Here is a 114,955-nt window from a genome sequence, read left to right on the forward strand (position 1 = left end):
CTTCCCTGGAGAGCTTGTTCCAGTGCTTGACCATGCCCTCAGTGAAGAACTTTCTCCAGATATCCAATCTGAACTTACCCTGTTACAGCTTTAAGCCATTCCCTTACGTCCTATCACCAAACACCAGAGAGAGGAGATCAGCACCTCCCTCTCTGCTCCCACTCATGAGGAAGTTGTAGAAAGCAATGAGGTCACCCCTCAGTCTCCTCTAAGCTGAACAAACCTAGTATCCTCAGCCGCTCCTATTAAGTCATGCCCTCTAGTCCCTTTACCATCTTTGTTGCCCTCGTTTGGACACATTCTAATATACTGTTATCCTTACGTTGTGGAGCCCAAAACTGCACACACTACTCAGGGTGAGGCCACATCAATGCTGAGTATAGTGGGACAATCACTTATTTTGACTAGTTAGCTATACTGTGCCTAATGCACCCTAGGATACAGCTGGCCCTTTTCACTGCCAGGGCACATTATTGACTCATATTGAGCTTACCACCAACCCAAACCCCCAGACCCCTTTGTACAGAGCTGTGCTTGCACTCCGGACTCTTGTTCCCTAGTATATACATACATCCAGGATTACACCATCCCAAGGAAAATTATTTAGAACATGGAACGGTGTTTCTTAAAAAAAGCATGAACTGAATTCCCTAACACGGGGATAAAAAAAATGTTGAAGGGTATGCATGAATGTCATTCACTTCATATGCTGAATGAGACAGACGTGATTTGAAAAAGGAGTATTAGTGTAATTTGGGAATATGACATAATGCATACACTCAAATGTGCATTGCCAGTTAATAACTAGTTCAAGGGGTGGAGAGCATAGGAGCAGGTCTGGAGGTGGGATCACAGGATGGGGATTTTTGAGTCTGACTCTGCATAAGCTGACAAAGTGGGAGGAGGAGCTGCCTGTTGAGCTGAACATAAGCTGAACTTATTATTGTTTCAATTACTTTTTTGTGTATAACATATTTATTTATAATGGAGAGCACAAGAATGGTTTAGAAAAAAAATAAATAAATGCTTATGAAAGAAGATTATAGTTTTAGAGTAAGACCAAGAGATTGAACGGAAGGTACCTTAAGAGACACTATAAAGTTAAAAGGGAGTGATAGACCTTTGGAGGACCACAGAATAGAGAATACCACAACAGATTCAGAACTGGGGTTGGGGGTATACCCATGAAGGGACTGCACTTGAGGATCAAGCACTAGTTAATGCAGCAAAGAAGGAAGAAAATTTTTGGGTATGTGGAAAAGAGGCTGCAATATGATGACAGATGTTTAAAGAACAATAATTTTAGATTTCTGGACACAAGTGAAAGTCTCATTTTGCAGTCATTTTAAAGGAAGAAATGGTAAGGTCAGTAAGGAGTCTTATGAGAGCCTTATCACACAATCTTATCTTTGTGGAAAGTAGGGTTGGATCCTTCCCATTTGCAAGGCACTGTCTGGCACATATTTTGAGTCTCATGGCAAGGGAGGGACTGTGCTGTTTACCATACTCTCCCACCCACCTCATAGTTCAATGAAGGCCTAGTGGAAAGATCCTGTAGTAAATTTCCTGTGTCCTGCCCTAACTAATTTTTCCAAATGTCCTTTTAGCATATAAAACAGCAATGCATTAATCCAGTCTGAAGGTACTGATGACCATGGCACAGTCCTCATCTGACAGAAAAGGACAAGTTGCCTAAAAAAGCAACTGTGTTCAGTGCTAGGACAGGCTCAAACACTTTGAATGAAACAGAAGAAAAATGGCTTTGCTTTGAAAATGAAAATGTTTGCAAAAAAATTAGATTTTCCAAGTTTTGTCTAGAAAGTATGTGTCAAAGTATTGTCAAAACTAACATCACAGTGATTTGCAGTAAAAGAATCTTATGATTTTGAATAGTTTGATTTTTGAGTTAAATTTCTTACAAGAAATTTCTTAAAGAATGTTTTAAAAACTGACCAATTTTAAGCTTTATGAAATAGAATGCACTTCACAATTTCATATTTTGCAGTTTTTTTCCTCTCAGCCATCTCTAAACAATGTTAATAACTAATTAAAAACTACATTGTGAATCTTACTGAGATAAAGCAGAAGCCAGATCACCAGTCAGAACCTACTCATTCCTTGTCATGTATGTAGCATCACTTTGATTCTTTGATTTATGCAGATGAGCAGTGCAGTTTCACTAATGGGATATACATTGTTCCCCTGTGCTTCCCACTGTGCTCCCTGATCTGGCACTATCACTTGTCTGATTGCACCTGCAGAGATCAACACGTTGGTCTAACTGGAAATTGGCCAATTGTTAACCACATGAACACTCATGTCGTCATAGAAAGTTGACAGAAATTTGTAGCCAGTCATTGAGGAGAGGACAGGACTGCTACTTTTGGTAGCAGCTTTATCATGCAGCAACTTGCCTGTGGAGAAACCACACATGAAGCCTCACGGAGCCTGATCTTATACAAGCTCCTCAGTATGAGAAACACTGGGAAGATAAAGGAATAGTACATTCTAAAATTAATGGAAAGAAAGAGTTCAAGGTTCCTGTATACTGAAGCCCTTTCTTTCAACACTCTTCTTACAGACCCCACAGGAGGAGATCTTCAACCCGTAAGTAGAAAGATCTTGTTCAAGAGGAGACTAGGAAAGGTTTGATTTACCAAATCCAGTATTTGATTAACATTTGTGATCAAATAATTTTTGAGATCCACTAATGAAAACCTAAAAAGCAATTGGATTTAGAAAGAATAAGGGATTTCCTTCACATATATTAATACATACACAGACGTTGCTCCAAAGATAGGTTATGCTAAGATGAGAAGCTAGGTTCATGCAACAAAACCCTCCTGCTCCAATGGAGATATTCTGTCCTCCTTCAGGCTGCATGCTCTGCTCTGCTGTCTTTGGAGGCACTTTGGTACCTGTCTGACACATAAGTTGCTTAAACTCACTAAGGAGGCAAAAAGCTATTAGCTTTTTTTTTACTTAATTGGAGGACAAATGTTAATAATGGTGGCAGGATCCCAAATATAGCTGAATGTCGTAGCTGACAGGTTTTCTCAGCAAAATGTCACTAAACCAACATGAAATGATGGTATTTTAGACTTGGACTTACAGTTTGAGGACAGTATAGAAAAGCTAGTTGTCGAAAATTATCCTAAAGTTGATTTAGTGTATATTGCATGGAAAGAAAACAAAAGCAGGTCTGTATCTAAGCCTCTTGATTTCATAAGGCAGATTTGGTAAGCTAAGGGACCTAGTTAATCAAGTCAACTGAACTGAGGAGATCAGGAGTTTGAAATGGAAATTATTTGCTGTTTCTTCAAGGGGCAGGTGCGAACACAGTGCATAAAAAGGATAATTGAGAATAAGTAGACAGCTTTTAGGGAAAGAGGGACTGACTAGCAAAAAAGCTTTGCTACACATCAAGAAGCACAGAGATTATATTTTCCAGAGCAGAATGAGAGAAATGGCAGCAGGCAGTACCGAACAGGAGAATGTCAAATTGGAGAGTATCTGCTAGTAGATTTCTTTGGGAGTTATTCTTGGAATTGATCTTATTGTTTGGTAAAGAAGAGAAAATAAGCTTATTGCATTGTCTGGTTTCACAAAATTAGGCAGCATCATCAACACAGCTGCAGTGGGATGTCATATGGAAAAACAATGAATGACCTTGATGATTTAACTAATGGAAATAAAACAAACTGCTGTAATACAAAATGCAAGGTCACACACTTGGAGGCTAACAAATATTTTGCTGTTAGCAGAGAACCTTCCCAGCAAATAAGTGGTGTAGAAAAGAACATAAGTACTACTAGAATAGATGGTGGCTATATAATGTAGTTGTGCAAAAAGGCAACTGCACATGCAAGACTGCGATATTTCATGGAGATATGGAGCTATGGAAACATTAATGTACTGTACAATGTAACAATTCAGTTAAAAATGGAATATTATGGGAATTTCAACCCACATTAAAGACAGATAGGTTCACACTGAGACAGATGGCAATATAGGCTAGTAGAATGACCAGTGGAATGAAGATCTGTTGAGCAAGAAGAGACTAAAAGATCTTTGTTTAGTCTAGCAAAAGAAGGCTGAGAGGGAATATGATTACTGTCTATAAATATATCAGGGGTAAACACTAGGGAGGGAGAAGAGCTGTTTAAGCCAAGGGACGAACACTGGCACAAAAACAAATGGATAATGGATTCTTGAATAAATTTAGTCTGGAAATTAGAAGGTCTCTAAACACCAAAACAATGTAGTTCTGGCACAGATTTGCAACAGGAGTAGGGGGTAAACATATCAAACTACCATTAAGATGGAGCTTGAAAAGTTTCTGGAAGGGATTATATGACACAGTTTCCTGTAATAGCAAGAAACTGGACTCACCGACCTAGGGAGTCTCTTCCAGTCCTATATTCTGTTTTACATTGTCATTCCTTCTCCATAAAGACAAGAGATTTAACCAACTAAAACCCTCAAATGTTTAAAAACTGATAAAAATTATTTTGCAAGCAAAAATTAAGTTGATTGTTGGAAACTCACTGCAAGTGATTTCAGAATAACACTATATTGGGTATTACATTCTTAGCCTTTACTGTATGGCAATGTCTTCTGTGGGGAGGTTGCCCAGTGCAGAACATAAGTTATTCTTTACTTTTTCAAAACTGAAATATGAGATGTGGCAGAAAGGTAATTTGAAGACATATCATGCAATGAATAGTAATCTTTTTGGATAGTGTATATTGTGTCATTATTTGACCTTTTGAAAGATCACTTTTGGTTAAATAAGCTGCCAATTAAACAGCTGAATGCAATTTATTTATAGATGCATATTGATTTGTTTATAGTTATTATGCAAAGTATAAGTAGTTCAACAACCATAATGAAAACCCCAGGTAATGTTTTGTAGAAAGCAATTTTTTTCAAATTTTTAATAGTATGGGTTCCGTTATGTACAGTACAAACATATACACACATATGGTATCTTTTAATTAAGAACTTTAGTCTATAAAGAATAGCTACAATGCCTAATGAAACTCAAAAATTGCAACACCAACAGAGGGAATATTATATAATGAAAACAAAATGATTGAGATGTGACTGATCATAGGTGTTTTAAGATTCTTTTTTAAGATACTTTTTGTTTGGTATTGGTTTTTTAATCTTTTTCCTCCCACTGTTATTTCTTGAAGTTGTATTGGGCAACCAGCTAGTAGACAAGAATTCCACTATTGCCACGACCATGAAAAACACACCATGTTCCATCAGCTAATACAGTTTGTTGAGATATTTCTTCTTTGTGATGGCCAAGGGGGATTGAGGCGAAATAGACAAAATAAGTGAGATTAAGGACAGAAAAGAAAGAGAAACATTGGCAGAAATGGTAGGGGAAGAAAGTAGAGAAAAGAATAAGATCAAGAGGATAAATAGAACTGTGTAAAGCAGAGATTACAAGGTTTGGGGGGTGGGGCAGTATAGAAGACAACAATGACATTGAAGAAATTTTGGGGTCACATACCATGGATTACACTCCATTTTCACTTCCAGAGGTGGTGGAAACACACAGACATTTCTATAAATGTCATTTTTATCTGCATTCCAAACACAATTTTTTTCCCAGCCAATCATCAAATCAGTTGTAATAAACTGTGTTCTAAAGGGTTTAATGAACGTCTACTTTTGAAGTCTTACATATATGAAGTAGTAAAAGACATCTTGTTCAAGTACTTCCTCTTCATTCCTCAGAATTCTGTTCTAGACACCCAAACAATTAGATTGATGTAAAGCTAAAAGTGTTCAGGCTGAAGAAGTCCTTCAGTCAAATGAATATGTTTCCTTCTAATTCTGGAACAAATGTCACTATTCTTTATCATACATAAATATCGCTGATAACAGGAGGTAGCTTTAAACTATGTTCATTTTGTCCCTACAATATACTATGCATCACTTGAGGGTTGGCTTGGTAGTGTTCTTAAGATTCCTGCTCAAACATAAACTCTTTAAAATATATCAGATTACTCCTTCTCAATTCAAATACAGTTGACTGCTTTTTGAGACAATTTTACTCCATGACAGATAGAAGGATGTCTCTCTTGTAAGTCATTGCGTATACTGTTGGTTCAGCTTTGTTGAATTTATCTACTGCCAGTCAATACATTTGACATTTTTTAGTGAAGTTGCTGACATCAGGCCTGTCCATGAAAGCAGTGGTATGGAGCCTATAAATACATTCGTTTTAGATCTCTGGTGTTCACAAAAAGATTTTACTGCTTTGTGTTCAAGTTAATGCTAACTCTTCCAAAGCATAAAACATAATTACTTGATCTGGATTATTCCTAAAAATAATCTGAATTATACATGGTTTTACAGATTAAGAGGAATTTACATTGGTGTCTGAACATTTTCATCCTTGTTCCTGATGTCAGTTGAAAAAATAATAGAAAAATCATGGCGTATTTCATTATTTTTGTCTACATTTGAACATACAAATTCAAAAATAAGGTTACATGTCTATAGGGGGACAAGGGTTCTCTGGAGTTATAGACTTTTATATATAAATACATTTCAGTACAGTTCCAAAATTGCAACCAAAACCATTAAAATTTCTGTTTGAACTATATAATCTGAAACATTAATGAAAATGGTCTATTGCTACATTGCCACATAAAAGTCCTAGATAACACTGTTAGGTAATGTCTATTCCTAATGCAGTGGTAAGAGGAAGGTGCTCTTTGTTTTTTTTCTTTAATGACTAGTAAGAGTTATGATAGCTTTCACTTAACATGTTCTAAATTAGAAAACCATTCATTTTCTACCATCCACCTCTGGAGGCATCAAAGTTCTCAAAATCAGGTGTTTAAATCCTCTTTAATTTCTTTCTGAACTTCCTCAGAACTTAAATGTTTACAGGCAACCGCTGTTGTAGAACAAACAGCATCTTCCTGATATATGCAACTCGAAAGGTTGGAAAATATGTAATGTGGAGGATGACTTGATGTGATTTTGACTTTTACCAACCTAGATGATGTTCAAGCCTAATAATGGAAATGGTCAGGAGCCAGGTGACCTGATGGAGCACATGAGATCTAATGTTGAAATTTCAACAGCTGTCTGGTTAATATGAACACAATTAGCTGAACAAGTGTGATGCTGTAGAATAGAGTTTATGAATTAAAGGGCAACTTTGAGGAGACCTTCAAAACCAGTGGTGATTCATCTCCATGGCACTTTCTTCCCTGGCAGTGGTTGTGTTAGAACTGTTTTGCCATCAGCTCACCTTTCTTTCAGGCATGAGCAATGGCAGTGCAAGCTGCCACGAGCCTTGAGGTAACCGTCTCCCCCCCCTACCAAGCAGCCCTTCCAAGCTTCATGTGATGGCTAGGAATGTGCAGAAAAAAACCCACATTAATTCACCTCAACAACATTCAGTAACAGTGTTTGAGAAGCTTTTGGCTTGAGTTGTTGACTGAAGCCTGTGTCTCTGGGTGGGACCATAAGGAAGAAAGCAGATGTATTGTTGTGACAATAGGAGATAGAAAATTTCTGGTCTCTCCCACAAATGAAAATTATTAACCAAACACATCAAGGGTGGTGGAAGAAGGAGCCAGCCCTTAAGTGACTTCTGCACCGCCCAAAAGCAAGGCTACTCCGCAGGCTCCCCAAGCTGATCCCGAGAGAGGTTCCCAGCTCCGGCCTGGAAATGGCGCCAGCGGCTTGAACCTGGCTCCTTGCACATGCAAGAGCCTCTCTCCAGGGGACACTACTCCGCGTGGTTGACACGAATTGATACCGGCTAGAAGAGGCAGGGCGGGTATTTGCTCGCTCGCTCTCCCTCTTCTGGGCAGAGGAGGATGAGTAAAAGGGGAAGAGTGGGACTAGCACGTAGCAGGGCTGGCTGAGCTCCCCAAGTCCTCGAAAGAGCGGGCTTGACTGCCATGGCCCGAGCGGGGGGAAGGAGCCGCGCAAGGGAAGTGCGCATCCTCCATTTTGGCGGAGGGCGGGCGGAGAGCTTGGCTCCCGGCGCCTGGTCGCCGGGAGCACTGGTACCCACCCCGCGGCACTGCCGGGGGCACCTGGCTCCTCACCCCGCGGGGAGCCGGGCAGAAGCGCCTCAAATGGACGCCCCGCTGCGCCTCACGTTGGTTTGAATTGGTCCCAAGCTCCCCGCAGCAGCTTCCGACAAAATGGAGGACGCCACCACTGCTACCACCACCACCACCACCAGCAGCTCCTCCAGGAGCCCTGTCGGCGGCTGACATGGCGCCCTCCCCCGCAGCGGGTGGGGGCAGGAGGGCGTCCTAGGGCGAGGGCAGCAAGGAGGCGCTGCTCGGCGGGGCAGGCTGCGGGGGCGCGGGGGAGGCGCCCTCCCTGGGATACGTGCGCTCTCTCCCTTTCCCCTGGGGGAGCGCTTCCATTATCCACGCTCTGTCCCTCATGGAAATGGCCCCAGGTTCAAAGCCCTGCTGGGAGAAGGAACCGGGCGAGACTTCTCGGAGGGCCACGGAGGAGCCCTGCTAGCCGTATCGCTCAGTGGCGAGGGGCGGAGAGCGAGAGGTGAACCCGCGCCCCACGGCCGGGGCTGTGGCGTCCACAGGGACCGAGCACCAGGCTGGGATGGGCAGCGCAACCTCCTTGCCGGCGAGGCGCCCGGCCCGGCGACAGAGCAAACTTCTGCAAGTTGCTGCTGTCAAACAGCTGCGCGGGGGAAGCGGGAGCGCAGCCCTCGGACGCGGCTAACAAGCCGGTGGGCAACGATCCGGGTTCCTCAAACCTGATGGATCAAAGTGGGAAGAACCCCGGGCATGTCCAGGAGAAAGATTGGCAGTTTATAGGGTCAACCGGCTGCGGGCGGCTCTGATGGATGGGAGGGCTACCCACTCCGCTGGACCAGCGCGAGAGCCCGCCCTCTGGGGGAGCCAATGGCGGGGCAGGGAGGCGGATCTCCCCCGAGCTTGCTTGGCCCGGTTCCTCCTCCCCTTCGCTAGCAGCTGCGCTTCGCCCGGGACTAGACCGAGTTAGAGTTGAGACGCCGGAGGAGTAGCGCAGAGTGCGTGCGTCCCCCGCGGGGGGGTGGGGGGGTGTCCGCGCCTGCGAGCGGTGGGGAGTCGGGTAAGGTGGGGGTGCTGCGCCTCAGGGGTGGGCTGGCGGGCGGTTGGCGGCGCGGAACTGCCCCCAGGGCGGGGATGGGAGAGCAGCCGCCGTGCCTCCGAGCTATCCGGGCTAAGTACCCCACGGTGTCGTCGCTACCGCGCCGCCACCTCTCGCGGCGGCGGAGGGGGCGCGGGTAGCAGCGGGGGCAGCCCCGCCGATGACCATCGTGGCCTGGAGGTGGGCGACGGGAGTAAACGGGGGGCGCCCGGGGGCAGCCCCGGGGGGGGCAGGGGCATTTGGGGGAAGGGCCGGGTCTGGTTTAGCGCCACCTATTTTAACTCCCTCCCTCCCTCCCTCCCTCCTTTCCCCGTCGGGCCCTCGGCTGTTGTTCTGCCCCAGTGCCTCCCCCACCCACCGCCCTCGCCGCCCCCCCGTGGGTGTCTCCCTGCCCGGCGCTTCGCGGATCCTGCCGCCGTCGCTGCTCCCCTCCCGTATTGTTTGGCTGGGTCTCTCTAATGGCGGACAGGAGGCGGCAGTGCTGCTGGCCGACTGCAGGGGGGCAAACCCGAGACCGGGGGCAACTGCCGCGGGAGCCTGCGGGGGGCCGAGGCGCTCGCCTGGCGCTGAGGCGCCGCCGCTGAGGGTCTCGACACCCCCGGGGGCGCCGTTTCAGGGCTGCTTAGGCAAGTTAGCAGGTAATACTTGCCCCCCGCCGTGGGTGCCGTTGCTGCCTTTCCCCCCCGCACTCGCGCCGAGATGCCCCCGGTGCAGCTGCGCCTGGGGCGGCTCCTTGTCCCCCCGCCTTCAACGGCGTGGGTGTGCTTGAGGAATGCCCCACCGCCCCCGGCGAGGGCAATTTTTTTCGTATATATTTATTTTAAAGGTTGAGATTAAAGGGGAGTTGTGGGTGATGCAGGCGGTCCTGCCCTGGCCCGGCAAAGGAAACGGTGCTTGGAGGCGCTGCCTGCTCCTCGCTGCCCCATCTTAACCCCATGTCTTTCCCTTAGGCTCCAGCCCAGTTTGGTGCAGCCTTGGCAGAGACCAACAAGGAGAGGGAGCTCCATTGTGAGTGTTATTTATGTATCTGTTTCTGTCTCTGCTAGACCTGCTTAGGGACGGCTTGACCAACCCCCCTATATCTCGGGGGGCAGGGGTAGAAGGAGGGGCCTCCAGGCTTGGGTGGGGAAATTCCTGGGTCCAGCAGCTGCTGCCCTGGGGCGAAGCCCCAGTAATGGCTGTGAGGCGGCTCCTCCTCGGGGTGGGCGCTGCTGCTGCAGACATCCCTCCTGCAATACCAACTCCGGCAAGCAGACGACGGGCTGCTGCCGCTGCTCACGTTACCCGGCTCAGGAGGGAGGGGGAGGGCATATTTCGGGTGCCCTCTAGAGTTTTAGAGCGTGTATTAAAATCTGTGACGAGACATCTTTAGCCATCTTTAAATTTTTCCCTTCTTTCTCCAATCCTGCATCCTGCATATCTTGAGGATGAGAAGAGGAATGAGAGGTTTAAAATAACCCAGCAATTTGCAGAGCGTACTCCAGTGTCTCTCCTTTGTGCGTTCAGACTGGTTCTTCACACCCGCAGATTTGCCTGGGTGATTTTGTTGGGTGCCTTTGGCAGTTTGTGTGGCTTGGCAGGGCTTCTGAGTCATCTGCTTCGCCCCTTCCCCAAAAAGCTGGAGGTCACTGGGGGAACACATAGCTTCTTAATAGTGAGCATTTTCAGTTTTTTCATCAGTGTGGGATTTGCAAAGCAGACTGTGATCTCTGTTGGGTGTTAGGTCGGCTAGGAGAGGCTGATTACCAATTCCTCTCCGTAGGATCGGGGTGTTATTTGGCTCTGGCTTGCGCCTTTTTTGATAATGGGGCTTTTGGGGGGCTGCACGGGGGATTCTGAAATCGCCAAGTAGTGCAGCGAACGAGAAAGTAAGGCGGTGTGCGCCATGGGGAGAGGTTTTGGGAGCCGAATTTGGTTGCGGCCGCCGTCTGCGGGTTGTCGCCGCTAGAGGCCGCCGGGGAAAGCGCCGCCGGCCCCGGCAGGTCTGGTGGGTAACGTGCAGCCGAGAACAAAACAAAAAGGCAGTGTCTGCCTTGCGCTCTGTGTTCTTCACTTGGGTACAGGGGGGACCCAGGTGTTGTAGTCTTCCCCACCACTTGTATTTTGAAGTATTTTTTTTCTTTTTTTTTTTCTTCCCTTGCCATTCTACATAGTAGGTTTCCCAGATTTGCATAGCTTGCAACTTTCTTTGTCACTTTTTGGTGGCTTGCATACACAAAGAATAAGCGGTTCTCTGCAAAACCTCACTGCTTAGGAGGAAGGCATCAGATTTGGATCTATTCTGAGCTTCTAAAATTACCAACCTCATGAAAGACACTGAGAGTTTGTATGGCCTGTTATTAATAAGTGGTCCATTTTAAACCTTAACTTACTACTGCAATATTTAAATTGTAATATTTTGACTCTCACTGTATCTTAGGTATAAGGCTACCGTCTAATTTTACTTCTGATTCATTACATTTTCCAGTCTAACAGCTATTCTGTTTTTTCTGATGCTTCTTCCTGTTAAAAAAGTTACTTCAAAGAGTGATCAAGCCAAATAATGCTTTGGAAGGAGGGAGGCTGTTGTGTTGGAAGGGAGTGAAAAAGGATGTTGTGTACTGGAGCTGGTTTGAAAAAATTATTGCAGCTTTTTGTGGCTGCCCATGAAAAGATGAGAGTACTGCCAAGAACAGCTGTATAGCTAAGATTCAGTAAACTTCAATAAGCAGTTGCCAGCTGGTTTGTGAATTAAACTGTCTTGCACAGAAGCGTCCTGGTAGATGGCACATTGTCCTCTTCCAACTGTGGTGGTACAGCCTTTTCTCTAGCACATGACTGGAGGTAAAAAGTGTTTCCTGTGGCACGTGATTGGCCATGCTGATGTGTGAGGGAATGTATTCAGTGCTTACCACTGCGAGGTCAGCTCTAGGAACCAAACTCTTCAGCCACAGTTTGACATGAAGGTGATGATGGGACATTATTAGGTAGTCAAATTAAACTTTTTTAAATAAAAGACTCTCTGAGAGTATCTAGTAAATTTGCTATATATTATTATTGATTCTTTTGACCCCAAATATATGCTTGCATTCTACTGTTGCTTACCCTGGAAAAATATGCTAAGAGGGATTTGCATCAACAAGAATGTACAAATGCCAGTGAAAAAGTGAAAGCAAGTTTGTCTTCTACAGAGCTTGCTCAAGTATACGGAGGGATATGGGACCAAAATTGGTACAATGTTTTTCAGAGTTTTGCTGGCTTTCTTTCCTTTTTTTTTCCCCTTTTTTTTTCCCAATAGCATCATGAACAGTCTTGCATTGTTACAGTATTGGTTTTGAGGACTAACTACAGAATTACTGAAGTTCGGTCATCTTGGGTCAGAGTTTGCAACCAACTGATATACTCTGGAACAAAAGCAGAATGAGGAGTTCTGTGAAGAATTTATATCAAGTATTGTCACTAATGGAAAATCTACTGTTCGTGGAAAACTATTTCTTTTTTCCAGAAGACATGCACATCAGAAATAACAATGACCATAACCTAGCTGTGGAAAGGGATTGAGAATTGAAGTTCAGAGGAGTTCAAAAGACTACGAAGTTGTCTGTTTTGAGAAGTTTGAGGAAATACTTGCCTCATGAGTCTGTTAAAGCCCTGTATGCCACAGGAGTTGTGTTGTTTGCTGAAATTGTTGAGTTTAACTCAGCAGTTGAAAGCACTTTTTTTGCAACTTCTTTTTAGCTTTAACTTGGTTCCAGTGATTTAATCTTTCTAGCTGAATGCTCCAGGAGGATAACTGGCTTTTCAAGAGGTTGGAGTTCAGAGGAAAGTTAGCTTTTCTTCCCTACATGCTGCTGGCATATATGGCTGGCAGTATATTCTAACTTGGTATATGAATGATCTGTTCAATTTAGATGATAATGTTAAGTCTTCATTTTGGAGCAAGATTTGTGAGTTTGCCAGATAGTGTTTTCTATTTCTAAGAGAAATTCTAGGTAGAAGGGAGTAGTGTGAGGCTTCTGGAATGCAGTTGCATGGTATGTCCTCTTTAGTTAACACTCTGACTATATTGATTTTATATCAGTTTTCCAGCTGCACATTGGGTTCCAACTCCTCCTCTTTGTTGCATGCTGTGTGCACTGGTATAGATGTACTTGAATTGGGCTATTGTCCCTGTTACCTTTTTGGGGGAGGAGCCCTAATTCCTGTGACTGTTCTGGGTGCTTCTGTGGTTTCTAATGCATTAACAAGCCTTGCATCTTTGCTTCCATGTGGATCTCCATCCCTTACCCCCACTGAGATGGCCAAGGAGTATTCATTGCTGCTCTGGGTGGGTTGGCTGAGAGTGAGCTGGCAGTGTGCCCAGGTGGCCAAGACGACCAACAGCATCCTGGCTTGTATTAGAAATAGCGTGGCCAGCAGGAGCAGGGCAGTGATTGTGCCCCTGTACTCAGCGCTGGTGAGGCCACACCTCCAACACTGTGTTCAGTTTTGGGCCCCTCCCTACAAGAAAGACATTGAGGTGCTGGAGTGTGTCCAAAGAAGGGCAATGAAGCTGGTGAAGGGTCTGGAAAACAAGTCTTCTGAGGAGCGGCTGAGGGAGCTGGGGTTGCTTAGTCTGGAGAAGAGGAGGCTGAGGGGAGACCATATCACCCTCTACAACTACCTGAAAGGAGGTTGTAGTGAGGTGGGTGTTGGTCTCTTCTCCCAGGTCACTAGCAATAGAGTGAGAGGAAATGGCCTCAAGCTGCACCAGGAGAAGTTTAGGTTGGCTGTTAAGCAAAATTTCTTCACTGAAAGGGTTGTCAAGCATTGGAAGAGGCTGCCCAGGGAAGTCTCCATCCCTGGAGTTATTTAAAAGACATCTGAATGCGGCACTTAGAGATATGGTTTAGTGGTGGACTTGGCAGTGTTAGGTTAATGGCTGGACTTGATGGTCTTAAAGGTCTTTTCCAATCTAAATGATTCTATGATTTTTATCCCACTTCCAGAAATTATCCACACCTTCCAGAAATTACCAATTTTTAAAACAAAAGTAATATTTATTCTGTGAAACTCTGTGCCACTAGAGTTCAATAGGATTTGTACACACACACAAAATTTGATGATACAGAACATAAATAGTTGCATTAGATGAGATCAACAACTGTCCTTTATAGACAGGTTAAATCATAACTGTCTTGGATTGGACGTGTCAGTGCTGAAGGGTTTTTTTCTTACTCCAGTTTGCTCTCAGAATAAAATTATTTTAATCAATGGTTATAATACAGATGACAAATTTAGATACTACTAGTCCAACATAATTAAAATTAACAGAGATTGGTCAGTTTTGTGGTCAATGGAGAGTTTCCAGTGATGTGATTGCCACCAATGTATTTTTCAAGCTGCTCTGTGTTAAGAGGGTATTTGTGCTTGTAAGTTTGCCCTAATGCTTAAGCACTCAATCTTTGTGTTTCCCAAGCCTTTTGGAGCTACCTTCATGATAACTTGCTTCTCTGCCCCTTCTACCATCAGCCACTGGAGAATCACCTGATGGGGGTGGAAGGGGTTCATCACTGGGGCAGGGGTGCAGAAACAAGTGTTCAGTGCTCCAAACAGAGTAGCTGCAGTAATGACTTGAAATGTACTAGGACATTATCAGTGCTCTCCCCAACCATACTGAGTGTCAGTTGCACAAGAGGAATGTAGAGGGTTTTTTGTTTGCTTTAAGTTTGTCTAAAATGCTTAACATATTACTGTTTTACCTAAAATAAATGAATTAGGCACTCTGTACTTAACTGTACGTTAAGGTTTGTAAACTTTTTTCCTTAACTCTGACAAGACTGTCAGAATCCTTCAGCTTGTATCACTAGCTCTAAAAGCAAGTACCTAAATATCTAGTCTATCCAGGCATAGTCCCTACTCATTAGTTTTAATATCTACTAACACATGCTAAGCAGGATGTCTAATTCCAAACCTTTTCCCCTGTTTAATAGATTGTGCGAAGTAGTGACGTACACTTGGTCACACACTGTTAACTGAAAGGGCAATGACTGTGCTTAGATACGTGCACCACAGCTCACCAGTCTAACTCTTAGGAGGCTGGCAAAGAAAGCAGATCATTAAGAGAGAACAGCGGCATTATGTAAGTTTGTATTGGTTTCTGCAGGCAGTTTCCTCAATTCTTGTGTTGTGAAAGATGGCATTGGAAGAAGGTGGTAAAATTCTGGCATAATCCATAGAATAACTCTGTGTGTGATTTCCTAATTTAGGCCTGTTGTGGCTCATAGTCGCTCTTAGAAACATGGGTGTATTCTGTTTTCCTCATGCAGACTTGTTGGAAGCATATTGGCATCTTATGTTCCTTTAGGCTCTTCTGTGCAATATCACCATACTGAACTGTAAACAAAAGCCCACTCATGATGCTTTTATCCTCCTGTTCCCCTTCCCCCTGAAAGTTTAACCTTGGTGAAAGCGTTACTTCTTTCTGGAGTTCCTTTTCTTTAGATCCCTTTAAGTCCTCTCCAGTTTGGCATTTACCCCTAGTACTGCACCAAACTTATCTAAAACTTTGTTAATCTCATTCATAAACACAGCTATCACTCTCTATGGATGACCTTCAAGACTCTTCCAGGCTTGCTGCCTTCTATGCCAGCTAAATCTCGGTGTGTACTTCTGACTTCTCTTTGTGGCTGGCTGACCTTTAGCTCAGGCTACTATTGCAAAGGCAATCCTTCCTCCCCAGAGGAAAACTCTCTGTGCTGTCTGTCACTTGTGGACAGCGTTGTCATGAGGTCTTTCATTTAAGCCTGTAATCTAGCCCTTGTTTTAGACACAGCACACACTACTTTTCTAATAGATGGCAGATTTCTTCCACGTAGTAAGCTGTCTCTTAATGGTTAATAAACAATTAAGTGTTCGTCTCGTTAATAAATCACATGACTAAATCTCATACCTTGCCTTTGGTCTTTGTATCATGTGGTAACAGTTTTTCTTATGGATGGGGTAAAAATGATCTTGCTCCGTTGATATGGATTCAGACTGCTGAACAAGAGTGCTTTCCTAGTCTTCTGCTTTAACTGTCTAGTCTTTTTGCATCTTATATTTTATGGCTGTAAAAGTAACAAGTTACTTGCCTTTAAAGTTGGGGTTTAGCTGTACCTTTTGCTGTTGTTCATGGGTTTTTAAGTGCTATTTAGAAAGTGACATCATGGGCAGTTGAACACTTTTTTATTCTCCTGTGATGCTCCTGGTCATTGGAGAAGTTCCCTGTGTGCACCCTTCAAAGCAGTTGCAACCTGGTAATGCGAAAGAAGGTAACTTTAGGAAACAAAGCCTACTAAAAACCAAACCAAACCACCAGCTTTCCTCCCACTCCAGGACTCAAACACCCCATCCTTAGAGCAAGAACTAATTCTAACCATTGTTTATGGTGGTGCTGGTTCCTTTTATTCTCCTTTTTGCCTCTCACCATCTGTTGTCCCTCATGTTTAGCTTGTTTGCTCTTTGACCAGTTTTACTCTGTATGGTGGCTAGCATAGCCGAAGTCTGTAACTTTGGTTACTAGGAGCATGTGATAAGAGCTGCAATATATGGGTGTGGTATCAGTGTCTTTTTTTTTTTCTTCTTCTTTTTTCCTGTGTGTGTGGAAGGAGACCTAGTGTTCTGTTAAACCTGAAATAATTTCATCATTTTGAGCAAGAATTGATGACTAACATGCCAACCTGGTATGTTAAGAACTCTTATATATGTTTCAAAACTCTTGCTAACCTGGAAGAGTTTACCAGACATCTTTTGAATTAATAGCTAGTATTTCTGTGTGCATGGGGTTTGGGGGGTTTTGGTTGTTTTTTTTTTTTTTTTTGCTTGTGGTGGTTGTGTTATTTTTGAAAAGTGTTCATTCGGAAGGTGAGGTATTGTTCTGGTAGATGGTGCCTCATTAAAGAAGCCAAGTGGTATCTAGAAAGGCCAGGTGAGAAGTTCTCTGTAATACTCGTAATAAAAAACTTGCAGTTTAAGAGTGACAGAAAATGAAGAGCATAGCAAAGGTTGTTATTTTATTTTTTACTGGACAAAAATGTTGGATATAACTTGGAATTGTTGCCATTGTTGCTGTGTTTGGCCATCATTACAGGTACTTCTGCCCAAAGAATTAACAAATAGAAATACTGAGATGGTCTGACTGATATTGTGCATAGTACAGCAATTATGATCTGAACTAAGTCCAGCATTTTTTAATAATCAAAAAGAATTAAGGAATTTGGAGAAGATCTACAAGAATGATTTAAGGAGGAGTAGGAAACATGCTTTCTATTAGCAGACTTTAGAAACTCTGCCTATTCCTCAAATAAGAGAATAGATTAGGGTGTCACTTAATCTTGGTCTAGGAGAGACTATGTGCCCAATAACACGTTAGATAATAGGGTGCTTTTCCTGTCCCCCACCGCCCCTTCCCCCCCAGGTTAAAGGCTTAATTTCTGAGTGCTGGTTATTGCCTAAGTAATACAAATTCAGACAGGGAACAGTGTGTAGCCTTTCAAACAGGTAAGATAACTAAGACTTGGAACAACTTATTGAGGCGTTACTTTCTTCTTGGGCAAAAGTTTAAAGAGGATTTGAAAAGCTCCCCACTAGCAAAGCTAAATGGTTTTGGTTTACACATTATGTTCTGCAGGTCTTTATTCCAGTTGCAGATTTGGACTTGAAAGACAAAATACTGGCTTAGAACAAATGCTATACAGTATATTTTTCCTGGGGTTAAATTCAAATGAGCATATATACTTGCATGCATGACCACTTAAGCCAGCTGAATTTAGGGTTGTCATTGTCTTCTCTTTGTACCAACACTGGCCTGTTCTGTTTCTTTTTTTGGGAGTCAGTTTAGCTCCATGAATCACCACAATGAATTTTTTGGTTTTTTTGGGGGGGAGCTGTGTAGGTGTTGGTTGTTTGCTCTGTTTTTTGTATTTCAGCTTTCTAGCATGTTAGCTTCCATGGCAGACTGGCTGTTGGGACCCGTGAACAGCCAGTGAGAAAGGGAGAAAGAGTTGTGCTGATGAAAGTGGGAGAGAGGAGTGGGAATTCAAAACCACAGTAGTCCTGTGCTAGGCTGGATGTGGTTTTTTGTTGTGGAACTGCTGCAGCCTTAGTGAATACGATATGCATCTAGTTGTTTAAAAATAAAGCTACCTTTTTCTTCTTAAAACTAGTTTGATAAACGGGAGTCTTGATTGCATACTGTAACTTGCAGCCAGCGTGCGAGTGCAGCTGTGAAAACCTATCATACTTGCCTTACTGACCATATCCATTCTGGATCCCATTTCCTGTCAGCCTTACCTCAGCATAGAACAGGAACTGTTCTGTGGTTATTTTTTCTTTTCTTCCCCTTCTTTATGTCGTCTATGATGTTAATATTTTCTTTCCTTTGTTATACTGTAGCTTCATTGGCTGTTTACTTGGTCATAGTCTATGTGGGTTTCTCTCCTGTATGTAGCATAGTATTAATGTACTCTCTTAAATCCGTTTTTTCTTGTCCTAAATTACTAGATTAATTGACTGCTAATCACTGCAGGTAAATTGTGTTACAGACATTTGTCCATACTGGGCCAAAAATACTAGGTTGTTGGCCGATAGTTGGGTATTTCTCAGAGATAAAAAATGTGTCTGAGACTACCAGCTGATGTTATTGTTAAAGGCAAGAAAAATGGTCTGTCTACAAACTTCTTGTTCACTTATGAACTATGGCATGACAGTTTTTCCTCTTTTTAAACATGCAAAAGTAAAAAGAAAGGACTTTAAAAGCATTAGTTAAAAAAAGATTTGTGCAATCAGGCACTGAGAAAATAGGAGCGCCGATAGGCATGGCGTCTACCAGTTACCCACGCAGAGACTTGTTTCATGAGCTGTATGTATACAAATGTAGACTGCATACTAGTTTAAAATAAAAATTTAAAAAACCTCAACCAAACAAGAGGAAGCAGTAATGAAGACTAGCATTAGTAGTCCTTGTTAACAATTAGTAAAGCATGTTCATTTCCAGAATGTATGGGAATAGTATAGGCTGGACGCTGATAGAAGACGGCTTTGGGTAGTCCTGGTGGATGACAAGTTGAACACGAATAATGCGCTCTTGCAGGGATGAATGCAAATAGTATACTAGCCTGAATTAAGCAAGACTGTAGCCAGCAGTTTGAGAGAAGTGATTGTTCCCTGCTGTTTGATATTTTGGAGACCACATCTACAGTGTTTAGTCCAGTTTTGGGTAGACCCTGTTGTAATAAAGACACTGATATGCTGGAGCGAGCCCAGTGGAGGGCTACCAGCTTAGAGGGCTGGAACATGTAAAAAAGAAGGAAAAGCCGAGAGGGATGGGTGCGTTCAGTCTAAAGAGAAGGCTGGAGAGACATGCTTCTGCTGTCTGCAACTAATAAATGGGAAATATTAGAGAAAACGAAGCCAGGCACTTCTCAGAGATACACATTGATAGGATGGCAGGTAATGGGCATAAGTTGTACCAAGGGAAATTCTGCATAGCTGAGATAATCAAACACTAGATGAGGGTGTCCAGAGAAGCTGGGAAATCTGTATCCTTAGATATTTGAAACTCTGGCTATGACCCTAACAACCTGACTTAACTTCCACATGGATCTCATTTCTAATCTGTCACTGCTCTGAGCTGGGGTGGGTTTGATAAGGTGATATACAGAGGTCTCTTCTACCACTAGCTATTCTATTAAACTTGCAGTGGCTAAGCTAAGTCTGCTGTCATTTAGTGACCAGGAAGATGCTTTTCATTGATATGCTGTGCTTTACTATAAGTTAATCTGAACACGTCATCCCCCCGTTCCCCACCCCTCACCCCAACACAAAAATAAGAATTTGTGCTGTTTGGGTAAAATTATTAATAAAATGTAAATGCATGAAATGCTGTTTAAAAACTGCTTCTTAAAGTTACCTTAAATGAACTGCTTGGGGGGGGAAGTATTTTACAGGGAAGTTTAACTTCTTTCCAGAATCAGCATTACTGTAGTTAATAAATTGGTCTGTTTCTGAACATGTAGTTCTACAGGATGCATTAGATCTACTAGATCTCATCCTGTTGCACTTGAGATCTCTTCTTTCCTGTCTGTGTTTTGTGTGTGTGTGGTTCTTTTTTTAAATCTGATTGGTTTATACATGATTGGCTGTACCCCAATTTCTTGTGACTTTACAAATTTGAGGGATTGCATGCTATTTGTGTGTATTAGGTACTTACAGATTAGTATAGTTACTATAATCATGATACAGTTGTATCTAAAGTATAGCAAATGCCACTGTACCTCTTATGAAAGACAAATACAATATTTGCTTAGTTACAGAGCCTTTTCTCATAAGTATCTATACTAAATTTGTAGCATTTGCTTTAATACCTCTGTTAACAGAGTACTTCCAACCCTGCTTCCCAGAACCTGTAATAATTAAATGCAGTTTTAAAGGGACTATACATTTTGTGTATTACTATCTCAATTGAATTTTTGGAATGCTAGCAAAAGTTAGGGACTTCATAGATTTGTATTCTCAATTAATCTTCATTGGTCCCTGTGAAGCAAGAGTAAGGCATGTTCTTAAAACATGTGCTGTGACCCACTGACATTTACCAGTGGCCTGTATGCTATTGCCCAGTCCAGACATCTAAATAATATTACTATTCTTGGGTCTGTTTCTGATCTAGCCATTCATTATGTATTTTTCTCCTACTAAGTGTTATATCTTTTAAACTTAGGATATGTGAAATGACAATTTGGCCTCTTTGCCTGCTGTATTCAAGCCACTTTCTATTTATTTCTCAGTGTTTTACTTGCCCTTTTCCTATTTTCATGTCTTTAGCATAGTGTGTCTCTACTGTTCTGTACTGCTCCCTTTCCTCTTAGGTCATCTTTCAAGTCTGTTGCTATGGTCTAGTGTTACCTACTTTCCTGGAAATAGATATGTATTTGGATATAAGTAATAGCTAAGCATTTAGATAGAACTTCTGTGGGGCCTTTGGTTCTTTGTCTTGTTTCACCTTTCTGTACTGTTTATAATAAAGGATATCCTTAAGCAGCATGTTACTGCTTGAGTAGTAGAGAGAGAAAATTTACTGTCTTCCAAATTACACATAATGGCTTTTAAGGCTAGTAGTGGTGCTTGGTTCTTGCTGATCGGCACCTTTTCATGATTAAACAGCCGTGAAATACATTGAAAGTGTGTGTATAAGGGCAGGAATACATGTCAGTATGGCTGCCCTAAAACTTAGGCATAGTTAGTCAACATTATGATTTTGATTTGCCATGAATTGTTATGCCAAGTGCTGCTTATTCCCCTACGAGTAATCTTAAAAATGGTAGGTGCTTGGTGTGGATATGCTTGCAATCAAGATTGACCCTGAATAGAATTGAGTATAAGATTGACCCTGAATTTTGATTCTGTTCATGTGTACAGGGGAGCAATTCTCAGCACTGGTTGAGTAAGAAGAGCCAAGGAAAAGGCTGTATTCAACCAAGGTATTCAGATATTCCTGGAAACATCAGCTGGAAAACAGATGCAAGCGTTCATATGTAACACTGGTGGCTGCAGTGCAATTAAGATGCTCGGGGAGACCAAAGTTTGCATGTTTTCAGTAAGCTTTACTTTGTGTGTAAATAGTTTCTCTTTTGAATAAAACCAAAACTTAATGACTCAACTGCTTCAAAATACTTCTTTCACTACATAGATCTGGCCTTTTTACTGTTCTTAGTTGCTGTCTGCTGGATTACAGGTTTTTGTGTGCATATGTTTTTCCCTTCAATTTCCTGAAATCTGTGTGACAAACACATTTTGGATGTTACATAATGACTTTTAGTAAGCTAATGTCTCCAATCCATAAACTGCTTTGAAAATCTGGGGAAAGAATAAAATTTGACTCCAAACCTACTGGAAAAATAAATTCTAGAGTAGTGTCTCCAGGCCAGATTAATGAGATATCAGGCTTTTGTAATAATGGTTCTCAGGCAATGGATAGATTAGATTTGTGGGCTTAACTTAGTGTCCTGTTCCTGAAAAGCTCTTACCTGTGTTCTGAAAAACAGCAATATAAATACATGGATGCATTAGTGTTAAATGTTATTAAGACTTTAGGTTAATATTTGTAATAAACTTATATAATATTTCAAGACTGACCCCTAAAACAGGGGTCTTTCAACTTTGGTGTTGTGAATACTTGCACAAGTTTAGCCCTAAGTATGCAAGTATCTGATGAATTCACTAGCATGATTTGTGTGTGAGGCTGGTTGACTGCTTGCATAGTTGTGTCACTGTGGCCTTAATGTAGTACGTTAGGTTTGTTTAAAGTCTTGAAGTTTGAGATTCACTACTGATTGTGACCAGTGGATATACATGTGTGTTAATGTTCAGTCTGTTGCTGCTTGCTTTGTTGTCAGTTAACACATGCATTTTGGAGTGTTTCAGACAGTATTTGCTGTCAGGGTAGTGCAGTTCAGTCTGTGATATTGGCTTGTCACTACTCTCCTGTCTGCTAAAATGATCTCTACACTGAAGTTCAGAGCTGTGGCGCCAACCTTGCTATGTTCAGGCGCAGCTGTTAGTGTTGTACAGAGATTTTTGTTTTGGGGAACTGATCTGGCTGGAAAGGACTCCAGCAGGAAAGTCTCTTTGAGTTGGATCAACTTTTGTCAGGTTATGTGTGTGTTTGCAGAAACAGCTGTGCCACCTGATAGCATAACAAAATGAGCCGGTGGACTTTCAGAAGTGTTAAAATTGTTGTTGAAGTCAGAGATGTAAAAGCTGACAGTAAATCAGAACCACCACATAGCTGAGGCATATGTGAGCATAAAATTCTAGGGTTGATGATTAGGTATCCCTGAGGAAGGATATAAGGAGGGGGAAAAAACCCCAAACCAGAACAAAAAACCCACCCACCCACCAGACCAAAAATGCTGAATGTTTATAGTAAGAATGTTTAACAAAAATGCTTGTACTGTGTGATTGCTGATTGCCTGTGGTAAGTTTTATATCTGATGACCCAGAAGAGCCCTGCATCTCCTTTTTTTTCTGACATGGAGTTCTGCTCACATAGGTAGTTGTCTGTCCATACACAGTATATAATATTCACTACCCAGACGGAGACTGGACTGCAGTAGCAGCATTCAGATTTAAAGCTGGCTTAAATTGCAACCCATTAAAAAATGTTCTATTACTTCTGCTTTTCTAGCATTTTTTCAGTCCTTACAAGTGGCTATAGCTGGGCTGTTAGATTGCCTCAGTTGCAGTGTAAAACAGCTACTTAAAGAAGATTTTAATTGGGGTGGTTTGCTTTGCTTTTGGGGTGAACTGTGGAATACTTTTGGTCAGCCACTGGAGTTCAGTTGGTGGTTCATATCCCAAGAAAGTCATGGTATGTAGGTTGCATCTGGTTGTGTAGGGAATGAACGTTCCTGAGTTGTAGCAAGCAGTTACAGCATACTGTTAAGCTAACTTGAGAAGGAGCTTCTTGATAGCTGCGTACAGTCTTTACAATAGACTGAGGTTTTGATCATCGGACATATGAAAAGTCAAATGATTTAAAAGTTACTTCCTGTAATAAGGAAAGATAAGAAATCTTGGAAGTAGCTGAGTTAAGGAATTAAATGATGTTATGGTCAAAGAAATGTCATGGTGAGGAACTGATCATTAGAACCGTATAGCTGCACAGAACATTGAGATATGTTCAGATTAGTCTCTTCCCTGATTATTTTGCCTAAATGTTGACACCCATCCCCCAAATGAAGTCAGCCTTACAGCCATGGGCTAAAATTGAGATTCTGGGTAAGTGGATAAAGCTTCCTGTCGTGGTTTAGCCCCAGCCAGCAACTAAGCTGCACGCAGCTGCTCACTCACTCCCCTCCAGTGGGATGGGGGAGAGAATCAGAAGGGTACAAGAGAGGAAACCCGTGGGTTCAGATAAAGACATTTTAATAGGTAAAGCAAAACAATAATAATAATAATAACAGTAACGTAAGGAAAAGGAAAAGCAAGAGCTGCGCATGTGAGCAAAACAAACAAGGAATTCCTTCATTGCTTCCCATGGGCAGGCAGGTGTTCAGCCATCCAGGAAAGCAGGGCTCCATCACACGTAATGGTTACTTGGGAAGAAAAACGCCATTGCTTCAAATGTCCCCCCCCTTCTTTCTTCTTCCACTGGCTTTATATGCTGAGCATGACGTTGTATGGTATGGAGTATCCCTTTGGTCAGTTTGGATCAGCTGCCTTGGCTGTGCCCCCTGCCCTCCTGGCTTCTTGTGCCCCTAGCTGAGCATGGGAAGCTGAAAGAATCTTTGACTTGTATAGGCACTACTTAGGGACACTTAGCTGCTACTTAACAACTAAAACAGCAGTGTGCCATTAGTACTATTCTCATGCCAATTCCAAAACACAGCACTATATTAGCTAAGGTGAAGAAAATTAACTCTATCCCAGCCAAAACCAGCACACTTCCATGAGGCTAGTGACATTTCTCCTGCATGTAAGAATATTATTCCTCTACTAGGTTAGATTAATTGCTGTACTAGTTTAGTAGACAATTCAGTAAATTGTTTGCAACAGTGATGAAACTTGGCAGTTACAGCATGACTTTTCTGCAGGTGTATTCTGGTTTTCAGCAGCGGGCTAGCTAAGGACTTTTGTAAAGTTGCCTTTGGACCACTGTGTTTAACAGTCAACAGTGTATTTATTTTCATGTTTGCTCAATCCCTCTTTGAACTGTTTGCATTTCTGGCCTCTCTAGCTTTCTACAGCAGTGACGCTCACAGTTAAGAAGGCAAGAAAATGTTATCCTGCATAATAGATTATTAAAGCTACTTAAGTATTTCATTGGGCGCCTTTTTTTGTGTGTTGCAAGACACTGGGTATAGGTCTCTATCATCCGTTGGGCTTTTTTTCTTGCAGATTTATCATCTTCCTTGAGTTGTCTCTTCCACGAGAAGACTTCCTTTAATATAAATTGTTCATGTAACTGATCAATTTTTCCCCTTCTCTGAAAAGGGGGTGACCCGAACATTTCTTGATTTAAAAACCAGAGTTCACCAGCATCTTGCTTATATACTGACAAATGTGTCACTATATATGTGATTTGTTCTTGATTCTTCATCTTTTATATTGTTTTTCCTCTTTTGTCATTGATGATTGAGTAGCTTTGGTTGCAAAGAGTGAAAGAGTTTTAACTTGGATCTTAGACTTCCACTTCAGAGGAATTACTGTGTAGGTAGTTACCCTTTTCATTACCTATTCATTACCTTGCATTTATCACTAGTGAGTTTGCCTATCATACCTAATCATACTGTCTGAGCATAGAGCACTGTGATATCCATCTGTAGTTCTTTACAACCAGTTTCTGTTTTCAGCTGCTGTGAATAATTTGTATGATTAGGAAACTATTGCTTTGGTAGTCACTGTTTCTTATGGTTGCTATATCTATGTTGACCTACATCGTTTTATCTTGGAAGCCCTCTGGTAACTTCTCTTTATTGTGATAACAGCAAACAGCCCATGGTATTTTTTTTTCTCTAAATAATTACAAATTCCCAGAGAACCCTTTCTCAAATCTTTATTATAGATAATTTCTACTGCAGTCTTCAGTGAGGAATGCATGTGCGTTTTGGAAGTCTTACGTGCTGTATACCAGTTTAATCAGGGTTGGTCAACAAGTATATGAACTCTTCAAAAGATCTCTCCAGTAGTGCTGCGAGGCACTGCTTTTTCTTTGTGAAATCTATGTTAAATCTTTCCCCGTATATTATATTTCATTTTTTGTGTATTTTTTCAGCTGTAGTGTTTATCAGTCTGTTTAGTGATGGAGATAGGACCGTAGTCTGTAATTCTTTGGGTAATTGTTATCACCTTCTGTTTAAGTAATTGGTGACAGATACCGAAATATAAAAATGCTGTCTTCAGATATCTGAAGTGAATGCCATGTGGCCCTAGTGATTTGTTCTAAAATACTATTAGCACTTTGATATGACATTTTTTATTCTGACTTGACCTGTAGAAAGAGAGCTTAGATGTGGTCTTCCCTGATCTTTTCTTTACTGAACATCAATGCACAGACTTTATTCTGTGTTTTCTGCTGTGGTTCAGGATTCTTGGCTAATATTTTTCTTTAGGAAAATTTTATTGTTTGTACCATTGGCAAAAATTGGCATTTTAGACAAACATTTGCTCTGACGTAGCTCCGAGTCTTCAACCATGCATAGCAAAAGGTAAAGAATAGGGCAAATATATATGAAGCTTCCCCCTTGTAGAATTCCAGCATCTTTTTAGCTCAGAGACTTCCTGATAGTAGCCTTCATGGTTTTTTGGGGTCTTTGTAGATTGGTTGTACACTTAATGTGGTAAGTTTTTAAATGGCCTTCATGCTCTCGAGCTTTTTGTTCTTCCAGTTGTTCCATTTCATATTCTTTTAACTGGGTTTCTCACACTTACGTTGTTCTCCTTTTTGAAGTCAAATGTGGAAGTGATGATTGTTGTTGTCTTTCTCCCCTGGGAGTTTAAATATGTTCTTCTGGGGTGCTATCAGTATAATTAGATCTTGAACTATGTTGCGTGGCTCAGAATTACATCAGGAGTATTTTCTCCTCCTTCTAGCTGGATGCAGCTGGCTGTGTTGTAAGAATTTGTCCCCATCATTCAGTGGTGGGGTTGTTTTGGGATTTTTGGTTTTTTTTAATTTTTGTTCTGCCTTCTTCCCCTAGTCTGCACAACAGTAGTTCAAGTCTTCAGTTATTACTTTGCAGTCTCTCTTGTTCCCCTTATCTTGCATGTGCTGTCACGGTTGAGTGGAAGTGATAGGTAGTATAACATTAATACGCAGTTTCTTCTAGTTTGCCTGTGGAATTTAAATGTAGTACAGTACCTGTTGAGGTAAATAATTTAGTTAGGATACTGTGCTTTCCTAGCAGAAAGTAGTATTTCTTCACCGGGACAAATCACTCACACTGTTCTTGTTGCTATGTTTGTAACTTAGTATTATACTATCTACTGAATTTTGTTCGTCCATTCAATTTTGAACATGTCTCAGTTAATGTATTATCTCAAAAACAGTCTCTGAAGTTCTCCTTTTATTTTTCAGCTTCTAGTCTTCATATGGAAGCACTTGCACATGCTGGTCCTACTTTGGATGTCTGTTTCAAGTGCCCTGTGTTGGTGGAAGTGTAGTTTTGGCTGGATTTCAGTGACTCCATTTGATTTTTGTGACTTTGCTCCAACTGTACATAACCATGACTGTGCTCTTCTGTCACCTTCATCTCAGGTGTTACTAATGGCACTCATTAAAGCCATCTCTCTTTTTTTCTTTAGGTAGGCACACATTCCACCCCAATTTCTGTAATTCATAATAAATTTAAAACTGTGTTTTATCATGAAACTATGGAGTTGAGACTTGGCCTGTGAAGTATTACCTAGCCGGCTGTTTTAAAAGCTGTAGTATTTGCCATCCTCCCAGAGAAGTGCCTGCGTTTTGCCTTTTCACTCTTCCAGCAATTAAGCCTTAAATGTAGCTATGGGATTGTAATTCATTTGATCATGGACTTTTATAGATGAGTGATGTAGCCTAATTCAAAAGGAGGACACACAAAGCCTCGTTCAGGAAAGACTGTTGTATATTGGTAGTGCGTCTTTCCATCCATCTGTGATTTTGGTGCCAGCGTGCTACCACAAAGCTGTGAGCTCATTCTGCAGCAGTGTTGAACAAGCGTTTTCTGCAGACTAGGTCTCACCAGTTTGTGTTTTGTTGGGTTTTTTCAGCCTCAACAGTTTATCCAATGATCAGTCTAATCAATCTTACAGGTTTCTAGCAATTGTATTTCTATTGTTAAGTATCTTTCGCTGTTACCGGTTGTGAGGTGTGAGGTTTTTCCTAGCTTTGCATTCTAAACTTGTTTTTTTTTTCACTTTGCAGATCATTCGTTTTTTGGTAGTTGTTCATTGAGAGATACTGACCGTGACATTGCCTCTCTCATTTTTGTGTTTCTCCTTGGTACTAGCATTTTTAGAAAACAAGCTACCTCATTTTGCAAATTTTGGGGAAAAAAAATTCTGATTTTTTGTGGTAGTTTTGTTGCCGAGTCTTGCAGAGGTAGGAGCTGGTATTTGTGAGGGAATATATGCAGATTTTTATTTATGACTATGCAGTAACAGTTAAGTGCACAAACTTCTCTTATTTTTATGTCATACCTAATAGTACCAGTCACTAAAACCTTTTAGGAGCCTTTGTGGAAAAAATAAATACATTTAGGCAAAAATACATGTTTAGGGTCTTACCTTTGCTACATATTATGTTCATGTAATACAGCCCAAGCCTGTCTTTCTGTTAAGGATCTGTAAAAATAAGAATAGTAAAGGCTTGAGTCAGGCCTGAGGTATAGTCTTGGCATAGTCTCATTTCTTCTTTGCTCCCATCTGTTCAGGTATATTTAAAACTTTATTAAAAGCTTTATGTACTTGTGATGCTTTTGTCCTTGTAGAGAAAGAAAATACATGGAAAAAACCTGGGAAACCTTTAAGAATCAGTTAACTGAATGAATTCTTTTCAGCAAAAGCTGAGATGTAGGGAAATTAGCTTTGACTTACTCAGCCCTAGAGGGTAAAATAAGATAGGTAGAAGAGGATGTTGGATTAAATTAATTTTCACTGTAACTGACTGATTTCCAGGGAGGTACAAGCCAACTGCATTGATGATAATTTTTTTTTTTTAAGAAAACCTCTTTCATTCCAATAGAATGTTACCTTTATTCCAGTTCAAATACTATTACATAATGGCATTAGGCTGTAAGGCTAACATATGAAGGAATTAAAAAGTGGTTGCCTCTCTTCAAGGATTAATCTGGTTCACAGCTTTGCTGTTTGGTGTCCAACTCCTGCTCATTTAATGGTCAGGAGGGCTTGAATAATGTTGTAAATGCATAGAAGACTATTGGAGCTTTATTCCTCTTTACGGTCTTGTCTGGTGATTTTAAGGGCTGTCCTCAAACAGGATCAACACAAGTTGATGCTCTCTATTTAAAAAATGCTGCCGAGTGTGGGAAACCTAATGACTGTTATAAAACTGAGCAGTAAATACAGGCTTGATCTTGTCAGTGTGTTGTGAATGATCACATTTGTTAATATAAGCTATGGATGTCTGAACCTGTGCTATCACTGCCGTGCATATATACAATTTGAAAATTTTTAGCAATGTAAGGTTTATATTTAATTTTAAGCCTGATTTTGTAATGTATGTTCTGTAATTCTTTTGCTGTATCTTAATTTAGTGTAGTATATTCTGCTACAAGCATCAAGGAGGTGAAATGATGAAAAGCAAAGTAGTATAACTGCTAAGGTTTCTTTTCTCTGGTTCAATTTACTTGAGCCATTTATTTCATTAATATTCTGTTACAGATATACTACTTAATTCTAGTGTCTGATTACTTAGTTATGTGTGTCTGTCTCTTACCAAACATTGTATTTTTTTCCATCTACCTATAAAGCATCAAACAAAGGATTCTGGAAATGTGTTGTGACAGAGTGGAAAATCTAGAATAAACAGTACTGTTGCTGCTTTACTTACAGCAGTGATGGTATAGGCTGACATACTCTCTCTAGTGTTGTAGGTTGATGGTGCTAAAAGTCAGGTTTGAATTTAAACTGTAGATTTAGAAAGAAATCAGTTTAATGAACATAGTTGGTAGAAGAGGTTTGAGATTAAGAGACTGTTTTGGCTATCTAATGTTTGTTTAAACCCTGTTTCAGAGCACACTGCTTCTGTGGAGGGCAGCGGGTTGATACAAGAACAGCAGGTTACCACAGGAAAGAAAATAAAAGCTCTTGGAGCAACTTATTAAGGTAAACAGATTGCAGTGGATTTCTGGATGGGTAAGTATTGATGAGCGGGATATTTCTACTTCCTCTGTTTACCTTCCTCTATAAAGGATTTATAAAAAGCATAGATAACTACCTCTAGCCTTTCACAAAAGCTCAGTGATGTCACACATTAGTGTATACTCCAAGGCATACCAAATGATCACATAATTATGTATGTATTTTTCTTGTTGTGTGTATCAAGATCAATTTAGTGTACTGATTTTTAGTACAGATGCTTTTAGAGAAATCTTGGGTCATTTAGCACCAATTAGATAGTGGTTTGGAATTACAGGTACAGAAATCATATATCCAGGTTGCCTTTTATAATTTTTTAGTTCATGGTGGAATTAAGAATTGTAAACAACAGATTCCCCAAACTGAACAATTACTAAAAGGAAACAACCCCCCTAGGAAAGTAGCTGTTGGGCAGGAGCCTGAAGAAGCATTGCTTGCTGTGAAAAAAGAAAAGAGATAAAGTTGTTGTCAGCTGCAATGGAACATGAGGTAGTAAGTCAGGACCTAAAATGCGCTGCCTTTGGTAGTGGCCAGAAATGAGAGGTTGCTGTGCATCTTCTGCTGCCCAATAATGTATCTGTTCTCGTCACATGGAGTAGTTCCATATCTCTCTTGCATACTTCTGTGTTCCACTTGTACTGGGGCCACCTGAGGAGCTTTGGCAGTGTGGGGTTGGGGGAAAATCAGCCAAACGTCAAAGTTGTTAGTTGGCAAAATGAAGTTGCCTTCCCCTCCCCCCCCGGATCTTGGATATGCACTTCAGTCTTTTATTGTATAAATTTACTGATATTGAAACTCTGTAACATTTCTAATAGGAATAAAATTCAATAGGAATATACATTTCTTTCTGCATGTCTAACTTGCTTTGCAGTCTTGCTTTGCAGTCTAGCAAAAGCATATGTGAGTGGGAAAGGGACTGAGAAATCGGGATTGTGTAATAAATATCAACAAAAATTCTGTTTCCTATGTATGTATTGCTAAGCTAATCATGTGTAGCTGTTGTGTGGGAAACGTTGGTAATGGCAGTTCTTTTATGATAGTGTAGGATTAGAAAGTAAACTAATGTTAAGGCATTCGAAGAAGAGCATAGAGAAAATCATCTTTTTCTGTACATGATCTCAGGAAGAAAGTAAAAGCTGGAACTACTAATTCTGTAATTATTTTTAAGAACTGTTACTGAAAAGTTATGTCTTCCTCTGAAGTTGGGTGGTTTTTTTCTTGCTTTATGTTTTTCTTTAAACAGCACATCTGGAATGGACACAAGTCCTCTGGGAGGATTAGAACTGTCTGAACATACTCCTGGTCTACTAGGGAATACCACCATGGCAGCAGGCCTTGCAAATGTAGGAAATACGTTTGGAGGTCCACCAAGTTCTTTAGTTTCTAGACCTAATAAATTTCAAAACTCGCCTATAGAAGATGACGATGATGTAGTTTTTATTGAACCTATACAACCTCCGCAAAATTCTACGTCACTGATGGCAGATCAGAGGAACGCTGCATTTACATCATCAAGAAACGAAGAACTTCAAGGGAATGATTGCAAAATGCTTCCTCCTCCAAAAGACTTAAATTCTCAAAAGGGGAGTATAAGTGAAACTATTATTATTGATGATGAAGAAGACATTGAAACAAATCAAGGACAAGAGAAGAATGCTTCCAGTTTTAATGAACGAAAACTTCCAGAGTGTAAAAATAGAACCAACGATATGGAATTCTCAGCTTCCAGTTTTTCAAGAAGTAAGGTAAATGCAGGAATAGGTAATAGTGGTATAACCACAGAACCAGACTCTGAAATTCAGATTGCTAATGTTACTACATTAGAAACAGGTGCTATGAGCTCTGTGAGTGATGGTCATTTAGAAAATGCTGAAGGGCGTGACATGAACTTAATGATTACACATGTTACATCACTGCAGAATGCCAACTTGGGAGATATATCTAACGGACTGCAGTCAAGTAATTTTGGTGTTAATATGCAAACATACACCCCATCTTTGACTTCACAGACCAAGACTGGTGTAGGACCTTTCAATCCTGGTAGAATGAACGTGGCTGGAGATGTATTTCAAAATGGAGAATCTGTGACTCATCATAATCCTGGTAAGTTGCAATTCTGAACATTTCCTTAAAAGCTGAAAATAAATATTTTTGGCAGTGGCACTGTTTAGTTTTTTAGCTTAATTTGTATGGAAGATCTTGGTTCCCTTCATCCCCATCACAGCCTTATCTGTGGCTCTAGAATAAAACATGCTGAATGATATATGTTAAGTAGGTAAACTATCCCAGTTTAGCAGTTAGTCGTACCTTCAAGTGTTTTGAGATGCAAGTATTTGTATGTAAAGCAAAGCTTTCTTTGACTTAAGTGTAACCCGTTAACTGCCACAAATAAAGGTTAGTGTATCAATGTAAGTTTTGTACCTTTTTGTGCAGTTCTCTGACTAGTACAATGTATCAAAGTTACTTAAAAATTTAGTGATCTGTCGTTTTGCCATTTGAATATAATTTGACATACAAGAAACCTGAATTTGAGAGTCTGATCTTAAGCCGTAAGTAGCTAGCTGTCATAATTCATTGCATACTGAGCAATTCTTGGTGCTTAACGAAACAGGGTCCAAGTTACTTTGTGAACTCGCATATTCATGCAGGAAGTTATATATGCTTTATAATTGCTATTTAGTCACCTGTGATAACATGTATTTATATCATACAATATTAATTAGTTTGGATTGGCTGGTTTTGTTCTATATCTCTGTGTAAATAGCAGTATATTGTCCTATTTTAGCAAGTAAACAGGTATTGCTAAAAGTCAAATGGAGCAGCCTTGACTGTTCTTCTGGAATTGCATGTCTACAGAGTTTAAGCTTTCACATAAGCTATTTTAAACCTTCCAAGTTCTGACGTATACTGGTACTTTGCTGCCCTGTTAGGCTAGAAGTGGGGGAAGAAGCCAAATTACTGTTTTCGCTACAGGTTCAACTTCAGACTAGTAAGGATCATTTTAAAAGGAAAGCTTAAAATGGGTAGAATCTAGGTGCAGTAGGCCCTTGATAATGCACAATTTCTTAACTTGCTCATAAGCTGATTAAAACACATGGATTATTTTTTTAACCTGTTGTTCAACAAATATTTAAGCAGCACAGTTCTTCAATTTGGTCATGTATTACCAAATGTACTTTTGCAAAAGTAATAATACCTTTCATATTGTATTATGGAAATAGCAGTATGAAGCTAAGCTTTAAGTGCGATGTTAGGTTGTGGGGTTTTTGTGTTAACCTTGAAACTGATTATAAAAATTTACTTCTGAGGTTGAAAGCTGGGAAGTTTTTATAACCTGGATATCTCATTGAATAACTTAAAAATTGAATTCCTAGTCTTTTAAAACCGACATTCCCACTATTGCTAGTTGATCCCTTAGACATGAGGTATGATTATTGTGTTATGATAGATGGTCAAGTAGTTGTGGATGAGAACTTAAAGTATTTGTTAGCTTAAAGTGGTGCCTTTGATTTTCTTGGGAAAAGTGCATCTTAAGAAAATCAACATGTGCTTTCCCTTAAACTACTGAACAGTTATTTTTGGTGTGATTAACAGAGACAAACCAGAATTTTGCCTGTATGAAGTCTGATAGGCTGGGACCATAGCAGTATTGAAATCGGCTGAGTTCAGAAGGACAGGAGTAGTTGGACTTGATGAAAACGAGGAAAAAAATAGGTTTACAAGTGGATATGAAAGATGTGTTTCAAGGTTTACCTATATAGGATTATTTTTTTTGGCTGTGGTCTTTGTATGTGAAAAATAAAGATTGGTAGGTTCAAAAGGAAGCAGGAAGGGCTGCCACAGGTAAAAGGGAAGGAGAAAAATACCAAATGAGAGGAATTATAAAAATTACAAAGAACATGTGAAGAAGAAGCAAGAGGAGGAAAGAGGGAAGACAGCGATAGTGGAAATGGCTTTTACACAAGAAAAAGCCTGAAACACGGTAGGTGCAGATCATTTACGGGTTTTTGTACTTAAAAAGATGTAAAGGAAAAGTTTTCAAGATAGAAGTTTAAATTTCTTTTTCCCTGCCACCTTTTCCTCTAGATAATCTTGTCAGTAGAAGTTAATCCTGCCTGTTAGAAACTTTGATAATATGGCAGGAAGTATTTGATCTCAAATATGTTTAATATATTCTACACAATTCCAGTCCAAGATTGCTAAGGATAGGTTAATCTTTTCTGGATCAGTGGTGTTCCATCTGTTCTGATTTTCAGATTTCTAAAATATTTCCAATGGAAGTGGAGACTCCTGCTTAGTTAATTTATGCCAAGTGATCATAAAAATGCTTTGATTTATATAATTTGAAGATCATGGATTGAAAAACACTGCTTATAGTTCAGAAATAGGAAGCAAGAAGTTGGATAGCAAACTTTGTTTTCACATACCACAACTTTCTTCAGAGATTTGCTAGTTAGCATTTGTTGAATGTCGAAACTTTGTGGAAGGACTTCACACTTCAATTTACAGAGTAGTTTTGCAAATCTAAGAACTAGTCCATTACCAAAAGGCATTCTAGCTTGCGTCTTGGGCAAGACCTATCATTCATTTTTGCTTCCTATATAGAGGATTTGAAGCCTTTAAGATGCAAATATTTATTGTTTCCTGACACTTCTTTTTTTCCACTAGTTCTAATTCCTTTGTCACATCTGACATCTACATGTTGTTAGAAAAATAGCAGATCAATATTATTGATAGTGAGGCTCTGGCAAATACATTATATGTATTTGTGTCAGAAACAGTGTGGCCAGCAGGACCAGGGAAGTGTTTGTCCCCCTGTACTCGGCACTGGTGAGGCCACACCTCGAGTACTGTGTTCAGTTTTGGGCCCCTCCCTACAAGAAAGACATTGAGTTGCTAGAGCATGTCCAAAGAAGGGCAACGAAGCTGGTGAAGGGTCTGGAAAACAAGTCTTCTGAGGAGCGGCTGAGGGAACTGGCATTGCTTAGTCTGGAGAAAAGGCGGCTGAGGGGAGACTATATCACCTTCTACAACTACCTGAAAGGAGGTTGTAGTGAGGTGGGTGTTGGTCTCTTCTCCCAGGTAACAAGCAATAGGACAAGAACAAACTGCCTCAAGCTGCACCAGGGGAGGTTTAGATTGGATATTAAGCAAAATTTCTTCACTGAAAGGGTGTCAAGCATTGGAAGAGGCTGCCCACGGAAGTGGTTGAGTCTCCATCCCTGGAGTTATTTAGAAGACTTTTGGATATGGTTCTTAGGGACATGGTTTATTGGTGGACTTTGTAGCCCTGCATTAGTGGTTGGACTTGACGATCTTAAAGATCTTTTCCAACCTAAATGATTTTATGGTTCTGTATGTGGTTTGGAAGATTTCTTCTGGATCAGTGTTAGTCTGTTCCCCTCAGCTAGGTGCCCCCACTGTATGGGGAGCAGTTGGTGCATAAGAGAAACTTCTGTCCAAGATGTTAATTCATAGTGTAATGTCCCTAGTAAGCATTGGAGTACATTTGATAAAATGGTTTGGTTTTGTAGGGACCTTTAATGGTCATCTGGTCCAACCATCCTGGTTTGGGCAGGGACATCTTTGACTAGATTAGGTTGCTCAAAGCCCTGTCCAACCTGACCTTGAACAATTCCAGTGATGGGACATCTGCAACTTTTCTGTGCAACCTGTTCCAGTGTTTTGCCACCTTCGTCATAAAAGAATTTTTTTCTCATGTCCAATCTAAGCCTACCATCTTTCAGTTTAAAACCATTGCCTGTTGCCCTGTCACTACAGGTCTTGGTAAAAAGTCTCTCCCCATCCTTCTTATGAGTCCCCTTTTTATATTGAAAGGCTGCAGTAAGGTCTCCCCAGAGCCTTCTCTTCCCCAGGCTGAACAACCCCAACTCTCTTTGCCTTTCTTCACAGGAGAGGTGTTCCAGCCTTCTGTCACTTTTTGTGGCCTTCCTTTAGACCTGCTTCAACAGGTCCATTTCTGTCTTGTACTGGGGAGCCCAGAGCTGGACAGAATATTCCAGGTGGGGTCTCACGAGAGCAGAGTTAGAGGGGCAGGATCACCTTCCTTCACCTGCTGGGCACAGTTTTTTTTAATGCAACCCAGGATGAGGTTGGCTTTCTGGGCTGCAAGCACACATTGCAGGCTCATGTCCAATTTTTCATCCACCAGTATCCCCAAGTCCTTCTCTGCAGGGCTGCTCTCAAACCCTTCTTCCCCCAGTTTGTATTGATATTGAGGATTGCTCTGACCCAGGTGAAAGATCTTGCACTTGTCCTTTTTGAGCTTCGTGAGGTTCATGTGGTCCCATTCCTCAAGCCTGTCAAGGTCCCTCTGAATGCCATTCCTTCCTTCTAGTTTATCGGCTGCACCACTCAGCTTACTCTCCGTAAACTTGCTGAGGGTGTACTTAATCCCACTGTCTGTGTTGTTGATAGAGATATTAAATATTATCAGTCCCAGTATGGACCCTTGAGGGATGCAGCTCGTTACTAGTTTCCACTTGGACATTGAGCTGTTAACTGTAATTCTTTGGATGCAAACATCCAACCAATTCCTTATCCGTGAAATCCATATGACTGCAGTTTAGCAGCCAGAATGTTGTGGGGGACCATATCAAAGGTCTTAAAGAAGTCCCTGTAGAGGAGCAGAGGTCCATGTACATGAGTTTCAAGTGCTTCTGGACTGGAACTTAAGTTTTGTTTCTCTGAGTGGAATCTAGTTTGTGTGCTTCAGAACTGCTCCAAAACAGATCCAACACCTAGTAGAACTTGTGTTTGTGGAAGGAGAAAGTTTTGCTTAAGTTCTTGTTGTGCAAGTTACTCTGTAGCATGTTATGCTACAAAAGATTGGGCAAAGATTACTTCGTTCCATAGTAGTTTGTTGTCCAGAAATACAGATGGAAGACTAGCCGAGTCTGGAACACAGGGATGTGGATGTGTGTACTGCTAGAACTTAATGATTTATTATTTTCTAGGTTCTTTGGTTTCTACTGAGGAAGACTTGGAACTCTCATGACTTTGCCAGTTTGCACATTAGGTGGTATTCATTGCATTGAAAAGGTTATTGAGAGAAATGGAAACTCTTGCAGGAATCAATGGCATAGATGCAGAACCCAGATGTGGAGCCACTGTGCCTTGCTCTTAACTGCAGTATAGTTCCCTGGCTGCAGGCTGGGCTAGGAAACTAGTATGGGAAACCCCAGCTGTAGGATTTTTCACTGAGGCCGGACACATGAACTTTTACCGATGTTTGTTAAAGTTTTGCAAAAAAATAACTAACGAAAATCTTAGATTTCATGTTATAAATTTGCAGAGGTTATATCTCAAACCTTAGTTTAGAAATTCCAAGTTCTCTATTGGTCTCTTTTTTCTTTTTTAATTGCAGTTGGTAATTGCACTTTTGTTTGTCTGAAGATAAAATTGAGAGTTTGCAAACCCAGTGCAAGTGAATTGAGGTCTGCAAAACTTGTCACTAGTTGTAGGATGGGAGCATCCTGAAATTTGTTCATGTTCTGAAGCTTTGTAACAGTGGAGAATGGTACCATCAAACAGCATTTTATTTTAAACCTGAATTTCTAAAATATCATCTTCTGTTAATTGTCAGTTCCAACAGAAAAAATATTTTATGATCATATATCTGTGAATATCATTAGATATAAATGTACATGTCTGTTCACTCTTATGTTTGTTTTTTGTCTTGAAGATTCTTGGATATCCCAGTCAGCTTCCTTCCCTAGGAATCAGAAGCAACCAGGTGTAGATTCCTTGTCACCTGTAGCGTCACTTCCTAAACAGATTTTCCAGCCTTCTGCGCAGCAGCAGCAGCCTTCCAAACAGGTTAAAGTCACATGTGCAAACTGCAAAAAGCCTTTACAAAAGGGACAGACTGCATATCAACGAAAAGGATCAGCTCACCTTTTTTGTTCTACTACCTGCCTCTCATCATTCTCACACAAACCCACTCCAAAGAAGCTTTGTGTTATGTGCAGAAAGTAAGGGATTTTTAATTTTTTTTTCATATTAGCAGCTAAATCCAATAATAATAGAGATTCTTTCACATGTGAGAGTTGCTCCATTAATGATATAAAATCTGACTATACAAGTACTTTATATAGTGTAAATTTAATCTTATTTGGAAATATTGAATTCACTGGCTGCTATAACAAAATAAAAAGTCTATCAGCTTTTGAATTCGGTGTATGGCAGATTTGTTTCTATGAAAGCCAGTATACTAAAAATTAACGTTTGGGTCTTATTTTTTAAAGACAAGGTGTCCAAGTTCTAATATATCCTGTGACAAGATGTATTCCTTATATCTGAAGTCCTGTATGAAAAACGAGGACCTTGTGTGGTATAGAAAGCATTAATTTTGATAATGTATATATAAAATCAGGAGGCTTCAAAAGGAGGAGAAACTGATACTTGTAAGAGGCTGGAAGAAATTTGGGAGCTCTTCCACTGTTGGCAGTGTGGGGAGAGGAGAAGCCTTAGACTTGCCCCATAGTTGGGGCAACTATGGCAACTTTTGAAGCTGAAGATATCTTAAGCGAGCAGTACAAAGTGACTTGTTCTAAATTATTGGTTAGGTTTGACTTGTAATTGTTTGTTACTTCCTAAACTTAAAATTGCCAAAGAGGAGTCTTCCATAATTGTGCTGTTGTAGTGTTAGGTGTACAGAATAGTTGTACTTTTTCGTTCTGTGTACTGATTACTGAGATACTTGCAAGTTATTCATATGTTTTCAGTAAAGCCTCAATCCAGTACAACCTGCAGTGACACTGGTTAAATGATGAATTCTTGCTGAAATAAAGAAGGCTTTCAGTAAAAACTGCCTTTGTTAATGTGTGTTTTGGAGAGGGTGGTCTTTGGTCAACCATGGATTTAAACTAGTGAAAAAGTTTTACTTCAGTGTGCAGTGTGGTGGATTAATGGCTTGTGTTCAGGCTACTGATCTCAGTATCTCTTCTTTTTTTCCCCCTTCTTTTTCTTGAGACTCAGTAAAAATAAACTATAGAAAGTATTGATATCTTGTGTATTCATACCTTGGTACACTGAAAACATAGCAGACTTACCATATTTTAGCTTTCATTCAATACACACAAAAGCTCAAATTCTCTCAACCCTTGCCTCTACAGAGCTAGTTAAAAGCACTGTGTACGCTTTCTGTTGGCTTATAGATGTTTATACACATGGTTTTCTTTAGAAGTAACCTGGTGACTACCATATTCAGCTAGTTGTATTATATATAAAGATGAAGATAGACTAATCTTTTTATTTCTGACTGAAATAGTGAAAATTCATGGCTAAATGTGTGCTGTCTTGCACCATTGGAAATACTTATCTGTATATTGTAAGAGGCTACATATAAAACTGTCCTAAATGAAAAGACTTTATTTTTTAATTATGAGAATAGTTTATTTCTAGCTTTTGGAGTTACTTAAAATAGTTTTAGTATATTTGATTACAGAGAACCTCTGTGAAGTCACCTTTGACAGTTTTTGAGGTGATATTGGTATTTGCTTTTCCACTAGCACGCAGTTGCGTACTCAGTCACAATTAAATAGAAGGCAGTATATGCATGAAATTGTTCCTCTGAGCACAGCCTCATTGTGAAGCCCAATCTTATCCAGCCTTTTTAAGCTTTTTTTAGCTTTATTGCCGAATTTTTGCTATCTGCTTGTAGTAAACCAGGTACTCTGCTTGTACTTGCCTCTGTTCTTTTCCCACTAAATCAGACATAATATTGTCAGATTGCAGCTCGGTGAAAGGATAAGGGAACTCAAGCAAAGTCCAGATCTTGAATGTAGGTTGGATAGATGGTAACAGTTGATATGTCATAGGTCTGACGTTCGGAGGTAATGCTCAGATTTATATTTAAATATGTAGATTACTTTAAGTGGAAAAAGTGATGCATACAATAACTTCTTAAAAAACCTGTATAACCCCATCTGAAAAGTCAGATTTCTTAGGTATTTTATTGCAAACCACTTTCCTAGAACTCTTCTGAACCTTTGAAATTATTATAAACAGGAAAATACAGGGAAATATCCAGCCTTCTCCTTAGTGTTTATAATTTTTATTGACTTGTGTTACTCATTTTGACTTCACACTTGTGTCCTTTGATAGAACTTAATATGTGCTTTGATACAAGTTTATAGTGTTTGTAAGTCCTGGTGGAATCCAGCCAGGAACTGTAAGCTCCTTAGGGCAGGAGCTCTGGCTTTGTTTTGCGGAGCAGAAGTGGTAACACTTGCCAACACAAACCCTTACTAGCTTGCTAAAGGGCAAGCCAAAATCTGCTGACTTTCCTTTGATGGAAGAGGGCAGGCTTGCAAGCGTTAATATCCAGGGGTGGTACGAGTTTATTTTCAAGGGAGTCTGTCTAGGGAAGCATACAGCCATTTTTCCAATGTTTTCCACACATCCTGGTTTTAGGGCTAGGTATGAGTGTCTGGAGTATGTCTTTAACAGCTGGTGATCCATTGTGATGTCAATAGAAATCCAGATGTGCCCAATCAATTTTTGTTTTAATTTTCTGCCCAATAGCATTTCCTGTATGTCAATAATAGTTTTTTTACTTAGAGGGCAAAGAGGGAGGTTTTTACTCCTCCTCGTTACTGCTTCTAACTTACGGTGTGTGATAGTTTGGCATTAAGAGTGAAACTGCCATGCTTGTCAGTGTACCTTTGTTAAGTTAGGAGCGTGTGCAGCATACACTGAAGATCAAGGAATTCTATAATTAACTTCAGTGAAAAACAGTGTAAGTCAGTTTGGTTAGAAGGAGGATTGTTATCTTTCAGATTAATTTTATTTTGGTTACTTGTCTGGTTTAATGCATTAAATTGGTGCACTTTTACAGGCAACTGCATGAAGTGTTCAGGTGCTTTGGAAGTTTAAAGTTGTGATGGAATTAACTTTTAAAATTTGAAGTTGTAAAACTTCCAGGCAAGTTTGTGTATAGTTTTAAGCTTTTTGGTTATATTTATAAGAAAATAACCTCTCCCCTCCCCATGTCCTATCCTGAGATTAATACTGCGAATTGGTGGAGTTTTATACAAATAAAGACCATTTCTTGCCTTTTACTATGAATCTGAATTCTTCACGTGAAACTTAAGTATAGCTTTTGTATAAAGTTGCAAAAGGGGGCTGATTTTAAATTCGCTGTGTTTAATTTTTTGTATAAATGAGTTTGGCACAGCTATTACTGGATGGTGCATTAATGTCACTTAGTTCTAGAATTATGTAATGGGAAAAAATAAATCTAATCCAAACAAAAAAAAAGGTTTTTACACAGGAAGGCATTGTACTTGAAGTACTTGTAAAAAACATTATTAAACTTAGTGTTTGACATGTGACTAACAACTGTATACCCACAAAACTGGTTTGAAATGTAAGCATTAAAAGCAAGAATGAATCTTGTAAGATGTAAAGTGTTCTTGTTTAAATACATATATGTATTTATACACAAACACACTAGAGGTTTTTTTGTCTTTCAGAGATATAACAACAATGAAAGGTACCATTGTTGCTCAAGTTGACTCAAGTGAGTCTTTCCAGGAGTTTTGCAGTACATCGTGTTTATCCTTCTATGAAGATAAACAGAATCCATCAAAAGGAGTTTTGAATAAATCAAGATGTACTATCTGTGGTAAACTAACTGAGGTCTGGTTGACTGGTTTTCTTCTTTTTATCTTTCTCAGTAATGACAATATTAATAACTTGTATTCTGAAATAAGAGAACTGAAAATAAGGAAATTTGAAATATGATTCAGTATTTTCATACACAGTGAGCTATTAACATATGCAGGCTTAATATTAATGAAGAGCAACTGAAGGAAGAAAGAATTCAGAGGTTAATATTTGATTTTTGTTTCAGAAACTTGAAGTGTCTTTTGCTGATCTTGTAGCTACTGTCAACACTTTCATCAGGTGTAGAAACTTGTAATTATAACCCAGATCTCCCACGTAGAAGAATTGCTAATGAAAAAAGTCAAGATTTACAGCATTATTGACTTTTATTTTTACTGTACATTTTGCAAAAATCATGCAAATGTTTTTAAATATGTAGAATATACATAATTTTAAATTCTTATTAATGTATTAATTTACTCTCGATGCCATGACTGGGCCCACCCTTGTTCAGGCTGCTACTTTACACAGCATATGTGTCTGGCCGGTTTTCACATGCCATGTTGTTAGCCTGCAAATTGAGTATTTTATAAAATTGCATGAATTGACCTTCTACTGTGATATGCAAGTATTACATCCTTCCCTCTGATCTTTGCTTCTAGGCAACAAGAACAAATGGGTCCAAGGTTGTTTTTCTAGAACTTTGGAGACAACAGAAACACTGATATCTGTTTTTGTATTTCATGGTCATTTCAAGCATCTCTGTTATTAAATAATGAGCTAGTGCAATCTGGTTTTGGTTATTATACTTTTGACTTGTCTAGTAGTTTCAAGCAACTTTATGCTTGTGTGGTAATAAAATATGGGTTTTATTCTTATTTTTTAGATTCGTCATGAAGTTAGCTTTAAAAATATGACTCATAAGCTGTGCAGTGACCATTGCTTCAATAGATACAGGATGGCAAATGGTTTAATTATGAATTGCTGTGAGCATTGCGGGGAGTATTTGCCCAGTAAAGGAGCTGGAAACAATATTCTTACTGTTGATGGTCAGCAGAAAAGATTCTGTTGTCAGAACTGCGTTGGTGAATACAAGCAGGTAATTACTACTTTACCTATAAATTAAAATTAAAGAAACATCAATACTCCTTAAATATGTCCTGTTATTCGTAACATGGTTTTACTTCTCATTAGAAGTCTTAAGTAACAAAGACTTCTAAAAAACTGAAATTAGTTCCAGTGAGGGCAGACTATCTGGAATGGACTTTTTACTACTGGCTTTTTTTGATGTTGCTGTAATAGCAATGCCTATCTGTTATTAATGAAAATAACATTAAAATTAAACTTTCTGTTAATAATTTCTGTTTCTTTCCAATGGGTATTTCACTTGCGAGTATATTAATAGCAAGCCTACTGGTCCTTAAGTGATGTTCTATTTTAGATATAAAAGCTCGCTTGAATGCAATCAGAACACTCAAAAATGTGCAGAGCATACAGATTGGACACTGCTGTGAGAATGCTCTCACTGATTATGCATTGGCTACGTACCTGTTTATGTTTAATCTCCTTCACTGTGTAGCATAGGATTTCAAAATTTGATTGTTGCTTTCATCCTTCCACATGTTAAATTTTGTGCTTTTTTATTTACTTGGTTTGTTTTTTATGTAGTTTTATGACCATTAGAATAGTAATTAATTGTTTTGGTTAAAAATAATTCTAAATCAAGAAATGTGGTGCTGATGTCTTTTACATATTGCAGAGCTAGTTTAGCTCTGAACCATTGCTAATGTTGGCTGGAAGGTTTAAATGTTAATCACAGTATTTATGGTATAATAGGATAGCTATGAAATATTAAAATATTTTGGGGGAATTTTTTTCCCTTTGGGTTTTTTGCTTGCTACATTCTGCTCTGAGTTTGTAGGGTTAATGTTATGAAATATGAAAGTACTAATTTACTAGCAAGAAATGCCTTTATCTGATTTTTGAAGGTCACACTTGAATATGAGTCGCCCCACTGCTGCACATTGCTTTGGGTTCTTTCTTCATCTCTTCCATTTTTAAGAAACCAATGGTCCAAGAGAAGAGGGAGTGCAGTGCTGAACATATTTAGGTTCTTTAATGTTGCATCATGTGTTCTTGTGTTTTCTCTTTGGACATTCAGTTTTGATACTTTTGGGGATGGCTGTTATTTTGTATATGCAATGTGCAAACAGCAAATCTGGAAACATGCATATGTAACTAGCGTAACTGAAAACGTAACATAAGCGTTATTCTTTTGTCACAGCTATACCAAAAGGGACAGGATAGGTTTCCAAGATACTAAAAACATAGTCATGCCCAGAAGCCATGGAAAAACTTGAAGAAACGTTGAATACTGTCTCTCGAAGGAACAAAAAGGCATGAGATTAACTTTGAACTTGAGACATTCCCACACAACCTTTATAACATGCACTGCACATGGAATTATGAAATGAACGTGGAATTTTGAGAGGTCGAATGATAAATCTGTACTTAACTTTCATTACAGACTGTACTCTATTTGTTCAGATATTTTTGTATTTTGTGTTTAGATATGTATTTGAGAATGAGGAGGATATGGGTAGCAAGTTGTATGTTCTGGTTTGATCTGGGGCGGAGGAGCAGTTTGCAATACCAGGAATCTTCACAAGTAGTGTCGGGTATTACGCATTATTGTGAGGATCCTTAAGAGAACGTATAAAATTAAGACGCATTGTTTTGGTGCATTCAGTTCTGACAGCAGACTTCATTCAAGCAAGTTCTTAAATATTTTGTGGAAATATTTGGTACTGGGGAACTCTAATAGGCTGAGAAGCTTTATTCTAGTGCTCATGTGCATCTGGTTTGGAGTGGTGATTAAGAATAATTCTTAACTGGTAGGTTTCAAATGTTCCTGGAGTGTGGGGGTTTGGGGGAATTTTTGATATTAAGAGAAACTCAAATGATAAAATTAGTTTTTTAGTTGTTGTAGGTGCCAAAGTTGCTCAGGACACAATTACTTGAGAATATTTAGTTGTCTAGCAGGGTTTATTTAGGTTTGAACTTATATTTGCATTAAGGTTTTTTGAACTGAATGTATTCAAGGAATTCTGTTGTGTTTTTTTTTTTTTTTTTTTATAAAAGGAATTTAGACTTTAGAAAATGTCATGGCCCAATGAGTTGTCAACAATTGGTAAACTGTAGGTTGCTTTATTTGGTCATAATGATGTTTCCTCGGAAATTTTTTATTAGATCTTGCTTTTAAAGGAGAAGCGGTGAAAGAGAGAATGTGGGAGAGTTGCTATTACATTCTGAAATAAACTCAATGGAATCCGTATTACAGGAAAAGTTGATGTACCATTTGATAACAGCATTGTGTTGTACAACTCATTATCGTGTGTCACATAACAGTTTTAGCAAATGTTTTCTTACAAACAGTTACAAAACAATGTTTTTTTACAAACAGTTGTAAAATACGTAGGCCTTACTGGTATGAGCTTTGTATTAAGCAGTTTATATTGTAAATGTCATACACCTATCAATATGCTATACATCTGTAGTAGTAATAAATGAAAATGATTCTTACTACCTGTACCTATCTATATACTCAATCCCTATTTTTTTAAATAAATATTACATTGATTTCAACAATTAATTTTCAGTAACTTATAATGGACATTTTTTTCTTCCTGGAATGAAAAATTAAAATTGTGGGTAATAAAAATTACTGTGGCTCTTGGAATGGCCACAGAGTGCAAATAATCCATCGGCTACAAAGGGTTTCTTTCCTCTGCTTTAGACTGTTGGTGGGAGTAAAAAACAGTGTTATTCATGGGATGGGGAGAAGGTTTTTTGTGAAGTGCCTAAGACACCTTTCAAAGTGATGGATGCACTTAGCTTTCTACGTACCAGTTTCAGAACCTGCTCTCAAATATTGCATCCTGTGTTTTGCTTTTCTGAGAGGTGATGGCTGTTCTTTCTTACCTAAAACTGAAGTAATTACAGAGTGTAGGTTTCTTTCATATTAAAAAAAGCTAGGAAAAAGAGAGTAATAAATTACGTAAGAATTAAAAAAAAGTTAAATAGATATAGCCTAACTAATGCTCACTGTGGTTATGTGCAAGAGCATGTTAATTCCCTGGTGGCACAACAGCCATTCCTGAAGACAGCTAAGTGCAAGTCAAGCTTTTTTAAAAAAGAGAAAACTACAATAAAATACTTCCTCAAAAAATGAAAATGAAATCACTGTGACAATGTAGGTAAAATGTTGAAACAAAACCCTTATTGGAAGTGTTGGGTTTTTGGTTTGTGTGGGGTTTTTTGATATGTGTGTGTGTGTGTTTGGTTTTGGTTTTTAGTTTTGTTTTTCATTTTTGTTTGGTTTCTTGTTTGTTGTTTTTTTTTTTTTCTTAAACCTGAAAGCAACTGCTGCTTCTAGATTATAAATTCTTTACTTGCTGCACTAAGGTTCAAACTCTTCACATGTAAAAGGGCAAGAGGGACTTAAAGAATGATGCTAAACAAAACAAATAAAAAAACAACGCTAGAAGAGAATGAGATCATATCTGACAAGGAGGTGGCTAAATTGTTAATGCCGTTGTGCAAATGCAGAAATGTTTTATTTCTTCGAGTAAGCATTTCATATAATTAAAATGAGAACTTAACCATTTTAAAAATTACTGTAGTGATTCATTTAAAAATAAGTATCTATGCAACAAACTGAAACAGATCCCAAATGTGCCTGCCACGAAGATGTATTAACCAAAAGCACATACATATGTTGTTTCAATGTTTCTGATACTATTGCATATTTTGTGTCTCCACAAAATTAGTTGATTTCCTCTGCAAGGAACTTGCCATGTTTTTTGTGTCTTGGTTTCCTGGATTTGGGTACAGGCTTGACAACCTGTTTCTAAGGAACAGGTGAATTATGTGACTTGGCTTGTGCAACCAACCATACCTTTTAATTTTCAACTGTTCAACTAAGATAAAGCCAAGTCTGTGTCTACTTTTTTAAAGCACAGTCTTTAACTACTTTGGCCTGATCAGTCCACAGTGTTCTTGATTCTGCCGTGAAAGCGTTTAATGCTTTACTAGTTTAAAATGTTCCTTTAGTTTTTTTCCTTTGTTTCATTAGCTAAAATTATTTTTGTTAGAATATGACCTGGGATTTGCTTGCTTTGGGTTCTTCTTAAAAGTTATCTTCATATGCTACAAAAAAAAGTGGGGGCGGACCTCTAGCTATTTCGAATATCTGTGGAATTAAGTGAGTACTAGGTGAATGTAAGCTAAACGAGTATTTTCCTAGCTGGAGAGGATGCTTGCAGTATCTTTTCATCAGTGAAAATTTTTCATCTAGTGAAAATTTTCCTTCAGTACTGAATAAAAGTATATTTGATTGGCTTTTTCGATTAGGTGAAGACTTACTACTGAACGTGCTTCAAGACTAACCAGGCTATGTTATCTCTTTAAGCTATTCACTTATAAGCAATAGAAAAAAACCCACCCATGGCAGTTGCACTTCCTTCTTTCTAATTCTGTTCCCTGCCAAACAGCTGCTTTTGTGAAACTCTTAAAAATCATTTCATGTGCTTTTTCTGTGTGCCGGGCTTTAGGAGCCTTCACTGTATATACAGTAATGTGCATATCAGTTGTGCAACTTACGATTCATTGCTCATGTAGAGTTTGTATTTAGTCTCACAAAAGGTATTGTTATCTACTGGTTTAAATTTCACTGAATGGTATGCTAGAATGTCTTGTCATGTAGTACTTCAGTAGAAGCATCTAGGGTTTTCAGCTGTGTTTTGTCCCATGCAGTGTCTGTACTTTTTCTGTGCTGCTTTGCTATTAAGACAGATCTGTCCTTTTGATTTTGATAGTGTGATTAACTACAAAGTCTGCTGCTGCCTGCTGTTGTTACTGCTTTCTAAGCTCTTGTTTCCAAGTGTCTATTTCAAGGGTGAATACTGTTGACAAAGCCAGTAATTGTGAGAGTTGAACAGCTCCCCTATGTTGAACTATTAGAAATACTGACCTCTAATGTTTATGTTTTTTTTATTTCTGGTCACTTTTAAAAAGAAGTTCTGTGGTTTCAGCCAGTTCAAACTGTGGTTTAACAGTGGAATCTCTTCCTCATATGGTAAACCACTTCTGTCTCGCTTCACGTAATAGTTTGGTGTTAAGTAATCTCTGGTAATACTGAAGTCTGATACTATGTATGCTTCTACAAATGGGAGATAGCTAGATGCACTTTATCCCATCTGCCATGGTTAAATGACAGAAATCTTTATCAGCCAAGAAATAACTCAATTCCTCTTCCTTCCTGCTTAGTGGGTGTGTGTGCGTGTGTGTGTGAGGCCTTTTGGTACTCATGCCTCCAGTTTCCTGCGTCTCTGATGCAAATCAAGTCCTTCTAGAAACCACCCTGATCTACCTTTTCTTTTACTTGCTCTGGTTTCTGGAACCATTGCTTTTGCCATTTCTGCTTCCAATGTCTGTCTTCAGCTGTAGAGTTTGCTGCTCCTCAATAAAAACTATATAATCAGCTTCCTTAGGCACCTGAATATCGCTCATAGGAAGTGTTCAGGATGTCATTTTGTCACTATTTTAGCAGTAAAATGCGATAGGTACACCAGAGGTATTAAAACAGCTTTGTAGTTCTGAAGAAAAGTACTTATGGTAGTCAAAATCATGAGGTGTGATGTGTGTGAGAGCACAGGAAACGCTTAGGAAGAGGAAGCAAGGAGGCGATATGACTAGGTATTGGAGTTAGGATGGATATAACTACACCTGTGCACTGCTGTCCCTGGAATAATTGGACAGAATTGAGGGGAAGGGGGAGAAAAGGCAAAAAAACCAGCTGAAACATTCAGTTAGTGTAAAAGTAACATGCTCGTTGAGGCAGGGGAAGAAGGGATGCAGCCCTGCTTTTCTTGAAGGCATGAAGGCAAGAGTCTTGAGAGCAGGAATAAAACTGACAAAAAGAGGGAGCGCTGGCAGTTGGATATGCCTGAAAAGTTACTGGGCAAGTTACTGATTTGGCTGTTTGCAGAGTTCTGCTGATGGAATGTAAACACAAATCAGGTGTTCAAGGGCCACAAAAGCAATTACTTCAGCTTTTGCTTTTAAGACTTGCACAAATGCTTTTGTGACATTACTAACCTTAACCTCTTCTGTTGGTTCAGGGAAGAGTTTACAGTTGTTATTCTTGGGGGAGAGATGATTTGGGTGCAGCATCTCAAAAGACTGTATAAATAATAAGGTTTCTTCTTTCTTTGCTGTTACAGATTCTGCTGACATCTGTTTCTTTTCTTAGACGTGCATGTTGCTTCAGGATCCATCCAGACAATCCTTCTTTCAAATAAATCTGAAGTAGTTTAGCTGCTATTTTATTGATTGCCTTACTAATGGATCTTTTGTTGTAGAATTCCATGTAATGAATATCTCTGGGTTTCTGCTTACAGAAAATTTCTATCTTCTTTCTCCTTTACCTTTCTGTTTGAACACAGGTTGACTGTGTTTCTGTTCAGAATATTCTTTTCTAAAAGCTTTCACAGTATTTATCTTATTTCTAATCTGAAACTGTTACTCTGTAAAGCTACCAGGGAGAAATTTGCCTGGATTGAGAAGTGTGTACCAATCTGTTTTATCATGGACCATATAAGTTAAACTGCAAAGCATTTCTCTTAACTGGAAACAAATCACTGGGCTGCTACATGGTGTTGTAGCAATCAGCTGGTAATCTGGTGTTCTTGATTGACTGGCCCTTGCCTGGGAGAAGTTGTAGCAAGAATGCTTTCTTTACACTGTGGGCATGTTCTTCATCCTGCGCTCTCGCCTTCTGAAGGCACCTGAAGCAGATCATACTGCTTTTTTCAGTCAAGAATAAAAGTCTGTAGCACTGATGCCTAGATGCAAGGCACTAATAGCATAAAGCCTAAAGAAATACCTTGCAGCCAGAAAGTTCAAGAACAGAGACTCTCACTAGTTTCAGGTGCAAACAGAAGTGAGGCTTATTTCTAAAATACCATGAGATTACAGTGTTGGTCTGATACTTATTTTGGGACTTGATGTTTTTTCTTAGTAGGATATATGCAAGAAGAGCTCTAGACTTCAGCTTTCATGATCCTTTCAGTAAGATCTAAAGGAAGACCAAGATTCCTTCTAAAATTGTTTTGCTGATAATGGCAAGAGCAAAATCTCAGAAACACACCAAGTGAATTTTCTCTTTCTTCCATGAATTTGGATTTCTGTTGCAACAATACTTGTATTTCTGGAATATATCCCATACATTTGTTTTGTCTTGCACCTTGATAGCCACTTTTATAGTTGCCTGTTTGAGTTCAACGCTATCCTAGTGGACAGAATGAAGATTTGAAATGTATATAGAACTAGTAACTCCTAAGAATTTTCAAATTGCATGAAGTGTTTTATAATATATCTTTTCTCAGTTACTTATCCTGAGATACCTGTCATGAAGTAGACCTGATTTCTAGGATTAAGTCTCTAATAGGGTATACAAACATCATGAAAGGATGAATGAGTTTAGAATAAAATATAATAAGAACAGAAGAATAGTCAGGCTTCTGCATTTGCCTTATGCATTATGCTTAGGAAGAGGTCAAATATGCAATGGTATCTAGCTAAAATTAGGTCATCTCAATGGAGAATCTAGGTGGAGTAGTGAGGGAGAGGCATAGTCAGATAAGCTTCCCCTCAGAGAGCACTGGGCTATTACTCTCTAGAAATTTTGCCTCTGTATTAACTTAAATTTTTGTACTTAGTAATCTAATTGATACAATTTTCTTTACTAATTTGTTTTTACTGAAAATTTTCCATAAAATAGCAGTCCATAAATTTGCATGTATTTTATAGGCCACTGTAGATTTGAATTTGCTGGAAGTGGTGCATAGAAGGAAAATGCTTGGTATTTTCTTTTGTTGATTGGTTTTGAGGTAATTCCATCTTTGAAAGAAACTTGAAACTGAAACTATTTTGAATGTGCAGGGTTTTGTCTATAATCATTTTTGGCTACCATTGAAGTATTGTGGGGAGCACAAGGTGTAGTAGTACTCCATCTGGAATGGAAGGAAACTGCCAAGAAAGCAGCTCTGGAAAAAAAAGACTTGGGTGTCCCGGTGGACAACAAGTTGAACAGGAGTGCCCTTGCAGCAAAGATGGCCAACTGCATCCTGGGTTCTGCTACAGAATGTTTGAGGTTAGAAGGGACCTCTGGGGGTCATCTTGTCCACCCTGTTCAAGCAGGGTCACCTGGAGCAGGTCGTCCAGGACCATGTCCGTTTGTGTTTTGAATATTTCCAAGGATGGGGACTCCACAGCCTCTCCGGGCAACCTATTGCTATATTAGCAAGAGTAGTCAGCAGGTGAAGGGAAGTGATTTGTGTGCCTTGGCCCCCCTGTCCTCTGCACTTGGGAGACTGCATCCGGAACACTGTGTCCAGTTTTGGATTCCATAGGATGAAAGGCATTGATACACTGATGCAAGTTCAGTGGACACCCACCAAGATGTTTAGAGGGATGGAACGCATGACAGAGGAGGACAGTCTTGGGAGACCTTAGTTTGTTCAACCTTGAGAAGGCTAAAGGAGGAGCACTTATCTAATGGGAAGGTATAGAGAGGACAAAGTTGGACTCCTTGAAGAAGCGCATAGTGGAAGGGTAAGAGACAAGAAGGCACAACTTGAAAACCAGGGGGAAACTTGATTTAGATAGAAGGAAAAGCTTTTTTTCCTGTGAGGGTTGGTGAAATCCTCCAAAGAGGCTTTGGAACGATCATCCTTGGAGTTGCTCAGACTTGACCAGCTCTGGGCCTGCTTTGAGGAGGAAGTTGCACTTGACCCCTGGGGATCCCTGTCAGTCTACACAATTCTGTGATTCTATATATATATATAAGTATATATATACTTCTGAAACAAAACATGAAGCAGTGATGTTTAAAATGAACAGTGAGGAAGTTTAGTATTTCTTTCATTCCCTCTTTACTTAGCAATGAAGATTCTGGTATTCTTTGCTTTGTTACTCTGTCTTCCAGTGAATTTCTTTCTTTTCTCTCCTGACCATGAAATACCAACAACACTGACACAGCTTAAGATTTTTTTAATTTCTTTTCTGAACACCGACTTTTCCTTGAGGATGGTTAAAATACTAAATTGGGGGGGAAAAAATACCCCTCTGTAATAAGATCATGAGAACAGCTGTTCTCATTCAGATCAGGGATAGAGACTCCTGTGGATGTATGTAAGTGGGCATACAAGGAAGAATCAGAACAGGGCAAGTACTTCAGATATATTTGCCCTGAGCATTTTCTTAGCTTCTGAATCTCTAGAGGTCAGGGGATTTCTTGAACTTCATGCAATGTTCCAGTATGCTATTTTTAGTAAATATCTTTAATAAATGCTTGTTCAGTCTCCTTCTGAACACATACAAGCAGTTTTTCCATCCGTGACTCTCTTCGGTAAGTTCTGCTGACTTGCTGTTTGTTATATGAAGCACTGTCTCTGGTTGGTTGTTTTGAAACTTGTGTTGATATTCATATGCTATATTTGTTAATATTAGAAAAGACAATGAACAGTTGATCCACGATGCCCCACATTATACCATTTTCAGTTGTTTTACTATCCTCTCATGTTATCTTGTTTCCAGGCCAAAAATCCTTACCTACTAAGAATGCTCTTTGACCCTATGTATTACTGTAGTTCTTAGTTTTAGTGACTCTTCTGTTTGTTTATTCTAGCTAGAAGGGTACTTCTAGGGAAAGGATTCTCAAATCCTAGTATTTCTACAGAACTACAGAATGAAATTAATACTGCAGATTCTTAGAGATTAAAGACATGTTGTGATGAATGTGAGAGTAGAAACAGAAGGTACCTGAGAACCTTGAGAAGAAGAGAGTCTCACCTAGAAACTTGATGCTTAAGATAACCCTGCTCGCTGCAGGAGGGTTGGACTAGACCTTTAAAGGTGGCATCCAACCTGAATTGTTCAATGATTCTATGACTCTAAGAACAAGACATGATTCTTAGTTTGCATTATGGCTATCTAAAAACACATGGGATAATACAGTACAAGGTTCTTTGTTGTCAATGGAGGAAACTTTTGAGTTAGATGATTGAATGTTTGAGATACTTGTGTAATGCTGATTGATGAATACTTTCAGGTATGCTTTAATCTTTTTTACAATAGTGTTGTACTCCTTGGTTTTTGAACGGTTTTAATATTCAAACTTCTAAGTTTGGGGAGTGCTGGCAAGAGTAATAAAAATGCAGGAAAAAGTTCAGCTTGAAGGAGATGATGATTATGATGTTTTGGGAGCAATACATTTGAAGAGGTTTCAGGCCTTTCATTTTTTTTTGCTTCACCGGTGTCAATGTTCTTCACTTGCGTCACAATATGTCTAAACTTCTAATAATACAGAAATGCTCAGATGCTCTTAGCTGCTGTGACAAGAATAAAGTGAGAGCTTTGCTGTTATGCTTTTGTTTCTACCTAAAGAATCTTCTGCATCCTTGATATGTTTTTTGGAAATTCATGTTCTTTGTAGTGTTGATAATTTAGATCTAGGTTTGCTAGATTATTACTAGGTATTGGTAAAGATTCTTCTTGCTGTTAAGTTTTGAGAGATCTAGGGTGAAGTTGGTAAACAACTCCAGTATTTTAAGGATATTTGAAATTCAGAAGTGATGGGCGTGCCACTGCACTGTACTTTGTGTGCATGGTCCTTTCTTGACGTGACTTAAATAATGAGATACTTGACGTGTTGGTTAGCAAATCTGTTTCTGCTTTCAAGGATTTTTGTTGAAAATAGTTTGTTGGATGAAAGGAATCTTTTCTGATTATGCTTTAATCGGCTTACTATAAATTCATTTATTATAACCTGTATTTCCATTTTGTCTCTTGAAGTCATCATGGCCTCAGTTTGATCTCTGCCCTCCCCCCGCCCCCCGCCTAGCGCTTGTGAAAGCTTCACTTACCTATGCATTGTTTTCTGATGATATTCTGAATGCTCTTTGTTAAGCTGTTTGTCAGCGTATTTGTATCAATGCTTCTAGACTTACATTTTGGTTTATTCTAGAGGTACCAAGGCTATTTGCGCATGCAGGTTTTTTCATGGTGGTTGTCCATTAAGCTTGTTCCAAGAAGTGAAGTCCTTTGTAAACTGTGACCTCCTGTGTTCTCACTGGTAATATATCTTGAAGTATTTTTGATGCCCTGCTTTTGTCTATTCGCCTGTAAGAGGAGATGAATGTATATTGGAAGAATAGCTCCAACTCATAGAACAGTACAATTGCTGCATTTTGGTCTCAGTAGTACTTAGTGTGAATTTTGCCAGTATTGTGGTGGATTAGGATTATTAGGTGCTGGGTAGCACATTTAAATGCAAAAAGAAAAAAAATTAGATGAAAGATCCTGGATTTGTATAAAATATTGTCCTGTAGGTAGGAGCTTGGTATCTTGACGCACATTGATTTTTGGAGGAAATCCACAGCAAATGTTTCATCAAAGCAATGTGGAAATTGTGAAGTTGTGTGGTATTTTGAAATTCTGCTGGTCTCTGCAAGATGCTACACCCAGTTTGTGGCAGAGGCATGTATATTTGTATGTCCTTATGTACATGTTTTTAATATAGGGAAGAAAATACCTGTTACAAAACCATAAGTTTCTTCTCTGGCTGTAAGCCTGGATTTAGGTAGTTCTCAAATGTAAGTAGTTAAAGATATGAAGAGCAAAGATACCCACTGAGGCTTTGGTACAACAAACAGAGAGAAGCACCTATGAAACATGCTTTGCCTTTCCTTCCCTCTTTAGACCTTGAAAAGAGAGGTAGTGCCAAAATTATTCCTCAACATAAGGGAAAAAATCCTAAGTGCCTAAGTGTCAGTAGTGTATTTTCTAATATTCAATAAGGAGAGAGTCTGTCTGATAGGAGACTCGTCGCTGTTCAGTTGAGGAATTCTCTGTCATCGCTATCAAAACCATGATGCTATTTCTATGGGCAGGGAAGGTATCTAGGCATTTTTTTCTGAAACTTGCTTTATGGTGCTTGAGATATTTACATAATACTGAAGTACATAATACACGTGGCAGATCAGAACTATTGATTTTGTGTTGACTGTGTCATTGGTAGTTCTGCTTGGTGCAACTTTTCCATGCTTTTTATAGAACACTTGCTCCCTTCTGTGGAAAACTGTGGATTGACTGACTGCTGTGTTAGGAGATGTCAAAACTGAGTCTGTTACGAGGTTGAGAGTCACAGTTCCTCACTGGATCCAATGAGGAGCATAGGAACTCTGCAGTGTGTTTTTCCTGCTTGGAGGACTGCAACTAGGAGAGCTGAGAAATTAGAGGTTCTCTCAACAGTGCTGCTACTAAGAAGCTGCTACACCTAACTCATATTTCATAATATTAAGGATCTTATCATTTGGAGAGTACAAGTTTTTTTCAAAGTTTAGCACCGTTATTTACCTTTCATCTTTGCCGTGCCAGATTCCTGTTTCTTTTCATAGAACCATTGTCCTGTCAACAAGGAGAGAGGAACAGTGTTATTTCAAACTCTCCAACTCAGCACAACTTGCTGTATGCTCTTACCCCGGTTCACAGTTTGCAGATGGTGGTGTTTAGGATGGGATTTTTTTGTTTCAGTGGTTGGGGTTTTTTGAGGGGTGTGTGTTTTTTTTGTCTCTACACAAAAGTTTTAGTTTTAGCCAGCTTCCATGCAAGAGTAAGAGACCCATCCATAGTGCTGAATGCTCTTGAGGTAGTTAATACAGGAGAGTTCTGACAGGGAAACAAAATGCAGTAGTAAGTAAATTAATTTTTACTCTGTGTTGGTTCTACCATAATTTAAAACCAAAAGCCAAACATAGTTTTAACTAATGCATTGTTTTGCTTTGTTTTATGTTTTAGAAATATGGCAAATTAACATCTTGTACTGGCTGCAGAGCTCAGTGCAGGTTTTTTGACATGACTCAGTGCATAGGACCTAATGGACATATGGAGCCATACTGCTCAACTGCATGCATGAACACACACAAATCAAAATATGCAAAATCACAAAGTAAGTGAAAAGGATGATGGATTTTCATCACTGATAAGAGTAGACACTTTTCTTATTAAGTTCAAACACTGGGGGTGGGTTGCTTGGTTTTAGAATTAATCTATGCAGGTATGACTTTATAGATTTTTAAACTTACGTTTAAAAAAAAAAAAAAAGAAAAAGATCAACTTATATTCAGCAGTAGTAAATGGACCCACGAGGAATCATTTTTCCCACTGGTCTCTTTGCTTGATGTTGGAAACAGTTTTCAGCACTCTCAGCTTCTGCCGCTCCCCCCCCACCCCCCCCCCCCCACCCCCTGGAAGCCTTGAGACATAATGTGCTCTGATGTGTCACAGAATTATATTGCAATTTTCATGCATGTGAATTAATATTCTTCTGTCTGTGATCCAACCCCACCCCATTTTATCTCCTCAAGCAACAGCTGGAGAGATAGATGTAGTTACAATGTATATGGATATTCTCTAAGTAAAACTTTCAGTCTGTGTGAAAGGAAATGTTTAATAACTCGAATCGTGTGTTCTTAGATATGCAAAGCAGGCATAGATCTCAATTCAGTGAACTCGAAGTTGAAAATCCTCTAGTGAATTTTGTAGAGGAAGGTGCTATTTCGTATTTGATGCTCATCTTTAATGGAGAAACTCAGCAAAACCTCTGCAATTTCTTTCCTTTTATGAGACTTATAGAAGCTGTCTGGAAAACAGGCAAATCTTAGCTTTTTACATTGAAATGCTGGGAAGAGCTGTCCTGTAGTCCAGTTTGGTTGGTTTTGTTGTTGTTTTGGTTTTTTTATTTACTTATTTGTTTGGGTTTTTTTCATTATTGTGTTTGCTTTGTTAGTAAACTACATTTTTCTTTTAGGTATGGGAATTATTTGCCACTTTTGTAAACGAAACTCTTTACCTCAGTATCAAGCCACAATGCCTGATGGAAAACTGTACAACTTTTGCAGTTCCAGTTGTGTAGCTAAATTTCAGGTTAGCTGTTGTGTTAAATCTTTTCCTCCCTATATATTTGTGTACCTGTATTTGTGTTACATCTTTGCATATTAAACTAACCTGCTGGTATATACATGTTTGAGTTACAATTAACATAGCTTCTGGCTCATAATTTCTTTGATCTAAGTACTCTTTCGTTATAACACTAGCTGCTGTCTTAAACTTAAAAAATCAGATAATAAAACCCCATTTTTTTCTTGACACTGTAAGAAAACTCAAAACAATATCACTGCTCCTCTGACTTTTACCACCCCAGCCTCTCTATGGAGATGGGCCTTGCTGTTTTGCGTTGAAGATCAACCAAGTTTCATCTCTTTCATATGAAATACAGTAACAAAATTCTCACACTGAGTATTGTACTAACAAAGGCATGTCATGGGGAATACTGACTGTCTGTGAAAGGTTAGAGCCTAAGCTATTAGAATGTTTATGGATGAAACTAGCTGTTTAAATTACATTCAGAAACCAGAGTGTTGCAAGCCTAATGATAGGCACACTGGAGGAAGCTGCTATACGTTTTGAAAATGTCATATTTTTAATATGACTTAAGGTTAGAGCGTACATAAAATCTGTTGCAGAGGTTAACCTCTAAGTGGTTAAAGAACACTTTTAATGAAAACATTTCCATTTTTATGTGTAAAAACAGTTTCCCAGATACGCACTGTATAATTGATAATTGCCTCCTCATGTGTGGTTGAACAATTACACCCATACAGGATTTTCCCTTTTGTCATTAAGCTTAGCTGTTTTCTGTCAACTGGAAAGCAGATCAATCTCTTAATTGCTTCCTTAATATACCCTGGATAGGGCCTCCATCACATAGCCCTATTCTGTGCTTCCATCCTAACCAATGTAGTAATGTTTGTCAGTGGAACAGATTAACCATATAGATGCAGATTATTTAGTATGTAATGACAAATCCGTAATACATTTTGCAAGCTCATTTGGCGTCTGTTTTATTCTGCATGGTTGTAAAATTGATTGCAGCCCCAAGAACAAAAGGTTTCCGCTATCTGAGCAAGAAAAATAAAGCTAGTGAGTGAGAAATACAGCCTGGGCCTTCTTGGATTTGCAGATAAGTCAACATTAAGCAACATTATTGAATATAACTGCTGGATCAGTTGATGCTGGTTGTGAGTTTCTGATGTTACTGAGACCTTGCTCATGTTTCTGTTGCAGTTTCAGTGCTACATGCAGATCTGTCTCTTTAATGTTGTGGCAGAATTTAGTTAGAGCAGCCATGCAGTCTGTTGAGTTCTCAGTAAAGACTAAGAATGGGTAGGTGGTCACTTGCTTGCAGTTAGTTTGCTTAAACATCTCTGTCAGATTCTGACTTTTCATAGTTTTCATATAATCACTGTCTAGAATAAAATATATTCACCATTGGGTAGGAGTTGATTGCATGAGAACAGCTTCTTTGTTCCATTCATTCAGTATTTAGATGGAAAGGATGGTATACCACAACATGAGCATTGGACTGTAAGTGTTCCTTTGAGGCTTTTTTTATACCTAAGTGACACCTAAGGGATTTAACCTAAACTGAGAAAGTGGTTTAATCCATTCAGTCAACCGCAATGCTTTCTGCAATGATCTTTTGAAAAAATGGCTGATCTACTACAGTACTCCATATTTTTCACTGTTTACTGATGCAGGTAACTCTTGTTTTAATTTTCTGGCATTATATTAATCCGCTTTTCTTACTGTGCCTGTTCTTCCTCTATGTTTTTCTTTGCTGGGGGTTATGCTTCTCAGAACAGAATAACTGCTGTTTCAAGTCTGTCTCCCTTCTGCAAAAATTTTAGGCCTTTTGGTTTACAAATGGGTTTGAATATTTAAATTCCCCATTTGTTTACAGTACTTTAGGGTTGATAGTAATTTTGTTTAATGAATAACCTTTTGTTTCTGGCTAACTTGTTTTAATGTATTAAAATATTCAAAAGATTCAGTCAAGCTGCTTGTTGTGCAACTTATGCCCATATCTATATTCTCCTTTGTGCAGGTGGCTTGCAAGAGCATTCATCCTTGTAAGAAAGAGGGTAAAGAGAGAGAATAGCCTGCTTGATGTGATTTTTGTTTGGATTTGGTGGTAGAATAGCATGACTGTATCTTGTCTGCAGTAATATCCTCCAAGACAGAGCATGAAAGAAGAGTTAAGGACAAAACTTTTCCAAAGTTGTATTGTTTTAAGCCAGTTTTGCTATCAGTACTTTTACTGGGTCAGTTAAAGATCTTGCTCTGAATTTGTCCCTTAAGAAAAAAACAAACTGCTAATTTATTTGTTGTGAATGTGGAGGCTGTAGTACAAGCGTATTCCCAAAATTACCCAATGTATAGGTGTCTTGAAGTACAAGCTGTCTTGCCAAACATGAGCATATGCAAAATCTTCAGAAAATTTGACTGAAGTTTTTGGTTTTGTTTTTTGTTTTTTTCTGGGCGTCCCTCCATACCACCACCTCTCCCACCCACTAATTTAAGGATGTATGTGGAGAGTTGTAGGACCAGTATGTGTAAGAATAAGTACAATTTTTTTTTTTTTAAAGCAGGTCACTCACTCTGGTTATTCACTGTGTTCTCTTTCATCATTATCATGGTGTCTGTAAGTGTTCTTTGTCATATACCTTACATCTCTCTCTCTCATACACGCACACATATATCTAAAAAAAGGAGTATGGTGCAGCGGCAAGTGTGGAGGAAGCTTGGCATGCTTGCCACAGAAATACTTCTCAAATTTCATTATAATAAAAATAACTGAGGCTTCCACACTGAAGCTGGAAGGTCTGTGTATGCATGAGCATTAGTGGAATGTTTGGTTTCTTCCCTGTTTAGTTTGATGCTCCTGATTTTGCTTGTGTTATGGTCCTAGTGGATGTCTCTATGTAAAAGATACCTCATACGTAGTTGCTTCTCTTCTTCACATTAAGAACAACTTGATTCTTTCTAGGTTTGTTTTTGTTTTTTTTTTTTAAACTAGGAAAAAACCTGACTACTGCCTTGGCTGCCTATAAACCCTTCCACATATATATTTATGCACAGAAGTGTTTCCACAATTTGAGTTTATGTTGCTGTGAGCAAGGATAACTCCTCTATCGCTTATGCTTCGTTGGTAGTGGCAGGCCAGAAGCTGTGCTACTACACTGGTCTTCTCAGAAGAGTCCTAGGTTGTGTTTGCTTACTGTTCATTAGTAATTTGGCAGGTTAGAGCAGTTTGAGGTGCCATTGAAGGCTGAAAAAGGCTTTACGAAGATTTTTCACTTTGCTTGGCATTTCCCATGCTCTTGTTGCTCAGGGCAGGCTCAAGAAAAATAAGATTAAACATAACTATTCTTTGATTGAATAAGATACTCAAGAGTGCATATTTTATATATATATATATGATTTCAAACATTTCTTCGATAAAGCACAACATTGATAAAACCTTTCTGTTTGGGGTGACCGGTGAAAGTTTTTAATGAATTTGACCTTTTTGCTGCATTAGTCTTTGTGTGTAATAACACTCCCAAATAATTCCTAAAGATATTACTTATCCTAAGCATCTTGTAAGTTAGAGGCAAAGTAAGATGATGAAAATACTATGTGCATGTCATCTTGACTCATTAAAATACTCTACAGAAGCAGTCCTTAATTGTCAGCAAGATAATAGAAACATTAAAGATGCATACAGAATCATCTTGTGATTAACTGTTGGTTTTACAACCATCTTCTGCTTCGTTTAGAGCTTTCAGTAATAGGAATTCAGTTCTTCACTGATTTCTGTGAGAAAATATTTAGTTGACCATAGGAATTTATGATAAAAAACATTGGTTTCATTTTAGAAGCAGTAATGCTTGATTTAGATTTTTTTTAATCTACATGTAAATATTCTTTTAAACAAGTCTTAATTTTAAACAGTCTCAAACTCATTGTCACTTGTCTAACTTCTGTTACCAGCCCCTTAGACTATATGTAGAGCCTGAATTTCTACCACAGTTGGGAAAAGAAATAAACTAACAGTGCCATACATCAGAAAACAAGAATAAAACATGTTTTACTTTCAACTTGTAGCTCTCACAATAGGGTCTTTTGGTTCCATATTTAAAGGTAATTACAGACACCAAAAAATACATTTGCTTTTCATTTAATGAGCACTTACTATATTTCATCTTCATTCTTCCGTCTTCAGTGTTTCTGTACAAGTTGTCACATCTGCTAGTTCTTTAACATTTCCTTCATTCCTGAACTGGAGGTGGTGGTTATACTTGCTTCTTGATTTCTTCTTGTTTTCAGCCAGAACTTCTAGGACTTTCATTGTGCTTACATAACCCATATGGTAGCACTTGTTGAGCATGGTGTTTGCTCTGTGAAGAATCCTGCAAATGCAAAAATGCACAGGTTGGACCTTGAACTTGAAAATGCCTTTCATAGAATCATAGAATTGTTAAGGTTGGAAAAGACCCTTAAGATCATCGCGTCCAACCACTAACCTATCACTGCCAAGTCCACCACTAAACCGTATCCTCAAGCACCACATCTACCCTTCTTTTAAATACCTCCAAGGATGGAGACTCCACCACCTCCCTGGGCAGCCTGTTCCAATGCCTGACAACTCTTTTGGTGAAGAAGTTTTTCCTAATATCCTACCTAAACTTCCCCTGGTGCAGCTTGAGGCCATTTCCTCTCATCCTATTGCTTGTTACTAGGGAGAAGAGACCGACCCCGCCTCGCTACAACCTCCTTTCTGGTAGTTGTAGAGAGCAATAAGGTCTCCCCTCAGCCTCCTCCAGACTAAACAACCCCAATTCCCTCAGCCGCTCCTCATAAGACTTGTTCTCTTCGTGGCTCCCATGTTAGTAAAAGTCTTCCACTACCTATTTAGAGCAAACCTCTCTCAACCACAGGGACATTTTCTGGATATAGTGGGGAAAAGTATGATCATACTGTATGTGGGCATCAGGCTTGTTAAAGTTATGAGACAGTGGGCCATTGGGATAAAGGTGGTGTCTTTTCTGCTGTATATGGCCTTTTGTCTCGGGTCCTGTCCATGATTGGGAAATGTGCATGACTGCTCCATGTCTGATACAGAATTAGTGCATCTGCATAAAACAGTACTCTTTGCACTGCTAGCTAGCACTCAGCAGTACTGGTCCACTTATGTGAGGGTTTATATCGGTAATCAGTCTCATCACTTTTTTTTAACCGTAAGTGAACCCTTAGTAAGATGAGTCTGAAGAAAACTATCCCGTAACAGAAATGTTTTACATTTTCACTGCTACAAGGTGGAGAGGTAGTAACAAATCTGTCTGAAGAGAATTTGGCATCTTTAAATATATTTGTCGTGTTGGAAACTGTGGGAGAGTTTGTTGAGCAGACATACATTAGAAATTTGTCCTCTGGATTCCTCAAGTTACTGTCATCACTACTGATTCAAATTTTGTCTTGAACATCGTATGTGTAATACACCGATAGTTGTTGCTTGATCCAGGGAATGTGCAAAAGACTGTTCTGTAGGCATGTAAGACCTACTGGAAGGCTACAGGTACTGTAAAATTGAGTTCTCTATCTTCTGATTGCCTCAGAAATGCACTAAGTGAATTATTCAGTTACACAATTAAATTCTCATACCTACACATGCAATCTGTAATATTTTTCTCAATCTGAAAAATCTTGTTTAGGGGCTGGCTGTTTGAATGATTGCATCTTCCTGCTCTGGTGATTGAGGCCAGCTAGGACTACTAGCTAGTTTTCTCTTAATCGGAGTAGATACAGCGTTTCTCACTGAAGGCCGCCTATTTTAGCATTTATATTTTCAAATGGTATGCTTAGGTAAGGTGTTGGTAATCTCTCTGGGTGAGGTTTGGATTTGAAAATATTTGTAGGGCTTTGAACAACTGTGACTGAAAGAAGGCAAGCTGTGAAACGTCTTTATCTGAAAATACATGTTTTGTGATTAACAGATGTTCAGTTTTGGGAGACTATTTTTGTGGCATTTAGAATTACACTTAAATAACAGGCATTAGAAAGGTAAGGTAAAAGAAATATGACCTAAAGTAATTACAGTGGAAGCAAGAGTAAAGATGCAAGATCGGAAAATCTGAGACGACAAGGCAGAAGGAATTGAGGGGGAAGACTAACCTGCTCTGCTTTTGCCAGAAATGCTCCTGAGTTTATAAACTCCCAATTTCTCAAACCCTATAGGCTTAATTGAAAAAAACACATTTTAAAAGTAACTTTTTTAGTGATATGTTTGTATATTTTTGTTTTTCAGACTCTCAGTGTGCAGTCTTCAACAAATGGTCAGTTTGTCTCTCCCAGTGATATTCAGTTGAAATGTAATTATTGCAAAAGTTCTTTTTGTTCAAAGCCAGAAGTACTGGAATGGGAGGTAAGGGGTTTTGGGGTATTATTTTTAAAATGATGAAGTGTTTAAAAGTTTAAACCTGTAACTCCAATACAGTTTTTCTAAACAGCTATCTTATAAGGTAATGAAGCTTAAAAAACTAAATTAATAACATCTTCCTGGTTCTGTAGAATATAATTTAACTTCAGTATGGATAAAAGCAGTTGTCTTTGTTTATAAATAACAAAAAAGCATTTGTGGAAATCAAAAATGTAGTTTCTCAAATCAGCTATAAGTTTGAAATCTGCTTTCATCTTCAGTTATGGTATGACTGTAGATATGACAGACCCTTGTTACGCTTTTCTATGAATGGAGAGAAGTATCTGAAGAGGATATGCTAAGATTGATTGGCATATCTTCTGTTTAGCATTTTCATATGAAATGATGAGTATTTGTAGCACTCACTGTCACCCTGAGTGACAGTTGTTAATTTTTAGCATTAGAAGTCGTACCCTGATTGTGTTTGCACTTCTGTTTACTTTGCATATTAGTGTCTTAGTGCAACTTTAATAGTTTACTGTTATCCAGACCTTAAGATTTTATCCATTAACCCTATTCATGATGCTTTGCAACTTTGTATTTAGAACAAAGTGTATCAGTTCTGCAGCAGAGCATGTTCTGATGATTATAAGAAGCTACACTGCATAGTTACATACTGTGAATACTGTCAAGAGGAGAAAACGCTGCATGAGACGGTGAATTTCTCTGGCATCAAAAGACCCTTTTGTAGCGAAGGTATGTATGTATTGGGGTTTTTTCCTAAGGTATTGGTCATTGTAGTTTTCGGCAGTTGACTTACTATGTTAAGTATTAACACTAAAAATTTAAGGTAACAATTCATTCTGCTGTGCTTGAGACTAAAATAGAAGTTTCTTTGTTATTGTTAATGAAGTGCATGTACCTGTTGTTATTAGTGCATGTACCTGTTGATTTATGTGAACTGCTTTTGTGGTCTTTTGTTGAGTTTTTCACCACTTACTCCAGGTTAAGGAAGAGTGGGCAACGCTCTAAGTGTGTGTGTGTGTGTGTATAAATACCTACACATACACGTATCTATGCACATGCATATATGCATATGCACAGAAAATTATATATTAATTCTTTTTTTTAAATTTGTGCAGCAGCGCCTATACTAACACTAACTGCACTGAGGAATACCAAGCTTTCTCTTTGATCAGTATTTTCAAAATTTAATATGACAGTGGAAATTCTGTGTTGGCTTAGAATGGTTATTGAATGATGCCTGTTGATGTTTGTTGATTACTGTCATTATGATTTTCCTGAATAATGATTTGGGTTTTCAAAAAGAAAACAAACTAAAAAGGAGGTATATGGGCATAGGATTCTTTTAAGCTGCATTCAAATATAATTTTAATAGAAACAGCAAAATACAGTCTTAACAAGAACCTATCCTTTCCACTTCTGGTGAGCTCTCCTTTGATACTGGTATTTAATCCTCATCTTAGAGGTTTAACTATGAGTTTGGATGACCTATCTCTGGAGGATACAGTCAATATTTTTTTTTCTTTAGTAACAGTAATAAAGCTTTCACTATCACTTGATAAACCTTGCTCAAGATCTCTGCTTTCAAGCAGATTACACAGCAGGTGTGCGAATTTACTTGTAGCAGAATCCTCTTAAGCTGGAGAGGGGTGGAGTGCAGGGCTGGAGACAGCCTGCCCTCGGTGCCATTCCCCCATACCTCTGGACCCTGCAATCTTGTTTCTGATGAGTGGAGCGTGGTGGCTTAGGTTTCTTTGCAGTCATTACTTTCTTCTTGTGTTCTGGCCTGCAAAGTGATAGCTGGAGAAGAAAAAAGGACAAAGCAAGGCCGAATTTTACAGTGTATCGTTGCAGTGCTCAATAACATCTACCTATAATTGTTTCTGTGAATAAAACAATTCCACAGAACATGTTGACAGATGAGAGCAAACTTTTTTTGGCCTGGTGATTACACTATATGCTGGTATTACTGTGAATACTTATGACTCCCTCATTTTAAAGCCTGTTGGCTGTCACAACAAAATCAAAACTCCTAATGCAAGCTATGTCATATTACTACTTCTGTAGATGTATTTCTGTATGAGGAGGCTTGAAATAAGTGAGGACTTGTATTTCCTATTGGAAAATTTGAGGAAGGAAAGAAATAAAAACACTCTCTCCTGCATTAATACGGCTACTGAATGTGGGGAATTAATTGCCAGACATCTTACTGTGGGTCCTTAGTTTGCATGTGTTGGACTGCCAACTTGAGAGCAAAGATGATCTTTGAGATGAATATGCCAAATGTTACCATTAAAACAAAGTTTATCAGCTTACTGTGATGTACTGAACCATTGAGTAATAGAGGGAAGGTAGTCAAAAGCACCATTAACTAGAATGTAACTTGAATAAACATAGCACGCATCTGCTAGCTGTAGCTTAGGTCTACTTTAGTGATGCATGTGAAAAAAGCTGTGTTACTCAGTGAAAATAAACTGCTGATCTGGACAGAAGCTCTGTAGAAACAACCTACGCCCTGTATTTTAAAGGAAAGCCAACAATTGTCATTGATTGCTGCAGAAATACTGGAATCCAAGAGTTAAGAGTGTTTAGATCTGACATGGGGAGGAGAGGGCCAGGTCTTTATATGGACTGAGTGGAGGTCAACAAATAGAAGTTCCATCATCAGAGGTGACAGATTTCTCTTCCCCCTTTTGCAGGCACCTAAACACAACCAGTTTTTCCTTGATGTTGTAGCCTTTTTCCAGAAATATGTCCAACTGTTTTTAAAGTAGAAAAACTAGCAGATGTACCAAATAAACTTGTTGGATATGGAGGCTGTGCTGGTTTTGATATTGCAAAAGTAGTCAAGAAATGTCACCAACATAGATGTCTTTTGGTGAAGAAAAATTGCATGCTCAACAAAATAAATGTATTACAATTTGAGGAGAAATAACCTAAGGCGCTCAGCCACAAAAGTTAGTGGCATTTTTGGAAGAAACTGAACTCTCAAAGGAAGTTTTCAGGTGTGTGCTTACAAAAGAAGGCTCCCAGATAAAATCAACAGAAGTTCAACAGGTGTTGAAATTTCTGCAAGAGTGCTGATTTGTTCATCTTCAAGCAAAGTGATGGGAAAGCATATATAAGATCAACAACAAATACCCCTGACTGCTTATGCCTGCCTAGCCAGAGTACTGAAGATATCGTCATTCCTCTCCTCACATTCTTCGTACCTGAGGCTTTTTTACACGTGCACGTACCTATATATTTGCACACATATTAAAGCCTCTGGGATCAGCATTTCTGTGCAATTTCATTTCAACTCTGTTTCTTTATATGTTTCTCTTGAGATGTTTAAAAATACATGCAGTGACTAGCTGAAACTTCCATAGCACAAATGATAGGTCAGTTCTAATTACACCTTACTGCAAAAGATGGCTATTAATTCTTTCCTGGCCTACAGTATGCTTTTTCTGTTTTGGTCCAAAACTTGAATGCTACGTGGAGGATGAACAACCTGAATGGACTAGTTGAAAGAGTTTAATCGGTTCCCCTGGTGCTGAGGCTTTGGAAATTAAATTGTCTGGGTGTTTTGCCACTAGAATGCCTCATTTCAAAATACCAGTATCTAAATTAAATAAGATGTATATGCTAAAGCAAGATTATCAGAGTTGCTTGTGGATTGCTATGTATGGATAGCTTCATGAGTGACAATTGAGGATAGGCTCTGCAAGTTTTTAATCCTAAGGAAAACCAAGTTATTGAGTTTTGGGGTTTTTTAAAATATATATCCCTTCTGAGGGTCTAGAAGAACAAACGAGTCTCTGGCAATCCAGCAATTGAACTATTTTATTATGACAGTCACCATAAATTTTTTTACTTGTAGACTTATTTTGCATTTAATCTTTTCAATAGAATTAAGTGTTATGATTTAAATAACACAGGCTTTGTAATAATTTCATAACGTGAATTTTAATAATACTGATTCATATCCAGTAGTCTGCTTCTTGGAAGGAGAAGGTTAGTAAGCTGTGGAGAAACTCAGTTATCTGATACTTGGGAGTTCCTTTCAAGTGGGTAATACAGATAAAAGACAGCTATGGAACTAGCAACTGTAGTATCATCTTGATAGTATGCTAGTAAGTTTCTGGGAATTATGGATTCTTAAATTAGTGTAGACAATTCTGATGTTTCATGTAAGTAGAGATAAAACCCTGTTTGAAATACTGTAGAGCTGAGAAGTGGAAAAAGAAATTTAGGAAATGAAGTGATTCAGAACTGAGTATGTCTAGGAAAGATGTATATTTAGGTAGAGCATTGTAAACTTTAGAGTGGCATTTTTCCAACCACTGCTGCACAGGGGATTGTTCAGTAAAGTATGCTGTTAAATGTTTAGTTGATCAATTTCCAGTTTTATATGCAAACATTACAGATACTGTGAATGGCCTTAAACGCGTGTTACTTTTTACACAGGTGCTTACATATGAATGTTTCACAACCAGTTAAGATATTACCTGAAATTTATGGCAATTCCTGTTGGTACTAGAAACATTAACAAACTGGTTCCAAAACTGATGTGTGGTATAAGTGTTGCTAAGACTTGGTTACAGTTACTGGGCTTCTCTGGTAGGTGGAGAGCTGCACTGAGGCAGAGTTGGTAAGCTGGCCCTGCCATGCTGAGCTGCTGTGTTCCCCTAGGTGAAGGGGGTTGCCATCAAGTCTGCTTGAACCTCTTCACTGCTGATGTTTGGTTTCATTATTGTTGAATGTGAGAGCTACAGAAACTGTTTAAACATAGTGCTTTTTAAATATATATTTGCATTATCAACTATTTTTAGAGACACCGATACACCTTTTAAAAATAAAATATACAGAATTTGTGCTAGTGTACGGAAATTTTTGAAGACAGTGGTAAAGCACCCATTTCAATGACAAATTTTATGGCATAATTGAAACTTCCTAACTGCATGCTACTTTTTTCAATAGGACCTCATAAAGCTATCAAGGGTTGGTAAGTAGTATAGAATGTAGTTAGAGGGAAAAAAATTACATATATTTAGTATATGTAAAATTACATATCACAGTTCACTGTTTTGCATAATAAAAATCTTCTGTTACAAGCTCTTGGGTTTGTGCTTCACCAAGCTGTTACTTCCCTCTCTGCAGCTCTGAGAGTGGCCTACCATGTTAAAATAACTGTGCTTGCAATGGTGCCTTCTCAGATTTAGCCTACTGTGTTAGAAGGTTTCGTTTTGCTTCTGACCACTTTGGCAGTGTCCCTCTGAGTCAAATTATAACCTGAAATCTCAGCTTCTTTGTGGCTTTCTTTGAAGGTTTATTTGGTGCTGAGTTGGAATATCCTGGCAAAAGGGGACAAAGGAAAAGTAAACTATGTTTTAAGTACTGTAAAATGTGTGGTCTATAAAAAGCCCTTTCACAATTGCAAGAACCACATTGTAACTGAGGGAAGGTATTCCTTTCCCACAAATCAGATTAGTAGAAAAGTGGAAGTGAACTTTAGAGGGATTTTGAGGTGCCTGAGTTATTCTGATAGAATATGATCTCCTTTGACTGCTATGGACAAAAGTTACAATGGGACATCACTGGCATCCATTTGAGGCACGGCAGTTTTCATTGGCACAGTACAGTTTTTCAGGCCATGTCATCTTCTTTTGTAGTCTGGTATTAAATCTTTGAGCTGCAGATGACTATTCCAAACAAATTTTGTTACTGTAAAAGCTCAAAGATACCTTAATGCTGGTAAAAATGAGTTAAGGTGTGAAAGACAGCATATTCAAATCAGACAAGTCTCTTATGAAATACTTAGCAGGCTCCCTTGCTGCAGAAGCGCCAAGTGAAGGCTCTTGGCTATGCTGAAGGTCCACGCCTTCCAGACAAATGCACATGGAAGAATTGGAGAGTTGATTCTTGTAGCATTCCACTCATGGAAGAGTCTGATCTTGTAGATGTAGCTTCCAGTTAGTGCTTGTTGAATGCCTGTTTTCTGCAATGACTTGAAAATTTTAACTTGTTAACCTGGATTTTGATACTTCTGGCAGCGTTCTTGTCCTTGTAGTTGAAAACATTGAAAGATAAAACTATGCTGAGGAAGAGATTATATGTTTATCTTCTCTCTGTCTATAGAGGGAGAACATTGATACTGTTAAAGTAACATCATTTTAATTTGAGTACAAGTTATGTTGAATCTTGAGATTATTTTTTTTTGTCCATGGAGAGCTAATTTCTAACATGATAAAGAATATCAAGTGAAACCTGTGCATTTTTTTTACTACATTGGTCCTTGTTAGGTGGGTGTTCAGTGTTAGTTCCACTGTTGTGTCTTTGAAGAGGTTTGAGACAGTTCTGTAAATGAAGACAGCATTGGCTGTTGCAAGTAAGAGGTGATGACAAGTCAAAGTGCTGAGATTATGAACACAAGAAGGAGAATGCTTATAAAAAGGCTTCTTATTAACCTGAAATAACAATCAACTTGAAAAGATTTAAGAACAAGCAAAAAGTGAGTAACTGGATGGGAGTAGAAAGGAAGGAGAAAGTATCTAACGTCAGAAAATATTAGTGTAAACTGTGGATCTATAAAAGTTGAGTTGATTAATACAGTAGTAAAAGGTTCTTAAGCAGAAGACAAGGAAGGAAGTGGGATGCACAGCCTCTGTGTTACACAGGGAGGATGGAGTCTGTTTTAATGATAATCCAAGCAGGACCCAAAATTGGATGCATTGCATCTGTTTTCCTAAGGATAGTGATGTTTATTGTAAAGCCAGAGACACAGATTATAGGCATGTGGGGGTGAAGGAGGTGGCTGTTGCATTCAAATCAATACAGAGGGAGGCAGCAGAAAGATGTGAATGGAATATACCTCCAGAAATCTTCAAGGCTTAGCTTGTGACGCTGCAGGCTTTTGATACTACAGGCTTGTGATACAATAAGCCTGTTGTTACTCTTATCTAGATGAATCTGTTAAATGATAACAGCTGAAGTTATTGCAAGATGAGCGAGCACTAAGTCTTGTATGTAGCTTGAAGGAAGAGAAAGGTAGTCTAGTAAGTACAGCCTCTCAGAGGTAAAAAACTAATTGCTTTTAGAATGGGACAGTTACTTTCCATAAAAGGTGTTCTTCTCTGTGGTAAGAAGAGACTGGTGTTGAGGGCTCAAGAAGTTGTTCTAGTCCAGCAGTTCTTTCTCACAGCTGCTTGATTTGTAGATGTACTGAACTTCCAGTAATTCAGGTAGGTGCTGCTGGTAGAATAGGATCAGGTTCTTAGTAGCTTGCTTACACTGAGTCTGCAGACAGTCAAGTGAAGCATGTTTCCTACCCTGGGTAGCTCTGCAGGGCTGGACCTGGCAGTTCTTGGGTCTGCCAAGAGAAAAGAAGCTCTCTTGACTTGGAACGTGCCTGAAATAGAGGTTTGGAGGAACTGCTTGTGTGTTGTCCTGTCAGTAAGCCTCTTGTTGCCAGTGTTGAGATGCTTATCCTCTTTCTGCAGTTTATGTGGGGAATCAAAGTTCAGAGCTGTTGGAAGGGATAGGTTTTGGTTGGGTTCTGCTTGGAAGCCAGAATTCTAATAGCATAATTAAGGACACATTATGTTGATTTAGTGTATACTCAGCTACTTCTTTTTTGCCTGGTTCAGATTTTAAGTTGGAGATACTTCATCTGAAAGTGCTCCTAGTGGTCTGTCTTAGATAGTTGAGTTGCAGGGTGGTCTTCTGTTAAAACTTTGCTGAAGAACATAATTGATTACCCGTGTAGCTTGAACCAAATGACCTGCCCGTATATTTTTCTTTGAAATTAAGAGCTATTTCTCTTAGAGTAACTTTGAAGCACTAGAGATTTCCATCTGGTCACTCACACTGTAACTTGTGTGTCTGGTGTTACAGCAGAAATCCTGAGGAACTTAGGATTTTACTCATATCTTTTTGTTCGAAATGTTGGGGCTGTCAGCTGTTTATCTTAGACAGTGCTTATACCCATGAACCCCAGATTCCATGGGGAGTTAGGCTAGCCAAACCCTCAGGATTTTAGTGTTGATATTGGAAAGATCAGACAACCACTGCTTTTCTCATATTACTCATCCACAGTGTATTGTCAGTCAAATCCCACTTCTTGGTCACCTCTACAAAGCAGGCATGGGTGCTACTGCTCTGATTCAGGATTTACATTGTGCACCATGAAGACCACGTTGTTTGAGCTCAGAATCTGTTTAGCCAAAGGCAAATACCTTTTTCCATACTTCACAGAAAATCTTACTATTCCAATCAAAACCATAGCATTTGAAAAAAAGGTATATCCTAGGTAAGCACAGAGTACAAAAGACCTAATTAAAATAACGTCCTATGAAAAAAAAAAAGGCATTTTGTTTTCCCTTTGTCTCAGGTGACAAGATCTTGAAGCAACCAAATGTTCCCTGGTCAGGTGGATTAAGTTACCTATTACAAAGACATAAAAAAAGGTATCAGACAAATCTGAAGAATTTTGCTCATGATGTTGCAGAAAGAAAAGCCTGTACTTCCAATTCAGGAGTATTCTGGGTTGTAACAATCTTCTGTCAACATCTGAAGTTTTATAAAGATGGATTTTCTGTCTTCTGTAGAGGCCTCCTTCAGTAAGAAGCCCTGCAGTCAGTGATCTATAAAAAAAAAAAAACACCCAAGTTTTTCAGGCATTTAGTCTTAAGGGCTGGAATCTTGGACTTTTTGTTTCCCCTTACTTAATGTTCACTGTTATTTTCCATGAGTCATGGAGATGTGGGAGATGTTACTGTAGAATGGGAAAATTCCTTACCTGATAATTTTTTTAATGTAACAGCAGTATCTTCTTCAATTTTACTCCCTATAGTTTAGCAGCCAAGAAGAAAATCAACTTTGGCCATTCCTTTTTGTAGATTGTTTAGCCAGGTGCACAGAGCTTACCTGATTGCTAGTAGAGTGCTACTAATCTATAGTCTTGAAAGGTTGATGCAACATTGAATGGCTCTTCTACACAGCTGAAGAGAAGGATAAGTTGTAGTGCTGAGCGCTCTCTGGAGTTGTAAAGAAGGGGAAAGAATCTGATGCCCCATACAATAATGAGAAATAGAATCAGCAGGAAAAAATACTGGCAAGAAATTTTCAGTGCTTTAATGGGTACTTCTGACTAATAGCTTGTACACACTGGCATATTCAGGATTATTATTTCCTTCAGAGCAGTGTATTTAACATGGGAATTTGTTGCACTGTAAGGATGATTGCTTGATCTGGCACTTTCCATCTGCACTGCCTGTTTGTGTATTATTAATTCTGTTTATTCTGTTGTTAAAGAATCAGATATATAATGAAAAAAAGCTTAAAACAGTTATTGCCTACGGAGTCTTATTTGTACAATATTATGTAATTGTTTTGATGTTGCTAGCAAATCTAATTTGTTAGCAAAGGTTGTAGCATTGCAAGTTAAAAATTCTCAATAACCTTTTGTTTTTGGAAGATGCTGTCTGCTGCAGCTTCCACTTGCATTCTTGAGCTTTTAGTGATCTTTAAATAGTATCTCAGTTTCATACATATGAAATTCTACCCTCATAGATAACAGACAAGTTACTTAATTATAATGTATACAGTAATTTCAATTATAGTATTTTTATATTCTGTATACCAGAGGAAGTGCAGCATGTATATTACATATTGAGTTTTATAACTTACCAGAAGTACAGAAGTGTGCATGTGTTAGACTATATGCCCTAGCAGAGTGGGCCCTTGGAAGCCTTGAGTTCTGGTCTTGGTGGTACTGTGATATCTGGGAGATCATAAACACATGTGCAGTATCTTAGATTAGATTGAAGGTCTATGTAGATGTTACCTCGTGCCTCCAGTGTTTAATATAGACGGTTACTTCATCTTCTCATACTGTTCTTTTCTGTAAAATTAGCACAATTACAGAGATGTATGGTATATGATTTAGGCATCAGCTGAATAGACAGTAGATTTGAGGTAGTTCAAATACATTTATTCTTAAAATAGCCTACATAATACCCACAGTATTCATCTGCTAATGCATTTAATACATTAGAATGTCTTTTCTCATTTGCTTGAGGGAGGATCAGATTATAGAAGAATATAGCTCTCATTATGGCAACCTTGAAATTATGACTGCATAGCAAATGGAAAAAAAACCAAAACCCACCTGATGTGAAAAAAAATAATATTGATTGCATAAATATCCTACACAAATTTCATACGTAAGATCCTGTCATTACATAATTATTCTCAGTACTGATCATTGCTTACTTTGTAGTTACATTTTAAAAAAAAATCTCCTCAGTTCTTAGGTCATCTCTTGTACCCATCAGTGTTCTTAAAATAAATTAGTTGTCTTAAGTGGTTTGTTGTATTAATATGAATGAAAGTAGTAACAGAAGTAAGTTGATCGTTGAAGATAGGTATTATTATAGTGGATAGTGCTGTCTAGCTTAAAAATTCTGCTCATCATTGTCTGGATATCTAGCATTCTAAGGATGTGTAACTAAGCAATGTAATTCCAAGTCAAGACTTTTTCATGGGTCTCTATGGAATGAAAATGATGTATTTTTTTGTGACTGTTTATTCAGGGATTTGATAAGCCCAGATTCAAGCATAGTGTTTTGAAAAAGATGCAGACATCACGTGAACCCATAGAGTTGTGCAGGAAAGGTGTTCGGGTAAAAATGTCTTGAAATACAGTCCATTACACAACCTGAATTTGTCTGAAGCCCCAGTTGTTAGCTGCTGTTGTATTCATATAATTTTCAATATTTAACTCTTAACTGTGATATCTCTCTGTAAAAATTACTTTGTTCCTAATGTCTAAAATCTGTTTCCAGGCTGCAAGCTGCTATATAAACAAGACTTTGCAAGACGGTTAGGACTGAGATGTGTTACTTGTAATTACTGCTCACAGCTGTGCAAAAAGGGAGCAACTAAGGAACTTGATGGTGTAGTGAGAGATTTCTGCAGTGAAGAGTGCTGTAAAAAATTTCAGGACTGGTACTACAAGGCAAGTAACTCAGAATTTTTGACGAGAGCTCCACAGTTTAAAAAACCAAAAATGCACATGTGAGGATATCTCAAGGACTGTGCAGCAAATATGGCTTACTTCAGCAAAGCATTTGCTACACAATGAGCAAATGTATTAGTTTCATCATTTGCGTTTTCTTAGATCTTAGAGCAGCGTTTCTACCATCTGATTTTATTAACTCATTTGGCAAGGAAGTCTTGAGTTATAGAAAACCAAGAAACTACTATATATATTTGTTACTTTACAATTCCAATTTTTTCTCCTGAATTGATACCATATTTTTCTTGTCAAAACTTCTTAAATGTGTATTCAGATTGTTGAAAACGCTGTTAATAGCAGCTGGATGATACCTTGAGTGGACTGACGGTAAACTAGGTTAGCAGAGTTTTTCTTGTTCCTGTTTTTGCCTCCTTTTTTGCCTTTTCCCTTCTCCCCCAGTTCGAACTGCAGAGGCTTTGATTGTTCAGTATTTCCCAGTGGAAAGGATGCCAAAGGGAAAAGCAAGAGCAAATGGAGTTCTAATAAAAATTTAAAAAAAACAGATGGCATCTATTTCTAAATCTCTGGAAGCTTAACTACCTTGTGAAGCACAACCAGCAAAGAGTTCATGTTAAGAGGTTTTTTGTTTTCATTTTTTGAAAGAAATAAAGGTGAAATTGGACTGGGTTTAACCTGCGATTAGTACCATGGATAAAATATTTGATCTCTGATGTGAACATCCTGGAAAGCTACAGTGATAATATCAAAACAAGAACTACACTTGTGGATGCAATTGCCAAAAAGACAGTACAAAATTCATCACCTTACCAAAACTCTGTACACAGCCTGGAAGGCAATATAAAGCTTGAAATGTTAGAGGGCTAGATACATGTCCTGTAATTCAAGATGATCTACGTACTGTAAAAGAACTGAACCTGAAGACATATCTGATATTTTGGAATGGCTGGTTCCCGAAATGCTACAGCCAAACATTGTAAAGTCTTTATTTTGAATAATGTATGTAGGGTCATTTTAGGCATTCCTGAAAGAAAACTACTGAAGACCAGAACGTGTTTCTTCTGTCTCATGTGAAAATAGGGTGACGAAGTTTGGCTGCAAAGTTCTTAAACTTACTAAAATGTTAACTTCATACAATAATAGTTAATCTATATGCCTTAAAACTTGAGGTATGGGGTGAAATATATCTATGTAACAAATGCCTTCTGATAGAGAAGTTAAATAAAGCTTTGATGTGCTTTAGAAATCTCTTGGTGATTCAGCAAAGAATATAGTCTGGCGGTGTGCATACCAAACAAGTTTCATGCACATAAATTTATATGGAAGCTTGTACTCTGATTCAGATTTGAGAACCACTTGAAAACTCTGATTTCAGGGTATCCTTCTTACCTATCGAATAATGCAATAATTTAATTGGCCCATTAAGTCTGCTTAAGAAATGCTGTTGGTACTGTGGTACAGGAAAGTTAGACATGATGCCATAAAAAGGCAATTTAGTCTAAACAGACTTGCTGGTAATTAATGACTTTTGATGCTTTTCGATATTGAAGTGTTAGATATTTTTACTTCTTGAATCTTATGCTGGCTAGTAGAACTAGTGTTACATGATGTTGAATTGTTGATTGTCAGTTTTTCAAGTACTTCTTAAAGCCTTTGCCTAATTCAGTTCTGGTTATAAAAGTTTGGGTTTTATTACATGGGGAAGACATGTAATAGGTTTTGGGAAATTGTGTGTTTTGCTAAAATTGTCGTCTGTCTCTTTTTTTTATCCTTTACATCCTTGCTGATAACTCCTCCCTCATTTATGAAAGTCACTCCAGATATCTTAAATTTGGTAGTGCATTGTTAGCTTATGCTCAGACCTAGCCATAAATAGATAACGATCAAAACATAGGAAGACAAAATAGATAGGACCTCTCCCCAAATTTGTACTTCATTTGCTGTTTTGTCTGTTAGCTTCTTAGAAGAACAGTTACATATGTATGAGCTTTGTCTCATTTATGCGATGTCCAGTGTTATTTTGGAGTTTCAATGAACGTATACATGAAGAAAAATAAGTAGTAATAACCTAGTAATGTTTTAACACCAGCATTGTGTTCATTAAACAAGTGTTTGTCTCCATCTTCTTTGTCTACCTTTTTTTATGGACACATCTTTCTCATGTAGTATTAGCTGGACCATCTTAACTTTTAAGAATAAGTAATATGGGAAAGCTTCCCTGAAATCCAAAATTCTCTTCTCAAAAAGCCAGAAGAAGGTAGCAGTGGTAGAAGCGCAACAGACTATTATCTAGAAGTATTAGAAGCACATCAGACTTACCTAGAAGTGTTCTTCAAACCTAATATGAGGGATTGAAATATAAAAGAATAGTTCAGTCCTATCATCTGTTGGGTGACAGGTATAGTTACGAGTTGGTGCCAAGTTCTGAGGAAATTTCTACTGTGTGGTGTCCATGCTTCTCTTAAGACAAAAGGTAAAATTTTTGGTGTCTTGAGCTTAGCTCCCTAAGTTATTAGAGCTCCTCCTGTAAACTTCAATTGCATGCCATGGTTTGGATGTTAGTCTGAAAAATGCCTAGGAAATTTCAATATAAATATGTAATAGCCTGATGTTTGGTAGTTTCAGTCATTTGATGTTACTTATGCTAGAGCATTGAAAGTACCTTGAAAAAGAGTATACAGTTTTGAGAACAGCACAGAAATCTTTGTTTAAATATACATTGTGAAACATTGCTGAAAATACTACAGCTGAAGTGTGCTTTCAGGTCATTCAAGGCTACAGTGGAGTATTGACTGGACTGAGCATGTATGGTGATGACTCTGTTCAGTGCAGGTCAGGTGTCTTCAGCAAAGACTTAAGTAGGAGGTGGGGATCTACAGTCTAAGGCACAGAAAAGTTATTGTGGCTGGTGAGCTCAGTGATTGGCAATGGCAGTAAAATTTGAAGCAATGGAGCCAGCATTAATCTAAATGGTAAAGGCAGCAAGACAACCTTGGGGAATTTATCTTGTCCAAATTTAGCCATTGTATAGTTAGGCATCTCAATTCCAAGTAGGTGCTGTTTTAGAACAGTTGATCTCCTTTCTCTTATGATGACTCACAATCTGGAAACATCTCTTGCTTCCTAGTTATTGTGGATGGAACTCTGACCTAACCTTAGCTGCCTATTCTAATTAATACCAGTCCAAACCACTGGAGAACATATAGGAACAGGTCATCGGAGGATTAAAAATGTAAATAAAAGCCCACATGTGAAAATTGTGTTTTTAAACCAAGTTGGGGGCAAACACTAGTAACTTATACTAATCGCCATGTCTATTTGGACATGTTGAAGTTGGACTAGGGAAAAGAATTGGACCAAAAAGCAGTCATGAGTGGTAAAGGAGTTATGTACAATTGGAGCACAGAGAGTATAGGTGGACTTTCTGGAAACACAGAGATAGAGCAGACCTGAAGGCAGGTATTTTGGAGATTCAATTAACATGTAGTGCCAGTACCCCAAGTGAAAACATACGGAAAAGGCAAGGAAGGAAAAAGCAGAAGATTATCAATTCACACTTTTGCTTTCAGTTAATTTCATGGTGAGGGAAGTGGGGAGAGCAACCGGGTAGGAAGAAAGTTCAGTGCATGGAAGGGTGTCTAGTATTGACTGCAAGCATGATTATGGAAGTGTTAGAATTACAGTGTAGTAAATGTAGGGATGAGAAGTAAAGCATCCTTATAAAGGAATCTTGGGCTTGCTAAGGAATAGTAAGGAAGCAAAGCAAAAATTTTTTCACCTAAATACCTTAGTAGCAGAACCAGGAGGGGAGAGAAAACAATTGCAGGAAGGCTGTAGTGGCTGCATTTAGCAAGATTTGTCATCTTTTTCATACTTTGAAGGAGAAAATTGACCAGCAAGTGGTGCTTTGATAGTCGAGCAGTGTGCAGCAGGTCAGAATAGGTGGGCTTTTCTGTCTGTGGGTCAGCTGTCATTCTTAATCAGTGTTAGGAGGCTTGAGATATAAATTAGAGTGAATTACAGGATTGATTCCCCACCCCGACTGGTATTTCAGCCTTTCGGTGGCTTTGGAAGATGTGTTTGCATTGAAGGTGTGAGTTTCCCTAAACTGTTAAATCTAGGCTATTTTGGCAACACTCCACACTACTACTTCACTTCCTTCCAAGAATACAGTTTACTTGCTCTTTTGTCCCACTGGGAACATCTCTGCTGCAAAATGAACTGTGGATTAACATCAGCAGAAAGTCAAAGTGACAAATGTAACAACAATTGAGGGAGGATGGGGGTGATGCAGTGCTGTAAGGTCGTTCATCTTGTGTACCCTGCAGGTGCATAAGCACTACTGCTGACACCTGCACAGAGGAGGAAGAAGCAGAAGTACCTGCCCTTTCAGGGGCACCGGGTGCTTAGTGTGAGGTGATCCTGAAGCCACAGTTTTAATTGCTCCCAATTTAAAGTTGGTTATACTGTTAGAATCAAGTCTTTTTATATGTTATCTTAAATATTGGAAAATTACAACTAAGAGCTGCATTTCCTACATTGCCAGAGCATGGTGCCAGACTGTTAAAGTACAGAGAAGGAACTCAACATTTAATTACTTTTTAAAGTTTTAACTAATTAGTTGCAAGAACTAAGTTGGAGACACGTTCCTTTTTTTGGTTTTTTTTTTTAAAGCCATTAGAGCCTTGTGCATAACTGCAATATTGTGTATGGTTTTACATATTAATGTTTTATGTTGCATAGAATCATAACTTCCCGCTATCTCTCCTGGCTATATTATTAGATTGGCTTATTTTGATACCTGAGCTTTTACTTTAAGGACTGCTTTAGGATGGAGGTTGCAAGCAATACCAAGGGGAACAGTAGAGCAAACAATTCTTTGCTTACTTGAAGATCTGAAATTGGGGCTGCCACTGTTCAGACAATAATTTATAGCATGGCTGATTATATTCAGTGGAATCTATTTTGGAGAAAAACAATGTCTGTCTTAGTGATTCTCATGAAATTATATAGGCTGATGAAAAATATATTACTTATATACAGAAGAACCAAGTTTTGAGTTCCAAGTTATGTGCTAACTAGATTTTGTGGAAACCTCTTTAGTTTGAGGGCTATTGTTGCTTATAAGTTATAGAGAAACTTCAATGAACTAAATAATTGGAATCTAAAATTATTGTCTAACCACTAAAATAGTGGAAAAACAAATGTTATTTACACTAAAGGAGAGGTGATTCTGTTTGTGACTTAGAACAAAAAAAAACCCTAAACCAAACTTGGGGGCAGGAGAACCTGTACTTGTCCTCAGTTCAAGAGAGTCATTAAGGAGTCTCAGTCACTTTCTGCTCTTGTTTTGCAGAATGCTTCCGTGGAATTAATTAAAATTGATGCATAAAATTAATTTTTTGCTGACTGCCTAGAAGTGAGTAATTTTTAAAGACTTAGTAAAGACTTGGTGAAACAAAGCAGATCCATTCTGGGTGTTAACTCCCAGCAAACAATTGAAAATAAAGTGACAAATGTGCCTGTACCTACAGGGTAGAAGGTAGTGTAACTATCATAGAACCTACGTGAGTGAAACTTAACTGTATAGCAGTAATGATTCTTCAGTACCCTTAAAAACCTAATCTTTTAAAATGTAGAAGTAATTTTTTTCCAAGGCTTGTTTAAAAATGTCAAAATCTTCCTTTGCATTAAGGCTGCACGATGTGACTGTTGTAAGTCTCAAGGAACTCTCAGAGAGAAAGTGCAGTGGCGTGGCGAAATGAAACACTTTTGTGATCAGCACTGTTTGCTCCGTTTCTACTGTCAACAAAACGAACCAAATCTGGCAACGCAAAAAGGACCTGAGAACTTACACTATGGTATGTTCTGCTTCACGGCTGCTAAATGGCAAACAAGATGCTTCATTTAAATGAAAACTTTAAAGCTGCGTGAATTATTTATTTGTTGTAATAAACTGTGCTAGAGATTGCGCTTTTTATTTTATCATCAGCGGCATCATTGAACTGCTTGCTATGCTTTGTCTTGGCTCTTTATTGCTTTTTCAAGAGCTGAAACATTGTCAGGTAATCAAACAGTTTTGTAATCACTTTTTAAACATCTTCTTAGGTTAAGCATAATTTTAGTGTTGTATCATCATGGGGACAGAAAATGTTTTCCTCTTTAATTGTGCTCTGGTTTGTCATTACTTGCTCTGTGGAAACACTTCCTTTCAAAATATGTTTTGGTCACAGAGAGCAGATAAATGCACTGGGAATGAAAAAAAGGAAATACATTAAATGGAACTAAAAGGAAATAAATGAAATGGAAACTAAATGAGAATGGAAGTATCTAGATAAGAGGAATATGTTGGGGGGTGTTTTGTTTTGGGGTTTGTTTTTTTTTTTCTTGCCAGTAGATACTGTGTAAATTTGCTGATGGGGCTGAATGCGTGTTTACATGGTTTAAATGATAAGTCGGGCAAAGTTCAAATAAATCAGCTTTTAAATTTAATTATAGCAACACAACTTCTTTGTATGGCCATTTTCATATTTGAACATTTTGGTATTTACTTTTCTGAAAGAGGCTATATTCACATCTGGATGGAGAGCTGATTTAGCATTTGCCTTTGTGTAAGGTTCAGTGCTGGATTAGTGAGGTGCCTATGAATGAGAAGTTTTGTGTGCAGTTCTTACCTGCAATACAGTACTAATCAGTGCTGTTAATTTAATGTTATCCTGACGATAGATGTTTTCTGGGTTGCTTACTGAAATTTGCTTTGATTCTGAAAAAGGGAAAAAAATTCTAAAAATGTTTTTTTACATTTTTAGATCAGGGCTGTCAAACCCCACGAACAAAAATAACAGTAAGTACATATATTTAACACATATGTAACAGAATTACATGTATTTAAAATGTGAGATCCTGGTGGCTTAAAGGGATGCTATTAAAAACAAAAAATTAGTATCTTTGAAGGATACTAAGCTAAATTTATGGAGTTTTTTGGTCTTTTTCACATCAGTAGTTGAAATTCATTTTTTAAGTGTTCATATTTTGTCTTTTCAATGTCTTCTGGGAAACCAAACCATCACCATGTATTTATTTTATACGTATAGGGCATGGAAGGGTTGCTTAAAAGTTAATCCACAAACGACGTGTATCTCATTCACATGTTTAGACTTGTTAGGTGTATTTATTGAGTGTAGAAAGGGAAGAGGATTTCACTGGTCAATTAGAATATTACGGTTGTATCTCAGCTTTGAAGGGCTTGAAAATAAAGGTTCAGATCTTAAATTATAATTCCAAAGAACAGAATAATTGGTGCTCAAGATCTGATAAACTTTGTTGCAGGTGACAGAGTAGGGAGGCATCACCTTTTGCAGGTTCACTGTCTGGGAGGGTGGGGCTCGTCAGTGGAGCAGCAGCCTTCATTTTGAGGTTCAGTTTTTGTCAGCTTGTCAAAAGTATTATTTATGTATTTTTTTTCAGTTAGCTTAGTGTATTTTTTTTAACCTTATTTTTGTTTTCATTCATCTGTTAAATGGGTGATCTCAGAAGTGTCTATTTTTCCATTAAAATATTGACTCACCTTTTTAATGCAAATAGCTTTTGTAAGGTAAATCTTAGATTTAAGTGAAAATATTTTGATAGCATTATAAACTATATTAATGAAAAACACAGAAAATAAGAGTGTTTAGGTAACTAGATATACCACACAAGCTACGCTGTCATGTTAAAAACATCTAGTGTTTTATGTTTAATGATGTTAACTCCATCCATAAATTTTTAAAGATCATATAAAAGCTATGTGTGATACAATTTATTTTTATATTCTAGAAAGCATAAACCTGTTAAAGTCTACTGCTGTTCTTATGACTTGATTTTCTTTACATATTTAAAAAGATATGTGGGGCTAGTCTTACTACATATGACCAAATAAAAGTGACAGTCTGTTTCTTTAATCAGGTTCTAAAACAGGTGCTAGGGGACAAAATCCGTGTCTGGAACAAGAGGTTTTTTACCTGTTGCCTGTAAGGACGCAGTTTGAGCATTACATGATGTTCCCAAGTATTTCTGTTCACTACTGTAGAGCCAGCAGGGGGCGATAGAAGTTCATATTTTAGTATTAAAAAATTGTTTAGAGATATTTTATGCAGAATTATTTTTTCTTAGATTGGACTGTTGGATTATAGCATAGTTGAAGAAGGTTAGAACTTGAGCCAGAAGTTTGTTATGCTATTTACAGTGAATTCGTTTTACTTAAAAAATTATTTTTAAAGTTACAAAATAGCATAAATTGCACTTTCATTTAAACAAAAATATAAAAAAGAATATCTTAAGAGTGTCTTAAATTAAAAAAAAAAAAAGGAAAAAGAATGGAAAATTAGCCAGAAGTTGTTTATCAAAGTGCTAGCCCTGACTGAGCAAAATACAACTATGTTACATTCCTGGCAGTAGCATCTCATTACTAGAAATGTGGAATAGCTTGCAATTAAAGAATGATCGTTATAATAGTTGGTGCTGTTGTATTGTGCTGTTGTGAGCTTCCTCTTCAGTTTTTCATACATGAAAAGTATGAACTGATACATTTAAATCAAGAATGTTCTGTTGAAATCAGTGTCGTGTAACTGTGTGGTCTCTTTTATTTGCTTGTGTGTAGGGCTCAGCACCACCACCTTCTCCAACACCTAACAGAGAAATGAAGAACAAGGCAGTTCTTTGCAAGCCTTTGACAATGACGAAAGCCACATACTGTAAACCTCATATGCAGACAAAATCTTGTCAGACAGGTAACTCTTAAACTGTACTGGAACTACCCGTTTCTTCATTGGAGATTTTTTTACCTGTTACTGTCTTGGAATATGTTGCAAATATTATGATTTTTTTTCCCCCTAAACTGCAGGTGTAAAGTATATCTAAGTACCTGGCAGTGTTTGCCTTTTTCTTTTTTCTTTTAATAGAAGATGATGATTGGAAAAAAGAGTATGTCCCAGTGCCTATTCCTGTACCTGTCTATGTTCCGGTGCCTATGAACATGTATAGTCAAAATGTTCCTGTTCCTACAACGGTTCCTGTTCCTGTAAGTGAGACTTCAGCTTCACTTATAATTTGGCATCCATTCACAGGCATGTGCGGGACCGCTTTATACATTTTTCATTCTGGTCCATCTAAAGGATTGCAGGATGCTGAGGCACTATTTATTGAAAAAGTATTAGAAGTCTGACAGTGGCGCTTAATTTCCTGATTGTTCTTTAGGAGCTATATGCCTGCTTTCCGTGTGAAAATCTGGTGCTACTGAACTTCCTAGGAACAATTTAGGAAAAAAGGAGTGGTACTTTTGAGTTTGCTGAATAAGCATTAAACAGCAAGATTTGTTCTGGTAATGGGGAAACTGAAAGAATGTGTTGGGGAGACATGGCAGAGCAGAATAAACAGAAGGAAGGAAAACAGAAAACCCAAACCTTGTGCCAGCAAAAGAAAATAACTCTAACTTAAATTGATTATTATTTATGTACCAAATCTGATCCAAATGGTGGAAAAAACCCCTGAATTTCTAAAATTCTGTGTTTTGCAAGCAAGCCGCTGAAACAGGATGCTGATTTGTCCAAACTGTTAGTCTGAAGTTATAGTCAGGCAGATTTGAAGCTCCAGAGTCCTTTCTGTTCTTACTTTGACCCACTATATTTTGTCATATTTAATTTTTTCTGCATCCTTTCCTGCTCTCTGTTCTCTTCTCAACCATTTATATTGAATTTTTAATCTCTCAATATTTTTTGTTAGCCCACACTTAAGTAATATGTTTCTAATCTGTATTAACTCTGTCTTTTAGAAGTGGGGTGTAGTTTATTTCTATGTTGACTGCTGTTGATGCTTTGTTGCAGCATTTTTTCCTTTCTAATTATCTCTTCCTCCCTGTCTGCATAGGTACCAGTTCCAGTTTTCTTGCCCACTACCCTGGATAACAGTGAGAAAATCCTTGCAGCAATAGAAGAGCTGAGAGCAAAAGTGCCCTCAAATCCTTTGGAAGCTGAGCTACTGAACTTGTCAGGGATGGTACCTGAACATGATGGAAAAGCTGAAGCTTCTGATGTAGCCAGTGAGTTTCCTGCTGAGTTTTTGACTGTTTGGAGCGCTGGATTGTGTGTGTGTGGGTGGGGTGAATCAAAAGAAGAGTTAGGGTTTTTTTTTTATTTTAGCCAAAGATTCTTTGAGTACAACAGTGCTATTTATTGGGTTCTTACATTAAGTTGAAATCTAAATTATTTAAATATTTCTAAAGATCATTTTAGCACATTTGAAATACAGAAAACTTCCTGAAGTCTGTTGCGTGACTTCGGTGTGCTGTACCAGACCTGTCTTTAAAAGCACAGGCATTCCCTTTGCTTCTCCCAGCTCCCTGGCTGATGGCAAGCAGTCATCCAGGATTGCAGGCGCATGTTTTCTCAGCATAACTCAAAACAAACCAAAACCAGTCCATTCTTCTTCCCAGAAAAGCTCAGGTCAAAAGTTTAGGGAGAGTGATCTCTGTAGCTGTGTCTTACAGGTGTGAACACAACTTTCTCTGAACCAGGTGGGATATGACAGGAGTCTGATCTCTTTGTAGTAACACGTTACTAGGCACATTTTATATCTGGTGTGGGGAAGTGGGGACTGCCAAAACTACGAGAAACTTATGTTTCGCAAGTGGAACTGTGGTCAGCAAAACCAGGTGACCTAATGATGCTTTCGCCCTTGATTGACCCTGACCTGCAAATATCATCTCTTTGAAGGTAGTAATGCATCAGCTGATAAATCATTGGGGATGTGATGCTGAAATGGCTTGTAATCCCACCACCTCACCTCAAAGGAGAGAAGTGTCTGGGACAACTTTACAGCTGGAGATCAAAAAACCCCATATATCCTGTAATGATGTTTTTGCAGTACACATACCTCTTTGCCACTCTTTCCCAGCTCTGACTGCCAAAATCCTCAAGTCTCTTCTGTGTCTTCCTGGGAGAATTTGCCTTCTCTTCCAAAAACTAGATTTTAAGATTTTCCCATGACTCAGGTGAAATTTGGGGTTTTTTTCAAGCTCTTTCAACAGATGTCTCAAAGGGTCTTGATAAATGACATGAACTTATGCTTTGGGCCTAGTGTATGGGAAGCCAGTCGTGCTGCAGTCCCAGGAGGCTTATTGTTTTCCAAACTGGATATTTCTGGTTGTGCTGCAAGGTAGACGTTTGCAGTTCCTTGCTCTCTTTTGCTAAGTACAGCTAGCTGAATGAGATCTGTGGGATCAGAGCTTGCTCGTTGGCAGAGAACTGACTTTGGAGAAATCTGTCTTTGTCAGAAGTTGGAAAGAGGTCAAGCTCTTGTTTGTCTCTGCCTGCTTGCCTTGTCTGTGTTTGTAGGATCTCTTTCACAGACTTGAAAGCCTGTCCTGTTGCAGGCAGGATCATGTAGAAAAACAGATAGCTACGTTTGTCGAGCTTGTTTGAGTTCTGTGACTGGTTGGTATGATCCAGATTCGCCAGCATTTGATTTTCTATACATGTGCTTTGCTGACTCATCTTAATGAAGGAGGACAGATGGACTAGTAAGTATCTTTCCTGTTTGAAGGAAATCAGATTGGAGATGTAAATAAGAGCAACAACAAAAGCTAGGATGGTGATGAGCAGAACAAGCAGATTTAGAACCACTCAGCTCCTAATGTTCTAAATCTGTCCTGTTTTGACTAATCCATGTGTTGGTTAAAATAATGAGAGTTGTTTGGTTGGGGTTGTTGTTTTTTTGTGGTTTGTTTGTGTTTTTTTTTTTAAACAGGTGTGATAGTTGAGTCAAGTCTACTGAACTCAGAAACAGGGGCACGGACAAGCTTGCCTGATGTTCCATATGAACCAGACCTTGATATTGAAATAGACTTTCCAAGAGGTATTTTTTCTGTCATTTTAATAAATACTGTGAAATAGACATTGTGAGCAACCATTGTACTTCGTTTCATCATCCTTTCAGAGGAGCTTTATTTGACTGCAAGATCCACTTGACTGACTGTTAGGTAAAACTGTCATGTCTTTGCAAGACTGGGGACTTCTGAATTAGTTCCTCCATCTTTCTAAATACAATATTTGAAACAGAATGAAGGAAAGGGGGGAGTTAACCTTTCACAAATGAACTTGCCTGCATCACTTGGTTTTGGACATGGATTTAGGAAAGCTATTTCGAAGGTTCATAGTCTCAGGTGGCATGTGTCATGGAAAACAATAATGAATGCATCCTTCAGTCATCAGGTGTTTCCATGGGAAATGGTGGTTTAGAGCAGAAATTACAAAAGAGCAAATTTCCTACTCAGGTTTGTTAGAAAATTGCAAGCTGGTATGCTGCACATCACTTGTGTTACCTTTTAATACCTTGTTAATGTCCGTATCTGTATTTGAAAAAAGTAGTGTTATTTGAATGAGCAGGGAAATCGCTACTTTGAGACCTTTCTTGAAAGAAGGTCTTGGGTTTATGTATTAAAATTCCTACCACTCTGCAGAATACAGGCAACAGTGTCTGTTTCTTTTTACCATGTCCTAATCAATCCAAGGTCCAAGAAAGCTCCTGGCTGTAGCTAGTGTCTCCCTTGACATAGCTTCCCTTGGACATACAACTCTCACACCTCCCCAGATAGCTTCTCTATCTGATGTTGAAAGTCTGCTTTTGCCTTGTGCCATAGATATCCACACTAGAAGCCCAGACCAGGTTTCTCAGTTTGATCTATGTCTAATTTAAAGATTAAGTCTGACCTTAGCCTTAGAAAGTTTATTAGCCAGATGCATACTAGGTTTTTAACCCTCTTTATAAGTGAGGCTTGTTACATGAGAAAGAAAGAACATGGAAGAAAAAAAATCATCAAAGTGGAATAGTAAATAATAGTGGTTTGTAATAGATACTGATGATGCTGAAGTGCTTCTGAGATAAGATTCTTTGTGGTAGCCAGAGGACTGGAGTTTAGTCTGGGGCAGAGTTCTTAAATCCTTGCATGTGAGTGCTGTTTCATCTGGACCAGTTCAAATGGTGGTGTGAGTAGTAAGGTGGTGAAATCAGACTATCAGAAGAGCATTCAGTTTTGTATGAAGATGTTGGTGGCTAAACCTTCTTAAAGTAAAGGTGGAACTTCCAACACTAAATCCATTCATATGTTGTCTTATTCTGCTGTATTGCCTGAAATAGTCCTTCATCCTACCCCTGGAATGTTAAGTAACTAGTATTTTGACATACTACTGTATATCTGTTTACTGAAGTTACTGTAATATGCATCATGAGCTAGACTTCCACTATTTGTATAAATGTAGACTAAAACCTCTTTCTCCGAAAGAGTTTATATTCTGATACTTAATGTTTTTAACCAAGTATAATGTGGTATCTAAAATGTAAAACATGAATAGAAATTATGGAAATACATGAACAAAAGTGTATGTAGTAAGTTAATTTGTATTTTTTCCACTCATAGCTGCTCGTTCTCACCATAACTTAAACTTCTTAATACCAAAGACTCCCTAGGCAGGAAAAATTGTGCTAGGGTCCATAGTAAGAAGTGCTGTCTTAGTGACTTGAGGTAGTGCTTGAAAATGTTGAGCATTGTGTCCTTTACAGTTGGTTTGGAAATAAAGATTTTGATAGCTTTGCCTCACTTTTAAAATAAGAATAGCTTTATTTCCTCTTACCGAAATCCAGTCATTGGTAATGTTTATATGTGTGCTTTTGTGGACCCCTTATGTTAATCCACACTGATAGAGTTAATTGTTTTTTCAAACTAATATTATTCAAAGGATGTTTAGAAATAGGTTTCTGTTAATGTACTTTCAGCAACTGAGGAACTTGATACAGAAAATGAATTTTTGTTACCTCCTGTTTTTGGGGAAGAATATGAGGAACAGCCAAGGCCTCGGTCCAAAAAGAAGGTAATTTTGTCATGCTATTAAAAAAAATATTAAAAGCACAAAATTTAAGCACAAAAAATATGCTAGGGTTTGGGTTCTTTTCAGTTCTCATACTGCTCTAAAATGCGTTACTGCCTATTCATACCTAATATCCTATCTTTATGATGTAAATTGATATATTTCAAAAAATAAAATTATATCAGTCCTACGTCTGTTTCAGTTAACTGTTGAATTTAATAGGAGAGTTGTTTGTGAATTCTGATCCCATTGTTGCTTCACTTCAGTAGAACTGTTGATGTAATGCACCAGTGTGTATATACTTACTGTACTCTTAGTAATGCTCTTCTACCTTCTGCTTTGAACTAAGTTGTTTTGGTTTAATGTGATACTAAAATGGAAGAATGTTGGCCTTACCATGGCTTATATGGGAGCTGTGTAATCTCATATATAAAATAGGTTTTTTTAAAATTATTTGCTTGTAATTTCCCCAGATTTTCTTTTCAGTTAAAATTCTTAGTTTAGACATTGCAAATAAATTAGCCATATTCTTTTATTTAGAAAGAAACTAACAGGAAATAGTTTCTGGTGCCTGCCTGGCACAAAGCTGAAATGGTTTCATTGCAATAATTGCAGTAGATATCGCAGCTTTAAAAAAGCAGCGAACTTCTAATAAAACTTTCTAAGAATAAATGTGTCTTTCTAGTTTTAAATTTGGAGCCTAAACTGTTGGTATTATCCGCTGGACACTATCCACATATCCACTGCTGGACATGCTTTCATTTGGGACCAATGTTGGCTTTTTCCATTGATGGGTTCAGCTGAGCCTAAAAGTTGACTTTCTGACATAGATTTGTAGCATCTTTAACTTCATGTGCATTAACACAATGAAATCCTATAAATACCCTGAATTATTTGGTGCATCATGTGTTTGTTGCTTAGTACGATATAACCAATACCGCAAGTCCATTATCAAAAAATATTCTGTCTGTGTTAGGAACCAGTCTGAAAGGCAAATTAGAAATGTTTGTCAGCTTAAGTAAATGCTGTCCTTAGAAGTATGTTCAACACAGAAACTACCTACTGAATGAAGCATGTGTTTCTTTACACTGAACATTCAGTTTGTAATTTGGCCTGCAGCTTGCTTATTCTGCCCAGCTCCTACATTATTGCTGTCAGCGGCTGTTGGTGGCATTAACCACTGTGTTTCAATGGCAGGGAGTGAAGAGGAAAGCGGTGTCAGAATACCAGTCTCACGATGACAGCTCTGAAAACTCAGAATGTAGTTTTCCATTCAAATACACATATGGTATAAATGCATGGAAGCACTGGGTGAAGTCTCGGCATTTAGATGAAGAGCTTCCAGAATTAGAGGAACTGAAATCAAGTAAGTATTTCCAAAAATCTGGCATCCAGATTCTTATTTGGTAGGGAGAATTGCTGTATTCATCTGACTTTCAGCTGGCCTTACGCTAGCAGAGGGAAGTTTTCACATGTTCCTAATGTTCCCACAATGACTGGGATTATTTTACCACAGACTTGCCAAACTTTTACTTCCTAGCTTTCCCTACTTGGTTCAAAATGCTGGGCCTCACACTTCTTGAGCAAGCCAGGACAGCACCTTCCTGGCTCTTCTGACTTTCTGTGACCATTTTGATATTTCGTTTGCATCCTGTTTTTCCTCATATTCTAACTCACCTTGAGGTTCACACCTTTTCTGGACTTCTAAATTGCAAGGGAGGGGCATCCTACTCTCTCCTGGGAAGAGGTCTTCGTCTGAGGCTGGCGTTACCTGGCTGTGGAGCTCTGACATGAGGTGGCCTTCGCTCCCATGGAGCCTTGCTGCTCTTTCTGCAACACTCCTCTGTGTGTACATTTGTACTGTGAGGGAAAAGGGGGATTGCTGCCACTTCTGCTGTTTTTCAGCTCCCGCACACGTCTTTGCACCCTTGCATTATGCTGTTGGATCTTTGGAAACTACCATTTCCCCTGAAGGTCTCCCTCTACAGTACTGTGTTCACTTCAGCATCTTGGGTCGCTTCTGTGTCATCCTCAGCTGTGCATGACAGTACCTTTGTCAGTGGATGATACTGCATTTGGTTTATTAGAATTTACTCGGGTAGCCTTGTTTATTTTAATATAGACCTAACATTTGAACTACTTCATACATTTAGATGCAGTCATTGGTTAGTGGAGAGGACGTCAAGGTGGTTCCCTGCCTCCAGTCCAAAAATACCCCACCCCACCCTCACCGTGTAATAATACTGTTGTATAATGTAGCATTTTTTCTTTATTTTACAGCAAAGTCTGTGAAATTAAAGGAAGATCTATTATCACATACTTCAGCTGAGTTAAACTATGGGTTGACACATTTTGTCAATGAAATTCGAAGGCCAAATGGAGAGAACTATGCACCTGACAGCATCTATTATCTGTGTCTTGGGATTCAGGAGGTTAGTAGAGGCTGTAGAGATGAGAAGTAGAGCTGCTGATTTAACTCTAACCCATTTCAGTGGAAGAATGGAGATAATGTGGATTTATTGGCTAGGAGCTATTCTTAATATAATGGCTATGATCTGGAACACTAGAAGCTGCTGTGTAAATCACATTGTAGAAAGCTGTCTGTATAGAAAATTATTTTGTAGACCCATCCCGAAAACCCAAATGTAAACTGGTCTATTGTAATAATTTGAAGCTTCTTCCTGGGTTAAAGCAAGGAATTTGCAGTCTAAAATGACATAATCTTTCCAAATGCTGTGCTTCATTTTATTTGCTAAAGATGGCTTTATGTAAAAGCAGAACAAAACAGGAATAATCTGTAAATGTTTTACTAATTCAGTTACTTAGCGTATAGTAGAAACAAGCTATTTGAAGCATCTTCTGGGGAAAGTCTAATTTACTGAATGTTTTAGACACTGGGCGGTCAGGCTTTTTTGTGGAGTGCAGGAAATTCTGCTATATTTTCTGTCTTATGTGTACGTGCTCCTGCCCCCAAATTGCAGTCACATTGTATTTCAAAGCAAAAGGGAGTAAGTTTAGAAATATCATATGTGAAGGCAATAACATATCACTAGGTGATTAGAAAAGCTATTCCACAGCTTATCTTTTAAGCAGAGGATGTCTTAATTTTTGGTGCAAAAGGCATCTCCTGGATAAAATAAGCTGTGTTCAGAGCCGAGAACACAGAAAATTTCATTCAAGTTAAAAGGCAATTAAAAAATGCATGTGATGTGGAAAGCAGGCTGTTCACAGGCTTTGCAATCCTGCTTAAACTTTTTTAATACTTAAGGTGGACTTGAATCAAATAACAAATCTTTTAATCTAAATCTTTAAATAGTACTCCACTAATTATTCTGTATTGAAAGTATGCAAAATTAGGGAGTTAGTTGATATCTTTCCCTTGTGGCTGAAATTTGAGAAAGGAGCCTTTGTTGTTTGGCATTTTAGTCAATATTGCTACAAAGCATGTTTCAAATTCAGCTAGCTTTCTGCTGCTGCACTTGCATGATCTACTGTCTCTATCTTTCTGTTGAATTGAGAATACTCATATTAGGCTGATAAATGATACTTAGAGTGAGCTATGTGTTTATAAAATGGAACTCAACTAATATCTTTTCTCTTTTCACCTTTCTCTTCATGCCTTGGACATTGTCGATCTTGTCTACTGTGAAAGCTAGTTATGTGTAAAACATAAATTTCTTTTTTAACTCATCAGAACCAAAGTTTTTGTGGTGCAACACAATTACCATGAGCCATAATACACATACACAATGCTGGAACATTAGAGGAACAACTTGTTGTTGTGTTGTTATAATTATTTTTTATACTTAGTGTCCAGTATTTAATTCAGCTGATGCTAACAGCCTCATTTCATTGGCCCAATTGTGCCACTGCTATTTAGACTGGTAGGAAGATTTGCCTTATTCTGAAAAGATTGCATATCACAAGGGCAGACAGCAAGCGAAGGACAGAAACATGTAAACATGTGAGCTGTCAAGGGCTACAGCCAGTGTCTGTATGCTAATGGAAATTTCACAGAATCATTAAGGTTGGAAAAAACCTCTAGGATCATCAAGTCAAACCGTCATCCCAATACTACCATGTCTCCTAAACCATGCCCTGAAGTACCGCATCTACATGTATTTTGAACACCTCCAGGGATGGTGACTCCACCACCTCTCTGGGCAGCAATATTATGTATTTGGGTATGTGTTACCCTTCTGAAGAAACAGGTTTAAACAAGTTAGTGATACACTAAATGCAATGTAGTTGTTGCAGTGTGCAGCAGAATTCCATTGGCTTCTAGTATTTTTTTAGACCTTCTTTCCATCTGACAACCCTCCTGTGTGTACTCCTGAAAGAATAAATTGTCTGCTACTGCATAAAAGATACTGGCTCTGTTTGACTCAGAAGGAGCTCAGAGGAGAATAAGTGATGCCATTTAAGGATAAAGTTATGCAAAGATCAGCAGTATTTTGCTAACTTACTGTAAGTTTCTCTTCAAAGGAAGAGAATGTGGAAGCCGTAAGTTAGAAAGAGCACTTCCCCACCACCACCAGAATTACTGCACTCACTGTGGCTATGCATGGGCTCAGGTTGGAGCTTTTCCTCCTGGGTGTAATATAGTTTGTGCAGAGGGGAAGTGCTCAGGAGTCTTCAAGTCTTGTTTTTTGACTTCGTAAAAGAATTGTTTTCCTTAAAGGAAGCACTTGGAAAATCTGTTCCAGCAAACTAGTCCCAGAGTCAAACCTGTACGTTTTCTCAGTTCAGGTTCATTCACAGCTGAAATTGTTCTGCTTCCAGCCAGAAACAGTTCAGTAATGGTTTTGATAACTCCGAAGTACTAGTCCTGAAAAATACCACACTTAAAAGTAAAGGTTGTTGCATGGTCAGGCGGGCATCTAGTGGAAAGAGTTTCTCTCGAAGAGGGTGTTAACCTGCTTCGCTCCTTCGCTCCTGCTGCATTGTGGCCTTCATTCTTTGTCCCAGTACAGATTGGGAATTTTTTTGTTGGTTTTTTTTGGTTTATATACATGTAATAATGGGGTGGTTTGGGCAAAATTCAGGCTGCTGGGGCTCAGCAGATGTTCATCTGAAGATGCTCTGGGCAGCGATTCAGCTGGTTCTCCACTGTGAGACTTAGAAGTATGTCAGGTTCCTTCCCGTTCTCTGCAGTTTCGGTAGAGCTCATCTCAGGTGGAAACTGCTTATGCTAATCCTGCCCTGTCTAGAGCTTGTAGAGTAGCAGAGCACAGCATTATGGTGTGGAAATGGGTATTTGTGGATATGTTGAGTATTGTGTAGCAGGGGAGACTGCACACAACATCATTCTCTAGACCCTGCGGTGCTAATGGTCCAGGGTGCTTCACAGGTTTCTACTGGAGCTGTCAGGGTTTAGCCAATCACTTATTCTGAACCAGTAAACAAAAATATTTTTGTTGAGTCCTCATAGGCTTGTGTGGGAATTGGTTTTGTACCAGTTTTCAGTTCAATTTCTGTTTCACTGCCAGCATTCAGTGTAAGTGTTTAATGCAAACCAGAGAAAAAGAAAATTCGTGGAGGAAAAATGTGCCAGGGAACAGAGGGGCAAACCCCATGAAGCTGTATTGTCTGGTTTAGAATTGCTTTACAAAATCCAAACCGATACATGTAGAAAAAAGCACATTTTGGGGGATATTGTGCTTTAAAGAATTAGTTAAATGTATTGTATACAATAGTTATCTAAATGAAGATATGATGGAAATTTCTAGAAAGTATATTAATTCATTTTTCTTTATTATAAAACTAAGTGCAAAGATAAGGAAGTCAGTATGTGCTGAACTGCCTAGTATAAATGAGTGCTGTGTTTAATGTTGTTTCAAGTATGTGTACAGAAATAGATGCCATTTCCAGAAGTGAGTACATTTTTTTTGTCTCACTTGTATTGTATTCACTAACAACAGGCTTGTTCACACAAAGATAACACTGAAGTGGAAAATTTAAGAAGCCAGTCTTCCATTTCTTAGAAATGTCTCCAGTGAGGATAATGTCAAATACTCAGCCATTAATTCTTGGTAAAGGTTCAAAGGAGTTTCTGTCTGAAAGGTCAGGAGGGTTAAGATAATTAAATTGCAGGATAGGCAGGCACCTTACACCATCATATCACTTTTCTTGAACTGCTGCATATCATTACCATAAATATATGGGGTTTTTTTTTGCTCCCACTTCTGTGTTGAAGATGCTTTGTCAGTTTCCAGAGTTCACGTTTAAAATGGCAGGTTCTTGCGAGATGCTTCTTTTCTTTGAAGATCTACATAGAGGAAAAGATAAATTAATTGGTTGGGTTTTTTTTAATTACTCCCTATTCACTGATACAATGTTGCACAAAAGCAATTTTAGAGAAAAATGCTAGAGTCCTAATTAATCTGTGATTCATATTCAGTTAGAAATTTAGAACATACATTATATTAGAGGTAACTTTTAACTGCTAAATATTGGAAAAGTGTCATTGCTTTATTTGTTTAGACACTTGTCTTTTTTATAAAACTGCAAGCAGTGTACTGAAGAAGAACCCTATAGCACAGGATTTGTTCTAATCTGGAATTGTAAATATTGTCTGTCTCTCTCTTTTCTGTAGTATTTATATGGAAGTAATCGAAAAGACAACATATTTATTGATCCAATCTACCAGACATTTGAACAGGAATTAAATAAAATCCTTAGAAGTTGGCAACCAAGCATACTTCCAGACGGTAATTTTATTTTTGGTCATGTGTGTTTTTCATCTCTTAATAGTTCTGTATTCTTAGGCATGTAGATATATACAAACATTTTATGCATTGTGATAGTAACTGATTCAAAATCATGAAGATCTCATCTAAGAGTTCAGTTAAGACTGTACCTGTTCTTACTGTCTTGTTTCTTGGTAACCCATGCTGCAGGAGTTGATTTGGCCACTGCCTGTTAAACAGACCATCCGTTTTTCGGAGACAAAGTTAGAATAAGCAGCTGCTCTTTGACCTGTACTTTTTACCTAAGCTGAATTTTTTTCCCCCATTGGTTTTTATTGGATGGGAAGCAGGCAGGCAGGCACTGGGCTATGTGTGGGTAGGGCTAACAAGCTATGTATTTTAGTCTTTCTCACCTGGGTTGGGAGGACTCTTTGCTATGGGCCTTCTACTCAGGGGGTTGTCAGTTCATGGAGAAAAGAGGAATTTCTCCCAGGAGATCAATATTGGCGCAGAACTGCAGAATCAACTGTTCTTCCATCTTTCTCACAATCCTCTCCTGAGTGAGGGCTTGTCTTTAGCCGCGTCTTTGCTCTCTCTTCTTGATACTGGCTTTTCTTTGCATAGCTTGGAGAGCCTCTGTATAGGGCCCTCCCTACACCCTGATATGGTCCGGGAGTGCTTTCCAAGTGAGGTATCCATTAGCAATAAGAAACAAGAAGGTATAGCTTGTTGGAGGCCTTGCCTGAGCTGAATAAAATGAACTCCAAAATACGCCTTTTAAGAAAGTATTAAGATTAGCCCCTTGAACACTTGTTTTTATGTAAAAGCATGAGGGAGCTGCATGTAACCAAGGCTGTTGTAGTAAAACCTAAATATGTCTGTGTGAAATTGCCTATGCTGATATTTCCCATTGACTGTCTCTTCCTGAAACTGAGTGTCTGTGTCTTTAAGAGGTGGTTTTGGGAGTGTGGACATATAATTAAATATGCTTATTTGAGGCTTCTGTCATGAGCATTTTGTTGTATTTTACAATAAACAGAAACATGATTCTTTTGCACCTGGACAGCTTATGGGCTAATCCATTGTATTTTCTCTGATATTCTTTTATTGAAGGATCAATATTCTCTCGAGTTGAAGAAGATTACCTTTGGAGGATTAAACAGCTAGGATCACATTCACCGGTTGCTCTTCTGAATACTCTCTTCTACTTTAACACTAAATATTTTGGCCTGAAAACAGTAGAGCAACACTTAAGACTTTCTTTTGGCACTGTTTTTAGACAGTGGAAAAAAAATCCTCTAACAATGGAAAGCAAAGCTTGTCTTCGATATCAAGTGTCTTCCCTGTGCAGAGCTGATAGTGAAGGTACTATGGCAGTTCCAAAATAAGTATTGCAGGAGCATCCACATCACGCTCCTCTGAGGGACATATGAGCACCTTGCCAGGAGCCAGAGGTCTGCCTTTTGCATGAAGTTTAGCAGCTCTCAGCTCCTGGATCTTTAATCGGAGTGTGTGGTCTGCGGAGACTACAGGGTCTCTTGTGTTAAATGATCCCTTTGAGCCCACTGGTCTCCATGCTAAATGCTGCCACTTTGTTGCGGCTGTAGGTTGCATTTTGAGTGCAGATATGCATAGCTGTGGTGGTTGCATTGCAGTGCTTGGTGGGCTGCCCACTCTGGGGTGTTTACTGAAAAATGTAAAATAACTTCAAATTGTGGCTTAGATGTTGATTTTCTTCTTAAAGATAAAATTACTACTGGAAAAAGGAAACATGAAGATGATGAACCAGTATTTGAACAAATTGAAAACACGTCTGATCCAGCTAGATGCCCTGTGAAAATGTTTGAGTGCTATCTGTCTAAAAGGTATGTATGATATAGGGTAATACAGAAGTGGTCTAGAGTAGACCAGGTACAAAAGGCGAATGTTTTGATGAGACATGAAATACACCCAAGTAAAGGGAATGGATTGAGATCTTCTGAAAAACAGCTAAAGGAAAGCATTGAAATGTCCGGTTCTGTAACTGGACAAGATGTGCAGAAAGTGTGGGAGCAGCAGAGTACTTCAACGTTAATTGTCAAGGATTCCATCTGGGAATGACAGTATGAATCAATTTTCTTACTGGGAAACACGAAGTATCTCTCTGGAAAATTACCATCAAGGGGTCTGGTAGGTTTTGCTACTGAGGGTTTCATCTGTGAGGTCCCTGTCTCTTCAGTAAGTATTGGATTGAGACAATGGACTTGCTTAAACCTATCAGGAATTTGAAATGTAGATGCTTTTAAGATGCTTAGTTTGAAAGCATGTTTAAAATACTTTATAGTGGAAAAAAAATACTAGTGACAGTAACCAAGCATTTAAAACAGCTTGTTTCCTTCCAATCCTGCACAGAAATTAATATATTAAAAAGAAAAGCTTATGCAACTCAAAAAAAAAAACCCAACACAAAAAACCAACACAAAAAACAAAGCCAAACACCAAAAGATTTAGCAGCTAAGTGTTTTGGAAGTGGTGCAAAACAGGATTTCATGGGAAATACTTTTCTTTAATTGGAACAGCAATTCAAGCAACTGATTTTAATGGAGATTTTATGTAACTCTAAGTGAAATTCAGGCAAGTGATACCAAAGAAATAAAAATCACACACAACACAATAGATCAAATTAAGTATAAGACCCAACATGTGTTAGGAAACAGTATCTTATTCTTAAAAGTGAAGAAAGAGCTTATGCACAATGTAGGCAGAAGAGTAAGTATGTGATATTATAGAGAGAAACATGTAAAGATTAACTTGTGGTCTGTTAATGCTAGAACCTGGTTTTTTTCATAAACTCAGTTAATTCTGATTTTTTATAGGATGTGGGAGGGTTGCCTTCACACTATCCGCTATTGTGGTTTGGAGAGAGTATATCGGTAAAAGTTGAAGCTGGATTTTTGATCTGAGTTACACAGCCAGTAGGGGGGAGAGAATAAATAAATTATTTTTCTTTAGAAATATCTCAGCTTTGGGGATAGAATGCACTTAAACCCATTTGGAGCATCTTTTATGGTGTAGTTTCAAGTCCTGCTGTCTTACAGCTATTGGTCACCAATGATGGCTACAGCAGCAGACTGCTTTTCCTGGTTCGACTTCTAACAACATATACCTCTCATCTTTGATGAAATAATTTCAATAAAATATTTAACACTTTAAAAACTATTGTAAAATTTAAGGTAATGCCAGCTGTTTGAAGCATACTTGGCAATCAGTGGACAGTTGCAACTGAAATTTTAGGATCCTCTCATTTACAGCTATGAGCATGATATCATTGCTTGTTCCTATAAAAATACTGGCTTGTAAAAAAAGAAAGGTAGGAAGGGGGTTAAAATATTTAAACGATTAGAGTATTTTAAACTATCATATTTTGCCTTCTTACCTGACTCTTAATCTGATTTATGTGAGAGTAGAACAAGCCAACATTCACCCCAGCAGGTGAAGAGCAGCACCTGAAACTTTATCAGCTAGTTTGGGAAGACAAGCTGATAAAAATCCTTACTTTTACCAAACAAACATGAAATACAATTGATCTCTGAGTCTACAGTATTTTTGAAGGAGGGAGCATGAATGAGCTTGTACATGCAGAACTGATATTTTTTTCCAAGACTTGCCTAAATGGACAAAATGCTAGAATTTCCTTGGCGGGGTCTTCTCTAGGGCTTAGAGGATATGTTTGAGCTGGATCAAGCATGTATACAAACTCCAAAGTATAGCAGGTCAGGAATTAAAGGATTTTGAGACTTAGAATGACCAACCCTTTAAGTAAAATAGGAGGAGGAGGAATTTTAGCTTGCATTTGTGTGCATGTCTCAGAACTACTATCCTTGACTTTCAGGGGGACCCCAGGCTCCATATTCAGAGATAGGTGCATCAGTCTGGTGCAAGCAATTACTGGTGTCAATATTAGTCCCCTCGCAAATCTGATTATTGGGGGTTCCTAAATAGAGAGGAAGCGCTTTGTGGTTTAGCAAGTCCTGGAGCTGCAAGTTTTTGAAAGTTGTGGTCTCCCATACACATGCTCAGTCCCAGGTGTCTGCTTTCGGCTGGGCTCTGAGGATGCAGGACTGGCTGGGCTTGGGCCAGACCCAGCACAGCTCCTTCTATGAACAAGACTGCATTTCTCCCCATTAAGCTTTTTGTAACTTGCCTGATTACAGTTAGAGTTTTGTTTACAGAGGATATCAGAAGGGCTAGTGTACTGTTTTATCCTGTGAAACTTTTTTTCTAACCACCTGTGCTTCCTCCCCTTGCAGCCCACAGAATCTGAATCAGAGGACAGACATGTTCTATCTGCAACCAGAGTGCTCTGTCTCCGCGGAGAGTCCCATCTGGTACACTGCCACTTCACTGGACCGCAACACTTTGGAAAATATGCTTGTACGGGTTCTTTTAGTAAAAGATATTTATGATAAAGACAATTATGAACTGGATGAAGACATAGATTAAAACAAACTTCCAAAAAGCGTCAAGAAAACAAACAGCATTAGGTAGAGTCATGCTGCTAGACCTTTACTATGGAAAGCATTTCAAGTTTACCCTTTGTTTTATGAGTTTTGTAGCAGTGTGTACCCTCACCTGGGTATTACCATGTAAATAGTCTGTGAGTGAAAGTTTCCATTATTCTGCGTAGTGGTCTTAGGTTACATAACAAACACATTTCAGATTTTTTTTTTTATTATTTATTTGACTAGGTATGTCTGTAACTTTTTACATTGCGAAATATGAATGAAAATGTGCCATGTGTAATTTTCCCCCCCCCCTACCCTTGTAGTAAGAGACATCCATATTGCACAACTCTGCTGTTGGAAGCTCCCTTGAAAGGAGGCCCTTTTGATGGGTTCTTAAACCAGATGGTTGTGTATGGGTAGCACTACTAAAATTTAGAACTTGCTGTGTCTTTCAGAATTTTTAACTATATTGTAAACTACTAGGTTTTTTACTTTTTAGTTACTGAAGCCTTATAAGGTTATGTAGAGAGATTCCATCTTATGTACCAAAAATAGACAAAAGAGAATGCTGTCAATATTGGTGTACTGTAATGTGAATCTATTCTGGTGAAAACATTTTTTGTTGCCCTTATTAAAACCTTAGTGTCCTTTCCTTATTTGTGACTCTCTCTCAATTGCCCCTACAAATAAATAAAAAAAAAAAGTATATAAAAAAAATAATATAAGCTTAAAGCATGTGGTCATCAAGACATGTATTTTGTAAAAAACAAAACCAAAACCAAAAATCCCTCAAAAAAAAAAAAAGGAAAAAGAGAAAAGAAATGTCTGATGACAGTGCTATATAATTCTTTTCCTCCTTTACTTTTCCAGCCGTAAATACTGGTACCTCATATTACTGTAAATCTGTCCTTTGTAGCCTTAGCAAAAGGGATTTTAATGCTGTATTACATAAAGTAATATGGTATACTAATTTTTTAACTTTCGTTTGTCCTTGCGTTGCTGTATTTACAGTTAATACTTGACTATGGGTGGGAAAATTCCTTTAACTTAATGCCTCCATTCTAAAGCCATATGAGACATGAAGTTGCAGAAAGTTGATAGTTTTTTCGAAAAGTCCTTTCATTTGTTCTATATCCTTTCATTGTGCTTACTTTGCTTAAGGAGTCTGATTTCCAGGTATACATTTAGCTGCATAAGTTTTGTTACTTGCTCTTGTTTAACTGATGTGAGCGATATGGTGGTTCATGCAATGGTTTTGCTATTGTACTGAAAAAAACGTAGTAGAATATTCTACTATAAAGTAGTCATAACTTTGGCTCTTCTAAACGACATTAAGCATCTGTTGAGAGGAATCTTCTACTAAAGGGGAAACTTTCTATGTGTGTATATATATGTCACCACCTTAGGATTTATTTCTTGCAAGGGCTGCATGGCTTTTTCATTTTCCTTAGCTTAAAAGAATGCACTTAGGGACACCTCTTTCTATACAGAGAAATAAAGCTTCAGTTGCTTTGTTTTGTTAAGCAAGTTTATTTAAATTTCTGCTATTCTTGTGTGTCCATGAGTATCTGTTAACTTTAGATATACCACTATTTCAAAAGTAGATGGAGATGTACATGTTAAATTTTTCACTTTTTTCTGGTGGCTCTACCCTTCCTGTGAAATCAAGAAATACTACGCAGCACCAGTCAGCAGATCACTAACAGCTTCAATGCTCTTTTCCCTTTGTAAGTATGTAAAAACTGAGTTCATTAATGCTTGGTTTTTTTAAGCAGCAGTCATAGAATGTGCCCATGATATATGAAAATGATAAAATCAGAAATCATAATTATGGTTTTGTGCTGGCCTCTCCAGCTGAACACCTGACTTAACCATAAGTTAAATTTTACATATGGGAATCATTGTTACTAATTACCTGCCTAAAATGTATCCTGTGCTTATCTTGAAATACTTCATTTAAACATACATTTCAGTTTTTTGATAAATAGCAATAAGGATCACTTGTAGCCCCTTCTCCATAGTTCAGACTTCAAGTACTTCAGCAGGGGCTTTAATTACTGCGTGGTTAGGACAGTGTTTAACTACAAACACTTTTGTAAAACTACAGACTTTTAACCTGAAGCTTAAAGTACCCTAAATCAGGACTAAGTATGTGTGTGTTGAGTGTTTTGTCTTAAACAGAGTTTAAATTCTTGTTCTCAAACATATTACAGCCATTTCTTAAATAATAAGATCAGTTTTTAATATGGCATGCTGTACAACAGATGTGCATTTTCAGTGTCATTAGAAAATGACAAAATTAATTTCTATTTAGATTAATTTCTGTCATTAGAAAATGCTCCCTGAAGTTTATCAGAAATCGCATTATTGTCCTAAATTCCTTCCGTTTTCTACCCAAGATTCACCTTCCATATCAGTGAAAATGTTCAACTTAGGTTTTGAAATTGAAATTTTTACACATAGATTCATGTTGGAAACATAGAGATGATTGTCAAGAAAATAACTTTTATTCCAGAAGATGGAGCTATTCCATCATCAGCAATAATGTTTTTCAAGTGTTCAGCGTGTTTAGATTGATGGTTGTAAACTACTGAGATACTGCAATCAAGAATGCATCATGGCTCAGTGTAGGTGTTTTACTCCTAAATTTGAATCTTGATGCAAAATGCAATAAAAGGCCTTAGTTCTGAAAAAAACAGAGATGCAATTTCATAATAACTAGGAGCTCAGGGCAAACACGTTTTTGTTTCCTTTGTGAGAACTGTCAGCAGCTGGACTAGAATCAGGTTGGTGTAACTGAGTTACCTGCAGGCTGCTTTGCAGGAAAATGTATGACGCCCTGTTCTACACAGAGCTTCCAAGTAATGACATGTAGGAGGAACCTGCCCTCGCTTTCCACCTTAAGAGGGTATGAAGTGGCAGCCTGGCTGTCCCGACCATCCCTGTGAGCTGTGGCACAGTTCACCTGAGAAATGCAGTGCGGGGACTATGCTGCTCTGTCTGCACGGAGCCCTGCGGATGGTGCTGGCGATGCAGCCCAGTCTGGACAGGGTTTTCCTAACTTCTGAAACCATGCTAGTGTGTGCATCTCCTCAGTTTGAGATCTAGTTTTGAACAATTCACAGGTAAAGTAGTAACCTCAAGATCTTAAGTAAATCAGATGGCAGCAGTAGGCAAATTACGTAGGCAAATATAGTTCAGTGTGAGAAATAGGGAAAAATTCATGCAATTTTCAGAAAATAAATTTGATTTGTTACTCATCTTTATGAATAATTGTGTGCAGTCATTGAGGAAAATGCAGCTTTTTGTAATTACTGCACTAAGCAGAAGTTATGACAGTTAATTTTTATTGAACAAAAGGTTGTGGAATAATTTCAGCGTGTACAGTATTAATTATCTTTCAAATCCTCACAGTGTGACTCTATAATGCAGCAAAACTTGTTTTCTTAGTATTTAGGATTTTGGCCTGTGAGAGGCTGTGTGAATAGGTGGGAAAACAGGAGAGGTGGCCTATAAACCTTGCAGTCCCAGAAGGAGGAGGTGTGTGGGTTGGAAGAGAAAAGGCATGAGTGGTGGTAGGCACTCACTCCATTTCCATTTTCGCTGACCTTTTTTATTATATAGCAGTGGGTTTTTCTGTTCTACTTTTCCTGGTTTTGTTTGTTACTCTTAGGAAGTACAGTTAAATATTTTAATTTCCATACTTGTAAACAGTCACTTTTCAGTTCATTACACTCATGTTGTGCATTATGTGATACACATTACGTGAAAGCCAGAGTATGATACAGAGTAAATGGAGCGGGAGCATTTTTATTCCTCTTGCACTGAGCATGGGGGCTCCCAATAAAACTCAAATTCTCAAAGTGTTTTAAGGCCTAGAAGTTACCAAGATTTAAAAGGGTGTTAGACCCTCATATGTGACTCCAGAATATGTCAAATGCTAAAGATGCTTTGGAAGCACTGAGGGTTGAGTTACCCTTTGTTTAGGGTTAGAGCAAAGCTGTAGGGTTTCTGGGAGGGGTCTGAATGTGGCCACAGCATGGACATGCTGTCCCCAAAGGCTTGGTTAAGCACAGCATTTTCAGCTCTCTCAAGTCAGAAATAAATCTTCCCTTCTAGCAGCTTTTTAATTTGGAATTTTGAAACCTGACAGCCTCGGCACATAAGCCACGGCATGGATGCTTGAAACCATCATGTAATGTGACATGTGCTTCAAAACTTAGGCTGGTGTTAATTTCTGTAACACTAATTAGCCATCTTTTCGGACACCCACAAGCACAGCAGGCATCTCACAGATGCACAAAGATGACGTGGGGATTAGTGCCTGCTCGTTGTGCTACTCCAGTCAGAGCTGGCAGCCTCTGGCAAGTGGCTTTGCCTTGACAGGGCCCCGGCTCACTGCAGGCACTGGCGGGCGGCACTTCCCCTCTCCTGCCCACAGGCAGGGCAGGACCTGTGCCACGCTCTGGGGCATATCTCGTGCTCTTTCCTCTGCTGTCCGGTTGCTTCAGAGTTTCTTGCTGGCGGTCTCTGATGGAAATTGCGTGACTGCAACATGAGCCAAGTTCATGACTGGGTGTGAAATAAGCCTTGGGCAGGGAAGGAAATGCAATGAGAATTTCACCTCTTCCTTATCCCTTAATAAGGCGTAATTGCATCTTAACGTTACCTTTACAAAAGCCTCCCCTCTACCCAGCCTAGTTCTCACAGGCAAGACACCAGAAAGGGTGTGATGGTGACTAGACAAGCTGGTATTGGTGGGCAAGGAGAGTGAGCAAACGCACAAGGAGAAGGGACAGAAAAGACTATATCCATTTTTGAACAGTTAACAGGGTTTAGGAGTGTGGGTTTAATTCATACTTGATGATCCCTTCTGAGCTTCTGTCACCTGTTCCAACTTCCCACATAGCCTGACTTGGAGGATTTCACCCAGTGACTGCTGTGTGCTGTCAGTGGACATCAAAATGAGGTATATATTTAAAAGTGCTTAGTTGTATTTTCAGGATATCAGTATGTTGGTGTTTCCAAATACATATATCTGGGAAATACTTGTATTTCCTCACCCAAGAACCAGTTGACTTCATGGAGTAAAGCCACTGATACAGCAGTTACAGCACATTTGCATGTGCATAATTTGAGTAGGGAAGGATGTAGTTAAATCACTGTATTGTGTCCCAGGTTCCAGTACCAGTGAGGCATCACAGGACTTCAAGTAATTATTTAATCAAATGTTTTTCTACTTCCAGTGTCATACTTTTTTGTTTCCTTTTTTGTGAAATGAAAGAAGTTAAATCTCTGAAGAAAGAATGAAATCTCTGAAGATAGCCGAGTCCTTGGAAAAATCCTTCAAGGACACTGTCAGTCATTTTCTCTGTTGCTGGCAGGAGAATGTGAGAGCTCGCTACGAGTGAGGAGCACCAGGGTGACCCTCTTGTTTGTCATAGCTGGGAAAAGCAGCCCAGATTGTTGCCCCCCCCCACAAAGCATGGTTTTACCCGGGCACCACCAGTGCTGGTGGCAGTCCTGGGAACACTTCTGAGCAGAAATGTTTCTGCAGATCTTCACAAAAAGCAAATGGAGAAAGAAAATAAGATGATTTCTTATTTTGATTTTCAACTTTGATTTCTTGTTCAAGTAATTTTTCAAACTCCAAGGACGTGAGTATCAACAGGACTTGAACACAATGTGAGTTTTGCTTTCTCTGCAATGTGGTGTTTCTCAGAGAAGCAGCATGTGGCACTTGGTGAGGACCATTTCTGGCTGACCCCTCCCCACCTTGGGGAAGAGGGCAATGTCAAGGCAGCAGCAAAGTGGCTCTCTTCCTTCCTGATGTGAGTGCTGAAAGGTTCCTAGAATTGTTCCCCAACTTTAAATCTTTATTGTACTGGTTTTACCTGCCTTTACCCAAAATGGTGAGAGTTTGACAGAAGGGCAGGTACTGAAAACGTGTGTCCCTCTGTCGTGTGTTGCTTCCAGCTGTGCAGGAGGTGAATGCTTTGGAAAGCAAGGCCCACTGGTGCCAAGCAGGGGGGCTGGCAGTTTCGACTTGAGAGGTTTGGAAAGAACAAAACTTAGCATTAAACCAGCTCCTTCTTCAAATCATGGCTGTTTCCTGAGTTTGAGTTTGTATACTCAAAAAAAAAAAAAAAAAAAAAAAAAAAAAGCGGTTTTGGTGGCTGATTCTTCCCACAAACACAAGCAGGCTGTTTTGGTTTCTCTCAGAACCCCTCAAGGATGGGTATTCTCCCCAGTAGAAGGAGAGTTAGGTTTATTACCATCTTCCTCCTTTATGTATTTATTGATTTAGTTATTTAAATAATTGTTCCTGGTTCCCAGTCACAGGGGAGGGAAATATTCAAAGCATTAATGTGTTGTGTCATGTACAATATGCCTAGATTCTTTTAAGTCCTCTATTTTGTTTTTACACTAAGATTCTGGTTCATAAAACGTAAAACCTCGTTGTCCTTTCTGGGAAATGAACAGGAACATCCTTATCATCTGTGTAATTTGAACTGCTGACATTTCATTTGTGCCAAACCACTAAAAGTGCTTTACTGGTTTAAAATATGAAATATTACTTTATATCTTAGTATGTTTGCTGTGCGAGCAGTGAGCAGTATGCTTCCTCCAGTCATAGAGATGACTTCTGCTTTCAGCCTGCATTATGCAAGGCAATGTAAGTGTAGTATTTGCATTTCTAGTCTTTAATTAATGTTTTTTTTAAATACCGTACTTGGAAGTGAAGAGGGAGCTTTTCAGCTCAGGATAAAGCTGTGTCACTGAGGTAAAAGAAGGGGCCCACTGTTGTTCCTAAATCAACCTTGGTACCTCTGGGAAAAAAAGTAATCCCAGAAGTCTCCCCTCCTCAATATATCTAAAAACATTTTCTATTTGTCTTTTCTCTAGCCCCAGACATGACGTTGATGTTAGTACATAACAACTCTATGGTGGTAATCAATAAATACCGAAAGATCTACAGTCTGATTTCCATTAACTTAAGAAATAAAGCTTTTATTTTTTGCCTCTGAGTTCTGGCTGTATCAGTGACTTTGTGGGAATTAAAGGTGAAAGTTTTAAATAAATAATTTAAAAAGACAAGTTGTGAAAGACAGCAAGAGGAAGAGCAGTCTTTGATGGGCTTAATATCAGCTGAGGGATCTGAAAAGGAAATAAGATGAGTTCTGAGCAAGCATGTCCATTCTGTTCAGGTTGGCTGGAGGATAGGAGCCCAGGTGTCTTCAATGTACAGGCTTGTTCATCTACATGTTCTTTTATCTTGAACAGCTCCTATAGCCAATGATAGAGTGATACCTCTTCCAAGAAGTACCTGTGGGTTACACTGTGTATTTATATATGTATGACTGTTCATTCAGAGATGACCACATTGCACTGTAGCAGTGACCACATTACACTGAAGCAGCAGGCTGATGTCTTCTGACTTTCAGGTAAAAAGTATTTCTTATAAAATCCCACCTCATCCTCAGAGGCAGAGTCAAACGGGTTTTCATGTGTTTAAAAAAAAAAGTGCTCACACCGAGGGAAGACATTGTTGTCTGCGTCACTGGTGTCTCATCACAAAATGTGATTTCTCCTTCAGCTTCAACTGGAGAAACCCACAAAGGAAGAGAGGAGGAGGTTCAGAGCAGCAAGTAACACCTCACATCAACTAAATCCCCAGAACCACAAGCAATAGGTCTGGTGACTTAAGTTTCACTACATTGTCAGAATAAGAGAAAATCCCATAAAGTTCCTTGGCAGCTCTGCAGTCAGTATAGCAAGGGACCAGCCTTTGTGCTGCAGTTATTGAACTTTCTAAGGATCAGAGCCTAGCAAAGATGCAAAAAGGGTTTTCTGGGAGAAATACTGAATGATTTGGACTGTTTAAGCTCAGTAGGGAGGATGTGAAGAACAAGGAATGTTACTATGAACTGTCAAGCAAAATAATTCAAAATCAACAAGAGCAATGCCGCCTTCATAGTGTGTTTTGTTACTCTGCAGAAACCCATTGGGGTGTGATTTCAGGGGGCAGCAGTGCTAAGTCTAGGTACGGGTGGATGTGTTTTGCATCAGGAGAGCAAATGTATAGATTTTTTCTTTAATTGTTTAAAATATATATATTAAAATAAATTTTCAAAATATAATTTAAAAATAGTAATATTAATATATTTTAATTTTTAAAAATATATATTTTTCCTAATATTTCGGTATATTATGTAATATATGTTCTATAATAGAATTTACACTTTTAAAAATATATAAATTTAATTTTTTTCTTTAAATGCAAAATTAAACCTCTGCCCTGTATTTTTAAGCAAGTATCCCAGCTCCTTTTGCTCTATCAGCAGCACCCTGACACAGATTTCTGCCGTGCAAGGAGAAGCAGGCAAGCAAAAGGGCCTCAGAGAAATAAAACCATCTACAAGTTGTTCTGTGCTCTGCCTTCCCAAAGGTACTGCCATTCCCAGCACAGGATTGGAGGTTCCTGAGTCATGAGGGAGATGTCTCATGCTGCTAATCTTCTTCTAAGATGATTGTTACTAGGAGGAAAAAGATTTCTCAGTGCCAGTGGCGTCCTCGCTGCCACCCTGGGCTAGAGGTGCACCGACGGGGGCTGTGTTTGCTCTGGTGGAGGAGGCTGGGAGCTGAGGCAGTGTGCTTCTGGCGGTGATGGAGGTGCCTGTCCTGGGAAATGCTTCCCCAGCCCACTCTTGCATTTGGCTGCTCCTGTCTGTTATTCTCACTAGTGGAGTAATTCCCATGTACTGCTGGAAAAGGTCACCAGCTGCAAGGGGCAAAGCAGTGGCAGCTTGACCCTGCTGCTGCAGGGTGACTGCTGTGCCCTGGCTGCAGAGTTCCTGAGGCAGAAGCAACCACCAGGAGATTCACCTCATCACAGATCTGGCAGAGCTGGGAGGTGAGCAGTGTAAGACCCTCCAAAATCTCCAGGGGTGCATTTGCACACTAGTCCAGATTCAAGCCAAGATGCCCCAGATGTTAATGGATGATTCAGGTTGGGAGCTAAAGACGGCAAGCTACAGTGTTAAGTGTGTTGCTCTTCTATGTGTACAGATTGCAGAAAGTGATCTGCCTTAACTTTGCAGTCCTGGGGCATATTGGCCCTGGCAGGGTTTTGACGGTTTATGACAGCAGAGCCTGAAGGTATATCCATCCAGAACCTGCTGTGATTTCTCACTCACATTGTGGTGCACATTAGAGTTGTATCCTAATGTTAAAAGAGCAAAATAAAAAAAGCAAAATGTTTTAATTAATGTCCCCTGCAGCGGGCAGCTACATGCACCAGCCATGCCTGAGAACTTGTGTTCTGGTCTTTACATCTCCAACAGAAGCCTGCCAGGTCCCCCAGCCTTGGTGCTCATGGCAGGCCCTAGGAGTGCGTGTGAGGGATGGGGAATTTAATATAAGCTGGCTCATTTGAATGCAGCTCTGGAAGCCCTGCTACAACTTATTTTTGTATGATTCTCAATTCATGGAGGAAATTAGCATTAAACTTCCCAATCTGTATTTTACAGAAAATGCACGTACCAAGGAGAGTGCTGGGAATCCTTTAAGGGCTTGGGCTGCTTTTTCTTCAGAAAGATTTTGAAGATGAGCATTTACAGCCCATCATTTCTGGTTCATGACAATCACTTTGCTGAACTGTTGCTAGAGGAATCAGTAGATTCAAGCTTCTTGTTTCAGGAAGGTAATTAACATAGTAGCAAACGCCTTTGAAACAGCTTTACTGGCTCTGCAAATTGAGATCCTAAAAAGTCATGTTTTGCACTCTATAAAAGGTCTGTTTCTTTGTGGTTAATAAAGGCAGTATAAATATTGCCACAGTCAAAAGGGAGGGCCTATCCCAGGATGCTCAGCAAGGTACCAGACTAATTGCATTAAATTCAAGAACAAGCACTGTTGACAATATTTCAACTTCTGAGAAAAGCCTTTATTTGGTACAGGAAGGGGCATCAAGCACAGGAAGCTAATCTTTTCATGAATCATGTTCGGCCCTTAAGCAACTGGGTTTGGTCAAATTGAGCCCATGACTGAAAGCTGATTTCCTATGGATGTACCAGGTAATAAATATCACTGTAAGGGCATGTTTCACCTAATGGCAGACGCTCATGCACATTTGCTATCACAGTCTTGTTAAGATTGATTTTCTCAGAAGGAAACTCCTGCAGTCAGAGCAAGGCATATGTGACAGGAGGCTACACCAGGAACAGTTACAGCTTTTGGCATTTTTCTGGACAGTGCAAAGCAGGTTTTTCAGATGGAGATCTTGGGCTGTGTTTTCTGCCTCAAAGGTCAAAGCTCGTTTGCTATTTTGCCCCCTGCATGCTTCTGGAGATGTCCTGCTGCCTGCCAGGCCACCCAAACTCCCCACCTCCTCCTCTTCAACAGAAATACCTGAAATGTTGCTGTCTTGCAGCAATATGTCTTAAGCTATATCTCAAGCAAGGATAGAGGCAGCAGAATTTTTTAGCTTATATGTGGCATTGGTTAAAAGAGAGTCATGTTTATGATATTTTTAGAAGGCACTCCTATATGCTCATCCCAAATTGAGCTGCCTCATATGTGAATGAGAGAAAGCCTGGCTAAGGAGTGCTGATCTTAAGAGAAACTCTTCCCTGCAGATAATTTGCAACATCATAGAAAAAAAAAATCTACATCAGCTACTTGATGTTTTATGCATGCAGCTCAGAAGGAAGTATAAGTGCATCCTTCATCAAGTGAGGAATCTCATTTTAGACTTGTTTCTACGGTGGGTTAAGCCTGTACATGCACATCACTCCCTGGAACTGCTGGCCAGAAATAGCCTTTGTGAGAAAGCATCTGCATGACTTTTCAGTGGTGTGAACCCAATAGCCAACAAACCAAAGAAATACATAAACTTTTCTAAACTGTTACACAACCAATTTAAGGCTTATGGAATTTGTATGTGAAACCATTACTGAATACAACACAAGTGGTGGCTACAACAAGGAAGAAAGCACAGATTTTCCCTCCTTTATGTTAGTGCTTTGACCCCAGTTGTGCTCATTTTACGCTTTCTCTATCTGGCCTAGAGACTCTTTGCCTGTTCCATACCAAAACATTACAGCTTTGGTTGATTTTAGGTGGAGCCCAAGCGGCCAGAGAAAGTCCATCCTCACATCAGACCCATGTGGCCTGAAAGCAAATTGGCTGGCTCGTGACGGCTGCCCAAACTGAGGTGCATGTGCGCATGTCCTTCAGGAGTAGACCAGTTGCTGACTGGTGCATCAGGGATTTTTGCCACCAACGTTACTGCATGGCATAACCCTGGGTGGCCAAAGTGCAAAGGAGGTAGGACAGAAACTCTCAGCACCTTTTCCAGGCCAAGGTCACTGCCACAGAGAAGGGACCTGAGCATGTTTTCTCAACTCCAAGACTTCACCCTGAGCTTATGGAGAAAAAGGGGTCTATGAAGCAGTCACTACCCAAAACTATTTTGCCAAATAGTCTCCCCTTTCACAACTGCCTGGCATTTTGCAGGGCTGCTCTGGTTTCTTTGCACGTGTTCTTTCAGGCTTGTGAAATTTCTCTGAACCTGCCCAGACCAACCTGCCAAATCCACCCATCAAACTCTTAAGTTAGTGATTTTGGGAGTTGCTGTGTTACTTGCAGCATTTTGGTATGAGCACAGGTCACCACCAACCAGCTTCTTCTGGGGCCCAAACCCCATATCCCCTGTCTACCTTCCAGCTTCGTTACTGTGGGCCTGTAAGGACCAATTCTCACCTCTGCTAGTGAGCATATTGCAAGAGACAACCCCCACTTTGGCCCTGATAGCAAGACCCATGAACACTGGGAATATAGAACAGGTCCTTCCCTTCTGCTGGTTACAAAATGCACGATACAAGCACTGGAAACCTGGCAAAAGAAAGTGTTTTACAAGGGAGAAACAGGGAGCTTTTACTGGAACTGTAGTGCAAATTCCTCAGGTGGCCTTTGCTTCTTTGGCAAGCAAGGAATTTCCAAGCCAGAAGAAACAGAGGTCTGTTCTTGCCATGATATTGTTTGTTTGCTGTTACAAGAGAACCTTGAGGTGACTGTATACATGAACCCAGCGAAAGGCATAGTGGGAAATTGCAGTACAAGCAGTTTCTCCTACTGTAATCACGTTCACTAGCAATCTCTGAGCACGTGTAACACACCTGGGACAACTTTTAACAGAAAATGTTTTTAGTGCTAAGCATTTTGCATAACAATTATGGTTTTCCCCTATACCAAACAGTATTTCTTTAATACAAAAATGCTATGTGTATTTTAACCTTTGTAAGAAGCTCATCTCATAGCAGCTATACCACCTGCCACTGGAGGTCCTGATCCAGTGGTGGCTGCAGGAAAGAAAAGCAGTAACATTGGTTTCTCTGAGCTTTGGATATAGCTCAATGGACATATTATGGTCATAATGTTTTTCAATTACAGTAAAACTTAAATCAGGTTTTTTCTGTAAATGGGAACGTTAACTTTGTTTACTATATATTGCTGTAGTCTGCCAGATTTTACTTCCATATGTGTAGGGTCAAAAATTCAGCAGTCATCTTCACAGAAGAAACAATATGTGCCAGCAGGCAGGTACTTTATATATAATACTACTTCATAATCTGTACTCATTTTCAACATAATTTTCAGCTGTCCAATCTTCTAAGCGTTGTAAAATCTATTCTGACTAAACAGGAATCTCACTGGCAGTGCCAGGCAAAATAGCTTGTGATACACGAGGGAAGGCAGATCGCAGTGCAGCCATTACTCATTTCTCAGTGAGGCAAAAAACATGACCAAGTACAGATTAGGAAAACTTCAGAATTAAGTCAATGACAATTGGTGATAAATTTATTTTGAAGTAGGAATTTAGGTGATCAAAATCGGTGCCTTAAGTAATATGTGATGCTGTCAGCACCTAAATTAATATTGTATTCAAAGATAAACAATACATCAGAGCTATCTACTAAAATATATGCTCTTGCAACAGAATACAATTGTTTGAAATCTTTTTCTTTCTTTTTTTCACCAAATTTGGTGTTGCTGACAAGACGAGAGCCTTTTTATGCCATTGTGTGCAGTGTCTGAGACGGTCACGTGGGCACCCGCGCAGCCAGTGCCTAACAAAGCCCATAGCACATAACTGACACCACATACAATGAAAGCTCGATGTAACCACATTTTTGTTAACTCTGTGAGAACTCAGGAACGTGAACAATGCAGGTCTCGGGGAGTTTCATATAAAAGTTAAATGAGATACATTAATTATGTAGCACTTTTAACAAGCAAAAGATTTAAAAAAAAATCAATTTTATTTAAGAATGAGGGGGAAAACAGTAATCTAATTTCAACTCTCCTCTTTTCCTGAACTTCTGTAACAATGCTGCTGGTTTCCAGGCATATAAATGTGCTACAATAAAGCAGGACAAGACAGAGCCAGCGTTAACCAGACAAATTCAAACAAAAATATATTATTAAAAGGAGTCAGGGGGTGGTGGGGGAGTTTACACTGCACATTTTCCTTTCCTATTTGACAGAACAGAGAGAAATGAGATGAAGCAGCAGAGTGCTGCAGGAGACCCACAGCTGCCCCCAGTGTGGGGTGTGTGAGTGCCTGTCCTGGAGGAGGACTGACCCAGGTAGCGATGACTTGACAGCTGACTCCCTCAGCATGGAAGGAGAGGTGTTGGGACACAGCACTGAGTCCTGGTGGCCTAGGAGCGACGGCTGGGTCTGAGGCGGGAAAGGTTGCGGCCTAACAGGAGTGCTCCACCACCTCATGTGAAAGTTACTGCGCTTTTCCTGACGCCTCTCTCATGAGTGGCCACACGGGCTGAGGCCTCTTCACGTGCAGAGAGGAGCACCATGATAAGCACAATGGACTAACTACACAGGAGCACCACACTGAGGACCACGCACCATGTATATGGGAGAAACATGCACACAGGAGCGTATATGGGAGCACCACGCTGTGGACAGGTTTGGATAGTGATTGAATTTTTTGTTTGTGGCTGTTTTGGGAAATGTTCAGAGGTGAGCTGGGGTGACCTGTACACAGCGTCAACACATCCTCGCTCGCACGCAAAGCGATTGTACTCTTGCAAAGAGAAATTGCTGGCCTAAACTGGCTGTGCCCACAGTTTTGGGTCCCAGAACAGGTAACATTTGCAGGCTAGGGGAAGCCTTAGTTGTGTTTCCTTCTATGTTTTATGGAGAGCATGTCTTGGCTGGGAATGCTTTTCATGAGGAAAGAGGAGCTTTATCACAATAAAAAGAAGGTGCTTGCTGCTGGGATCACGCTTCAAGCTGTGTGGTGTTTGTGGCCTTCAGTTGTCTCCCCTCGAGCCCCACAGACACCCAACACAACTGAGGAATAGGGTCTTTCAGGCAGAAGGGTACAGGAAGAGGTTATGATGGAGTCTCTAGCTCCAAAATGAAGATGAGAGCCCTGGGTGACTCACGGCAGCAGCAGCAAGGAACAGTGTGGTCTGGGGCCACCCAAACCACTGACCAGGGAAAAAGGGTGCGGGGAACGCTGGGGAGGGAGCAGGGTCTCTGGCTGGAGGCAGGCCTTGGAGGTATCTACCCAGCACTCATGGCACTGGTAACTGTAGCATTGAAAGCTGAAGAAACAACTCTAGAGAAAATCATTCCAAAGGAATGAAGGGAAGAATTTACTCTTAAAAGTTCGTGCTTTGCTGCCTGCTGGCAGCCACCCCATGGGTCCAGCCTCACCTGCTCCAGGCAGGCTTTCTGTGGGCTCAGATGGCAGATACTTGGATAACAGATACCTTTTCTACCTTGAAGATACACAGAAAAATCATTGCAGCTTTTTATACCAGAACACAACACCGGTGACTCTTAGAGTGGGAGAGGTTGAACATCACTCAGTGTTTTAACTCACCAGCACATCAGTAGCCACCCCTGTTAACAGTGCAGCAGTTAAGAGTTGCAGGTGGGGAAGTCCCCTCCATGATGCCGGGATCTCCATCACAGCTCACCCCCTTGCCTCCATCCAAATTCAGAAAGAGAACAGGCAGTTTTGGGGCACAGCTGTCTGTAGTGCAAATCCCAGTGCGGATACCTGAAGCAAGTCAGAAGTGCCTGTCTGCACCTCTGCCTGGCTGCAGTGTCAGAGGCACTGCAGAAGTGTCTTCCCTCACCATGGACTCTAAGGGAACCCAGGTTTATTCCCATCTAAACTTAGACAAGTTGAATCCCATCCCAAATGTGTTTAAATGACCCAAATAACTCACAGGGTTTCCGTTTCTTTTATCTCATCTACTTATTTTTCTAGATGTTATAGACGTAAACATGCAATATCCTGACCTGACAAAATCAAGAAGCTATTATGAAGGAGTGTTAGAGGATCATTTCTGTGTTAATAGCCATATCACACCTGGGTATTTGCATAGTCCAAGTGAACGTGTGTGTTCTAAGGTGGCTGCCCACAGCTCTTCTGGATGGCTGTGGGCAAATCCACAGCTGCAAAACAAAAGTAATGAAATTTCCCTTCCTTGCCTGGGTGCTACAGGATATGAGGAGGTTGGATGCTACAATAACTACTGCCACATGAGTAGTTAGATGCTACTTAAAATAATTATCTAACTATTTAACTCTTACTTTTGCTGAGTAAATGCAGATTCAATGGTTAAATAACACCAGCAGGCAATGGATTCTGGAAGAAATAGAAGATCTCTGTGGCAGCCAGCAAAAGGGTCTGGTTTTGGTGGGCAGGAGATGAAAAAGGGCTCCTTTCCTATAGGGAA

The 114,955-nt window shown here is 39.0% G+C and overlaps 1 protein-coding gene across 16 annotated transcripts; it reads left to right on the plus strand.

Annotated features, from left to right (window-relative positions):
* Positions 1 to 8,965: 8,965 nt before the first annotated feature.
* ZMYM2 (zinc finger MYM-type containing 2) lies at positions 8,966 to 99,828 on the plus strand. 16 transcript variants are annotated; one of them, XM_075082937.1, is made up of 26 exons: positions 8,966 to 9,052; positions 10,104 to 10,161; positions 29,884 to 30,006; positions 31,253 to 31,754; positions 32,019 to 32,112; positions 37,715 to 38,003; positions 41,508 to 41,673; positions 42,527 to 42,739; positions 55,561 to 55,711; positions 56,573 to 56,688; positions 62,951 to 63,067; positions 63,667 to 63,817; positions 73,915 to 74,087; positions 79,801 to 79,966; positions 80,915 to 80,949; positions 82,744 to 82,873; positions 83,045 to 83,163; positions 84,009 to 84,180; positions 85,887 to 85,994; positions 87,912 to 88,006; positions 89,201 to 89,369; positions 90,284 to 90,435; positions 94,599 to 94,713; positions 95,806 to 96,057; positions 96,437 to 96,557; positions 98,982 to 99,828. In XM_075082937.1, the coding sequence occupies exons 4-26, from the start codon at positions 31,263 to 31,265 to the stop codon at positions 99,172 to 99,174; spliced, it is 3,789 nt and encodes a 1,262-aa protein (XP_074939038.1). In that variant the 5' UTR covers positions 8,966 to 9,052; positions 10,104 to 10,161; positions 29,884 to 30,006; positions 31,253 to 31,262; the 3' UTR covers positions 99,175 to 99,828. The 16 variants fall into 16 exon arrangements, with proteins under 16 accessions (XP_074939038.1, XP_074939132.1, XP_074939081.1 ...); XM_075083031.1 differs by having other exon boundaries at positions 83,048 to 83,163; XM_075082946.1 differs by having other exon boundaries at positions 9,013 to 9,114.
* Positions 99,829 to 114,955: the final 15,127 nt, after the last annotated feature.

The sequence above is a fragment of the Phalacrocorax aristotelis genome, chromosome 1 (assembly GCF_949628215.1).
Source record: "Phalacrocorax aristotelis chromosome 1, bGulAri2.1, whole genome shotgun sequence".
In the NCBI taxonomy this organism is placed as follows: domain Eukaryota; kingdom Metazoa; phylum Chordata; class Aves; order Suliformes; family Phalacrocoracidae; genus Phalacrocorax; species Phalacrocorax aristotelis.

Excerpts from the sequence above, each read along its gene's own strand:
- ZMYM2 (XM_075082964.1), top strand. The coding sequence starts at position 31,263 with ATGGACACAAGTCCTCTGGGAGGATTAGAACTGTCTGAACATACTCCT. Across the intron at positions 83,164-84,008 it reads CTACAACGGTTCCTGTTCCT|GTACCAGTTCCAGTTTTCTT; the intron begins GTAAGTGAGACT and ends CTGTCTGCATAG. Across the intron at positions 84,181-85,886 it reads TGAAGCTTCTGATGTAGCCA|GTGTGATAGTTGAGTCAAGT; the intron begins GTGAGTTTCCTG and ends TTTTTTAAACAG.